The 144,179-nt window shown below is 32.7% G+C and overlaps 1 protein-coding gene across 1 annotated transcript; it reads left to right on the top strand.

The window, feature by feature from the left end:
* Positions 1-23,827: 23,827 nt before the first annotated feature.
* On the top strand, positions 23,828-137,073 carry LOC129231689 (peroxidase-like). Its single transcript, XM_054866052.1, is given in 17 exon segments — positions 23,828-23,955; positions 37,010-37,189; positions 62,419-62,510; positions 69,058-69,166; positions 70,267-70,484; positions 74,841-75,011; positions 85,092-85,259; positions 89,876-89,977; positions 92,626-92,748; positions 101,837-102,078; positions 108,206-108,338; positions 111,975-112,012; positions 112,015-112,104; positions 122,065-122,267; positions 125,894-126,063; positions 133,384-133,492; positions 136,989-137,073. Coding segments are annotated over 17 exon segments (2,361 nt in total).
* Positions 137,074-144,179: the final 7,106 nt, after the last annotated feature.

Genomic DNA, 144,179 nt, shown 5'->3' with positions numbered 1-144,179 from the left:
CGTAAGTACTGGATTTTTATTTCTAACAGCTAATCAAAATACAATTTTAAACTAATATTTTTGCATATTATTTTGATGGTAAAAATAATATAGCTTCTGCAAAAAAAAAAGTCATTCAGTTTACAAAGCTCCATTGAGAGACTAATGCAGTCTATAAGTTCAGTTACCATGATAATCAGTTCCAGTTACAATGTTTAAAAGTTTCTTTAGTAACCTCTACTAAAGGAGTTGTAATGTTCACAATTTTTCAAAATGAAGTTTAAATGCATAATAGTTCAAAAGTAGAGCTTTCAGTAATTTGTCTTAGGGACTGAGTAAACAGAGTGGCTTTTTCCTGAACATCTACAATATATATGCTTCAGTAGCTGTTTTTCTGAGTCTTTTGAAAATTTTCTCTTGTCAGTATTTGAAAAATTTTCAACGCTCAAATCAAACAAATATTTTTAACTACTTTCATTTTTTGTTTAACTCTCTCAAACGGCACAAAATATTACGTTAGGTTCAGAAATTTTCTTAGCTCCGATCCAGTAAATGCAAAGAAAATTTATTACGAAGGGAGTTTTCATTTAGTTTTACACCGTCGTTTTGTTGTTATTCTTTTAGTACTTTGTGGTTTAAAAAAGTGTAGACATTTTCTCTCATGCACTGTAAAAAAATTCCGAAACGTTACTGATTATTTCCCAGGAACGTTACAGTATTTCACGGGTTTTCACCTATTTCCCCGTAAAATCACGTATCTTTGCAAAAAAGTTTCCTGAATTGCTGGAAGTTGCACGAATGCAAACTTCTCACTGGCGTAAAAAATATTTTTAGCTACCAGTTTAAAGGTTAACTGAGTGTATTTATTAAGTGTATCTTATTTCGTCCAGATTGTCAAAGCTCCCAATGAGAGCGAATAAGTCTCTGGGTGGCTGCGGATTGCGGAATTGCAGGCCGTGGGAGATACTTGGCTCTTACTTGCAATTCTGGAGCTTTCGTAGTAACTCTGGAAGGTTTGAAGCAATAGTATAAGATCTACCGAATTTCCACTGTTGAATTTACACTGACTATACGGTAAGCTCTCAATATTCTTCAGAAAGATTTATGGCAACTTTCAGGAAGATTGCTGATTTTTAGCGGAAAATGTTCCTGGTTTTTGCAAGATACGTTACTGGCAAAAACTGGGCACATCAGCTGCCCATTAATTTCCAGAAACGTTTCTGAATCGTTTTTACAGTGTGTACTGCAATCTTCAGTAAATATTTCTGTTTCCGTTTAAATAATTCACTTATACGAAGCATGCAACAGAAGTAGTAAATGGGCGTTTTCCTAACACTGCTATTTTAAGCACTACCTAATCAAGCGTAAAATAAAAAAAAAATCCAAACCAGCTCAGATCAAAAAACGTTCTAACTATCGAACATGATACTGTGAAATTTTACTAATATGTTCTAAAATGTGAAAATAAAACACATTGTTTCTTAATATTCATCTGTATAAATATTTTATGGTAAGCCTTGCTTTTATATCAACACTACAATAAAGTAAAGCTATAAACAAAATAAAAGCCTTCTTTATATGGTTACACATTACAAGCTCACTTTATGTTGAATTTATCGTGCTTAGGTTGGTTTAGTTTAGTAAAGATTTAGATGTAAAACATTTGGACAAATGAAGTGAAAGTTAAATGAAAGAATGAAAAGGGAATTGAAGTTAGTGAAGATTGAGATTTTAATTATTCGGGCAAATGAATTCCCATTGTATCTGCAATTTATTTAATAAAATTTTACCAGAAAAATGTTTTTGTACAACAAGATAGTTTTCGAGATTTCATGGCTCACACATTAATATTTGAGCCGCTGAATACTGTTTTAACCGAAGCCAAATTTATTCCTATTTTTCAATGTCAAATCCCAATTATTTAAATTCGGTTTTTTCCCCTTTAAATCTTTCTTTTTTTTAAACTATCTATGATCCCCAAACTTCGTAAGAAGGCAGTAACATTTAAACGGTATAATATTGGCAAAATTACTTTTTACGAAAATCAAACAGAATGATAACAAGCAAAGCAGTAATTTGATCAATAACAAAATCCAAATTTGACTAGTATATTTTACATGCATTTTTTACGTTAATGAAGTTTTAATTATTTAGGCCAAGGCTAAGTTATATTGTAACTAAAACTAGCTTATTTCTTTGGTTTGACAAGTTTTTAATTTTTCATTCTTAGATAATTTGTGTATTTGACTCTAGTGCTTTAAAATTATTTTATGATTCACAAATGGTCGAATATAAGCTTTTCAGTTGTCCAAACGTACACATTTCGTCGCGAATAGATAAAATACCGCATCAAAAATATGTTAAATATTTTGTGTGTCGTTTATAAAGGGCATTTTTGAAATATTTATTTACATGACGTCTTTCTCTTTCGAAAATCTTTTTCAGTTTTTTAAAACAAATTTGTTTAAATAATAAATTTAAAAAATGAATAGAGTTGCAAAGTACTCAAATTTTAAGGATATCAACATGTGTAAAGTATTACCTGAAGCAGTAAAGTGCTAACCTTACTTTAAAATAAATAAATAAATAAATAAACATGAAAAAAAGAGAGATTTGACTAAGCTTTATGTATACACATCAATGGGAATGAAAAATAGGAGCAGGGCATTGGGATATTGCCTCAGTAAATTGCCTTTCAGTTCAAACCTAGAATGGACAGCTTTCTTTATACCAATTCAAGTGTCTTTCGTAGACACAGAGAAAAGATTTGAAAAATAAAGAAATGTGAAAATGAGAAAAAAGTTTTTAATCTCTGTTGAAATACAGGGATTTCATTAAATAAAGGAAAAGATTAAAATATTCAGAAATGGTTAATGAAGCGCAAAGACCATTGATATCCGAATTCGGTCAATTGACTAGATAGCTTCTCCTATTCTTCTAAATTTCCGCTTATGTAAAGGCATTAATTCCACTGAAAAGAAAAATATTGTACGTGTTTTTTAAATACGTATATATATATATATATATATATATATATATATATATATATATAATACGGTATAAGAGGTAAATCACAAAAAAAAGGTAAGCTAGGAGATGAGTTTTGTAGTTTTTCTTTTGTGCTGATTTGTATTACTGGATTTTCATTTATCGGCTTAAAAAATGAAAATTTGTAGATTTTAACTAGTATAAGTTCCTTTATTGGTAATGTATTATCATTTCTTGGTTAAACTGTCAACTAACTTACCTCTTGAACTGTTTCAATTATTTTACTTGCATTGTAAAAAATAAAATAAAAAATGTTTCAGAGTTCTAAAATACGGATGAGGGACGGCTATTTTTTCATCTAATAGATGCAAAAATATCTTTAAGGTAAAAAAACACTTGCATTTATGCAAGTGATTTCTTTTTCTATTAGATATATGTTGGTTTCCGTACCCTAATGAAATGCAGTGCGTAGACTCATTTTTTACTTCCTTTTACAAAAAAGGAAGTATTGTATTGGCAAAAAAAATTTCACTCACAAATCGACCTTAATTTCCATTTTGCTCAACCCCGAATGAATGTTAAGTTTTTTTTCGACTCGACTACACGTGGAAAAGCGCCTAAGATCGTATAGACACGTGAAATATCCATTTTGACGATTCCCGAGTTATTTACAGCGAGTTTTCTCGTGACGTCTGTATGTACGTACACTGTAAAAAAAATCCGGAAACGTTTCTGAGTATATCGTGCAGCTGTGGTTCATGAAAGTTTCAAAAACGTTTCTGAGTATTTCGGAATCCTCTTTCTGTAATGTCCAGAAACGTGTCTGAGTATTTCGGAATCCTCTTTCTGTAATGTCCAGAAACGTGTCTGAGTATTTCGGAATCCTCTTTCTGTAATTTTCAGAAACGTTTCTGAGTATTTCGGAATCCTCTTTCCGTAATTTCCAGAAATGTTTCTGAGTATTCTGTGCAGCTGTGGTTCATGAAAGTTTCGAAAACGTTTCCGAGTATTTCGGAATTCTCCAAACAATTTTCAAAAACGTTTCCGAGAATTTCGGAATCCTTTTTCCGTGATTTTTTCTAAAACATAATTCTTTATTATAGTATTGCATACTATATCAGTTTCAATTCTTTCATATCTAAGAGCAATAATACAAGCAATTTTAGAATTATTCGTGGATTTTTTTTTTTTTTTTTGGAATTTCTAATGACAAATAGCATGGTTAACAGCATAACACATGCACAGTTATAAATTTTTGAAAAATTATGAAATAATCTAGTAGTTTCATTCCTAATCACAAAATCGTCGGGGAATTGGAGTGGGGGTACCTTCTGAAAAGTGGGGATTGTTTGTTAAACAATCTTAAACTTCAGTTTTTCTCTCAATATTTTCAAGACAAAACTATCAACATATTGTATTTTTAATGCAGAACTTAAAAACATATCTTGTATCAAACTTGATAGCTTTTATCTTCGGATAAAATTTGACAGGACTTACCTACCCTTCGCGTTCCGGAATTCGTTCACCTCAAGTCAATTTCTCTGACGAACAAAGTGTACCGAAAAGTACCAACAGAGAAATTGATGAATTTAAATATGACACCAAGTCCCCCTGCTGGAACCATTCGGGTTGATTCTTCTGTTCTTGCCCTTTTCCAGCTCATCACAAATATAAATACTTATTCAAAATAGGTTACTGATTTTATTTTATTGTGTGCGCAAAATGCATTATATATTTTATTTATTAAAACATTGAACTCTACACTGTAAAAAAAATCCGGAAACGTTTCTGAGTATATCGTGCAGCTGTGGTTCATGAAAGTTTCAAAAACGTTTCTGAGTATTTCGGAATCCTCTTTCTGTAATGTCCAGAAACGTGTCTGAGTATTTCGGAATCCTCTTTCTGTAATGTCCAGAAACGTGTCTGAGTATTTCGGAATCCTCTTTCTGTAATTTTCAGAAACGTTTCTGAGTATTTCGGAATCCTCTTTCCGTAATTTCCAGAAATGTTTCTGAGTATTCTGTGCAGCTGTGGTTCATGAAAGTTTCGAAAACGTTTCCGAGTATTTCGGAATTCTCCAAACAATTTTCAAAAACGTTTCCGAGAATTTCGGAATCCTTTTTCCGTGATTTTTTCTAAAACATAATTCTTTATTATAGTATTGCATACCATATCAGTTTCAATTCTTTCATATCTAAGAGCAATAATACAAGCAATTTTAGAATTATTCGTGGATTTTTTTTTTTTTTGGAATTTCTAATGACAAATAGCATGGTTAACAGCATAACATATGCACAGTTATAAATTTTCGAAAAATTATGAAATAATCTAGTAGTTTCATTCCTAATCACAAAATCGTCGGGGAATTGGAGTGGGGGTACCTTCTGAAAAGTGGGGATTGTTTGTTAAACAATCTTAAACTTCAGTTTTTCTCTCAATATTTTCAAGACAAAACTATCAACATATTTTATTTTTAATGCAGAACTTAAAAACATATCTTGTATCAAACTTGATAGCTTTTATCTACGGATAAAATTTGACAGGACTTACATACCCTTCGCGTTCCGGAATTCGTTCACCTCAAGTCAATTTCTCTGACGAACAAAGTGTACCGAAAAGTACCAACAGAGAAATTGATGAATTTAAATATGACACCAAGTCCCCCTGCTGGAACCATTCGGGTTGATTCTTCTGTTCTTGCCCTTTTCCAGCTCATCACAAATATAAATACTTATTCAAAATAGGTTACTGATTTTATTTTATTGTGTGCGCAAAATGCATTATATATTTTATTTATTAAAACATTGAACTCTATTACATGATTATTCCATTTCATATATACGAGAATAACCCCTCCCCCACCATAAAAGTGATGGTGCACCCATAAAATGCTATGAAGCGCCCACCCCCCCCCCCCTTGAAAACGCAACATCATATACATTATAAATCAAAGTATCACATACATTATAAATCAAAGTATCATATAAATTATAAGTCAAATACTTTAATATGGTGTAAAAATACAAAATTATTTTATTAAGTCTTTTTTTTTCTTTTTTTTTTGCTTTTGGTAAAATTGAGGCTCGTAAAACGAAAAAAATGAAGACACTTTTAAATACATATATGTATCTATTTGTTAAATAAATTAATACACATTTAACTAATTTAAAGCGTTTCGCTAATGCAAATATTTAAAGAGATATCGTCATTTAGATAATACTGAAGCACTATGTTCCTAATTACAAGAGATAGTTTTTTTTTTTTTACTTCATACAATCTAGCTACACTGTTTACAAGAGAATGAAAACATGCAACCTTAAAGACGAACTATCAAACCTGACAATCTGCATATTATAACATTTAATTCATAATGCTTGATACATAGCCAAATATTAACTGAGATTGACACATAAAAACAAAGTACACAATAACACATATTTAAATTTTTTTATAATCTTCAATTCATAAATTTTACAGAATAAAACTAGACACACTTGCACTTTAAATATGTGTTCTATGTAATGTAAAATATTTTCAAATTGCAATAGTTCACAACGAAAAAATAATACTGAAGAAAATAGTTTTTTTTTAACGAGATTTATATGAACTAAATCTCTTTAAAGTAATAGAGTTGCAAAGCGACTTACCTATTCGTCGGTGGTGGTCTTTTGCAGGCTTTGGTCACCAAAAAGGTGATTTTTATGACAGAATAAAATTCTGCCAACAAAAATTACCCATTTGGTAGAAAGAAGAAAAGTATCCAAGAAAAAAGTAAATTACCTACACAAGTTATGCGACGCAATGAATTTACATGGCGTCCTCTCGGTAGTTATTTGGTTTTCAATTTCAGTTTGTATTCCTTCCGCGAGCATGCGTCGAGAATTTGCACTTCGTACTTAAAAATAAGTGACATAGCTTCAAATTCAATCTTATGACGATACATATGCAAGAAAATATAAGACTTTAGAATTATCTTCAGTGAATTCATGCGAGGAACAAAACTTCTACTAATCCCCTTGATGAGTGTTACTTCGCATACATGAGTCAGCACTTGTTTTCATTGCGTGCTTTCGAAAGTTTCAGTTTAGATTTTCTGCTGGACTATAAAATTGTGAGCTGCGCATGCGTCGACTCTTACTTTCTTGCTATACGGGAAACGTTTTTGATTATTTCAGAAAACTGCGGAGGGCGTACGAATCTGTGTATTACGGAAAACTTTTTTATATATTCAGAGAGTTTTCCGAGATTTTTTACAGTGTATTACATGATTATTCCATTTCATATATACGAGAATAACCCCTCCCCCACCATAAAAGTGATGGTGCACCCATAAAATGCTATGAAGCGCCCCCCCCCCCTTGAAAAAGCAACATCATATACATTATAAATCAAAGTATCACATACATTATAAATCAAAGTATCATATAAATTATAAGTCAAATACTTTAATATGGTGTAAAAATACAAAATTATTTTATTAAGTCTTTTTTTTTTTTTTTGCTTTTGGTAAAATTGAGGCTCGTAAAACGAAAAAAATGAAGACACTTTTAAATACATATATGTATCTATTTGTTAAATAAATTAATACACATTTAACTAATTTAAAGCGTTTCGCTAATGCAAATATTTAAAGAGATATCGTCATTTAGATAATACTGAAGCACTATGTTCCTAATTACAAGAGATAGTTTTTTTTTTTTTTTTACTTCATACAATCTAGCTACACTGTTTACAAGAGAATGAAAACATGCAACCTTAAAGACGAACTATCAAACCTGACAATTTGCATATTATAACATTTAATTCATAATGCTTGATACATAGCCAAATATTAACTGAGATTGACACATAAAAACAAAGTACACAATAACACATATTTAAATTTTTTTATAATCTTCAATTCATAAATTTTATAGAATAAAACTAGACACACTTGCACTTTAAATATGTGTTCTATGTAATGTAAAATATTTTCAAATTGCAATAGTTCACAACGAAAAAATAATACTGAAGAAAATAGTTTTTTTTTTAACGAGATTTATATGAACTAAATCTCTTTAAAGTAATAGAGTTGCAAAGCGACTTACCTATTCGTCGGTGGTGGTCTTTTGCAGGCTTTGGTCACCAAAAAGGTGATTTTTATGACAGAATAAAATTCTGCCAACAAAAATTACCCATTTGGTAGAAAGAAGAAAAGTATCCAAGAAAAAAGTAAATTACCTACACAAGTTATGCGACGCAATGAATTTACATGGCGTCCTCTCGGTAGTTATTTGGTTTTCAATTTCAGTTTGTATTCCTTCCGCGAGCATGCGTCGAGAATTTGCACTTCGTACTTAAAAATAAGTGACATAGCTTCAAATTCAATCTTATGACGATACATATGCAAGAAAATATAAGACTTTAGAATTATCTTCAGTGAATTCATGCGAGGAACAAAACTTCTACTAATCCCCTTGATGAGTGTTACTTCGCATGTACATGAGTCAGCACTTGTTTTCATTGCGTGCTTTCGAAAGTTTCAGTTTAGATTTGCTGCTGGACTATAAAATTGTGAGCTGCGCATGCGTCGACTCTTACTTTCTTGCTATACGGGAAACGTTTTTGATTATAGCAGAAAACTGCGGAGGGCGTACGAATCTGTGTATTACGGAAAACTTTTTTATATATTCAGAGAGTTTTCCGAGATTTTTTACAGTGTATGTATGTATGTGCGGATGTGCGTATATGCGTATGTATGTCGCATAACTCAAGAACGGTATGTCCAAGAAAGTTGAAATTTGGTACGCAGACTCTTAATGGGGTCTAGTTGTGCACCTCTCCTTTTAGTTGCATTCGGGTGTCTCTAAGGGGGTTTTTTGTCCTTTTTTGTGGGGTAATCATTGTTAATTTCGATGTAAACTCAAGTGGTGTTACAATTTGGCGGACACTTGGCGATATATCGCCAGTCTTTTGGTCGTCAAGTTTTGTCGCCAACTTGACAAATTTGGCGATTTTTTTTTTTAATTTGGTTTTAATTTGGCCACTGTTGGTGATATTTAGAGAGTAAACTATTGAATCACATTAAAATTACCAATAATGGGAAAATGACATTAAATTGGAGTAAAAGAAAGTCATGTGATGCACACATCAGCTCGTATTAATATTACATTTGGTGCGAAATATAGATGCGTCACGTGTTTGACAAAATGTCTTTTTCTGTGGAATGACCTACTTGTTGTTTTTTTCGAAAACTAACACTAAAAAAAAAAATTAGTGGGAAAGCAAAGTATATATTTTATAAATTTGCAACAGCAGACTCGAAGGATATAAAGCTAGAATTAAGAACTGTAAAGATGATGTCCAAAAGTGAGCCCAACACGTGACAGATAAACTTCGTAAAAAAAAAAAAATCCGAATAAAAAAATTAGAAAAAATATTTTTGCTTAACAAATCACACGAGTCAAGTACTTTCCCAAGGTCAACAAACTTTTAACTTTCAGCCCATATTAATTTGTATAAAATGTAACTATAAGGAACATTTAGTCCAAATTGTTCCACACGTGACTGTAGAATCGTTCAAACAAAACGTTAGAAACGTTACACGAAATGTCGTTCAAAAGAAATGTTACTTTAGCATCTTAAGTTAGGAATTAACTTTCAAAATAAACATGGTATGAAAGAAGTATCTTTAAAGTACTGTAATTTTGGTATGTTGCACCAAAAGATGGCGCGAGGCTGACTCCAAATGATGGGACATAAATTTTACCATATTTTGGGATAACATACGCATGAGCTTTTTTGTTGCTTGCAATCAAATGTAGTAAAATTATGTACCGTTGTTGGCAGCCAGGAAATTAGCACTAATTTTATGTGCAATATAACCCACAAAACTTTGTAGTCTTATAGCAGTGTATTCAACATGTATATAAAATGTGTTTGCATATTCGGAGGTTACTTTTGAATTCATTTATTGACTCCAAAAGATGGGACATAAATTTTACCATATTTTGGGACAACATACGCATGAACTTTTTTGGTGCTTGCAATCAAATATAATAAAATTATGTACTGTTGTTGGCAGCCAGGAAATTAGCACTAATTTTATGTGCAATATAACCCGCGAAATATTGTTGTCTAATGCACAGTACTGTATTCAACATGTATATAAAATGTGTTTGTATATTCGGAGGCTACTTTTGATTTCATTTATTGTAATTCTGCATTCAAGCCACTCATGAATAAACTCTGCAAAAGCCGAACATTCCAGTTTAAATGACTTACTGGAAGAAAGAGAAAAAATGCTTTTCACTAAGAAGTACAGTCGAACTCTCTTATTACGAGCCCTGATTTAACGAAACCTGGATTTGACGAGGAAATTAGAAATATTTGTTTGGTACAATGTTATGTTTGTGAGGGCGTAACTCGCTTTTAACGAGCAAACCCCGCTCAAAGCGACCGATATTTATGATTCATAAAATATCTGTGGACTTGCAGACCAGCTTATCCTTTTTTGGAAAACATCATTCAACATTACGAAGTCAACGAAAAGTTAGTGATGAGTCATAGATCCTGAAAACAAGTGACGAGTGCTCTTTTAAAAATGTAGAGTAGAGAAGTATTTGAAAGTTATGTTAGTTAGCCTTAAGACTCAACAGACACAAAAGAAAAAGACTATTAAACAGTTAAAAGCAAATTAACTAACTACTTTGGTACTGCACAGAAAGTTTAAAATAATAATAGAAAAGCGAATGCATATTAATTTTTATGATTTTTACAGAACCCGTTTTTTACGAACACTCTGTTATAACGAGAAAATATCGCGGTTCTTTGATGTTCGTTATAAGCGAGTTTGAGTGTACTTCGAAATACACTGCCAATTTCTTAAATACAAAATGAACACAAAGATGAGTCATTAACCTGGAAGATGAAATTATCATCTGTTTTGAATATCCTTCCTTTAAACTATATCTGAAACAAGCAGTCTGAAAGTGCCGGCTTCTGGCAACGTGCTTCAAAATCTTAATGGAGCAGCATCCTGTTCGCCGAAAACATTGATTAATTGAGTATTAAGTATAAGTCATTAAAATTGAATATTAAAGAGCTATAACAAACCTGAACTTTCCAGATGTCAGCGACTTTCAAAGAACGTCAAAGTATATAATATATATTTTGCCGAAGGTGGTTCTTCGAAAATAGGGCCAAATCAAGGAGGAAGATAATTAGAGTTTTACTCTTCGGGAAAGTAGGGCTATCACCTTTTGGCAGTACTGAACATTAGTGAGTGTTGCACCGTGATTTCTCTTTCTTTTCGCTTGTGGGATCAAATTGACGTTGTTTTCAGCAGAAGGTTATCGCTCTGAAGAATCGAACTTGTAAGTTAAAAAAATGCAGCTATTCCGATAGGATGGTTAACAGAGAGTATAAAAATAAAAACGGGACACTCGAGCGCGGCATTTATCAAACTTTTTTGACCCAATGACAGATACAAGTTCGTGGAAAAAAATTCCCGGATCGATTGTGCAACCGCTCCCCCTCCCAAAAAATTGCTTCGGGATTTTACAGTAATATTTAAATGTAAAGAAAAGTAGAAATTGTACTTATTTTGAGGAAAACCACAGAAAGTACTGAAAAATAATTACAGAATAAATGGAAAAAATGTTGTGCATTGTTAATTTTTGAATAGGGAATTTCTTTAAAGATGGGCAAAAATACTCAAGGACCGGTCAAATAGTTCTTCGGACCGGTAGTGGTCTGCCGGCTAAGCGATTGAGAATCCCTAATCAAAAATGATGTAAGCGTAGTTTAAAGACATTATCAATTCTTCTTAGCAATTCTTCCTTCGTTAAAATATTTCGGAAAAATATCATTTTTCTAGGTTAGGGTATTGGAATAAAATTTGATCACAAGATAAACACATGCACACAGTTTGTAATATAATATGAGGCAGTGAGAAGCAAACGGATCTCAGTGCCAAAATTAAATTTTTGGTGATAATTAGTACAAATGGTGGAGAAAATTCTCCTCTACTTTAGGGCAAGAGATAGTACTAGTAGCTCTGGAAGGTACAGCATGATTTAGAAAAAAAAAAATCAATGCCCAAAGCGGTTTGAAACGAACTCAACTCAATCAAGTCGAAAACCGCTGCCCAAAATCTGTTTTACTTCAAAACCAGCTGAATCCATGCTACCATACCTTACCACATCGCCACTGCAAAAACGTACGGATAATAGTAACAAAATTATTATAACTAGGGGTTCCCGTCCGCTACTTGCTCCGCTCGCCAAACCTTTCGCCACCCACCGTAGTTCTGTGCCGCCTGCGACGGGTAACAGTTGATGAATTTAATCCTTTTTCCCCTGGATATCCTAAAGACATCCTGAATGTCCTGTAGACTATTATCAAAACATATTTCCGACTTCTTAAGGTATAGAGGGATGAGACAGAGTGGAATGGGTTCCCCGCATGTCTTGTATCTAACAGAATCAGTATTGACCTGCTAGACATTGACAGTCCGGAGGAGATAAAGGAGAAAAGGTTACAGACGCACACTGACAGACGCGTACAGGTTTTAATAGTATAAAACGCTAAATCTACTCATTTTTTATTTTACCTGCTAGTTTATGGTATAAAAGTGAGAAACTATGCGAGTTTGCCCAGATTCGAATGAATTATTAAAGAATAAAAACAAAATAGGACCGATTTACCTCAAAACTAGCTTAACTTATTTTTATCTGTAAATAATCAGACAATACTACTAATTTAAAAAAGAAAACAAAAATTAAGTTGTTCAACAAATGTTTTTCAAAGGAAAAAAAAATGTTTTGGAAAAATTAAGTGATCAGAGCGTATAATTTTGATCTGTCCTATAAAATTTTCAAAAATGGATTTAGCTGGTCCTTATGCTAAACGCAAAATATATAATCTTAAACTAGGAAACAAAGTACCACGTCAAAGATTAAAAAAATATGAGTTTACATTTGTCGTTGTTAGAAAATGTTCTTTTAACCAGAGTCAAACTACTCCAAAATATTCAAATTGTTTTCTTTTTTATGACCTTTTTATGTATTGTTACTAATAAAAAATAAGAGAAAAGAAAAAAGAGGAAAATCTTACAAACACCTATAAAAGAAAAAAATACATTACGTACTAATTTAGTTTTGTACGTTTCCCCGAGAACACGTTTGCCGAGAGAGAATGTGTCAAAACATAAACGATTCCAAAAAAAAAAAGAGGATAGGATAGACATGAAGAACACATAATGCTTTTATATTGTGAAAATGAAAGAAAGCAAATAACTGTCTCTATTGGTTACAGAGTTCATTTTTTTTAAAAGATTTCTTCAGACTTTCTGGACCGGTCGTCAAACGGACAACCAATAATATTATTTCTATACGGAAAATTTCGTTTCTGTTCGTTTTAAAGCTTGACAGTTGAATACGGGCGGTGGAGTTCAGGGATTTCAAAACTGTATGTCAGTGCAAATTAAGTGTTGTATTATTAATTCGTATTGCACTTCATAGTCATTTTAACACATTGTTGCTACATATTTTTCGAATTACGCGCTTATTTTAATCTACATAAATGTCATATTTAATATTTTTAAAACTTATTTTTAATGAAACATACCAATTAATTATTTTGTTCGTTAAATTTGCTCATTTTGCTTATTATTGAATACTTTAATGCTCACGAAAAATACTTTTGTCTTACTTCGAGATAAAAGCAATCGCAAGCCATCAACGCAATCTGAGACAAAATAAAAAATAAATCGAGTATTCTTTTAAACCTTAAAATAAATTCAACAAAATGAATCAATCTCACGTTTGAAAAGACAATGTAATGCAGAATCCATATCTCAGAAACGTTTCTTGCAAAATGAAAGTGAAAAATTGGCAGCTGCTGAAGTAGATACACGTTTAATAAGCTTTGAGATCAATTTATCAAAATAAACTAGCTCGTAAGGTGTTGAATAATAATAGAAAACTTACGCCACATTTTCCTATTTTCCCATTTCGTGTTTCTTGAATCAAGTGTAAAGGCCTCCAATTGAAAGTTTAGTTGTTGAAAAGGCTGTGATGAATCATGGAAGTATCACTCAGATCAAGGTCGAATACTAAACAGAAAAGAATAACTTGTGAATTATATTGAGTTTTTTTTATGCTATATATTTTAAAGTTTACTATCTTTCTGATTTGAAGCTAAAATTAGAATTTTTTTTTTGGATAAGTATTGGGCCATTACACGGAAAATGGTCATTTTGTCCCGCACGTGACGCCTCAAAAAGGTCATTAAAAATAATACTTTAAAATAGTAAAGAACAAATTATTTTCTTCTTAACAAATTAAAAACTTAAGTCTAATATCTTAAGCAAAAAATTTCGTCATAACCCCTTAGAATCATTTCTTTTTAATGAAATATATGAACCGTCACGTGCGGGACTAAAGGTTGACTTTTTCGTGGAACGGCCCTATTTCGTGCTGACAAAACTTCAGAAATAAAAATGCTCTGAAGCCCATCATAAGAATACTTCATCTATTAGTGCTATTGGAGGAGGGAGGGGGCGGTCTTTTTTTCAGAAAAGAAATGCATCTAGGTCTTTCATTCTATTGAAACTATATCATTTAACTTTCACTTTTGAGGGGGGGGGGAGTCCTCCCATATTTAGAAATTGGTGTATTGTACGTTTCTCGGCCTTATTACCTAAAGAGAAATGACAATGAAATAAATAATTATGTGCTGAAAAGAAAAAAAACTTACAACTTCAGAAAACAGAAATTTGGAAAATAAATTTGCGTGCACGTGTTTCAATGTTGCAAGGTATCCTCTTCTTCAATAAAAAAAGTAGTGAAATGTTTTATCATGCATTCGTCAATTTTAGACGTTCACTGTTTTCAATTTTTCCAATTAGAAATATTACATTTCTTTACGTAACCGTTTCACGTTGCGAAAGGGTTTAGCTACAAAGAAAAAAAAAATAATAAATATATAAATGAATAAAATTAATTAATTAATAAAATTATTGAAGCATAAAATACAAAGTCTAAAGAAAATAACGTTAAAAATGAAAATGTTAAAAACTTCGTTTTATTTACTTTTACTTTCTAGCTCAAAGGTATTTATTTCCCACAATGCCTAGTGTCATGAATCTTAGCAGATGTAATAAATGCTATTAGAATGTAATGTTAGCGGGGGAAATGTAATGAGTTAACTTTGAAAAAACCTACTATGTTAGAAATGAAAACCAATCTCAGAACGGTTACCGAACGAGTATAAGCAATTTTTTGATTTGGATAATAGTACAAATTTTAATTTATTTCTTCTTATTATTATTTTTTTTTAAACAAACATATGATTTAAACTTATAACCTGCTTGTCGATGAAACATTACTTGAAGTAGCTTCTTAACCAAAAAAAAAAGTCATTACAAAAAGGAATACTATTTTAATCTCTTAATTTGCTTGATCTGCGCTAAAAATAAATTATTTAAAATAGACACTATCCAAATCGGGTACACTATTAATTAATTTAATAAAACAATTTTACAATAATTGTAGTTACCAAAATGTAGGCTAAAAATCAATAAATTACTTACAGCACTATAATTGAAAAAAAAAATATATATATAATCTGCTGCAATTCAAAGCAAAGTAATTTTGGGATGATATCAACTAAGCAAATGCCAACTAAATTCGACTTTGCATGAAGAACAAAATCTATAATTAGTATCACATCGCGTTAAACAGTAAAATACCAGTGCCGTCCTACTTGCATAATTAATGAACCCTCGTCCGTGTAGTGGTAACAATAAGCATATAGGACCTCTAAAAAGAAACAATAAGCCATTTCTCGGAAATCGAAGTATAAAATGTTTGTTGTTATGTGTCACGAAGTACAGACGAAGTCAGTGGCGAAGAACAACTATCGTGTTGAGTACAGATAATATTTAAAAAAAAATCATTCACCGATGTCAGAAATATGGATCAGAGGTCGTCGTTATCCAGAAAACAACATCGAGAGTGAATGGCATACTTTTTAAAGGGTTCCGCATTTGTGGTTTTATACCTGCACGGATGAGTTCCAGAAATAGCTCGTTTTGATTAGCTTATCCTGAAATGCTATTCATTTCGTAAAAAGTTATCATTTTTCATAGAACATAGATGAAACTTGTAGTTTCAGATTTGACTATATATCTAATAAATGATATTACATCCTGTCAGGTTAATAGGATTGTATTTACATGTTAAGTTACTGGAATACTACTAAAAGAATCTAGTTGCTTAATATACATTTGTTGATTATTTCGTCGCTATGAAATAAGTTTTGGTTTCGAGAACAGCAACATATCAAATCAGAAATGAAAACTTCAGGCTTGTGGTTGTGTAATGGAGCTACATGAAATCTTGTTTAGTATTTAGAAAAAGAGCTACATAAAAAAACGATTATCTTTCGGGGGCTCAAGTTGAGTTCTTTGTAAATTATAAATTCGTTTATGAAAAAGTTCATCAATGTCTTTACAGTAAGTATATCGAAACAATGATCCGTCAAATGATATTTATTTTTGTACAATAAATGTTGAAAGACTTTAAAACCACCATGTACGTCTTGAATTTTTATGAGTAGTGAAAAGATTTTGTACCGAATAACTCCTCATGTAATTGTAAGTCTATTTCTTTTAAGCTACTTATGCTCAAAAGTTTTGTATTAATATACTAATAGTTCCAACTCACTAATGTTATTGTGTCTTTTAGTATTATTAATTTATATTCCATTTATGAACACACCTTAGTGTAAAAAATTAATGCTTCCTTGTTTTGGATCCTACTTTATCTGGTTCAACCGAGCTCAAATTGTAGCCTGGGCTCGATTTTACGAGGCACATCTCTCTGATGAAGGTCAATATATTTTATTTGCAATCATGCAAGCAAAAAATTGCATAAGTAGCTATAATTGATATTTTTACATATTTGTTTGAGTGGCTTCAACTATTGATGCTTATAAAGAATAAATACCTTTGTGCTGAAAAATTAAAATGTCAGTAATCCAACGTTATTAAGCACAAAACTTGCAAATGATTGCAGACACGTGTTTCGGTGTTACAAGGAACACCTTTTTCAATGCAAAGAAGTGTGAGCTTTTGGATGAAAAGTCATCCGAGAAAAGCAACACGGTGGAACAGGAGGTAGTATAAATATCAAGAAATAGAAATTAAACAAAACAAAAAAGATAAAATGACACATGGAGACAAAATTTATTATATAATTCCATCAGGAAAAAACCGTTAAGTAATAAATTTTAAAAGAAAACCCATAAACAATGCAAAAAGTCCAAAAATGAAACCACTCTGAATAAATTAGCAATAAATTTACCAGCGGGAAAAACTATGTATGGAAGCAATGTATCAAATGGAGAAATGCAGAAAAAACAGAGTGAAGGATAAACATATTGGAATTAGTTAATCACAAAACGAAATAAGAAAGCAAAAAATGAAAAAATAAAAGTAAGAAATGTACGACGTTTACATAAAAATAATAGAAAATCTAAACCAATTTTAACAAAGGAGTCCACACAGAGGAAAAATAGGGAATTGCAGTAAGATCGTTAACTAAATTAGAACGGTTCCTCAGGATGTGAAAAGATTCCCAAAAATCAAGATCCAACGAATTGGGGCATTTTTGGATAATTTGATAAGAGTTAAAATCAAAAGAGTGATTCGATTCCCAACAGTGTTGAGCAATACTGGATTTATTCAGCTGTTGTTTTCTCACATAGCTTTGATGTTCTTTTAACCGAAATTTCAAAGAACGGCGGGTCTGTCCGATGTATCCGAGTCCGCAATTGCAAACAATTTTATAGATCCCACAGCAATTAAGAGGGTGAATAGAATCTTTAAGAGAAGAGAAAGAAAGTTTATTAATAGGAGAAAATACCACTTGGAATTGGAATCGCTTCAGAATCTTAGCAACCTGAAAACTGATACCAGGGAAGAAAGGCAGAACAACTAAATTCTTAGTGTTAAAAGTTCTATTAAGAACAACATTTTGAGATTTTTTGCAAAGTTTTTTATAAATGGAATCAACTAAGGTGGGCGGATAGTCTCTATCAACAGCCACAGCTCTTATATAGTTAAGTTCCGCATTAAGAAGCTCAGGTGAAGAACAAATATTCATTGCACGATAAACATATGTGTTGAAAGCTGAATATTTTTGATTAGGAGGGTGAGACGATAATCTATGTGGGGGTAAGGAAACAGCAAAAGGTTTACGATAAACCGTAGTTTCAAAACCGGACTCAGTTCGAGAAACGAGAACATCCAGAAATGGAAGGCAATTATTCTGTTCTTTTTCACAAGAGAATTGAATATGAGGATCAATGGAGTTTAAAATGGATAAAGCATCATCAATGCTTAGTTGACCGTGGTTCATAAGAACAAAACAGTCATCAACATAGCGAACATAGAATTGAAACTGTAGTTTCTGAAACAACTTGACCTGAAAGTAATGCATGTAAATATCACTAAGGATGGGGCTAAGTGGGTTTCCCATTGCCAAACCATCCAACATAGTATAAAATTTACCATTAAAAACAAAGGAACTTTGCCTTAGACAAGTATGAGTAAGGAAAACTAAATCCTCAATTTCCTTAGAGGTAAAATGAAATTCAGACAGTCTACTCTGAAGGCATAACAATGAACCCTCGACCGGAACGTTCGTAAATAATGAGTTCACATCAAAAGAAACCATAAAAGAATTATTTGGAACGCAATTCTGAATTTTTTTGACAAACTCGATAGAGTTTTTTACAGTGAATACATTATTACTCATAAGAGGAGAAAACACAGAGACTAAATATTTTGCAAGTTTATAAGAAGCCGTACCAATATTGGAAACAATCGGTCTGAAAGGAATGCCAGCTTTATGTACCTTGGGTAAAGCATAAAATCTAGCGCAATTAGCAATAGAAGGAATAACAGAGCGTTTAACATTTATTGGAATAGACTGAACAGACTTGACAGCCGAAGAAATAGTCTTTAACTCATTTTCACTAGGATCTTTAGAAATCTCTAAGTATGGACCAGAAGAAATCAAATCATTAGTTTTGTCAACATAAGATGATTTGTCAAGAACAACAATTTGACCACCCTTGTCAGCTTTAGTAACAACAATATCTGAATTAGAAGTTAAGTTCTTTACAGTACGCCGAACAGTATTAGTAAAGACGGGATTGGAAATTCTAGAATTAAAGTCCACATTAGAAGCAATAAGATGCCTAACGCAATCTTTTTGATTGGATGATAAGGCACTAAATTTAAAAGCTTTCTCAATAGGAGCAATAAGCTTAGAAAAAGAAGGTTTGCTGGCCAGAGCAAAGTTATCATTGCATTTTAGAGCAGTAATTTGAGAACTATTTAAAGGAACACTTGAAATATTAACGACAACATTTTTATTTACCACTGGTAAATTTTCCGAAGGAACAACTTTCGAATTTCTACAAAGTTTAGCTAATTTCTTTTTCAAAACAACTTGATGATTCTCCGTAGAACGAAGGGTTCTAGACCAAGAAGTTCTATCAACATAATCAAAATCAGAAATAGAATTTGAAATAGAGAGATGCAAATCATAGAGCTCACGTTCAATAAACGAGAGGCGTTTCCTAGTTTCTTGGATCGAAGCTCTAAGTAGAGCCAATTTCGACCGAAAAATAACTTTATCAATTTTTACAGAACGTGGTAAGTTACATTTCAAAGAAATAAAATTCGGAATAACTTTCCTGCGCCTACATTCTTGAAGAAATTTTAAGTGGTTCAAAAAGCGAAACTTCTTAATACGAAGATTGCAAAACCTATTGATTTGAGACATTCCAAAAACAAAATAACAAAGTACATAAGAACAAATTATTATCAAAAATACAAATCAAATTAAAACAGTAACAAGGCAAAAATGAAGCAAAATTCAAAACTACCAAATACAACAAATACAACCAAAATTCAAGGCAAGAAGAAAGAAAAAAGAAAGTAGAATGCAAACGTACGGCCCGTTTAAGCCAACTAAATAAAGAATAAATACCTTTGTGCTGAAAAATTAAAATGTCAGTAATCCAACGTTATTAAGCACAAAACTTGCAAATGATTGCAGACACGTGTTTCGGTGTTACAAGGAACACCTTTTTCAATGCAAAGAAGTGTGAGCTTTTGGATGAAAAGTCATCCGAGAAAAGCAACACGGTGGAACAGGAGGTAGTATAAATATCAAGAAATAGAAATTAAACAAAACAAAAAAGATAAAATGACACATGGAGACAAAATTTATTATATAATTCCATCAGGAAAAAACCGTTAAGTAATAAATTTTAAAAGAAAACCCATAAACAATGCAAAAAGTCCAAAAATGAAACCACTCTGAATAAATTAGCAATAAATTTACCAGCGGGAAAAACTATGTATGGAAGCAATGTATCAAATGGAGAAATGCAGAAAAAACAGAGTGAAGGATAAACATATTGGAATTAGTTAATCACAAAACGAAATAAGAAAGCAAAAAATGAAAAAATAAAAGTAAGAAATGTACGACGTTTACATAAAAATAATAGAAAATCTAAACCAATTTTAACAAAGGAGTCCACACAGAGGAAAAATAGGGAATTGCAGTAAGATCGTTAACTAAATTAGAACGGTTCCTCAGGATGTGAAAAGATTCCCAAAAATCAAGATCCAACGAATTGGGGCATTTTTGGATAATTTGATAAGAGTTAAAATCAAAAGAGTGATTCGATTCCCAACAGTGTTGAGCAATACTGGATTTATTCAGCTGTTGTTTTCTCACATAGCTTTGATGTTCTTTTAACCGAAATTTCAAAGAACGGCGGGTCTGTCCGATGTATCCGAGTCCGCAATTGCAAACAATTTTATAGATCCCACAGCAATTAAGAGGGTGAATAGAATCTTTAAGAGAAGAGAAAGAACGTTTATTAATAGGAGAAAATACCACTTGGAATTGGAATCGCTTCAGAATCTTAGCAACCTGAAAACTGATACCAGGGAAGAAAGGCAGAACAACTAAATTCTTAGTGTTAAAAGTTCTATTAAGAACAACATTTTGAGATTTTTTGCAAAGTTTTTTATAAATGGAATCAACTAAGGTGGGCGGATAGTCTCTATCAACAGCCACAGCTCTTATATAGTTAAGTTCCGCATTAAGAAGCTCAGGTGAAGAACAAATATTCATTGCACGATAAACATATGTGTTGAAAGCGGAATATTTTTGATTAGGAGGGTGAGACGATAATCTATGTGGGGGTAAGGAAACAGCAAAAGGTTTACGATAAACCGTAGTTTCAAAACCGGACTCAGTTCGAGAAACGAGAACATCCAGAAATGGAAGGCAATTATTCTGTTCTTTTTCACAAGAGAATTGAATATGAGGATCAATGGAGTTTAAAATGGATAAAGCATCATCAATGCTTAGTTGACCGTGGTTCATAAGAACAAAACAGTCATCAACATAGCGAACATAGAATTGAAACTGTAGTTTCTGAAACAACTTGACCTCAAAGTAATGCATGTAAATATCACTAAGGATGGGGCTAAGTGGGTTTCCCATTGCCAAACCATCCAACATAGTATAAAATTTACCATTAAAAACAAAGGAACTTTGCCTTAGACAAGTATGAGTAAGGAAAACTAAATCCTCAATTTCCTTAGAGGTAAAATGAAATTCAGACAGTCTACTCTGAAGGCATAACAATGAACCCTCGACCGGAACGTTCGTAAATAATGAGTTCACATCAAAAGAAACCATAAAAGAATTATTTGGAACGCAATTCTGAATTTTTTTGACAAACTCGATAGAGTTTTTTACAATTAATCTTTATTCATTGCACCTTTGTGTGACATAATAAAAATCAATTAGAAGTTTAAAAAAATTAATACAGTAATATATTTAATTTAGTACATAAAAGTTTTGAAATAATAACTTATAAATAATAATAAATTTAATATAATCATTATCTATAAATAATAATTTATAAATGGAGCTAGTACTCTGTACTTTTGAACAAATTACTGATGCATATATGTGCGAGTGTAACGAATAAGTTCTGCCAATCTAATTTGGCATACTTCATAAGTTTGATAAGATTGTTAATTTTATTTTTAATTTTACAAAAACTGATTGAAAGTACAGTGAAACCTGTGTAAGTTGACCACTCGCGGTGCAGTACTTTGGCGGTCAACTTAGACAGGTGGTCAACTTACAAAAGGCGGTAATGTTTTTTTTTCTTTTTTGTCACTTCTTGCACCATGTATTCATTTTTTGAGGAATTCACCCTTACTGTTTCTGTTCAGCACCACTTTCATTGTTTAACATTATTGAAAGTGAAACCATAATTAAAAATATTATTCAAATACCTTTGTTATTTTCAACTATATTATTCAACTTATTTTTAACTATATTAGACACTGTAGTTTTGTCTGACTTTCTCCATTTTCAATTACTTTTAATATTTCATACTTTTTATTAATCTCATGTTCCACTAACTTTCTTTCTGAAGCCTTTTTATGTAAATCTAATAGCACAAAGAGCAACAAGCTCGACTCTCTCAGTTCATAAAGGCAAAATTAAAATGTCCTATCTCTTTATTCCTTGCACCAAAAACAAGTAACTTTACTCATTACTCATTAGCAGGCCCAGATCTGCGTACCCGCAGTGCGAGGGGCCCGTGTCCTTAAAAGGGCTAACGGCCCTAGAAATAAATGAAAAAATAGAAAAAAAAAACTAGCACTAAGGCTTATCGCTTTTCAAATAGACACTGCTGGCCAGTAGGGATAGGGGCCCTACATATTTGCTGCAGGGGGCCTAAAATGTATAGATCCGGGCCTGCTCATTTTAGCAGAATTCCTGTGTTGCCACAAGGTATTGCAACTGAAAGAAAAAACTTTGAACTTTTCTACTGACATCTATTTTCATTTAATAGAGTACAAAAAGCTATCTCAAATAGAACAACAAATGAAAAACAAGTTAAGAGAATAAAGAGCAGCATAAGCTTTATGCTGATGTTTAGTTAGTAAAATGCTAGTACGTATGTCATCAAAGCATTAAAAACATTCTTTGAAAGCTATCAAAAAAAAAAAATATTATTATTATAAATAAATAAATAATATAATAAACAAATATGCTGAAGAAAGTTCAAAAAAATAAACAAAGTGGTCAACTTACAAAGGGTGTTTTACAAGACTCCAGACCAAATTTGGCGTACATTAGTGGTCAAGATAGACAGGTGGTCAAGATAGAGAGGTGGTCAAGTTACAGAGGTTTTCCTTCATTATATGAGATAGGGCTAATTCCGCTCCTGACACAAGCGGTCAACATAAACAGGTGGTCAACTTACAAGGGTGGTCAACTTGACAGGTTTTACTACTACTATCACACCTTCAAAAAGCGCATACATTACAGTGTATTGAAATGTGTGCAATCTTTGATAGTTTAAATATGTATATCGAACTATACAATTCCACTTATATGCCAGCATTATGATCAAAAAATCTTGGAACTGATTTTCATTCCATTGCATTGATATTGCAAAACATTTGTTACAAAATTGCTCCAAACGTTTTAACTAAGCAATGAAACGTGTAGGAAAACATATGTTCGTCAAAACAAACTACAACCATTTCTTTCAAGTACTTTCAACTTCCCTGTAGATTTTACGGAAAATTATAAAAGTATTAGTAACTGTTCGTAATGAGACACAACAGATTTACAGATATGTTATTTGTGCCTTACGTATTCTCAAGAGGTCAAGCTTTTATATGGTTTATCAGAAACTGTTGTACTAAGATGCACGGCATAGATAAACATTGGTGGCAACCATTCTGCTGTCAGAAATGTTGGAAAATGTGTCTTACGCAACTCTTGAGTACTCTTCGTTTTGTGTTCTGTTACCATGTCCTGTTAAGAGATCCATGAGTGATTCGAAAAAGGCTGTTACGATCAAGGAAACCGAACAGCAAAAGTGAGCTGTTGATGTGTCTTTAGTTATTTTTTAATCTTGAATCAAGAAAACAATTCATGTTTTTCCAATAGCACATGTTTTTTTTTTTTTTTTTTTTTAATGAATTGGGGTTATTGACAATGTTTCACAATCCAACAAATTCTGTAATGGAATCGTTTGCTGACATTTCTATCCATTATCTTTCTGTTACGATTGATCTATGGTGAAAGTTTCTCATCTGTGAAAACAGTTTTCTCCCATTACTTCTCGGAATCCTTTTGAGTAGAGCACGACATCTTTTAAGTTGCGCTAGGTTATTTTTCACAGTTTTCTTATTTTATTTATTTATTTATTTTTTGATATTGCCAGCCTATAACCAAAATGTTTATCTTTTTTCCTTCTCTCTTTCTTCTCTCTTTCTGTGTCCCTTTCTTTAATTCAAGCAAGCTGTTCCCCGGTTGCAACAAACTAGTTTGTCGATTTTTCTCTCTAAAACACTTTAAATTATTACTGTCCGACAATGCTGTCTTTTCCTGCATTCTATCGAAGCACAATAGTACGACGACGTTAGTGAAACCGTTGGAAGCTGTAAAGCGAAACACGTTGAAAATATTTTCAAATATTTTCCAAACTTTTTCTTGTCATTATGTATTTTCAATGAAACTACGGTAACTCGATTCGCGGATAACTCGACTACCCCGATAAGTCGACATTTATTTTCCCAATGGTTGGCCCAAAGCTAATTTCAGTGTGCAAAAACCACTATAATTCGAAACACGTTTGCAGGAACCCCTGAAAGTCGACCTATATTTGCTATTCTTGTCCACTTTTTGCTACCAACATTCTTTCACATTGACCATTTCTCAGAATTTTACCGTCAGTAAATCAATTCCATTTCGGAAAAAGGGTGTAAGCACGACTTTTTTTCATCTTTAGTAGATCTAGCCTTGATTGACAAGGAGCTCTTTTTTAAAAATTATGAACTTATTCCTAATAAGGTTTTCAATCAATTCTATTAATTTTATTATGTACTTCTGAAAAAAAAAAGAAAAAAAAATTGCAATTGATTTTAAAACGCGAATGGTAAGCACTAGTGATGAAGCGACTCAGAAAAGTGTTTAGGAATTGAAGTTATAGAACCTCGGTAAGTTGACACCAACTTAACTCGACATGTTTTCTTGTTTCCTTGGAGTGTCGAGTTATTGAGGTTCCACTGTATGTGTATATTATATATATATATATATATATATATATATATATATAAATATATATATATATAATTTGTTGAATAAATTCTTTGCATTGATATTTTTAAATGTTTCAGCTATATGCAAGAAAAAAAGAGGTGAAAAATGGAGTTAAATTGTACAGTAAAGTATAAGAAATGATAAAATATGCTACATAGCGTAGTAAAATACATATAGTACATATTTATAACCACAGTTATGCAATCGTAATAAGTAACATAAAATAAGGTTAAAATTTCTCTTCGAAAAAGCATTTAGCATTTTTCTTCCTATATCTATTTGCATTTTTTTTTTTAAATAATCGGTTTTTAGATTTTCGAAATGCGTATCGAAATGACAATAAATTCTTTGCAATACACTGCTTTGCACACATATTGCATGCAAAGAGAAAATATTATACGGCGAATAGTTTCGATTTAGCTCTACTAAGTACTAGTAATTTAAAAATTGCTCCCTAGAAAGAACGAAAACTGACGTTTTGACAAATAATGATTTATTTACTTCACCACACCACTTTTTATACCTTGCTCCTTTTTCTGCGTTTTAAGCTTGATTTTTCAATTGAATGGCTTTCTCTGATTGTCTTAAACCAGTTTTGGTTTCATCTCATTTTAAAACTAGAAACATCGCTTTTTCTTTTAAATTTCATTTCAATTTAAAAAAAACTGTTTTCCTTCTTTGTTTTAAATCTTAACAATATGTTCGTTATTTAACGCTTAGTTTGAAATGTATTACGAAGTTATTATGGAAGAAGCGTTGAATACCAAACATAGTTAAAAATATACATAATACATATTTTGCTATCAGTTTCGAACATTGTGCCGGCCATAACATTTGAAAATAAACAATCAAAAAGTAAATAATAAATTGCATTTCTTACAGCATATCAATTAGACTCAAAATGGTTCGTTTAGTCAACGCACGTTTTATTCAAATTATGATTATATAATAAAAACGGAAATCGCGTTCCTCGCAGATCTTGAATGCAACGCGTTACACTTTCTGCACGAATAGTCTTAATGTAACACTCCAATTGTTATTGAAGTTGTAATCAATCAGTTATTTAATTAAAATAACATTTTCCTTATTAATTTATTATACTAAGGAAAACTCAACTTAAAACAACTTAAATACTTCTTCGTAGATCAATAACAATTACTACTGTTTTGTTTTACCAATTCAAGCAGTTGAACTATTACTGACTGGATTATTTTGTATTTTAGTATAGTAAATATCACTGAAACGAAAAATAAGCAAATTAATGGATTTCAAATGTATAGCATTTCTTTTATAAACGTATATGTGAAGATAAATTACTCGATCCTTGAAGGATGAGACAAAGAGAGGGAAATAAATTTTTCTCCTCAATTGCAGTTTTACGAAATAGAGCATTTAATTTCACTAGGAATATGTATTTAAAACAGTACTGCTCATGAAGTGTAAAATGGATTTGAAAACAAAACTTTAATTCCTTGTTTTCTTTTCTTAGCTCTTAATTTATCTACTTTTTTTAAGCCTAGCAGTAGTTATGTGTATCATAACGACTCTTCGCGATGTTTAACGAAAGTTCCTGATATAGTTAAGAACAGCATGGATAGTTTTATCCTGTTCAATGTTATAACAAATTTCAATTGTTACTATCCTTTCAGCAAGTATCCATCCTATTTCAAAACCAGGAAATTCCCATCATAAATGCATGTAAGATTTAGCAAGCACCATATGCATGAAAATAATAACAAATATCTAAATGATCTTTTGGGATAAGTTTTATGCTTTGTTTTCGTCATTTTTTTTTACGTCATCAGACCATTTATTATACTCACATTTAACATAATTCATATAGTAGAAAAAAGGATTGATTTGAAAAATCTTAAAAAAAATCAACCAAGGACTAATTACCACTTTCATAATTATTTTTCAGTTTCCTTCTTCATTAATTATTCATTATTGCAAGAAATAATGAGCATTTTTAAAAGAAATCTAGTCTGAACAGGAATTAGGAGACTGTCCAAGAGTAACTATAATTCTGATGCGTACAAAAAACCGATACATGTACAATTTCATCCAGACTGTCAGCTATAATTTTGTTTTTAGAACTCAAAGATTTTTGTAATTACCTACATCGTTATCAGACATATTTTATCATTATAACTTAAAAGATTACTTCTCTGCAGTCTGGTCTGTTTTTAAAATTTTGAGAAACAATTTTGTTGTGTATCATAAAAAAAATAAATAAAAAAAAAATAATAAAAGAGAACGAAAGAAAATGAACTTGCTCACTAAAGGAGAAAGTAACAGTTCTTGTGTGCAGATTTATGATCCATGAAATATGCTGTTGAGCATTACTTTTAATCATTCAATCGAGTTCTTTCGTGCCATTAGCTATTTATATGTACTCGAGTGTCTTAAATAATTCTTAGGATTCATTCTAGTACATTTACTATAGTATACGATGTATGTTTCTCACAAACCTATAAGTGTCCTTACTCGCTGACGTTGTTAATTATAGATACTTAATGTCGTAAAGCAAATTAGTATCTAACTTCAACACTACACTAATGTCTACCGTCTTAGCAAGTTTTATTAGTGTGTGTGTGTCTATGTGTGTGTGATCGCCATTATATAGAGTATATAACTCTTTCCACATCCAAGGAAGCCCCGATGGGGGATCACGGGAGGACATTGTGACCTCCCAAAAACGTCCTTATTTGGCAAATTTTGTCTGGTGATACATCAAAATTATCATTTGACAAAATTTAGAGATCCATTCGGCAAAATTATCATCATTCGGAGAAATTTGGAGTTTCAGTCGACAAAATTATCATCATTTGGCGAAATTTGGAAACCTCCCAAAAATTCCTTATTTGGGAAATTTTGTCTGATGATTCTTCGGAAATTTCATTTGACAAAAATTGAAGTTTCAATTCGGCAAAATTATCAACATTCGGCAAATGGAGATATTTCCCCCTCCCAAAAATTTGTGTGCCCCTGTCACCTCGTCATGTGATCAACACATTTCACAGATCATGCCCAGTCTTACGCCAACATCTACGTGATAGGATAGGAATATGCAATGTCATTTGCCGTAATGTCTTGCCTAATTTCTCATGGACTAAACAACGAACACGAAAAACTTCATTGATATAAAAATTATTGTGATTTTAGTAAACGGAAACCAGCGTCCCATAGAGGGTAAAACATGGTGTTCTTCAGAGAAGAGAAGATGATTAACTGTTTAAATCGGGGTTTAATCTTATTTGGCAAATAAAAAATGGTGCTGTCATTTCGTTGGAAAATTTTTGACTGAAATGCGGAACTATACAACGACAGCGGTTGCGAAAATTCAAAAACCGCTTATGTCTTAAGTTATCATGATTTTTCCATCTCTTATCAACATGAAATAGGATATGACAGCAAAATATCGCAATTTTCATGATACTTCTGACAGTACAATGGCCGAAGAATCCTTTGTCCACGCACGCGCTGCTTATTCTTCTTAATCTGAAGAGAAAGAGGAAAAAACTTGCTCCACATTTTCAACAACTTTTTCTTCTTCCAAACAATTTTCCAAGCTCAGCGTGTCATAAAGAGAAATTTGAAGGAATTTCCTTCATATTGAAGTGAAACATTGTTACTTTTTAAAAACGTGAAGCTTATTTTTTTAGATACTTTCTTAGCGAAAAACTTCAATAAAGGAAGTAATAGATCTTTCAAAGTTTAGGAGTTTGAATTTAGAGTTTCTATTAGAAAATAACGTACTTATGCAATTATTGAAGCAAACTTAAAAAAACAGTTTAGTGTTAAAGGTGTGTTTTGATGTTTTGTCAATAAATTCATTAAGTACTTATATGTTGCAGTTTCATAATGTTGTACTACTGCAGAGGTTAACAAAAGGAGTATTCTTGAATTTATCTTTTTTCTAATTTTTGTTTTCCATTTTTCTATGTATCGTTCAGTACGTTAGTTTACTTTTGAACAACAGTCTTTTATTATAAGAAACTTATGTGAAACAATGGATGCATAAGAATGATGGTGGTTTTCGTAACTTTCTATTTCTTGCATCATAAGAAAGAGTTGCTAAAAATTATATTTTCATTACCATTGAAGCATTCCAGAAAACCGCATTTTAAATATATTTTGTGAAAATGCCCCAAAATTTCCATCAACATCAACGGGGGGATTAAAAAAAAGGAGAAGAAAAATTTACTCTTAATGAAATGATCAAATAACGGAAAATTAATTGTAAAATATTACATACTCAACGAAGGGACAATTTTTTTCTTTACATGCTTTGTCTACAATTTGATTTCCTACATTTAAAGGCAAATTACCAACCGCTCCCATTTTAACAGTAATATAAGACACTAGTTTGTCTACATGGGCCCAAACTTGCATAGTTACCCAATTCAGTCTTTGAACCTTATGTATGGATACATTTGTCAATAACTATGAAGATAAAAATTCCAGAAGATTAAAAAGCAATTCATCGCACGAGTTTCGAAAAAGTTGACTAAGCCAGTCTTTCATATTCGTCCGCTTAAAGAAGCAATTCTGTGAGTTCCTAAGGCTTTTTATTAGTGCTGTATCTGATTCAAGAATTTTAACTTGAGAAATTCCGACATACCAGACATTTTGAATTAGCACTTTATGTTCGATTGCAATACCTCGCTGAGATTATATAATATCTTTTATGTGAGAAGGGAGAAATCATTGCCAATATTTCTGTTCTTTATGTGTTTAACTATATGTGGTAAAGGGAACAGAACTTCACTACTTGATGAAATTAGTTGTGTTACTATTTCACAAGTCGTGGTCTACATTGAGCGAAGTTAACGCTGAACTCCTTTTCCCAATTTAACTCGTTTTTCATAATTTTCAGCATACCACTGTTTAAAACTAGACTGTAACTACCTGCAGTTAGCAAATGTGATGAATTGTGTGACGAAATTGCATTCAGGCAACTTTCGTTTTGCTATTTCAAGTGCAGCAAAAGGGCATTGGACTAAATTTATCCTTCACGAGAACATGAAGAACTTGTCTACGACTGAAAGCTAAATCAAATTGCAGACAAAGTTCTTAGGGATATTGTTTTACAGATATTTAAGCGACGGGTCACAAAAAGAATAATTTTTTGACCCCGTTTGCAAAATAGAGCGACCTAGAAAGGACAATTCAAACGGCATCAACCATCAGTTTTCTTGCAACTGACACTCAAATTTGGTTAAGTATCTGAGCTTTTTAATTACTTAGTAGACATGAAAAGAAAAGGTTGTTTAGATTTGACATGATGTATGATATTGATGCAAACGAGGAGAGATACACTTTTCATTGATTCATTACAGTAGATGTCGAATATTGTGAATGATTTAGATGTGTTAATTTAGCTCAAAATACTGAAGTGAGAGCTCGTCCGTGATATGAATGTAATTAAGTCACCATTTTTCAAACACATCGAGAATATCTGACGTTTTCTTGTACGATAATTAATGGATTGATGCACGGATTCGGCGTAAACAGGGTTTAAAAAGCAAACGTTCTTTGTAGTCGTGAGTTTTTCATTATGAAAAAAAATGATTACCGGTATCAAACACAAACACAAGATTGTATAAGGATAAATTTTAAACTCTTCGTTGTTAGTATCACTATTAATACTTTCTATCTGCCTAAAGAGAACAGAACAATTTCCGAAAATAGCGAACTTTCATGTTGAATAATTTTTCACTTAATTGGATGCATAACATTATTCATGAATGTTTTAGTCCAATTTCACTTTCAGTTAGTTTATATTTTCAAAGAAATCTGAGATTGATCTGGAAAAGGAAGAAATGCAATGAATTCTAAAATATCCACGGAATAGGGTTGAAGGGCAACCGCGGGTGATTAGAAAAATAGCTTAAAAGAAACGATATTCGCCTCAAAAATACATAAAATCATTTTTGATATTACACATTAACATTACTTAGACATGACTTGATTAACTTAACTTTCATGTAAACATTTATTTAAAAACAGTCAGTATGAATATATTAATTGCAATTTAAGGTTTTTGATAATTTCGTGTCACTGAGTGATGTCTATTCTTGTAAACATAAGCTGATTAAATAAAGCAATATGAAGTACCTTATATTCTTATCGCTTATCATCTGTATACCCCCCCCCCTTTTCGAATAAGATTAATATTAGACAGACAATTAAGACTTTGCTGTACTTTCGATTCGATACATTTTTTTTATTTGTTTTAGTTTCAACAGTATGTTGGCTGTTATAAAAAACAAGGACAACTGTCAACAATGAATATTCTTTAATAACGAATATTGTTTTAATAATGAACATTGCTTTAATAATGAACACGTATGGCTCTTGTTCCCAAACGACGTTGAGTCAATTTTACTATACTGGAAAAACGCAAATTTTTTATGGAAGGTTTATGTTTGAAATAGGGAGCTTCGCACGCTAACCCTATGCATTGGTGGACATGCGCTGATATCTTTTCCTCCGAAAAGCCAATTTTTGAAATTTTTGACTTCACGCCTCTTGGAAACAAGCTCTTCCTTTACTGTATGATATAATTTTCATCGTCGATTATGATTATCTTGCATGGTTTTAAAAAACACCTTATATTCGCAGGGAAGAACTCACATAGCGGTGTTTCATGACTATTTTAAATCAAGCGCAATTTAGGCGACTTGACAAAAAATTGCAGAGCTCGACTGTCAAAGTCATTCATGTCCGCAATACTCTTCAGACCTTGCACCCTCAAATGGGGTCGTTTCCAAAATTTTAAAAGTATTTTTTTCTGAAAGAGCATGCTTAAAAACAAAGATCTGACCATTTTTAAAATAATTTGACTAAGTTTAATATTAAAAAAAAATACTTAAATCGGTGTGCTTTAATTGTTTACGCTTCTGTCCGATGACGTCACAAATGTGAAATGCCATTCAGTGTTGCCATTCACGGAGCAAAATATTTAATTCGCATCTTTACTCACGTGTATTGGCAACGATATGGTTGATAGCAAGCGTAGAGCGCAATTTCAATTCGCTTCTTTATTATCATAACGTGGAAACGCGAAAGAGAGATGAGCCAAAGAGCATCATTTGTGACGTCATCAAGACCACGCCTTGTTTGAAAACTCGGACATTTTAAAAAATTAATTAAAAAATAACTGTTGAGAAAATGAAAGTATTTTCTGTGTCCATGTTTTTTTTTTTTTTTTGCTTATTCTATCAATTTCAGTGACTAAAAGTACTACTTCTGACTGAAGGAAACAACCCCATTCTCAATTGCTCCTCTTTCAGCAAAATTTTTTGAAATTAAAAAAAAAAATTCAAAAATGACGATTTCAAAACATTTCTTGAGGTCTTTGCCTCCAAATACAAGGCGTTCTTCAAAAAGGAGGTTTTCAAATTGTCATAACGCAAGCAAAAGTGATAATCAACGAGAGAAATTATATATCTAATGTGATAAAAACTGCATCGCTTTCATCCTCATCATTAGCGGGCAGAACTTTCTGGTAGACCGAATATACACATACATCTGTCACAGCCCAATTCCTCCGATAGAGTGGTTAAAGTCGATAGTGTTGATAAAAGAAAGTGGTTTGAAAAGTTGATAGTAAATAAGTAAACTAATTTAGAAATGCAGTATGTTTAAACCCAACCTAATAGGATAATTAGTCATTCCTCCTATGTTCTTTACTGAATTCGACTGCGTTTACTTTTCCTTGGTCATAGATTTTTACCTGTTTATCTCATTGTTTCTTATTAGTTTTGATTGTTATACATTATGTTTAGTGGAAGTTTTAGTTATGATACATTCCTAAAATATTTCCTCCTAATGATGTAGGGTTATGCCTTTTATTGTAACTCTTTTCGTCACTATTATATTATATTATTCCAGTTTTACATACTTAATTTCCAAAATGAAAGCCAATTTTTGGCCTTTCTTCTCATCCTCTTCTGTAAACATCGGTGGAAGAGACAGATACGCGTATTAGGTTTCACTAAGCCGTTTCTTCCTCTTTTTTGAAAAATGTTGTTATTAGGCATGTTTACAGTGGGCCGTTACCAGGCATTTCAACTTGGATGTATACAACCTTTTAACCAAGAGTCTTTTTACTATAAGTATTTTTGTATATTTACTTTTCTGTTAATATTTTTATTTTATACGAGGATATATATGTAACAGTATTCTCTCTCATTAATTCCTAGTTACTTGGCCCCAATATAGCACTTTGAACCTATTAACTTTTTCAAGCCTTTTCCCCCTTATATATATGTTTTTTTATGTATGTGTGTATGTATGTATGTATATATATGTATGTATATATATGTATATATATATATTTATATATATATATATATATATATGTATGTATAGGTATGTGCGTATATGCGATATGTATATGTATTTCAAGTTTTCCCTTCAGTTTCTTTCCCTCCCCCTCAACCACCATGGTACCCTTCACCGGTTAAGCTAGAAATGGCAGGTACGAAGGTATCATTGGTTTAAAATAAAAAATAAAATAAAATAAAAAATAATTATGTAGGGTTAAAGTTACATAATAAATGACTAATACAATCACTTTATGGGGGAGATCCGAAGAATTAATTTGATGAGTATTTGTAAACGTTGGTTATTTTCATGAGGCTTGAATTTCCTCTCTATGGTGCCATATTCTACATAGTACGCGGATCTTTTTGTCAAAAGCGTATCATTTGTTATGAATTGGTACATCAAAAGGTTATCGTGTTGATCTGACTCACGTTTCTTTTAACAAAGCGAGGAATGAAAGGAACTGAAATTATTTTATTTATTTTTATAAAAAAAAGTTGAAATCGTGATTCCAAAGAGTCATGCTACGTACATTCTCTTGTCATTTCATCCAGACAGCGGACCCTTTTTTCTTGAAGAAACTTTTCTGTGTAAGGAGATAGTTTAAAGAATTCAATAAAATATGGCGAGTGACATAAGATATAAATTAAAAAAAATAAAAAGCTGTAGTTGTGTAAAAAAAAATAGTATTTCTATTGTAATTATCTCCATTGTTATAGTTAATAGCAGTTTCCACTTCACATCTTCTTCCAAAATCCTAAATTCTGCGCGTAAAGGGTATTTTCTCTAAGAAACATTTTTCCTTTAAGGTAATCATCGGATCAACGGACATCTACCAGAAATTTTTAATTATTCTCTACGGGACATAAAATTCTGGTCACTCGGTACCAGACATTTTCAAAGTGTCGTCTTATAGAATGTGTTATATTTATGTAAGCATTTTACTTTTATTTTTTTAAAAATTATCACCGACACCTCGTTTTGCAATGCAATAAAAAAAAAAAAAAAGGTTGATATTTATTGAACACAAAACTTAATATAAAGCCACTCATAAAGACAAATTAAAAATAATAAAGCAATATATAATCTAACATTAATATCATAGGGGAGACTGGGTACCGTTCATACAGGGTCAAGTTGATACAAGAGTTTTAATTCTCTAATGTGTATGTGCCTAGAAATGAGAGTCATATGAAGAGGAAACAGACTTATTCAGATTTGACCTACGTAGGCGGGATAACGAGTCTTTTATTTCGTTTAAGAGTTATTCCACAGAAATCATTTTTTGTGCACTAAAGTAAACTTTTGTGATTTGCTTTTTCCTGTCGTACAGGGTGTTTATATCATATTAAGAAACATACTACTGTGTTCCTTGACTAGGACACATGATTTTACCCAAAAGAAAGAAGCTTATATTCACAGCTATATTTTCATTGTTTTTGAGTTAACGTAATGGCGTTGTTTGGTTCAAGTTGGTGCATCACGCTTGGGTAAAGCTGATACGTGTATGAGTTATCTCTCAAAATTTTTATTGTTTTTTTTTCTTTTTTCAAAAATGTTTTTAAATGACCCAAAAACGAAATTCTTCTTGAAACCATTGAAAGGGCGTATTTTGGAGAAGATATCCATATTTATATTTGTATTAACTTGAAATCAGCCTTACGTTTATCGTTTATCATATAACTCGCATTCATACTTGAAACATTTTATGAGACTCTTCTCCTAAAACAGCTCTTAAAAACTTCATTTTGGGGTCAAGTTGATATGTTTAGAAAAAAAGGTTAAGATTTTTTTTTATATCGAAAATATTATGTCAACAAAGTATTTGAAATAAATATTTGATAGGAAAATAGCAATTTTATTACCGAAATAAGATTTATTCTAAACGTTTAAGCTCCCTTTCTCTCTCTGTATTTTTCATTTACGCTTCCCAACTTTAGCCATTATAATATCACAAGTCTGGAAAATGTTTGCTTTAATTTTATTTCACAAATCACTTTGCCTTGATATTCATCTTTTATTTAAGCGTCATTCCTTTCTTTGACTTGGTGCTCCACAATTTTAAAAACGACTCAACATGTACATACTCAAACTTCAGAAGTCTTGGAAATTCCTGCGTGATATCAAAATTCAAGTTCTTCAATCATTTTGTCATTTTGTTGCTGTCTTTTTTCACCTAAGTCCTTTTTGACGCCTTTATTTCTTTCAAAATATTCCCAACAGTGTACACAAACAGCATAGATTTGGAAGGATGTAAAAAAAATTAATTTTGTAGAAAATTTTCACTCTTATGTCTTTCTATTAGTCTACCACTTTTCAGGTGATTCTTACCATGAATCACTTTTATCAATTAAAAACAAAAATGTGTTTTCGTGATTTTATCCTATCATCATACTTCAAATCCTTTCACTCATCAGTCCCTCAAGCTTCCTCTAATCATTTGCTTGAGCCATTCTTTTGGCTCCTTGCTATTTTCCATACATTTCTTTTGTTGAATCATATATTTATAACTTCAAGACTGCATCAATGTAGTTGTACTCAACTACCGAAGGTATCAAAGAAACCTTCATACGTCATTGCGCATAATACTGTGTATAAGAAGATGTGTTATGGTCAATTGTAAAAAAAAAAAAGAAACATTTGGTGATCTGGTTTAAGGTAAGACAAACAGTTTTGTAAAACAGCCTAAAAAGGTTATTTATTCTATTTTAGTTAAATATTTAGTTTTTCTATTTCGCTGCATTCGAGCGTCCATTTTACTTATAACTGGCTACAAAATCCAAAATAAGAATTAAATTTAATCAAAATTATGCTTCAATTTAAGAGAGTTTTTTTTTTTTTTTAGTTTTAAATTTTTGCAAAATGAAACTTTTGTGGCAGATATTGTATTAAAATAAAAAGGTAATTTCCCACTCAATTTGAAGTGTGTGTTGTTTAGTTTACTCGCACGCATGAGCATGGATTGCCTACACTTATTTATTTACCTCCTTGTTAAATAAATAAATGCATCTATGTCATTAAAGTTAAAAGTATTTTTTAAACTCAACGAGCTTTAAATTCAACTTTGTTAAGTGCTTTTTTTTTGTGTGTGGGGGGGGGGGGGGTTCGCTCATTTTCTATTTCAGCTTTTTATTTGTGTTTAGGGGCTGTCCATAAATGATATCCTACGCTTTGGTCCTCATCCCCTCTTTGTCACAAAATGTCACCCTCCACCTTACCCCCTCTCTTCCCATGGTCACATGCTATTTTTCATCAACAAAGCTTTAGAAAAATTGTGTGATGTCACTTCTTGTTACCTCTTCCCTTCCGCTTGTCACGAACTCACAATTTCACAACTCCTCCCGCCCTCAACGCATGACATCATTTGCGCGCAACCCTTTCATTGAAGTCATTCGCACTGCATCAATAGTTAAATGTATAAATACAGTATTATATCTTTTCATATATATTGTATTGAGTGAAGTTAGGATAATAAATTACATTTTTTATTTTAGGTACCTGGTGGTTACGGCTACACTGCTGACACTAGGTCAGCCAGTGTCATATTCTAATAGGCCAACACCTTTAAATCCTAATTTTTCAAGTGAGTGTGCTCTTGTTGTTATGTCTGAACACAAAAGACGGTCGGATACTTCGACGAAAGGACTCCGGTATTTCGCCAATTTTATACCAGGGTAAGTACACAGAAAATAAGTTTACACATTCGATTGTCCCTTTTTTAAGTCCAAAAATTAGAGGTCACGATCTTGAGCATGCGCACAATTTTTGAGATAGTTCTTACTATATATTTGTTTTTGTAAGTAACATAAAGAAATATCACCATCATTAACTCCTCAATAAGTTATTAACAACTCTTGGCGATTTAAATTATATTTTATTCTCCGGTACTTTCATTTGACCAGTTTGCTACGAATATTTGAACTTATGTGCATACGTACATCTATATATCGCTCATTTCGAAGAAGAGTGCCACAATACGAAGAAATGGAATTTCACAGGGGAAGCGTTTGAAGTTGAACTCTTTAGGCAATTTACATTGAGAAAAGTAAGCTTGCTGTGGACTCCAATGGTTAATATTCGCGCAAAAAAATCTGTCATTATTTTCCTAAGAAGATAACGTCCTTTGAAGTCCTTTAAGCGAAAAAAAAATTCAAAATTTCGTATTATGGCACTCTTTTTCCAAACGAGCGATTAAAGTAGCACTTGTAAATACTGGGTGGTTACTAGGAAAGTTTATTGCGGTATTATAGCAATCACATTTTTTTTTCCAAATAGTCATTCGTGAGCTTGCGCATTATAATCCGTTTAGTAAATCGAAATTCTAAAAAAATAAAATTTAATTTGTCCTGTCGTCAGAATCAATAACTAATACTCTGACGTAATTTCTTGCTAATAAAAACATAATTTAGAAAGGTTCTCGATTATTTTTGAGGGCCATGCTTTAAAAAGGAGAAACGGTATAAAATTACATTTCTACTTTAAGTGTTTTAAAGTCCCAAAAGCCATTTCTTAAATAGTCACAAGGTACAATGCTTTTGACAAACAAGAACTGATAGTGAATTAAATTAAAAAAAAAAAACGACTTAAATCATTAGCTCAGAATATTCTCGACAGAGTCAACTATCAAACAAAATACATTTATCAAAATCGGTTTAAAAAAAAAGAGTAATTACTAGAAATTATTTGCTTATTTAACTCTAAAAAATCTGCCAAATGAATAAGCTAATATGCACTCAGCTCGTAAAATAAAAAAAATAACCAAAATATTGATTTCTTGGAAGTTACAATTCAGTAAATATTAACGCATGTTCTAAAAAATTACCTGCAAATATTTATTATCGTTGTTCTTTATATGTAACCTTAAAATTATCTACAACATTCGAAACTGCGTAGTGCTATGAACTCCTACTTATAAAGCAAATTTTTAAGCTTTTTCAAAATCATGTTTTCTTAGTCACTATTAGTTGATTTATTATTTTGAAAGAGAGTAGCATGAGAAATCATCATGTGTCATTTGAAATAATTACAAATCAGCGAAACATTTCTAAAAAGTCGACTAATAACACTGATCTACATTCAAAATCTAATTGACTAAAAAATAAGTAATTCCTATTCGGTATAAACGAACACGCTGTTTTTTAATGTTTACTTAGCTTTCATTTCATTGATAAACAGGAATTCATTTGGGGGGAAGGGGGATTTTGCAATAGTGGTACTTTACATAAGTTGAGAGAGGACTCAACTCTCACGACTTTCTGGCTGTGTGGCGAGTTTTTTGCACTGATGAAAAGGCTCCATTGCAGTTTTAAAATAGCTATATGCTGCGTTTTCTTACGAGTTTGCTTTTTTACTTCTTTTTACACAAAAAGAAGTATTGTATTCGCGAAAAACTTTTCACTCATAATAATAATAACAATGTATATACATAATTACAGTATAATAATAATAACAGTTCCTTTGGACAATTGAAATTCGGAAAGTTCCAAAATTCGAACGCTTTTCCAATGGTTGTTATTTTAATTTCGCTTCTTTTCCCCGTTTTTTTTTTTTTTTTCGAAACAAAAATCTTTTTAAGATAATATTATATTTTCAAGTCAAAAAATTATAAAAATCGGCACAATCTATGACGGAATTTATGATTTTATGGGAATTTGCAAAATATCGACCATTTCAACAATTTCAAAACTACCTGAAATTAGTGAAATCTCATTCAGGCCTGGTACAGCTGATGAACATTTTACATTTTGATTTTCCTAATTTTCGTTACTAATTTTAAGTACCAAAATTAATTTCCTGCAATATTTTCCCTGTTTTCCCATCAAATATTTGTTTCAACATCTTTGTTAACAAACATTCATACACATTCAAAAAATCTGTAAAATAGTTTGCGAAATGTATACCCGACCTCAACGAGAGTTAAGTTGATGCACAATTGAATAAGCTGCTATGCTGACTTAATAAGTAAAGAAATAAAGTTTTTAAGAGTTTTTTTTAAGTGGTTTAAATTGTTTTTAATCCGAAATGAATGATAAAATTAAATCTGATTTGCATGAAATAAGTATGGCTGTCTTCCATGAGATACGCTCTTTCAAGAGTTTCAAGAGGGATTTCACTGTTTTGAGTTTCTTGGTCATTTATAAGCATTTTTGAAAAAAAAAAAGAAACACTTAAATGTCTTCTCAGTAAAATTATTACATGGTATCAATTTGACCCGAGCACGATGTATTAACTTGATCCAAACAACGCCAGAACGTTAACTCAAAAACGGTGAAGAAACAGCTTCAAATATTAGCAACCTTTATTGCGCAGGTGAAGTCAGTTCTCAAAGCAAACCATAAAAATTTACTGTTCCCGGTCTCTTCTAATAACTTCTAAACAGGGGCTCTTAACCTTCCAGACTCTGCACCCACCTTTGAACCCTGATGGTCTGATGTGAGTTCATGCCCCCCCCCCCCCAACAACACGACTATGTATATGTGGGGAGGGGGCGTGCACAAAAGTTAATTTTGAGAACAAATGAGATGCAGCATAGTCCCTATCCAACCTTCGATGTTTCAGCGCTTTGACAATACTTTGAGGATGCTGATATTCTGCTGAATAGACAACTAAGTGACAATGATATACAAGTAGCATAATCGGATACGGAAGCTGGTTGGATAGTTGAAGCTGCTTATTAAATAAAAACATAGATGATTTTACGCACAAAATTTGATATTTCTCCCTATCTTTATTTTGAGCATATTGTAACTCACTTGAAGATACGAAATTCAAAAATGAAAGAATTAAATACAAATGTTTTTGAGACAGTCGAGGATCTGGGTGATGTTGGCGTGTAACACCATTTACTTTAACAACATGAATGACAGGACTTGAGTTGTTATTAAATATTATCATGCGACCCCATAATTTAATAATTTATAATTAGATTTACTCTCTTTTTTTCAAAGCTCTCACTCCCCCCTCGAAATTCTTTTAAGCCACAGGTTGAGAACCCCTGGTCTAACCGTTTTTGCACGAAATAAATTCTAATTGCTTTGAGCATTGAGGTTCAACAAGTCACTGACTTAGAGACAATAATTCTTCAGGCAGGAAGTTAACACCTTACATCAAAGGGAAAGTTGACAGGGTGGAATCAGCAGAATGTGTTTAATGATTCATGAAATTAAGGTTAATATGTCTTGGAGTATGACGGTTTCTCCCTTTGAACATACTACTGCAGACTTTTCACTTTCCTTCCCGATTTCAAGACATCCGGTCTTTTTAATACTGAGTTTAAACCTACATTTTATTTACCCCCTACAGAAAAGTACTCTGCTACGTAAACACTTGCGTTTTCTGGTTAATTTCGCGTCAGCCTTTCCAATAACCTACTATTCTGAAGGAAAAGTTGTTAAAAATTCTTTTCCAATAAACTTTAAAACTATTTAAGACACACTTAATTGTCACTACAGTAATATTTAAGTGAAAAAAAAATTCTTCATTATAAATAATATCGCGATCCTATTTAATATTTTTAGGATAAAGTAAGAAAGCAATAAATTTATTATTTAAAATGATCACATATGTCAGAATAAAGTTTCAGCATTCAGAAACTTCAAATTACAAATGTATTTGGCTAGAAAATAGATCGTAAAATTTAATTTTGATAACATTTGCTCGCTCGAAAATTTGACTATACCGCTCGTTTGGAAAACGAGTGCCACAATACGAAATTTATTTTCTTTTTATTTTTTTCTTAAAGGCCTTCAAATGACGTTATCTTCTTAGCGAAATAATGAGAGATTTTTTGCTTGAATATTAACCACTGGAGAGCACAGCAAACTTGCTTTTCTTAATGCAAACTGCTGGAAGAGTTCAACTTTAAACGCTTCTCCTGTAAAGTTCCATTTTTTCGTATTGTGGTACTCTTCTTCCAAATGAGCGATATGAGCAAGCGAACTTGGACAATAAATGCCCTATATTTAAATCTCAAATATACAGTGTCATTTGAAATCAAACCGTGATTTTTCACATGCTTGAACAATAGTTACGGATAAAAATACACGGGGGAACAGTTTTTTTTTTTTTTTTAATTTCTGGTGAATTAGGAATTTGAGCTGTTTTAGAGCAAAATAGGTATGCCTATTTCAGAACTGTAGTTAGTCTGCTTCCGCCACACGTCAGGTTTTTCTCTACACCCTATGTGAATTTGACCCATATGACTATTTGCCGCGAGAGAAGGTGTATCACTTCCTAATCCTACTGCTCTCCCATTGGCTGATATAAAAATTTTTAAGGGGATTTGGTACACTAAAATCTTCAAAACATTATTTTTTGAGTTTTAATATTTTCAAAATATTCAAGTCAAGAACTTCCGTATTCATGTTTGTATGTAGATTAAAAGTAAAGCAATTTAAATATTAAAGGGGCAGGAATGCATTGAAATGCACGTACAATTTTACTTTCAAACGTGTTTTTTTTAAACTAATGTTCCTTTTTCTAAAAAACTACTTCACATATTACTTTGAAATTTTCACCACATTTTATTTTTGTGTTCGTAGTTAGACTGAAGTGAATCTTTTGCTTTATGACTCACACGTTTCCCTAAACAGCTGTATTTATGGTCAAAAAGGCTAAAAAATACTAGTGGTTGAAATTTAATAAATCACAATTAAACAAAATTGTCTTAAAATTTCATTTCAGTAGACTTTTAAATATCTCTTGAAAACAATGAAAATTGTAAGTTTCTATTATTAAAACTTTTTGTGAAAAATTTTCATAAAATTTATCAATTTACATTAGCAACATTAAGTGTATACAGAGTACCGGCTCCCCTTAAATTTAAATAAAGCGATCATTTTCTCAACTATTATTCATAGACAAATTTTAATTTACTTTGTAATCACGACAAAAAATAAGTTTTCAGTAAAGATCATAAAACAATTCCGTGTTCACCAGATACAAAAAAGTCATTGTTTTGTATTGTGTATGCTATGTAATAAACAGTTTCTTTGAAGTCTTAAGAGTCATATACATCGGTAGAACACCATCCATGTCGCAACACAGCGGAATTATGTGCCATGTTCTCTCAGATGTTTTGCGGATCATTGGGAATTTGAAATGTTTTGCCACATTTACCCTAAACATTCATCGATAATTGACGTAGTGTTGAAAATAAAAGGGGGAGGGGTACGCCCATTTTCGGATCACTGTGTAGCTAACTAAAATGTCTTTATATGTTTTTAATTTAAAGAAAGGGAAACAGAATTACATGAATAAAATGAAGGGAAATAGTTCGGAAAATTCTTTAACAAACTCTTTTTATTGTTATTAAAGGCAAATTTTAGTTCACTTTATAGTCACGGAAAAAAAATTCAGTAATGAACGCAAAATAATTCAGTGTTCACCTGATATATAGAAGGTAATAGTTTTGTACTGTAAATGCTATGTATGTAATTAAGCAGTGCAGTACGGCAGTGGGCGTATCGCCCTTTTATTTTTAACCTTTTGTCACTTAGGGTTCAATGTTTGTTATACACAGTTACTTTGAAGTCTTAAGAGTCATATACATCTTTAGAACACCATCCATGTCGTAACACAGTTGAATTCTGTGTCATGTTTTCGTAGATGTTTTGCGGATCATCGGAGATTCGGAGATGTTTTGCCACATTCAACCCTGAACATTCAACCATAATTGACGTAGTGCTGAAAGTAAAAAGGGAGTACGCCCACTATCGGACCACTGTGTAGCTTATTTAAAAAGTCTTCATACAAGGTCCGGCAATTAATTTCCAGGACTGACGTAACTGTAATAGAACGAAAAGCCGGAAGATGGCGATAATGATTGCATACTGAAGAGTTTTTTTGCGCATGCGCAGTGCAATCGGCGCCATTCTTAAGTAAGTTGTTCTCGTGGAAAGTTGCATCAAAACGTAGCTCTTCAATTCCTGTTGTCACCATAATGCGAACTTTTTCAATTGCTTCCAGTGTGCGTACGGACTGCGGCCGCCCTTTGTGTGAATCATCATCGACGCTTTTGCACCCGTCCTAAAAGTGTTTAAACCATTCAAAAGTTCAAGTGAAATTGTTTCAACATTTCGTATGTTTCTGCACCCGTCTTGAAAATTTGAAGAAAACTTTAATGTTAATGCTTTGCTCCATTTTCACTTCGACGAGAGGAATTTGAGAGCTTCATTGTAATGCGCTTTTCCACGAGAATTACTTACTTTAGAATGACTCCGATAGCACTGCACATGCGCAAGAAAACGCTCTTCAATATGCAATCATTAGCGCCATCTTCCGGCTTTTCGTTCTCCTACAGTTGCGTCAGTCCTGGAAATTAATAGCCGGACCTTGTATATACTTTTTAATATCTTGCTTATTTTTGCATTGGTCGCCCTATGTAGCCATTGAGCGCTATGTAGCTTAAAAACTTCACGTGGTGTTCTAAAACCGAGATCATTTTTGGACTCGGGGGTCAAAAGTTGGTCCACAACAAGTTACAGATTAAAGTCAGCCAAATCACTGTTCCCCCAACATTATAGATGGAAATATTCGTGGCTAGGAGGGGGGGGGGGGACAAACCGCACGTTTTGTGCGTAATTTTCTAAAATAAGTAAAACACGTGTTCTGACCGGCTGAGTTTAAGTTAGGCTGGAACGTCGTCGCGTGAGACTAGCACCGGCAACGCCGTGTGGGTACTGCCACTGACATACATAATGATAAGTTTCAGCATTCATCTAGAAGGCAAATGACATCTTTTGTAACTTCATTAAAATTATTATAAAAATATTGGGAAAGCATAAGCGTATTAAATTATAAAACTACCCACCGAAAACTTATATTCTCCAGTACAGTGATAATATCGGAACGGAATACTTATTGAAAAGAAAGAAATTTATTCTCACTGAGGTTACTTCTGTGAACACATTGAGAGTTGAGAGATACCATTATTATCACTCCTTATGATTCATATTTTCTTACTTAGTACATTATTAATTGATTTGCAGAAAATGCGGATATTCCATTTAATATAATAATTTACGTATTGTATATATATTCAGGAAAAAACAATTATCCTATACAGTAGCCAGAAAAAGTTACGTAACACTCAGTTTCAAAGGAATCACTTTGGGAAGAAAAAGACTCCATTAAAATAAACTTGCAATAATGAAGATAAATGTTTCTCGTACAGAATGTAATGACTTAATCTGAAAGCTGGTAACACAATTGCTTTGCGTTAAACTAAAGTCAACATGATTTATTCATTTGTATTATTCTATGCATCGCCGGATACAATACATTCGCAGCTCCAATTAAAATTATATCGCTTTTGAACGTATTTACAATACAATTATAAATTTATAGCACTGAATAGGTATTGAAAAAGTGTGGGAAATTTGAGAACGCATCCAAACAATAGATTTATTTCTAACACACCCATTTGAATTTTTTAAATCTATCACTTTCTGGTTCACAATAGAGGCAATTTTTTATACAAAAGGTGTCAGACAGGGCTTTTGTTGAGTGAGTAAAATATCAGTTGAAAAGGTTAAATAAAATAGCACATTTTTTAACTGTTCAAAGTTTGCTCTTTTGTTGCCTTGCACTCGGATTTTTCACACATAAACAAGGATCCAACCTACTTTTCTTAAAGTTTGAGCTTCTTCGTATAGGAGTAGCTTGAAAAGAAAGTAAAACGCTTAAGTAAAGATTTCTTTCAGTAGAACTAGTTATGCAATATTTTTTAGTAAATTATTTGTTTTGTGGTTTTATTCTTTATTATGAACTTTTAAAGTGTTTCTAAATGTACAAGCCGAAAGAAGTAATGAAATATAGTGACATTAACTGAAACATTATGCGTCTATTTTTAATGAAAATTAAAGATAGCAACATTTAGAGAACTAGTGTCACTTTTCTGCAATATTTTTTGGTGACTAAAAGAAATATGTGTTGATAAAAACTCTTCGCCGAATTGAAATAAAGTATATTCATAATGCACAGTTATATTTAAAAAGCGAAAGTAGAATCATTTCATCCATTTTATTTTCTTCATTTATTTACTTATTTTTCTTTGAAGCTCTTCCTTGTATAAAAAATATGAACTCCCCCTTTTTCAACGCAATCTTGTTTTGAAAATCTTCAAGGAAGTGCGCGTAGTAAGTAAACTGAATCAGTATAACTACAAAATAATGAATTTAATTATTGAACACTCAAGTACTCAAATTAATAATAAGATACTGTTTTCTCATATAAATATGCGTCTATAAAATATCTATCGCTACAAGCATCACAAAAAGGAAATAAAAATGTTTATCACCAACGGCACCGATTGAATACGTATGTTCTACACTTATTACATTACTATTAGCCGAACAGAACTATTTTTCTCAGTTCTTATAAGGTAAACAAAATATTTATAATATGTAACCAAGATATGCATTGCTATTTTTTTATTATTATTTAATAATTTTAGTAATACATTTTTTTTGTAATTTTATAATTATTTATAGCTATTTCTGTTTCCAATTAGTAACCGTTAAAAGATACCGTTATAATTATGAAATGGTTTTAATGAATAATTACTCGTTAACAACATTCTGGAGAGTCCATGAACAATCACTTGCTTCGAACCAAAACATTTAACCCTTTGGTAGTTCTGATTTTATGAATCAGAATGTGTTACCCAAAATAATATGTATTCAGCTGTTTCACCCATTATTAAGGACTTCCAACAGGGGCATTCCAAGGTATTTTTGACATTTATGTAGAGTCCGTAACGTGACCTTCTTTGCAATAACTTTTTTAATTTACTGTTTGATTAGCATAATATTTTATTTTGATCTTTTCCTACCAACACACCAGCTCAAATTAAAATAATTTGCAAATCAAACGGTAAATTAAAAAGTTATGGCAAAAAAGGTCACGTTACGGACTCTACATGAATGTCAAAAATACCTTGGAATGCCCCAACAGTAAATTTAAAAAACTTCTCTCTTTTTTTTCTTTTTCACTCCATTTTTCTTTTTTTTTATAATTCGGTACTCGAAACGTTGGACCATAAATTCTTAAAAGGTTACAGTTTTGTTATAAAATGGTTAAAGCGTGTTTGTATGAATACGAAGTTAATTTAATTTTCGATGATAGTAAAATAAAATATACAGTGGCTCCCATAAGTGTTCGTACACCTTGAAATTTTGTAATAAAACTAAAATAACGCGAAAATGAATACGAATATAAAGTCCAAATTTTTTTTCACATCTTTCCTATGCCACAATCCAGTAGTGTTGTCAAAATATTTCCTGATTTTTTTTTTTTTTTTTTAATTTGTCGAAAAACGAAGAGACAGATATAATACGCCACAAAAGTCATCATACGCTGCAATAATCTCGAATAAATTCCTGATTAAAATTATCACGTCTTTTTTTTATTATTTTTGCATTGTGTTGATACTGTAATGTTATTTCGCTTTAATTTTTTGTTTATTTATTCCCTAATATTCTGCTTATTATTTTTAAATGGCTGGTATTCGTAAAAAAACAACAAACACCATACGAAATTTGATTTTTTTCCTCACACTAGCGGTAAATGGGTTTGAAATGTCTCTAAATTAGTTATTTATATCATTCTATTGTAAAGTGCTTGATAAAATGCTTTAAAGAACAGAATCGGATGGCAAACAAGGTAAGTACAGGTCAACTGGCAAAGTTAACAAAGCGTGATTGGAGATTTGCAGTTAAAAGAATTATAAAAAATTTACATTTGAGTGCTGTAAAAGTGTCTCTAGAGTTTAATGAAGCATTTTACGTTCAATATTAAAATTGTTCGCAAAGTTCTCTGATTAACTGGATTAGATGGGACCTCTTCCCGCAGAAATTTTCAGGTTCGTGCGAAAAACAGAAAGCTTACGCTTTTCATCGCAAAATCAATGATAAATAAGCTCAAAACGCTTTGGAATAACGTCTTACTTAAAGATGAAAATAAATTTAACATTTTTGGTTAAATTGTTGTATAATTATAAATGGAAGAAAAAAAGAGGAATTTAATCTTAAGAACTTCGTTGGGATCAGTGAATCAAAACGGTGAAGGTGGTTCTTGTGTCAGAGTGCATATCAGCATTAGGGCTTGTTAGTTTGGAATTTTTTTAAGGAAATACTGAATCATGCTGTTCTTTTAAATATTTTAAAAAACGATTTTAAACTATTAGCCCAAAATTTGGTTATCTGAAACAACTTTGTCTTTTACCAGGATGACGATAAGAAGCACAAAGTATTCAACGTTTGCTTCTGGTGCCACAAAAATGTTCCTTACGCTTAGAAATATCGCCTCAATCGCTAGATTTAAACTCAATGTAACACACTTGGAGAAATCTGCAGGCTAGATTACGAAAATACAGCATTGGAATGAAAGCGAACTAGAAACAGTAAGACTCGAAGTGCGGTTGGACACCTACTCTGAAATTGCGCAAAAAAAGAAAGAAAAAGCAATGAAATCTATTCCCAGACGTTTAAAGCTATTCTTAATACTGCATGATACTGTATTAAATAATAATTTAGTAAAAAGTTAGATTACTTACTGATATTTTTTTTTTCAAAGTGTACGAATACTTTTGTGGGATAAATTTTCTGGCACTTTTTGATGATTTATTTCTTAAAAATCAAATTTTATTATGTTATTAAAAAGTTTGATATAATTTTGTAGAAAATAGATCATAATACTTATAATTAAATACCGATTCCAAAATATTAATTTTAACCAATGAGTAGCGGCGTATTTTATTGAAATCGCAAGTGTATGAACACTTTTGGAAGCCACTGTATAACTTTTAAAAAATGCTGCAGTATGTTGCAGTGATGTCATGAAATTTTTGAATTGGATTTTTGCTGACTTAGTCCTTAAACGGGCTGCTGTCATAACATCTTGTATTGCTATTTTCAAAGGTCTAGTCAATAGTTATTGATTAGTGCCTTTAATAATGTTTCTAATAAATTCTTCTGACGTTTAAACGAGTTTGTACAAATAATGAAATGAATATAATCATCTTGTATATATTTTTGGTAGAGATTTAGTCGTCTTTCACTAATCGACCATTTTTCAAATCACTAAAATGCTAAGTTTTCTTAACGAGAAGACGTTTTAACGAATCCGAATTGAAAGAATTGCTCAAATAAAGAAAAAACAAAACATTATATAACTAGTGCAAATGTTTTGTAGTTTTAGTTGTAGTAACCTTAGGTGATCACTAATTGTTTCAATCCTAAAATTCGGGTTTTGAATTCTTGCTGGGGGGCTCAACCACCTGCTACTCTCTTTAGAAATATCTCCTCAATCGCTAGATTTAAACATCCCCTATTGCCATTTTGGGGTGTCAGGGAGGTTAATTGACCTCCTTCCCCTTCCGGATTAGATAAATGTATGTTTTTACTATAAGTGGGTGTGGTTTTTAATGTTTTCCTATGAAATTTGCATTGAGTACACATCTCACCCCCCCCCCCCCCCCCGGAAAAAGTCGAAATGACGGGCCTGTCGCCACGTACGTTGATTCAATGCCGATTGCTGTGAGGAACAACTGAAGATTTTAATGCTTTTACCCCTAGGTGTCCTCCCTGGATGTTCTGAAGACATCCAGGGGAACCAAACTGACAAGGGGCCGACCTTGGCTCTCGGCGGCCCTGGAGATAGAGTTACAGGCACACACACATAGACAGACGTGTAGAAGTTTTAAAAGAATCGAAAATTGGGCTGTGGGTCACCACTGGATAGAAATCCGACTCGGAGGGTTCCGGGTAGACCAAACATGCTTGTTAAATTCTTGGGTCCGAAAGTCCTGTGGTCCGTTACTAGCAGTTATCATGGGATCAGGGTTTTTAGAAACTTGCCATCCTTTTTATAACTATTCCTAAATTGTACAGATGAATTGCCTATTTGTAAAGGACAAAGGCTGACTCCTCCCCATTTGGGGGTTACATTTTCTCATTAGCCGCTCCCTTTCTACATTAAAACCGCACTCGCTAAGTGAATGTATCTTGGATTTCAAGAGATTGTCGATCCCTTCGATCCTTGAAATTCTATCATTTTATTTTAATTAGCTAGTTATGAAAAGTTTATAACTCTGATCAAGTTTCATAAATGACCCTTATGTCATATCCTTTTTGCTTAATCTACAACATAGAAAAATAACTAGAAAAGAGAAAGTTGTAAAGCTGATTTTCTCGCTTATTTATCTCTCTTTGCTAGGCTTTTCATATACATTAGAGCAGTACCAAGGTGTGTTACAAATGCAATTATTAAAAATCTCCGAGTTCTACGCATTCATGAGACACAGTACTTATTAGCTGAGTTTCATATCAACTGGAGCATCTGATTACGCTCACCAAAATCAGATAATCGTTTTTGATTGTCTTCTAGAAATGAAAGTGTATTAGAAAACAATAAATTATGAAAATTGCCGGCTCAAAACATTTCGCTCTTTGATAAGAAAACAACTAAAAAGATCGGAAAATATTATGATGGTAGAAAGTGATTGTTTAGTTATGCACGCAAAATGGTTTTTAAAAAAAATCGATTTTTTTTTCTTTTTTTTTCAAAAATAAAAAGAGTCGTCGATCTGAACCCGTTTCTGTCGCCATTTCGGTCCTATCCGCAGGCGTTCAGACTACGCCCTCTTCATTACCCACTGACCCAGAGTGACGTCACAGACCATCTGGGACACTAGTCAGGCGGAGTTGGGGTAGAATGGGAACTAAAAGGTTAAAAACAACTAAGATATTAAAAAATCCATTCTTAAATAACATTGATTATCAATCGATGTTTCGGTACCTAAACGTTTTGCAGTTATTAATGATTTACAACTGTCAAAATATGGGCGTGTTCGGAGCAGACATAACTTTCTAGCGTGGAAAATGTTTAAAAACTAATAAGCCAGTGGCTCGACTAATTCCGAAGGCGTCTTGACCTTAACCTTATCTATCAAATTTGAGCTCTTAAGCAGCGGTTACGGGAAACCATGCGTAAAATATCATTATACTTGGCGTTATCCACGTAAAAGTGATCTGATTCTCGCTTGCAGAATTTTCATATTGCATTATCCCTCTATATTTCGTTTTTCTTGTGCTTACGATTAACCTATATTTTTTCCAAAAGCTTTTATTTATATTTATTTTTATAAATATTTCTGAGAACAATTATTATAGCAGATTAATTTTAGATTTTTATATTTCTTATAATCCGTTTTTTACGCTGAATACTATCAAATAGAGACTTATTTTGAAAAAAAAAAATATTTAAAAAATATATATTATTCAAAAATATATTTTTGTATAATCAAAAGACAGCCAAGAATTTTGTCTTATTTACGTTTAAGATTTTTTGAAAACGACGCAGAACTGGTCTGACATTATCTGCGCTAAGAGCTATTTCTTATTTCGAAAACAACGGAGCATCAGGGGGGGGGGGGGGGGTGTTAAAAAAATGGAGTCTGGCTTGAGACCTTTGAAGACCATAAGTTCTGAAGTAGAATGTTGCAGTTTGGATTGCTTTCAAAAATAACTGTACATTTTTCAAACAATAACTTATTGTTAAGATAATTATTATTATTATTAAATAATAATAATATGTAAAAATATATACTACAGTGAAATCCCGTTACCGGCGAATACCACTACAACAAATATCAATATCCGTTTCGATGAAATAAATTTAGTCCCAAGTTAATTTCCATTATATTGGTTGAATTCCTTTACAACGAAGTTCCCGTTAGAACGAAAAAAAAATGCAGTCCCTTCAAGTTCGTTGTAAGTATAATTATTTGAAGATAATAAACTTAAATATAAGAAACTTAAATATAAGACAACGTTGTAAGACAATAACCCAAAAAATAAACATTTATAAATTATTCGTATTCGACATTTTTTTAACATAAACGTGTACTTAGAGGACACATATGCCCCGTAATTATCCTTAAAGGGTAAATAGTATGCATATATAAATCGTTCATTACCACAATTACATTGACGAAAACCTTGCAGCTGGATTAATTATTAATAAATAAAAGATTTTATAATTGAAACTGCTGTTAAGAGATTTATAGTCACATGTTATTGAAAAATTAAGAATACAAAATAGAGTAACTATTGCAGTCCTGAAAGTAATTCTATAGTAGATTTAGGAAAATCTTGCAGAATTAAGGAGATCTGTATAATCCGAATATTAGTTTTAATCTTTCAGTTGTATCTAATTTGAAGGATTAATAAAAAATTAATTTTCTTTAAACTTCCATGCAGAACTTGATTATTTGATCATATTACTTAAGAATTATTTCGTAAAACGTTATCAATTAAAAGACAAAAAAAGAAAAACTGAAATTGTATTTCTTCGTCTTTGGTTTGTGTGTACATCATTATGTGTAGAGCGAAACCAATTTCAACAAAAACAGCAATCAACAACGCACAATTAAGTTAAGAAAAAAATAACTTTTAAGTCCCTTGATCGTAACGGTAGCAAAAAACACTAAAAAAAGCTACTGAAACTTGTTTTTGTGCATAAAAAACGATGGGGACCGCATAAAAAAATCTCTCAAAATTACCCTATTAAGCACTCGTTTTAAAGATACGTTAGCCAATTGAGTCCCAATTTGGTTGAAATTTTCATGTACCGCACAAAAAAAAAGGAAAAAAAAAGAAAAAAAAATCGCACAAAAAAGGACCACACATTAACATGTTTGCGTGCTGTAGAGACTTCTTCGGCAGTACTTAACACTGGGGGATATTTTGTAGCACCTATTCGCGAACTAGAACATCCGTATTGTTAATTAACTTTTTCGATTTCCACCTTGAATTCATTAACTTTCCAACCGCCATTTCATATGTTTGTCGAAAACTGAGTAAATATTTCACTTTGCCCCACATTCCCCTACTTTATCTCCGGAAGGGTACATTCTATTTTGAAGCTTTTTTTTTTTTTTTTTTGAAATTAATTAATTATTTTATTTATTTTTTTTTTTACTATTATTTATGAGACAACGTTTTTCGTTATTTAGAAACGAAATGCACTATTTGGATAATATGTTAAAGAAAATTGAGCACAAAATATTTTAATCAATTTGGAATTTTTCTCAAAGCAATCAACTTCACACATTTTGATTTTTTTCTGTTGATCAGTATCATTGAGTACCTCATTCTTTGAAAAAAAAATAAAAAAATTTTGAAAAAAAAAAAATAGAACCGACTTCAAAATTGCTCTAAAAAGTGAAAAATAATTTTATTCTTTAAACACCATCGATAATGCTTTTAAACATATTTTTTGAAGTTGGCGCGAAAACAAAACGTAAAATCCAGTGTAACCATGCTTCGTTCATATTTTTTTCAGAAAAGCATCCAAAGTTACGAACGAAACATTTATATCGTTATTCAAATATGTTGTCATCAATGCATAATTTATGTGATAGTGAAGAAACTGGGCCTGGTTAAATTGATAGTTGTAGTTGAGTTATGGCTGTGAATGATTTTATCTATTTTTAGACCAATTTTGAAGTCGGTTCTATTTTTTTTTTTTTTTTTTTCAAAATTTTTTTATTTCATTCTTTTTAGTGTAAATGTAGGTATTTCAGAAATAGTAAGAAGTTACCATCACGAAACTTCACCTTATTTTTTCATAAAAATGCTCCATACTAAAAAAAAAAAACTATAAACACGCGTTAAACTTTAAGCGATTGGCACTAAAAACTTATCTTTGTTCCTCTTTCGAATTAATGTGTAGTTAATTTAATTATAACCACTTAAGTGTTACGTTTTTCCTAACTAATTTACATTTCACAGCATTTAAGTTGCTCATGATGCAATTCTGTATTTTCTTACTTAGCCCCCATCATCTGTTATTGGCATAGATGATAACGAAAAAAATACAACTGTGTAGTTGAGGCAAACCTAATGGTAGCAATGTGAAGGCTAAGCAGATCCTAATCATTGCATCACCTCGCTTCCAGGTTAGGTTTACCCCCACTATGGAGCAATAGCACTGAAGAAGGGAAGATTTCGATAATTCACACAGGGTTACTATAAATCGGCAAGGTTACTAAAATAAAATTATTTACGCCAAAAATGAGACGACAGCGCCAGATTCCCGATTATTATCGAAATATCCTCCTGAAGAAACTTGATGCTTGCTAAAGAGAAGCCTTCATTCAAAATCATCATTACAATTACTATTAATGTTACTGTCGTATGGCACCAAACTTTCATAACAATGGGTTTTAAATTTAATCATTTAATAGGGAAATTGCATGAAATTTATTGTTTTTTGCCCATAACTTTTTTTCTAAAGGACAAATATGGTCAAACAAAGTAATGGGACCTAAGTTGAGCCATCCCCTATCCATTAAAAAAATAATCATCAAAATCGGTTCACTAGGTGAGACGCTGTGAGTGGACAAACAAAAAAAAAAAAACATACATACGGTATGAACTGATAACCGCCTCCTTTTTGAAGTCGGTTAAAAAGAGATTCCACTTTTGAGTTTAACATGTTTTAGAGGCATATGTGGTGACGTCATGTAACCACTAAAGTAACTAAAATAATGTGGCCTATATTACAAATCAACTGATGAGATTGAGAGTAATAATTAGATTAAGTATTATTTTAACTGTTTGATTATTCTAATTAAAAACAACTTTTTTTTTCGGAATATATCTTCATAATTGCGTCATAAATTTCCTCTTAATTTTTAGATTTCATCGCTGCTAAATATGAGTTTTAAAAAATGTTTTCTGTAATTCTAAACACATACTTTTAAAAAGTCAGTCAAAATATATCCTAGCTAAAGCTGAAATTTAAAAGGATTACTAATAAGCAGCAACTGACAAAAAAAAAAATCTTAGGGGGCAGGGAAACTTTTCAGGCGTATAGAAAAATTCAGTGTAACATGGCTTCTGAAAGTGTCTTGTGTTGAAAGAACTAGTCGCCAAAGTATTTTTTTTTTAGTCGCTATTGGTCGGACCCAGCTAGTAAGTACTTTCAAAAATTTCTGAATTATTAATTTCAAAGTTTTGAAAATCCATCCATACAGATGGAAACAAAAATATTTAAAAATTTCTATAGTAATAAAATGAAAACTGAAATAACAAATGAAGCAATAAAAAAAATTAATATATTTTTCAGCGGTAAAAATAATAATGATCGACTTTATTTACTTTGAAAATGAACGCACCATTTCTAGACAGTCGCAACTAAATTTAAAATCGTTGCTTAACACACTGCAAACGGTTAAAATAATAATAATGATGATGATGGCTGATAATGAATCTATAAGTATAAAGCCGCTTATATTAAAATTTTGAGTAAGAACTCTTTGAAATGTATTGGACTCAGAGAATCTTTAAAAACTTACAAGTGTCAAATTTAACTGCAACTACACTGGCAAAAAGTGTCCTTGTTCTTTTTGCTTTTATATGTATCGTCGCCTCAGAGCAACAGTAATATACAGTCGATTCCCGCTACAACGCAATTCGACTTACGCGAAATGGTTAGAACGCGAATTTTTCACGAATAGTGAATTTTAGAGCTAACGCGAATTTTTCATCCACAACACGACGTTTTTGGAAGGAAGTATCGGCCTTGTTATTGGCTACTAAATATTGATTTCGTGAGCGTTCTTCCATCCCATTAAGCAACACTGACAGCGAAAGTTCCCACACTAAATTAGTCTCCGCATCGCGTTAGTGCATCAAATAACCACTCAGCATCTTTCATTTATTTATTTTTTTCATTGAAATATAAAAGTTGATGAAATATAATGGCACCTTATTGGCATCTTCAACTAAAGTTCGAAGATGGGAAGAAAAAGAAAGTTTCTGACTGAAAAAACAGGCTAATATTCTCGATATGCTTGAACAACTACAAAACGTCGACGGTAGCGCGACAATAAGTATGAGTGAATCTTCCGTACGTAAAATTAAAAGTCAAAACAAAAAGATGTCCTTTAAAAGTTCAGAAATTAGTTTCAATATTGAAGATTGCAGAGCAGTCTATCAAAGTAAATACTATGAAAATGGAAGCTGCTCTTGTATTGTGGATTAAAGAGATCAGGAAGAGGGATTGTTACCATAAATTGAAACGTTATAAAGGAAAAGGCGAAGCAACCGTACTTAAAAATGTATTAAATAAGAATAACGATCTGATCATGGAGCATAGATCATTATTATCTTCATTTTTTAACTCATAAATATTGTTACTGTATCTACCGTACACTACTATTATTAGTGCAGCATTTTATTATTATTACATACTGTACGTACCGCGTTTTATTTTTTGTCTTTCCGTCCTATTGACCACTTTGTACATCTTGAAGTATTTCATGTTGAATAAAAGTTTTTTTTTTTTTAAATACAATAAAAGTTCAGTTGTTTAAGTAAGAAAGTGTAGTGTATAATTGAGGAATGCTTTAAAGCACTTTGAGGGGTGTCTATAAGTGTCTAAAAGAATTTGGTATGCTGCTAAAAAAATTGTATACATATATTTTTCCACAACGCGAAATTTCGACTTACGCGAGGAGTCTTGGAATGCATCTCGCGTAAGTCGGTACTCGAGTGTATCTTACTATTATTCCTGGGATTAGATGTCTTACTGTTGCTCTGAAACGACGATATATATATATATATATATATATATATATATATATATATATATATATATATATGTATATATACATATATATACATATATACATATATGTATATATACATATATATACATATGTACATATATACATATATACATATATATACATATATACATATATGTATATATACATATATATATATATATTTGATTGAACAAATAATTAAACATGTTTCTTTTTTTAATTATATGTAAAAAATGGTATTTACAGCGTTATCATTTTTCTACATTAAAAAAGCAAAATAAATAGCAATAAAAAAATAAATAAATAAATCACTTTTCAAGTTCAATGCAAAAAATAGATAAAACGCCGTTTAACGATTTTTTACAATGTTGCATTTCAAAATAAAAAGTCACAATGTATATTTTATGTTTTTTATTTTATATTAATCAAAATGGCAGCTTTTATTAGCTTAAAATTGAGAATAAAGTAACTTCAAGTAAAGTTAATTTCTACGACCTTCAAAGTATTTATGTTGAAAAACTTAAAACGAAACTTTACAACAAGAGCGTATTGCATTATCTAAACGTCAGCATTAGGGCAGGAAATTTTCATCGCGGGAATATTACAACAAAAGGAGGTGATAATTCTTGCCCTACATGTCACTTCAAATCAAGCTAATTATATCTTGCGAACAAAATCAACCCATTCAGAAAACCTAGCATTTAACCGTTTAAACCAGACAACGTAACTGCTTCAAGTTGATCAGATATTGGGCAAAATGCGCGGGATTGTTTGAATGGGTGGCACTGTTTAACCTCAAATGATAGACAGCTCAACTTCAAGTATGAAATTCCTCCAAAATCTTTCAAAATGAAACGCGGCTGCATGCGACATATAAAAGAAATGGGAGAAAGGAGGTGGTTTTTAAAGCCAGGGTCACGAGTTACGAAACAGAACTTGAGACAGTGGGAACATGAAGAGGAAATTACGATGATGAACGACTAAATAAAGTAGCGAAAGCAACGACGGGTGAAACGAAATGCTTCATCAGGATAGCTAATTTAGGTCAATTCATGAGGGTTAATTTAATATATGATCCTGATTATGGGCGATATTGACCCAAATATTTTAAATGCCTTCTATAAAAAACCGATCACTTTTTTTTTACATTATTTGATTTAAATCGATCGGAAAAGCTTTCGGCTACGTTGATGAAGCAAGTTCGTAGTTAAAGGATGAAGTACAGTTGATTCTCTATTTAACGACTTTCAAGGAAACCACAAAATTTCTTAAGTAGAATGCGTCCTTAAAATTTTTTTTTTAAACTAGAAGAGGGTACGTTACCGTGAAAAGTCGTTTTTTATAGAGAAAGTCGTTAAACAGAACGTCGTTAAACAAACAACCTTTTTTTTAATTAAGTAAATTTTATCAATGCCGGAAAGAAGAAAACTTCTATAAAATTTAACCAGAGTCGATTTTTCAAATTTCAAAATTATCTTCCGAAAATAAAACATTGGTGTTTTTACGTTAAAGGGCAAAAAAGGCATAGGAAATGCAACATAATAACTTTTCAAAGACAGTCAAACTACTAATTTCAAATGAACTAAAAATGAATTTCTATTCTATAAAGTTATTTTTGACCCCCTGAAAATATATTCACTTTGGGATATTGTAATGAATGATCAGGTAAATTTGCATAGCAGAAACGATTAAAACTACATTCAATGATAGTGTCAGACCCGGCAATTCATTCTAACGAGGGATCCTGTATATAACGCTCTGGCTGCAAAAAATATGTTTTATAATAACCATGTAGAATCAATAATTCTTCTTGATGATTTTCATTCGTTATATCAAATACGAATTGATTTGGATCACTTCTAAAAATCATTATACTGAAGTGATATTAAATGCTTAATAGTGATTATACTGTTAAATGCTTCATTTATCTTGAAAACTTGCTTTATAAAGATTAAAACAGTAAAGGAACTATGCAACGCTATATAGTGTTTCTTCCAAAGTTCGTTGCATGCCGTATCTTGTCAAATCAAAGACTGCACTTCAAAAACTAATTTTGTAAGTGATATTAAATGCTGAATAATGATTATACTATTAAATGCTTCATGTATCTTGAAAACTTGCTTTATAAAAGACTACAACAGTAAAGGAACTATGTGACGCTAAATTTGGTACTCTGTGTTTCTTCCAAATTTCACTGTATGCAATATCTTGTCAAATCAAAGACTGCGCTTCAAAAACTAATTTTATAAGTAATATTAAATGCCTAATATTGATTATAGTATTAAATGCTTCATTTATCTTAAAAACTTGCTTTATAAAGACTAAAACAGTAAAGGAACTACGTAACGCTAAATTTGGTACTTTATCATTGTTTCTTCCAAAGTTCTCTGTATACCCTATATTGTCAAATCAAAGATTGCGCTTCAAAAACTAATTTTTGTAAGTGATATTATATGCTGAATAATGATTATACTATTAAATGCTTCATGTATCTTAAAAACTTGCTTTATAAAGACTAAAACAGTAAAGGAACTATGTGACGCTAAATTTGGCACTTAAACAGTATTTCTTCCAAAGTTCACTGTATGCCCTATCTTGTCAAATCAAAGACTGCAGCTTCAAAAACTAATTTTATAATTTTACTAACTTTATGACAAGAAAACTGCTTTATGACGTAAGCTTTATGCTGGTACAAAATATTTTCTGTTAAATCATTCGAGGATACGCATCATAAGCTATTTTACTATTTGAAAATATACCATCGAGGAAACATTATATCATCAGATAAATTATAGGAATATGGGGCAAAGTGAAATGGTGAAATATTTATTCTGATTTTAGCTCCACCTATCTGGCAATATTTTAACAATGTAGTAGCACAAGTAGTCCATTCCAGTCAGGGAAAAAATACCGCTGAAAATTAAAGCATATGATAATGCAGATAATTTTTCAAAAAGTGATACTCTTAGTGTAATATTTATTGCATGTCAAAAATTATTTTTGACATCATAAAGTGATGAAGTTCTTGTTATCAACGTTTTTAATAATAATTGAAACCTTCTAATATTCGTTGCACTAACGATTTAGTTAATATTAAGCTTGTTTGTATTTTGTTGAATTATTCAAGTATATGCGGAGCGAAGTGGATGGGACAAGTGAACTAGCTTGTTTCGTTTATTCACTCAATCATTTACTAAATCACTTACGTAACCATTTAATTAAGTCATTCATTTACCTTCCTTCATTTAATAATTCACTTATTTATTGAGTCATTCGCTAATTTTCTTATTCATTTGCTCTTTTACTCACAAAGTTAAAAAATATGTGCCCCATGGAAAAAAAACAAGTGAAAAATTTCCACCTTTTTTTTTTGAAGACACAAATTTACAGCCAAAAATATTAAATAATGTTTCAATACAAAACACAATGTTCTTTCTTTTTGTACTGTAATTTTCAAAAAACATTTTCAATTGTTCATTTTGAAAAATCTCAGTCATCTTAGCTAGTTTACTTTGCCTCACATCCCCCTACATAACAACAAATACTCTATTTCAACCCACAGAGTAGTGATGCAATAATCAAATTGGCAGACAACATTCTGCAACCTTATAAAATCTATCAAACAGTGTTATGAGATAAGGAAATTAAATGCTCTACAATTTCCTAAAACAATAGTAATTACAGATTTGCATACTGTTAATAATTAGCACCTTTTAATATTAACAGCTTCAAAAAGAATTACCCAATAACTCAACATTGTTTTCGAGTTCTTTGTCCTTTCGCAAATCGCCATCAATGAAATACCAACTAAAGCATGCAGCTAATAAGAATACACAAAAAGATATGAATGAACACTAAGCACAGATCCAGACAACGCTAGGCAAAGAAGGACTAGGTCAAGGCAAAGGATGCAAATATTTCACGGATTCTAAAAAGCAAAGAAAAGGCAAGAACCCAGTCCATTGTTCTCAGTTACAATATGTTTCCACTTGGCTGGAGACAATCCACCATTGAGGATAGTAACTCACTCTATATTGGTGTTAATTGAGATCGGAGCACTTTCTCTTTTTAGACAGTAGAAAAAGTGAAAGGTTGTATTACTTTTAGATAGTAGGATACTAGAACAATAGAAGAGTAAGAAATATCAGTAAAGTTTGCGATTTCTTTTGTGAAAATGTATGAAGTGATGTTTACTCAAACTTTTTTGCAGGAAAAAGTGCATTAATCTTGAATTATGCGCAGATTATTATGTGTGGATGTTTTTACAGGATTGTAACAATCGTCTTTACATTGTTATCCGAAACATTTTATATTATAAAGAATTTTTAATCTGGAAATTATATTTGAGTACAGTGAATAGTGGTCGGAGGAGGGGGAGTCTTTTTTGAGTCGTTAATATACGGGAGATAAAAGAATGCACAAATAAAAAAAAAAACATTTTATGTATTCATGCAGGTTAAAGACTGTTTGCATTAATTTCTTACTCATTTTAAAGTTTTTATGTTAATTTTTGAACAGCTAAATTATTTTAAATTATTTCATACATGTCTTTTAACTGATAATGATTCATTACACTATACTTGTTAATTTACACATTATGAATTTTATTAATTTTAAAACTTGTTTCCTCACAGACTCACATATTAAACTTTCTTCAACTTTGTTCTCGTAATTTCTGCTTTTTAAGTTGATAACGACTTTAACACACTTCTACTACCTTGGCAACAATATGTTCTCCTTAAAAAATGGCTCAAAATCCACTGTTTAAGGTTCAGTGCTGTTTATTATTTAGTATTGAATAATTATATATTTTATCTAGACGTTATTTAATCACTTCAATATCTTTAATGTTGTTTCAGAGGAGTTACTAACGCAATGCCTTTTAATGAACTGTGAATCAGATATTATACTCAGTTACCACATGTTTACTTATTCTCGGAAACTACTTCCAAAACTTTATATGAGGCAGTGAGAAGCAAAGGGATGTGAGTGGACATTTTCAAGTTTCGAGTAAGACGCGTATAAAGATAACGTCCTAGGTAGGCTCTCATCGAATTTTTTTTCTAAATCATGCCATACAGCAGCACCTACCAACTACTACTATCTCTTGCTCCAAGACAGAGATAGGTTCCCCTACTATTTGTACTGGTTATCTCCAAATTTTTAATTTTGCCACTTACATCCCTTTGCTTCTCAATGCCTCATATGGGGAAAAAATACAAAAATAAATATTAACATAAACAACAGTAGCTCTTAAAAACGAAATGAATTCATATTTTTGATCAACTATTTCTAATCTTAGTATGTTTTCTATTGCAATTAATCAATTTAAAAAAAAGTATATCCTTTTTCAAAAAAAAAAAAAAGAAAAAAAAACTGATATGAAATAACGTTTGATATCAGTTTCAAATAAGTATTTTAACGGTTATGCATTTTTTTTTTTTTTTTGCCAACGCAGTTTTTGGCAGCATTAAAAATGAATATGGAAATCTTTCTTTCCCCTATTTAAAAAAAAGGATGGGGACGAGAAAAAACACTGAAAAACTTGTTCTATTTTAAAGTAATGAATCACATTCTAATTCTTACTTTCCACAAATAACTTCATAAAATAAATGTATAAAACTATGTTGTTTGTTAATAATTTAATTAACTTTTAATTAAACTTTTTTCAAAAAAAAAATGAATAAAAAAAACTTTGGTCACTGGAAGGTCAGAGAATTGAAGCATTGTGTATCTAATTAATGAAATTTTACGTAACTGTTTGCTGTTAACATTAAGATTAAATAGTCAGAAAAAGATTATCTTATTGAGGTTAATAAAAAAAAGCTTGTAAAGAGAAACAAAAATGGTATTAGGCTTTTGTCAAAAAAAAAAAAAAAAAAATCTACTAAGTGTGAGCAAATATATCTTTGAAAGTAGAGAAAACTGAGCATAAAATACATTTGACAAATTTAGGATATTAACTAGAATTATGAATGGGTACCTGGTTATGATCAACAGTAATTATCATGAGGAACAATAGCAGTTCAAGTTATCGCAACTCAAGTTATTTTATATCCTTAATATGCTTCAACATGTATGAATAAGAAGGTAAATATATAATTTTTTTACTACACAATCTGCTTATTGTCAAGCTTTGTACATGTAAGGATAACATGTAAGGATAGGAACATGTAAGGATAGGAAAGACATTTAAAAATCCGAGTAAAAATGCTTTTACTTCTGACCTAATTATTATTTTCTTTCTATTTCTTTTTATTTGCAACTGATTTTCCGCCAATATTTCAGGTTGAAAGTTGCTGCAAGTGGAGACTACGGAGATATATGCATTACATACGATGATATTAGTCAAGCCACATATGAAGCTAGAGGAAAAATAGGTAAGTTAAAAAACTCAATCACAGAGCTTGTTTCTGAATGAATGAGTTTGATCTTTCAATTCAAATTACTCGATAATTTTTTAATAAATTTCAATTGAAAAGAAAATGCTTGCCATCTTAAGAAATATAATGAATACATTTCACTATATTATTATGCCCAAACACGCAAACCTTAAGAGAATTATTTGATGAAAATTTATCCTGTCATATATTTTTGGAAATAACATTTTAAAGACAGAGTTTGTTTTGACAGATGTAAAAAAAAAATTAAAGTACTATTATGCAGTCCAAACTGAGAAAGCAATCTCTCTTAAATTGTTAACTTCGAGAAAACGAGCATTGAAGTTCTTTTGCTAGCTGGGAATCTATGTATACTTTCTTTATATTTTAGTGCTCGTACTGTTTACTATAGTCGTAGAATAACATAAACCACACTAAACCTAGAAAGTGAATTAACTACAAATGGGCTAAAAAAAGAGATTCTGCTTTTTATATTACGATGGAAGTATTGCGCTCTCAATGATATAATGGTTCAAGGAGCCATTTGTCCGATCCGTTTTTAGACTATCATGTCTTTTACATCACACTTTCAAGGCAAGAGGGCCGTGACTGCAAAAAAAAAAAGAAAAAAAAAATAAAGATGGAAGAAGGAAAAGGAGAAATATAAGTTGAAAGAAAGAGAGAGAAGGAAAACAAGAAATCGTCAGTAAATCATGTTTGTTTTCAGAAGTTATTCATGTAATGAAAACTTTTTTTTTTCTACATGCGTAACTTTTTAAGATTCGAGATAATTCCTTTTGATTTTGTGAACAATTACTTTAACATATATATATATATATATATATATATATATATATATATATATATATATATATATATATATATATATATATATATATATATATATATATACTAGCTGTACCCGACGCGCGTTGCTACGCCAACAAAAAGATACATCATTATACTGATTTTCATGACAATTGGTTGAACGGGGCAGAAGTTGCTACTCTGCAGTGCCACCTGGTGGCGAGTGGCTTCAATGAGCATATTATGCACCTTCTCCGTGGAAAAATACATATCTATAGCAATTTTCATAATAATCGGTCCAGGTATCAAGTGAAGCCGTGACTATACTCAAATTTTGTACTCACGCAGTTTGCAAGATCAACCAATCGCTAAAAATATCAAATAGAAAAAGTTTTAAATCCCCCCGTTGCATGAAAAGCCATAAAACAATAAAGAAAGAATTTATTTGTTCAAACTCAAGAAAAATGGCAACAGCTAACTTCTTATCAATGAGAACTTTCACGCGAATTAATTTCTGCAGCCGATAACTTTATTCGTATTTATCCAATGGATTGTGACTTAAATTGGAATAAAAAAGGAACTATCTATCGAATTTTTTTCGAACTGGTCCATAAACATTCCCAGTACCAAAAATAAGAAACGGTGAAAGTTTCAGCCAAATCTGCCGGGTAGTTTTTGAGTTCATGGATGACATACGGACAAACATTCATTCATTTATATATATATATATATATATATATATATATTAGGGTGGTCCTTATTTTTGAAGTTGTAGATATTTTACACGACGCCCCCTCAATTTGTTCCATTATACAAATAAATGATCCATGCAAAATTTTAAGTCAATCCATGAATATTAACACGTGCCCCTAGGGCCCTCTTTTTTGAGTTTTAAAGAAAAAATTGCAGATTTTCTCATTTTTATGTAAAAATATTCCTTGGTTTCATATTTAAAGTCATTTTGAACCTCAATAGATGTTGCTACTTCCAGACCAACCATTCTCTCATTTGCATTCTGTAAAATTTTGCATATTACATAGGGTACATGTACAATAATTGCCTTGGGACAGGCATACCTCTATTCGCGCTCGTTTCAAACCAAGCTGCAGAGGAAAATTTCTTTCCACCAAGATGGATATAAGGGATTCTAAAGGCCGTTAATGAATGACCTAGGCCATTAATGAATGATTTTTGACAACAACAAATTGCCTCCTCCAGGTTTTGGGGGTGTTGATTTAGAAAATTTTCTGTATATGTAATAGGTGTGGCAAATAGGGTCACTAGGTTTCCATGCTATAAATATAAGTAATGACAATTATATTTTAATTCGCTGTTCTTTAGCTATATACTTAAATGTTTATGCATTCTTTTAATTAAAATTTTGAAAAATCCTCGGTTACCCTACCATAAAAATAAACTATATTTTCCATATCTAAAATATAAATTTAAAAAAATTCCAGATCGGAATAATGTAAAAATCTATACTTTAAACTGTCTTCAATTTCAGTACATAGTCCTTTATTATCATCAAATTCCTCTTGCAATTCACAAGATTTAGAAACCGAAATGGGTATCTATCCTAACCTGTTGAACCTTTTTTCTATCTCTGGTCTACCACAACGCAAAAGAGCTTGACAACTATTGAGATCTGCTCACATTTCATCAATTTTAGACAAATGCCATATTACGGACAAAGATGCTGCTCGTTTATTAACAGCCTATATAGATGCAGTAAATTTAAATCCATATAACTTTATGATCAATCGTACATCCCTTAAGAGAGCAAGAGAATATCTTCTAGAGGTAAAATCAGATTTCATGAATTTAAATTTAGATTATTTAGTTATTCCCTGGGATACAAAGCTACATCCAGATGTAACTGGAAAAAAAAAAAAAAAAACGCCGATAGGCTGGCTTACCATGATAGCTTCAGGTTCCAATGTTGAAGAAGCTACTCAGAATTTCTAAGATATTTCTTCAGTTGTATAAGATATCTTAGATGATTGCTCTTTATTGCTAACTGTTCAATCTGTATTGTTTTACACAGCGGCTTACAATACCGGCCGTATAATTTGTGCATGTAATTTTTTAGAGCAAAAGCAGAACGGTGATATATTGCATTTGTATTGCTATCATCATGCACTTGAAGTCGTACTGCAGAGTGTCTTTAAAGAAGTTCTTGCCTTTCTTAGTTCTAGACTCGATATTCCATTATTTAAGCGCTTCAAAATTCAAAAATTACATATACCACTTAAATTCTAAAAGAAGAATTTGATGACATATTATTCTTCATAGAAAGCGGAATTAAGAAATATTGCAGAGAATTCTCATATCGTGTAATAATATTTCTTTGTGAAGTCCTCCCTCATACAGGGATATGTTTTCTGCAACCTGGAGCTTATCCCTGACCCAGAGGGGTGGCAAAAGGAATTTCTTGTTTGAAAATTTATATATTTAGGAAGCAATTTAAATTGACATTTCATAAAGAGATTGCCCATAAATGCTGTTTTACAGTTAAATGTTGTATGAAGATATAGTTTTTCGCAGCAACCCATTCTACGCCTTTAAAATAAATATAAAGTCTAGTGTCTAAAAAACCTGCATCGTACAAAATGATGACAACCATGCAGCAGAAGCAGTGATTAAAAAATTCACAAACCACTTATGGTACTTAGGGGATGAACTAGTAGCTTTGTCCGTATTGGATGAAGGAATTAACTTTGAAGATAGGAAAAGACTACTTCAAAAAAAATGCTTGCTGAATAGGAAGACGTGTCTGATGACTGTATAAAAAATTTCAAATAACAGTAGATGATTTGGAATACTTTCTTAGTAAAGATCTTTCTCTTTATAGAATCAATTAAAAGTCAATAAAACTGTTTGATAAGTTACAAACACCAAAAGATGTTTTCCTATTTGATTCTGACTCAAGGCAAAATGAAGGAAGCTATTAAAGGGAAGAGATATCGTTTAAATGCTGAAAGTTGTGAATGATACAACTGAAAGAGGAGCAGAATTAATCGAAGAATTTCACCATCAATTTACCAAATATGAGTCACAAAAGCAATTTAGTATTTTACAAACACTCCAAGACTATCGAAAAAAAAATGCACTCGATTGAGATACATTGAGAAAAGCGTACGATTAAGGTAAAGTTTCTAAAGCAATATTTTATTCTTATTCAATTTAAAATCTTTAGACGATATGAAGTAATTAAAAAGATTAATTTTAGTGTTACCTCGCTGTAAAAATATTTTGCAAACATGGGAGAAATGTACGGGGTCTGAAGTAAAAACTCGAAGATTTGTGTGAAAATTATCAAAAGTGTTAAAGTTCATCGTCCTAGGGGCACGTGTTATTATTGACCGATCGAGTTCAAATTTTGCACCGATTACTTTTTATTATAGTGTCACAAAACTAGGGGGCGTCACTTGTTGAATTCCGAAATTTTTTTTCCCATATAAATAAGGACCACCCTAATATATATATATATATATATATATATATATATATATATATATATATATATATATATATATATATATATATATATATATATATAGCACAAGTTTACTTTAAATATCTCTGTAAAATTTTGTAATCTAAAATTTATTTATTTTTTCTCAGCTAAATATGAAGTGAAACGAAAATTGGAAAATAAAATTATGAATATTGTTTTCAATTGTCCCTCTTCAAGAAATTCTTAGCATTAATTTACGATCCCCTTGCATAAGCAATCAGAGATATACATTAAATTTTTAAAATCTTTTCCATGCGGGTCAAAACTAAGAAGCATGGCGTTGCATTCTACTTTAACTACATTTCGTCAAGATTAGTTTAATGTTTTAATAATTTATTTGTACAAAGATTTTTTCTTTGTTTTATTCTTTTAAAGGTAAGCAACTTCACCTGCTTTTGAATTTATTTTTCATCTAAAAAATACATACACACATTCATTGTATTTTTAGATCAATTCCATAGCTCATAGTTTAGAATTAGCCTTTTTTTACTTTATAATTCACAATATTCATATTATTATGGCTACAACACTCAACGTCAAAAATATCATTTTTTCAAGAGTAGTTTTAATTTTTATTCAATGTTTTATTGTGATGTATAACTTTTACGCCCAATTCTTAACTCTTCAAGAGATAATTGTATCATGCTACATTAGGAATGCACATAATAATTTAAAATTAGTTTCAACTATACTTGAATTGCAAATTACTTGCGATTGTTTTTAGCTCTAGACGAAAGTGAATGTGAGGCAAATTGCAACATCGGGGAGAAGTGAAATGGTTGAAATATTTACTCTGCTTTTATCGTCACATATCTGGTAATATTTTAACTATGCAGTAACACACGTAGTCTATTTCAGTCATTAAAAGCATTTTTCTGAGGATCTAAGCATATGATAACACTAGCAATTTTCAAAAATTGATACTTATAGTATAATATTTTGTGGTAAGTCAAAAATGTTTTTCACAATTATTCAAGTGCATGCTTGGCAAAAGTAGATGGAGCAAAGTGAAATAGATCATTTCGTTACTTACTCAAAAAAGAATTGAATCATTTACGTATTCATTTATTAATTACTTAATTTCAATACCTGTATTTAATAATTCACGTATTTATTCATTCTTTCACTCTATTTCATATTCATTCAGTATTTTATTCACTGATTTATTTTTTCATCTATTAATTAATTAATTTATTTATTCGATAATTGTTTCATTATCTATTCATTCATTCTTTTTTTTACTCATTCATTTGATCAAACAGATCCCTTTAATAGACAAATAGAAACTATCTCATTAGAAAAAAATAGCTCACTTTATCTTATGGAAAAAGGGAAATTTTCTACTTTTTTTTTTTTCGTTTGAAAGTATACATGTACTGCCAAAAATTAAAAATAATGTTTCAATGCTAGTTTTATCATAAAATATAATATTCCTACTTTATGTACTGTCATTTTCAAAACAAATTTCCAATTTGTTTACTTTGAAAAAGTTAACATGTCGTAACTGATTCACTTTGCCCTACATTCCCCTACTTATTGTTGAAAAACAAAACAGATTTAGAACATTATTTATATTTAGGCTTAGAAAAATGATAAATGTGATTATTACAACTCAATGCAAGGGTACCGCATCAATTTGGTTGTTGCTGCACCGAAGAGTTTACTACATGGTGGATCGATTTCTATTGCAAATTAAATTTGGTCAAAACCTGACATTGGTTTTTGTTGCTGCAAGGTACAGAGATACATGTAACTGGAACCCATTAATTACCAAATAGTAAAATTTAGTAATGTAACCTCTATGAACGTATGCCATTTTTAAGCAACTCAGTATACCTCGAACTGTAATGCCAGGAGTGCTGACTTGGGGGGGGGGGGGGGAGCATGGCACAGACTGCGTCATTGAAATTTTTACGGGAGGTGTTTGAGGGTTATGTTTGTCTTTTTAAGGGGGCTGTTGCTCTTGGGGGGGCTTCGTAGTATTTGGGGGGGGCGCTCTTGCTTGGGGAGGATGGGCACCCCTGGTAATGTGACTTATTAATGACATTTATGTTATTTGTATCAGCTTTTAGAATTGTGAATGTACTCCACTCTACTGAGTTGTGTCATGTCCACGAATTTATCCTATTTAAAAGAGGACATTTTTGCTGTACCATTTTTGATCATGCTATTTTTCTCCTGATTTTTACAATGCAGTACTAAAAACTTCCACTTTATCAGGTGATGTGCCAAAAGAAATTTATGAACTGTCTTCGGTGTACCCGGAGTATGAACATATAGCAGTATCTGCGGAAATAATACAAGAAACGACTCGAATATTAGCTCACAGGTGAGGAAAATTATCACGGTTTGGTAATTTTAATCGCTTAGTTTTAGTATAAGATGTCCTTAAGACATATAAACTGAAGTAAAATTCATAAGTTCTGAAACAACTGAAAATGAATATTTCCGTGTTAAAAGCGTTTGTATTAAAATGTTTCATAGTTTTATAGCATAAAGATTTCTTGTTGCTGAGGTAGTTGGCCATCCGGGATAATTTTGCTTTCCATAACCAAGAAGCCTAGAAAGTGATTATAATAATTATACCGGCTGTAAAAGAAAATTTCTATTAAAAAAACGAATCAAAAATATTTGCCATAGTATTTGAATCTTTGGGAACACTGAATTTATTTAAGAGAATCTCTCTACTTAATAATAAGTTCATAGTAGCTTGAATTAAATCCCAAAAATGGGATAACATTCCTAGCACGTAACCTTATTATTGTAATTATTACTATGTCAAAAGATGACTAGTTCTTTGCTTAGGGAACTAATCATCACATTCGTGGAGCAGTAGAGGGTAAAATACCTCAACAATATTATATTTATTTTCGCTAAAGAAATCAGGTCTCACGTTCAAAATCGTTTCTATACCTTGCTCTTTTGACTTGCAAACAGCAAGTCAACTTCCCAAGATCTTAATGATAAAAAAATTTTCCTCCCATCAACAGTATTTGATCCTTAAAACAATCTTCAAACATGGTTACATATTCTAACCTAAAACCTAATCTTAATATAAATGCGATCGTTACCTTCCACGCTTTCCGATTTTTCCCCAGAAAAACAACCCAATTGCAAGATAAAAGTATCCCATAAAATAAAGCAGCGTAATGGTTATTTTAGCACCTATAGCGTTATTGGGTAGGTGCAGTAGTGTGTTTTATTTAGATACTGGCAACGCTCGCTAACTACCAACAAGATACAAAAAAAGTCAAAGTAAATAACCCTTTTTTTTAACTCAAAAGAAATTAGTCTAATTTCAAAGTTAAACCATCTGATTAAATTACGACATTACCGTATCATTTTATGCTTAATACCGATGCCTTGATTTGATAAATGTATCTGTGCACTTGGACAAGCTGACACATCTTGTTAACGCTCCTCCATTAGGTTCTCCCTGTCTCGTGATACTATCATTCACGCTTTACCACGGATTGACACCAGCAAAACCGCCATCAAAGAAATTTGTCCTACATTCTTGAGACCCGTCAAGTGCGAACTTACCCGCTACAGAACACTGACTGGCATGTGCAACAACCTGGAACATCCATCTTGGGGAAGTGCCCGATCCGCTATGGTCAGATATCTGCCCCCAGAATATGCAGATGGTAAGTACTCAATGCATTAAGTACTCCATGCATGCAAAAGATGCACACGAACGGAAGAATGCGGTAACTAGATGAATTATGGTAGGAATGACAGTCAGAAAATAATACGAGAAGGAAGACGTTTGAGCATGACTGCCCAAAAACGTTAACTTTTCGACTTTTGGTATTTCAACCATTGTTAAGTAGCATAATTAGTGATAGAAAATATGCCGAAGTTATACATGAATGATATATTATTTTACTTTCGTTTTTTTTCTTTATTTGTACTGTTTCATTAGTTTGAAATTGATAAAACAAAACCCAGAAAAGAAATTTTAGTTAGAAGTATTTGAAATTTTTAAAGCCAGTGTGCTCGTTATAAAGAAGGCACTAGAAAAAATTTACTCACTACAAAATATTTAATATTAAATTAAGTGCAATTATTATTATAATATATATATGTATATATATATATATATATATATATATATATATATATATATATATATATATATATATATATATATATATATATATATATATATATATATATATATATATATATATATATATATATATGCATAATTTCATAGAAGACATTGTTATGAACATAAATTTCATGAAACAAAAATGTTCTTATAAAAGATGGTTTTTTTTTCTTTCGAAAATAGCAGACTTTGAACGTATGTTTTATGTTACGCTTATACACTAGTCGATTTTTTTTAATTAAAATTTGCTTGTTAAAGTTGTTGGCTCGTTTTGAAGTACTCTGACAGGTCGCAAGTTTGAAAATAAGTACTGCTATTATTTAAATTTTATTTTAGATTTTTTGGTACGCAGAAATTTTTCATATATATATATATATATATATATATATATAGTAATTTATCTGTCCTCATTATTCATTTTGTATTTACTTTGAATACATTTGGATCGAAGAATTTCGTCTTAACTTTTATTAAAGTAGTATGTCAAATGATTCCTTCTTTTTTTTTGCCACTTACGACTAATATGGTTATGAATGAAATAATAGTATTTATTCACTTTGTTAAGGTACTTGAATTAAAGAACTTAAATTTCTGATTTTAGCTATAGAATAACTAAGTCAGAAACCAGTTTTGTAGTATGAGGATGTTTTTATTACTGCGTACTGCAATAATAATGTTTGCATTTTATCCACTACTTGCTTGTACTTCAAACAAATGAATTTATTTATTTATTTTTATATATTTAATTATTATTCCTTTCTTTTTTCACTTCCAACAGTCTATATGAGCCTAGAGGTTTGCCCTAGCCCCCCCCTCCATCGTTAAAAAATAATTCTATGCAATATACGCACTCAGCATCATTTTCATCTTCACTTTCATTCCTATATTCTTAACTTTCTGAAGACGCACACCTCGCCCCATGTTGCATCGCACCGCATTGTGCGTGCCACTCAAACCTGATTTTTATTGTTAATCAGATGCATTAATCATGCTTGAAATCAAATAAATGCTAAAACATACGTATTTGCCGTTCTTACAGAAATAACGATAATTTATATAGTAAAATCATCATTGCACAACAGAATTCAACTTTATTGCAGCAATACTAAAAACATTTCAGAGCCGTAAAACAAGTTGAAACAAATAAATAGCCACCACAAATGCAGCTCTGGCCACTGTTTCCTGTCACAATATAAATCATCAACTAGTAAACAACTACTCCCAACATTCTCCGGTAGATTGCATCATTCAATAATTCTGATCTGAAATTACTGTTTGACAGCTATATTTTAAGTTGTTGAAAGTGCTCCTCCTTTTGTGCATTGTAATATTCTTATGACAATGCAATATTATTATTATTGTATAAATGAAAGACAGCTTGTGAGATGTTGTGAAGTACAAAGGGGGAGCTTATAATCTTTAAAAATTTTATTTTGCTTCATAAGATCTCAATCACACGAGTTAACTTAGTTGAATCATCTGTCGAACGAGCTGTTATTAGGAAGTGTAATCAGGTAGAAAAGTGAAAAAAATCGTCCGGCATCCTTTACACAGGGATGCCCACCTGGCGGGGGGGAAGGGTCATGGCGCAGACTGCGTCACTGAAATTTTTAAGGGGTGTTTTGAGGGGTATTTTTCTCATTTGGGGGAGGGGCTCTTGAGCTTAGGGGAGCCTTCGTAATATTTAGGGGTGCGCCCTAGCTCTTAGGGGGGTGGGTGGCCCTGCTTCACACGATAGTCAACTCGTCAGGCTCGCAAGGCACATGGGACGCTTCCATTCTCATCCCAAAGAGTTGAATCAACTAAAAGGACATTGCCAAACGTTCGCTCTACACACGAGGATATCAGTTGAATCAATTCTGTTTAGTTTTAACAGCGTCGTTGAGCATTTGTTCGAATAAATTCAGCTACTCCAGTGGTGTGAGACATGAAATTATTTTTTTACTTACCATTTCCTTTCGAGAAGAAAAGTTGATTCAACTAAGTTGCCACGTGTGAACAGAACAAAAGCGACAGTCAACTAGCTGACAGGCATTTTTTTCGAAAAGTTGATTCAACTAGCCGCCTCGTGTGTAGGAGGCCTAAAAGTCTCACTACTTTTATTTAAAAAATTTATTTTTCATTCTATTTCTAACGTGGTCCAAAAATACTCAAAATGGCATTACAGCATTGAGCCCGGCCTATAACTAATTTTAAATTTATGTAATAAATAACATTTCTTAACTTTAAACTAACTATGCAATAGTTTAGGAGTGGCTCTTGCGTTTATACCAAAATATACAATAAAACTAGTAAAATATGAAGAAAACAGTTTAAAATAAAGACATTGTGGATCAAAGTTACCCTAAATAACGGTACAGAATAAACATCCCTGGCATATTTTTAGACTTAACACTATGATTATGGTCAGGCGGGGTGGAATGGGTAGTTTATTTATCTTTCGAGTTACAGAAAATAAAAATATACATATTTTTTTTAAATAAAAACACTCGTTACAATAGTTTGACTTTATTTTGGCCCAAGAAAAAACTGAATGGAAACAGTTCAGTGACAGTCTTCTTGTAAGTTATATTGTAAAAATCAAAACTAACTGATATCGTTGAAACTTTGTTTTCAGGATTTTGTTTGTATTTAGATAGCATTCTATTGCTGTTATTTTCATTAAAGGAAATCTCCTTTGTCAACTGGAAAAATCAGAAAAGAAAAATTCCATAGATTTTAAGAAATATGTTAAAATTTTTTAAGTGGGGTGGAATGGGTATAATATTAGGCTTAATGACATAGGCTGTCATATTAACATTTTTTCTCATTAAAAGTTATTCTCTGAAGTAAGTTGTTCATTTTATCAAAAGTTTTATATTCTGTAATCCTTATGTTATGGAGTTACTTATAGTTGCACTAAATCTGTTTGGATGGAAGACACCATTCGTTAAAGAATGGTTCAAACTTTTCGCAAGGCATCTGAAAAGACATGCATGCCAGCTGACCTATGAAACTGTAAAGCATGCTATCGATAATGAAATTATCATTTGCCTGCCGCCTAATACGAGTCATACCATTCAACCACTAGGCAACGCCAGAGCTGACTAAATAAATTGAAAAACAGTCTGATCAAACTCCCGTCCCCCACAAAGCTTATGCTGAAGTACAATATCTACAGGAGATTGGGTACTAGTTGAATACAGTGTTAAGAAATTTAAAGAGCATTTTATTGCTCAAGTTCTAGAACTTTTATTATACTTGTGCTTATATTGTAAAAATTCTTGAGAAGTCTTTGATGGGAAATGTTTTCACCTTCCCCAATAAAGTGAAAACGGAGATTGAAGAAGAACAGATCATCAAAACCTAAGTCAGCCAATCCTCAATGGTCGTGGGCAGTATACTTTTAATTGCAGTGAAATTACAGACTAATAGATTTTTACCCTTATATTAATATATTTTTTGTGAAAAAATGATAAATAAATTCATGTTTTCACTTTGAAATTTAATTTAATATAATACTACCCATTTCACGTCACCCCATGGGGTAGAATGGGTACAAAAACAGACATTGAAATAATAGCTTTTTTATTAAATAATAAAATTATTTCAGTAATAATAACTATGGATACGTGAAGTGTATTGTTGAAATGTAAAAACTCAGTTAAGATTTTTTAATTGTTGGATATCAAATTTGACCTGACCCTATGAAATATAATGAATATTTTTTTTTTTTAGCTATAGAAGAGTCAACAAAATCAATGAATGGCAGCGAATTACCGGTACAGAATAAACACTCCCCATAATACCGCCCCCCCCTCCCATTAATTTACCCCATATTAACAAGTACCGTCACATTAGGAGATTAACACTATATTTATGAAATATAATGTATATTTTCTTTTTTTAGCCATACAAGAGCCAAAAAAATCCGTGGATGGCAGCGAATTACCGAGTGCTAGAATAGTGAGCTTTATGATGCATCATGATGTAAGCGAACATCATTCACACATCAATATCCTTTTAGTATTTTGGGGACAAATGATTGATCACGATATGACTCTCGCTGCTCAAACAGTCGGTAAGTCAAGCTCATTTGACTGTTTAGTTAAAAGTAATTAGTTAATTATGAAGTAAGAGTTTGCAGATAGATTGAAGGTTAACAGAAATTATGATTATTTAATGGTAAATACGAATAATCTTATATACAAAACAGAGTTTATGTGTTTGTGTGTCGGTCATCTCCTGACTAGGAAAAAAAATCCAAAAGTACGAAATTTAGGTTACAGGTTTCTTGCGTCAGGTTCTGATGCACCTCGAAGAATTCTTCTGAAAATTCGAATATGTTATTTTTTATTACAATTTTAAGCCAAAAAATGACGCATAAACACCCTTCTACACGAAAGATTAACCGTATAGTTTCGACTTTGGTACCATTGCAAAGTCAATAAAAAAATTCTCCTCGCGGAGTTTTTTCCGTCGTACCAAATCTGGAAGCGCCTAATTAAATCAGGAGTTATAAGTACGTTCGAATTTGAATTTTAAAAAGACTTATCCAAATCTTTAATCGTCTGCGCGAGTTCACCGTGACTAAATGACTGCTGAGAAATAATTTTCACTGTTAAATAAAAGTAATCTTCCTTTTCTCCGCAGTTTTGAAATTTTAAGGTGTTTAGTTAAATATAAAAATTAAGTACACCTAATAAGCACTACTTACAGGTTTATTATTTTATTCTTGAAATAAAGGAGTTTAAACTTCGTAACAATTAGAGCTAATAAATGTTAACCGAGGCCGGATTAAGGATTTGGAGGCACGTATGTATGTAGATAGAGGTATTTTTAACGCTTCTGCATACGTACAGCAAGCAATGAAAATCGAAAATATGCCTCAACAATTTAGAGTAGCGTATTTTATGCTTTGAATTTTAAATAGAAAAACAGCGACTGAGAAAATGGGGGGGGGGGGAATGCTGTAGGAATTTTGAAAATATTACATTTAAATGTATTGTCATTTTTTCAAAGCTATGTCAAGCATTCTAAATGTCAAAATCAACCATTTCTGCCATTATAAACAACAGAAAATAAATTTAGTCAAATAAAAAACGTTATTTTCTAATGACAGTATCCAGAAGTTCACATCTTTTAGCATTGAAGAGAAATTGCGCATATTTTGGAGTGATTTTAACCCCAAAACATGTACATGCAATTTTTACTTCTGCATAGTACATATGATGCTGTTTTTTTTTTTTTTTTTTACTTACAATTTTAGCAGAAAGATAAACCTTCTAGTTCTTGGTTTCTAATCGAAAAAATATTTATTTTTAATCTACACTTCCAAAGTATAATCCCAAAGTAAATCCTTCAGTTCAAGCTATTTCCTTCAATGAATTGGCAACTGAATAAGAATAGAAAAATGTTTAAAAAAAAACAAAAAAACAAAAAAAAAACGCAGACTCTTATTTCAGGACTTACGACTCTTTTCAATTCAGAAGGATGTGAGCTAAGGATCTGTAGTCATCACAGCAAATACGTGACAAAAATTTAACAATTTTCTTTTTCGCAATCTTTTGCTTTCAGAGTTTTTCTTACTATATTTTGACGCACAAAAATATGTATTTGTTTCATAATCTTTCAATAAGGAGGACCATCTGCAGAAAAGAGGACGTTTTGTTTTGCAGATGACACAGATCTAGACTTTCTTTCAAAACGCGTTATAAACAAATTTTCTTCGGTACTGTCACGTGCAGGACAGAAAGTCAGATTTTCAGTGGAATGGCCCACTATTTGCTCCTTTTTAAAACTAACACTTGAAAATAATTAGCATGAAAGCAAAATACAGTCGCGCACGTTTATAGTGAAGTCAAAGAGATCAATTGAAAAATTCGTTATAGCCGTTATTCCAAAATAAAAAGTTAAATAATACACAGTAAAACGTGAAAGGGGATGAAAGCTATTACGCTGCAGCCATAAATTCGCTATATACGACTTCGCTATAAACGGGCACGACAGTGCATATAAAAAAAAAATAAAAAAAATCAGCAATAGATTTGGAGGGTATTTCAGAGAATAAAACTGCTGTCTAAAAGTGTGTCTTGCGCATAAGAGGTAACTTTTATCTAAAAAGTAACAATTAAAAGAGATATTGGATTTCTATTTACTTACTTGTATTTATTTATTTATTGCTTAAAAAATCACATAAGTAAAATTCTTTCTCTTCGGTAAGCAATTTTTTTACTTATAGCCTTAAATACTTTGTATGTACATAAAAATGTTAAAAAAAATTTTAGGCCAATTGTCCCCCACGTGACAGTGCAATCGACCAACAGATGAATAAATAACGCCGTGAAACTTCAAATTTATACACGACAAACCTTCAGCTTTTGAAAATATAACATAACACAACGACTTTTCTTAACCTTCCAGAACGAGGTATTCAAAAAAGTTGGAGGTATTCAAAAAAAAAAAAAAAATTGTTTCTTTTCGCTTGTTATAAGAATTCTTCTTTTATATTGGTCGGAGTCTTAATGGATGCAATCTTGAATATTAAGTTAAGGCTTGCTGAGTTGTTGCAAACATTTTATTAGTTGATGTGTTTTTTTTTTTTTTCATTAGTTTGAGTAAGGGAAAAGTTGTTGAGAGTTCTTTTTTTTTCCCCTTATTTATTATTAGTTTCAGTAACAATGGTTTTTCGCAGCAGGCATCGAATAGTTCCCCTCGCGTAATGGACAATCAATTTCTAGCTGCATTGTCATGTTGGAAATGTAATTTCAATCATGTGGGTATCCTGGTATCTTACAAATTAAGTTATTCTCAGTTTCTTAGGTCTGTTATTGTTCTTTTAGACGCTAAATATTTATTTGTGAGTAAGCAAAAGGAGTTTTTTTTCCTCCCTTTTTGCAGTCTTTTTTAAGAATAAAATAGCTGCATTTAAGTTTGGACAATCGTGTTAAACGATGCAAAATGTGAGATATAATGTTAAGCGACGAAAGCTTTTGTCGGATATCTTTTTATCCACAAGCTCAGGGCGGTCAGTCCAAGCTCGTCAACTTGCGAGATCGAGATTCTCGCTCACGTGATCGGTTATGAAGCAGAAATGTCGCAAAGTAGTATTATAATCTACTCGAACCTAGCCGCAAACTACGTTCGAGTAGATGAAAATCCTACTTTGCGACATTTCTACGTCACAACGGGTCACGTGAGCGAAAATCTCGATCTCGCAAGCTGACGAGCTTGGAATGACCGCCCAGATCTTTTGCATTCAAAAAGGGGGTCCTTGCGACCCCGAAACACGTGCCTGTTTTTTTTTTTCTAACTTGCAGGTTTAAACCGTTGTGTAATTTAGTTTCACGTTTTAATGTTTATAACAACAGGCTATGCTTAATATACCTCTCTCTCTCTAGTCGCATTTTTCTTTCTTACCCATTCCACTTTTAAAATGCCATAGGAAAGCTTTCTGATTAAAGCCTGGGATGATGTTTCCACTCATTTCCTCTCTTATTGAAACTTAAATGATCTAATAAACGCTCTGAACAAAAGTGAAATTTTAAGACGTATTCATACAGGCATGTAAATTTCACTCAGTAAACGCAAAAAATATAGACTCCGATTCTACAATCTTGTATGCGATAGATTTGTCTTTGCAAAGGTACCCATGAGTAACTAGTCGAGTTCAATGGATCTCATTCAACTAAATGAACTTAAAAAGCTCAAATTGAAAGATACAACTAATAAAATTTCATTACAATAGACTATATGTATTTAGTTTGCCTTAGAACTATATGTATATATAGTATTGTCCAGTACTATATATACTAAATATAACATTAGTACTATATATAGTATATATACTATATATAGTATATATACTATATATAGTACTGGTTAGAAATGTTACTTCAAAGCTTTCTTTAGGGGGATATAAAAATTGGAAGAACAAAGAAAAGAAGCGAGAAACAGATTCTCGTTCAGTGTCGATTCTCTTCGAATCGTATTTTGATGCAAACCAAAATAATAAGGAACGTGAATTTTCAAAAATAGACCGACACGTGTTTTGAAACTACAGGAACTTGAAGTAACTACTTCTATAATGCCTGGAAAGTGGAGCTAATGGGGCAAGAACATTTGCCCTTTTTTTTTCTTCTTTGGTTAAAATGTGCCTTTTATTCATCAAACATTGACGAGAAGCTCCGAAACCCTTTTCTGCCCATTTCATTCTTAGTTAGTGCTTCACCATCTTATTTTTGATTCAATGAAGGGCAATCAAACCACTAAATTTAATTTTCAGAAATTCATAATTTTGCTAAAAACTGTATTATATGGTCCTTGCCATTAAAAACATTTTTATTGATATCAAGAAAGAAACCAGGAGAACTCATGTGGTTTTGCTTCAGGTCTTAAGGGGGGGGGGGGGTAAACAAGCAGTGGTGCAGCAATCCAGTAACAAGTCTAACCAGTGAGCAAACACGCAATTTTCTTATCGCTCCCTTCCTGGAATTTTACAGAACGAACTTACTGTTGTTAACTCTTCTAACCAGGGAACCACACGAATAATGTAATAATAAAAAAAAAAGTTTAAATAAGTAGTAATCAAAAAAGTATATTGAGACCTTTTTTTAAAGCGAAAGTTATTTGCCCTCGTGCTCCATTATCGAGTTATTATTACTTGAAGTGTGCAGAAACTTTAAGAAAAAGCGCCAAATTTAAAGAAATGGCGATAAATTGAAGGTACCATATTTGAGGTAGTGAGAAGCAAAGGGATGCAAGTGGCAAAATAAAAAAAAATTCGAGATAACCAGTAGAAATGGCAGGTGAACCCCTCCTCTGTCTTGGGGCAAGAGATATTACTGGTAGCCCTGGTAGGTGCTGCTGTACAGCATGATTTAGAAAAAAAAACATTAAAATCCTAATTAGGACGTAATCTTTATACGCATTTTACTCAAAACTGGACAATGTGTCAGGATATCCATCTGCAAAGCGTGTGAACGATGTTTTCCATTGCTCATCGAAACTCATTAAATTTGGCGAGTTTTCTTAAAAGTTTCGGCAGACTGAAACCGCATATTTCGATGACGGAAATACGAGGGCAAATAATTTATGAGTCCAGAAACATGTTTTATTATGCTCTTTCAAAATCGTATGAGTTGAAGAAATACCTTTGTACGTAAAAAGTAAAATAAGAAAAAAAGAAAAACGTCATATAGCACAAATTGCAGATTACTGCAGATACATGTTTCGGTTATAAATAACGCCTTTTTCAATGCAAAATAAATAAGCTTTTTCATCCATAAGCTTATTTCTTTTGCATTTAAAAAGGCCTTCCTAGTAACGCCGAAACACGTGTCTGCAGTAATCTGCAATTTGTGCTACATGACGTTGTTTTTTCTTTATTTTACTACCGTATGGTTTCCTCGAAAGAAAAATTTATGAAACCATATAAATATACAGCGTGTCCAAATTAAATGTACTAAGTTTGAATAGTCGATTAAAAAAAATTAAGCTCTACCAGGGCGATATTGGGAAAACTTGGCAGCTGAATTCTTAGAGTTTGCATTTTTTATGAGCGGGCAAAGGGGCAAATGACGTCAAGAGAAGGCACAGATTGTTCTCCAGTATGCAGAACATAAATTTCTAATAACAGAGCAAAAATGTTTCAAACAGTTTTTAAAAGAAATCCACGATAGAATTAAGATAATTAAAAGTGGCACCAAACCTTTATCGAAACGGTAAATGTACAGAAAAAACTACTAAGGGAGCAAGAGAACTCAGGGCTACTGAAGAAGCACACGTGGTAGTGTATACTGATTTTTTGATATGAAACTTTTTATGCGAGGGCATTGAAATTGCGATCAACCAACTTTTTTATGTGACAAAAGTGACGTAGTTGCTTTTAAATTGTTTCAAAAATCAATGAAAAATAATAGTAATCATATAGTTAAATTACTTCCGCCTCCAAATTGTTGCAAAAACAACGAAAAATAATAGTAATTATAAGGTTAGTTTTGCTAATAAATTTACTAAATTAATTTCAAGGGGCATACATTTGTGGATTTTGAGCATAACTTTTCAAATAAGAAACGTTTCCGAAGATTTATTAGATTCAAGTTAAGTGCATTTAAGAGCCTAATCCACATTGCTTAAGTTCGGCCTTGAAATTAGTCTGTCGACTTTTACTAACAAATTAACATTATAATTACTATATTTTTCATTGTTTTTCGCGACAATTGAAAAACGGGTTTCGCGTGTTATTGTTTAGCTTTCTCACTGCTTGTAATATATGTTTTTTCATTAAAATGTGAAATTTTGTTGTAAATATCCCTAAGTCAGGCGCAAAAAGAATAAGAGAGCGGTGTGTGAGAAAACGTGCGGATGAAGTGACAGTCCAGATTGTAAAAAAAAAATAATAATAATAAAGGTTTCATTTCTATCGTGTGTCTTTACGACACTTTTTTTTATACTAGGATGTAAAACCTTCGAAAATATTGGCATCTAATTTTACAGTTTTCCTATGATTTTATACTCTCTGATCAGTATAACGACCTCTCCAAATTCTGTACATTTGATTGGAACACCTTGTATATTATTTAATTCTAGCTCATAGTTAAACTAACGTAAGTCCAAAAATGGCAATTTTCAGGTTATTACAGCATTATATGCAAATTCTTATTTCGCGTTGAGCAAAATAACGTGATTCTATTAATAACTTCCATAATAATTATTTACCAGTGCCATTAGAGCACGAGTCCCAGCCTTTGTATGCACCGGACAAATGTTTTAACGCTCTCTTACAGAATAGTGATAATGTGACTTATGTTAGTCTAGCTTTGAGATACAGAGTTATTGATACTAATTCACTGAAGTGTGTTTACTCACTCGTCGAACTACCACATTCTCAATTCAATTATTTACTATTTTTATTAGTATTATGTACGTACCTCTAACTAAGACCAAAAACGAATTAAAAAGTTCACTTTTGTACAGAAACAAACCTGAACCTCAGGACAAAACTAATTTAAGTTTGAAAATGCCAATTTTCAGGCTATTACTGAATTGTATCTAGAGTCCCATTCTGCACTAAGCCATAAGAACGTAATTCTATAAAGAAAAGAAAATCCCTTATAAATTGCTACCAGTGTTATAAAAGCGCTAGTCCCAACTTTTATGTGCCCGAGACAAATGTTTTTTACGCTCTCCTGCGAAGTAGTGGTTGTGTGACACGTTAGTCTGACTGTGAGGAACAGAGTAATATTTAGTGCATAAGTTTGGCTCAAAAGAAGCTACTAGGATGCAGAAATTGTTTTGATCTTATGATTTTTAGCAGCAGTCGCCATAAAGAATCACTGGACTCATTTTGTGACAGAAGATTTTTTTTTTTCCTTTTTTTAAAAGCTTTTTTGATTGTCTATGATAAAACTATTGTGATATCATTGAAGTACGATAGCGGAGTATTTTCTGCTCTGCAAAAATGCAAAAATTATACACTACAGCTACATTTTTTTTTTTTTTGAATTGAGAATAGTTGAAAATAAATTCATTTAAGTCTTACAGTAAACTAATCAGATTTTATTTCACTTTTTATTTATTTATTTATTTATTTTTGTAAAATGCAAGTACACAGTCTTATAAAGATACCACCTTGCCGGAAATGGTGATATTGTTGACTGTGGCGCTTAAGAGTTGGTGAATTTGCGTTAAGTACAATTCTTACGAGCCAAAATAAAACTAATTTGAAGACAGGTGACATTCTTTGTATTTTGCCACATTCCTTGCAACAGTTAGGAAGATTTCGATTCAAATAATGACATTTTGCATACATTTTGAACAGAAGTAGCAACGTTTTAGACAATTTAACCTACTTTTTTCACTAATTATCGCCATCATTAAACTTTAATTTTTCTTTTCACAATGATTTCACTATTTTGCATTACTTATTACGCAAGTGACCTGAACTATTTACTCGAAACATCCACATCTTACAAGACAGCAGGTGTGAAAGTCACGCCGTAAGTCGTTTAAAAAAGGCGTTTCTTGTTTGCTATTAATCGACAGGCGTTATATTTGTAACTCACACTACTGACACTCAGCGGCATTTTTCAAAGAATGGATTATTGAATAATCATGCTACTGTCGAAAATGACATTTTTCATTTTTTTGAAATAAGGGTGTACCGACTTAGCAACATTTTTGAGAAATGATAATTTGGTTAGACGTTTGGTAAGCCAATGCCTCCATTTCAATATCAGAAAAGTTTTATAAAATTTCAGTCAGATAAAATTTCTGTTCTGCCATGTGCAGGTAAAGGGTGGTAGTTGCAAATTTTTTGTTATTTTTTTTTATTTATTTATTTGTTTTTTTTTTTTTTTTTTTTTTATTTATTTATTTATTTTTTTTTTTTTTTTGCATTTTTTTCATCTATTGTACGTCACCTTTATTGTACAAGCTCGCTTATTTGGTATCAGCTGAAAAAAAGACGCGAAAAAAACGTCTAATTCCAACATTTTCTTATTGCTAGCATTGAATACACCACACATTTCTTCAACTATCTCGAAAACTCATTTCTTCAGATACTGCCGTTTACCTGCATACGGCAGTGTACCGAATACTGCTTTAAATCTACGTAATTTTGCAGACAAGAAGGAAAATGCCCATTTCTATACAATACTAGAAAAGTATCGTACAGCTAAAGAAACAGATTGATAGGTTGATATTAGTAGTTAAGCAGTAGGTTACCACCCCTAAGCCAGGGCTGAGGCTAAACTATGTGCAATATACGGACATCCCGGTTATCTCATCCAGAGACTGCAGTTTCTTTCTTGTTTGGAGTCATCAGTCCAGAATAGGGAATAAACCGAGCTGTAGGCAGATGTCGTCTCATTGATGCTGAGAGTGCCAACAAACTGGTAGATAAAGTAACTTTATCTCACCAGTGAGATAAATTTAAAACTGCCTCTAGCTCGGTTATTCTCTATTCAGGCTGATGTGTCCAAACAAGGACTAAACTGCAGTCTCTGGGTGGGATAACCGGGCTGAGGGTAGATTGCATGTACTTTTGTATTCCTTCGTTTATTTTATGCCAATAAATACAATAATACTCTTAAATATTAATAGGGCAGTTAAAAATAGAGGAACTGCGGATCGGAGTTATTCTCACTGACTGAATTCAATTGCGTAGATCTAATGTCTACAAGTACAGATGATAGATTTATAACAAAAAGAGACACTCAGAAAGATCAACAGATTTTTTTTAATACACAGACAGATAGACATAAAGACGAATAAATTACTAGTTGTAAAACTCGGTAAACAAATATTGTAGTTCAATCAATTATTAACTTACACCCCGTTTTCATTGATCAATAAAAGGATTTAGAAGCTCATTTGAAAATTGTTACATCTCACATTTTAAGTTTTCATTCACTGCACATAGAAAAAGTCTCCATACATATAATTTGTATCACTTCACTAAAAAATTACTCTTTCTAAAAGTGCACAGTTAACAGCATTAAGGGTAATGAAAGACAAAAGAATTTAAGGCCGAATTTTCTTCATTTTCACCCTCATAGGGCACCTTTTTTTTCCTTGGATCCTAAAAATAGTGCCAATATAGATTTCAATAATATATTTTTTCTAATTACAAATTTTAACGAAGATCTTTTCATTACAGCCTCATTTTGAACGAAAACGTTTCTTGAACTAAATTATTATTTTCAACTCCCGAGGCAAATTTCTATTAAAAAAGTGATTGATTTTTTGGCAAGCTAGTCTAATAATTAATGTTCTTAATAGAATTTGTTCTTCATACATACAGAAAAACTACAATTTCTAAACCAAAACAATATCTAGCTCAAAATACATGGTATACACTGCCAGCTCACTCAATTCCAGCCGAGGACTGCAGTTTCGTGCTTATTAGCACTCATCAGCCCGGCATAGGAAAGTGACTGAACTGGAGGTGGAAAACCAGGAAACCAAGAGCGCCAAACAAACTGGTAGCTGATACAGAATTAGCACTAACCAGACGAGTGACCGAAGCACCCTGGCTATAGTTGGTAACTTACTGAAAATATCTAGCTCATTTCTTTTGAGCTTTTTAAGAAAATACGTTACTTTCGTTTTAATTTTTAAAAAAATGCAATTGTATTTGACTTTCATTTATTTCTTTCAGATCATGACAAGAACGACATAGAGTGTTGTAAATTCCCGCCAGAGCATCAACATCCTAATTGTATGAACATCATGGTTCCACACGACGATCCCTTCTACAAATACTTCAAACGGCAATGTTTGGACTTCGCTAGGATTTATCCTGGCCCAAAGCCAGGCTGCAAACTAGGTAAATGCCATTTCTTGAAATTATTTAATATCTATCTGAAAAGGTTTGAAGGTAATTATTCCATAAATATTGGTGTGTGATTAGGCAAAGCAGAAAGGGGATATACTGCGTTTCAATTCATTCCCTAGCAGGGTCCGATTAAGATAGCAGGGGGCCTAGGCCAAATGGTTTTTTGGGGCCCCTCTGTGTTTAACCCTCATCAAGGGATTGGAACAGGGGGCCCTGGGGGGGGGGTCATGTTAAGCAGTCAATCCTTACAATTTTAACCATTGGCTAAAACATTTTAGGTCATTTGGGGGCCCCTAAAAATCGGGAGCCGTAGACCACGGTCTAGTTGGCCTATTCAGTAATCAGGCCCTGTTCACTAGTTTAGCTTAACCGCAGCAGTTTTAATAACAAACAGGAGCTTACTTTCAAGAGAATAACTATTGGAATTTATTTGCTCCATGCAGGGCCGGCTCTAGTAATTTTGTCGCCCCAGGCGATGTTGACAAGCGCCGCCCCCTCGTCTTAACATATATATATATATATATATATATATATATATATATATATATATATATATATATATATATATATATATATGTTATCATCTAGCATACTCCTACGTATTGCAGCAGTTTGAGTTGAAAAAGAAAAAAACTAAGGAGCAAATTTAAGTTTTTCATTTTTTTTCTTTTTTTGTTTCCTTACATTTTGCCACCATGAAATCTGCCACCCTAGGTGGTGGCGCAGGTCGCCTAACCCAGGAGCCGGACCTGATATCATGTGGTCTAGTGATTTGGGACCTAGGCGACCTGTGATCATTCCCGAAAATTTAAAAACCTCCCACATCTCTTATTCTATGGCAATCTCTATGGCAATCCGAAGAATTCACGCTAAAGAGATAGGAAGTTGTTGAAAAAAGTATCAGATTGTATCAAAACGATTATCATATCCATCTTATAGATCAAAATATTGGTGGAGTTTCGAAAGGTAGTTTAATAATTAAAGCTTGACCACCGAGAGATGGCGGGTGAAAGGGAAGTGAAAACGGACATCTTCATTTTGTAATAGATAGCATCAGCAAGAACGCGCTAGCAGTAAAGTCTCTCGTTCAAGCAGATCCTACCTATTACGAAAGGAAGTGGCCCGTTTACGCATCGAGTTCACGGGCCATCTCTCTGTGATCAAGCTTTAGTAGGATTGTTCAATAGACTATCTTACAGACGACATACGAATGACTTTTCTCAATGCTGAATGACTCGAGAAGTTGAAATGGATAGTTAATGTGTCCCAGGGTCGTTGAAAGGCCTCCTGCCGCCCGGGGTGAAAATAAAAAATACTGTCCCGCGCTTTCAACATCATCGCACTGTTATACACATTAACTTGAGTACAGTAGCAGTAATTGCTAATAATCAAGCCTTCTAATTACAATTTTTTAGTATTTTGCATTTTAAATATCATTCATATTATATATATATATATATATATATATATATATATATTTTTTTTTTATTTTTTTTTATTTTTTTTCACCCTTGGTTTATTGCAACCTATAGCCATGCAAATGTCAATGGGGTCAACCTAAAAAAATCTATGGTGCAGATTGCATCACTCTTTTTTGGGGGGAGAAGGGGGAATCAGTTTCTTGAATTGTAGGCCATTTTTCTAGGGGGATAGAAACCTCTGCAATGACAAAAAGATGTGCGATTGAGGACGTTCTCCGGTTCTGCAAGTCAAGGGGGGCCCCACAGATTTGTTGTGCTGTGCTGCATTCCAAATCACACAACTGAAACTTATCACTCCTTGCGGTGCTTTTAGTGCTGCCATCTGTTGAGTAAAGATTGTAACTAAAATACCGCCATCTGTTGAATAAATATAAATAATTTCATGAATTAAATTACCTAAGCATGTCTAAATTTTCATAGTTTTACAAAGTTATTCTTCTTATTTGAAGCTGCACCTGACATTAAGTTATAAGACTAATTGAAGCGGTGTATTTGATTTATGTTTTCCACTTAGTGCGAACAGTATCATATCATGTTTAGAAAGTAATACCTTAGTATAACTTATCTTGATCATATATTAACTGCTATTCATAAAAATTGATTTCCGTTAGCATTACTCGGTGTATTTATGAATTTATATTTACGTTTGTTCATATCATTCAGCATTTTCTCGAAAAATATTCGTATTTCATTGCCACATTCAAGCAAAATGGTGCTGCCATCTATTGCGAAGAGTGGTAAATAATGGGTCGACTCAAAAATCATTCTGTTCTTAACGTGCGTGTGTGTGCATTATCACTACTAAAAAGCTTAAACAATTTTATTGTATTTTTTTAAATCACCAATTCTCAATTTCTGTAATTCCTAAACTGTGCGCCGCGGTTCCCCATTGAGCTATAGGGGCATCATAGAGGCGCCTCGAAATATCGCAATAAATTTACTAATAACTCTAGAGACTTACTGTGCCGTGGAAAGGTAGAACGCAGTATCTGCAAAGTTTTCATTTTCACATTTTTGTCATCTATTGCAATTTAACTTTATTATAAAAGCTTGCTTATTTGGTCTGCGTTGGAAATAAAGAACGAAACAAAGCAACAAATTCCAACATTTTACTATGTTTAGTGAGGAATCCAAAACGCATGTCTTCAAATGTCTCAAAAACTCCTCAATTCTATAGATACTACACTTAATTTCTCACTGAAGCAATATTTCACGGCCCACATGCAGTATAAACAGGGGTTTAGCAATGTCCTTATAACATTTATTTATTTTTGTCTTTTAACTATGCTTAGTCGTGCTTTTACTTAGAGAAGGGGGCCGTGGAAAAATCCAAAATGGTGCCTCGAGTGAGAAAATTTTCAAGAGTCACTGCTTAGCTGAATTTAAAGCGAAAAATATTTTAGCAATAAGTTAGATTTTTAAAAAATGTATTAATGGGTCTTTGAAAAATGGTTTTCGCTTTCAAAGTACATTCTGAATGTACTTTACACATTTTAATCCGATCTGAAAACAGCAGTGTAACTGCCGTGCTGTTTGAAGATGGCATTCACTAACTTCAGCGTTTCTTTGTTATTTATTTGTTCTTCTAGTTTTCCGTTATGAATGCAAAAAATAAATAAATAAATAATAATAAAGAGCCTGTTTTTTTAAATAGCGATTTTTATAGAAAGCAATTACGAAGGTCCCCCGCCCCCCAAAAAATGGACTATTAAAAAATGCCACCACACCTCCCCATTGCTCTACATTTCGTACTTGACTTCCCCAATGGGTTTTGAAATTCTGACATAAAAGGTTAATTTCGTGTTCATTATAATATTATTAAATGCTAATCAGTCCTCAAAACTATACAAACACTTTTATACTTACGCCTTTTATTCTTTCATTAAGACTGTCTTTTCGTTCTTTTATAAACTGAAAATTTGAAGTTAAACACCACAAAGCGGAAAAATAATGCAGATAGTTTGGTAAAATTGGAAAAAAAGTGGGTGGTGCCGTGTTGGGGTGGAACGTGGTCAGATTTTTCTTTTCTTTATGTGTTGGTTACTAAACAGTTTTGAATGGAAAGGCTGTTTTTTTTTTCCTTTCTGGAAATTGATCCGGCATAGGAGAGTAATTATCTCAAACTTTAAAACAGCTGATGAATAAAGAATCTCACTAACCAGATTCTTTCAGGTTTATAGTAAGGATTGAACGAGCGATCGTATTCACGAGCTGATTCAAACTACCGTCAGACACCCGAACTTCCGCTTGAAGCCTTCTTATTGGTTGCGGAAATCTTCGATCGTTAGCTTTTATGTCTGACGGATATTATTTTCAGATGGTGAATAAGACCGTAAAGTGCACAAAGAATGTACTTTTTCATGATGAGGGGCTGCATTGGAAGAAAGTTGCAAAAAAGCAAAAGAATGACCCACAATGAAGTTATAAAAAGAATGACTAGTAAAAATCTAGTCTAGATCATAAGCCTGAGGGTTGATCCGAAATCTTCGGAATATAAGTGTGGTTATTCCTATCTTAAGGTGTTGGAGGTGTGATGTTTAGTCAGGTAATGAATGAATAAAAGATTTCTGTAATTTTAAAGTACAGTTCCAACAAGAGCAAAAACCAGAGGTTATTTTTCGGAGGGCGTATAAAAGGAATGTCTAGTAAAACTAGATACTGTGGGTTTAGAGGTCAACCCTGTCATCCTGGATTTAAGCTGAAGGGAGGGGGGGGCGATATTTACTCAGGTAATGGAAACATAAGTTACTATCGTTGTAAATGACAGAAAACACGAAGATAGCAACAAGAGTGGTTTCTGTGGCGTATTTAGAGAATAACTAGTAATCTTGAGATGTGTGGAAATTTCGTGGGAAGGGAACCCCTGGAAGATTGGTCTGGTTGATTATCTTCCAGGTAAAAGGTCGGGCTTAAAATGTGGGCAAATACAACCAACATTTCCGGGGTGTTGGTTAGCCCGAAAAAGTTGCAGTGCTAAGTTTCGTTTTTCAAATTTCAATGAATAAAATTATTTTATTTTCTATTGATATGGTTCAAACGGGTGTTCACTAATATGTCATTCAGAAGATAAATATTTTAAGACCAAAATCCGTCCGATTTAAAATTACTTTTATTTTTATCCTATAGGTCCACGTTTTCAAATAAATACTATTTCTGCATATATCGATGGAAATTTCATTTATGGAAGTAATCAAGACGTTGCAAGCAGGCTGAGAGAATTCCACGGAGGTGAGTCGATAAGAAAAAAAAATGTTCTAAAAAATTCCTAGAGTAAATAACTTTCTGTATAGTACGTAGATAGCCACTTTTTAATATTGAAAAAGCCAGTCTTTCACTTATTAAAAATAAAGGAAAATATGATATAAAAAACAATTAATGAAAATTTCCATTTTCAATGTACTAGGTGGTTTATTAAAAATAATGGCAAGTTACGTTTTGGTTCCAGTGGTGCATATTTTATTAGCATAGCTATGCTAAAATAATCAGTATAATAAGGCTTTTGAATAGTTGATCTTCCTCTTGAAATACATTCAACTTATGTTTCTCAAGGGAATGGGTTTAAAAAAAAAATAAAATACAGGAAAACGTAAAATAGGAGAAAGTGGGGTAAAACCGGGACCCTAAGGTTTGCAGGCTTCCAGAAATCAGTTTTTAGCATAAAGAAACAAATTTTGTAAAAATATGCACTACTTATCTATTAATGCAACCACAGTTTCAAAACCATAAGTGCTTTTTTTTTTTTACTCTTTTTGTAAAAAAAGTCTTTTTACCCTGTTTTGCCTCACTTAGTGGGGTAAAACCAGGTAGACATGTTATTTCTATAGGGAAATAAACTTTTTAAAAAGTTTTCACAAAATTCTAGTTTTATTTAGTGACATATGTTAACTATTGTCATAACATACTAGAATAAGTATAAAAGACGCATATTGATGAGTTAACAGTAAATTTAATTGTCTTTACCTTTAATTTTTTGCTGTTATATAAAGGCCTATTGACACCAGTCGCAAGTAAAATAGTTATCTTCCTCTTCGGCCCCAGAGCAGCTTTCATGGGGCCCAACGACGACATTGGATGCATTGGATCCATCCCTCACCACCCTTGGAGTTGGAATAAAGCTCATTGCAGTAAATGCGGGCAGTACTGTCCTCTTCACTGGACTCATCCCTCATTCGCTCCTTCGGTTTTTCTTTTCTTGGACGCTTATTTTCTGTCAGTTCCTTTTTGGCATCTTTATAATGACGCCTTTTCTTTGATTCGTTTACCTTTTTTTCAGGTTTTTTTTTTCTTCCGTCCACCTTTGGTCTTCTTTCCATCATTTTTCTTTTTCTTTTCTTCTAATGTTGAATAAAGATGAAGCTTGTATGGGGAGCCGGTCAAAATGAGTTTTTCCTTTTCTCTTTTCCTCTTTCGGCTGCATCTTGCTCGCAGTGTATGTATCCAGTTTTGCCCCTCGATTAGTACCCGGTTTTGCCCCGCACATACAGCTTTTATAAAAAATGCCGTCATATGACTATACAGAACGCTACAAACAATTACTTAGAATGGTAATGAAGGTAATTAAATGTTGTAAAAAAAGAGCTATATGCCTTTACTGTTGCAGAAACAGAATTGTAGTATAATCGGTCTAGTTTTGTTCAAAAATGTTAAGCAAAAACCACTCAAACAGAATTTTCTGCACAGGAACGAAAGAAGAGAGTCTAGTGCGTTCTAATTTAATGGCCACTGCTTTTTCATCAAGGTCTTGTCCACGTGATTGCAGCGCTTACAGGGGCTAGAAGGGGGTACCCGGTTTGCTCCCGACTTCCCGGTTTTACCCACTTTCCCCTACCGGAAATACATGGAAAGAAAAAATGAAATAGAAAAAAAAACTAAAAGTAGTAAAAATGGCTCTTTGAAAAAGATAATATCTATATTTTATAAGAAGAACATCAATAAGCATGTCATTTTAAGATCATTTTTACGCATTTAGTTGCGGATCCTGGCGTTAAGGTTAAGAATTGTCCGTAATAGTGGATTCAAAAGTAAATGCAGCATCTTCCAGGATTGAAATAAAAGAAGACAGGAGTCAGTGAAATACAGTTCTGTTTTCATAAGTAACTTTCAATAGCGTGGATTAGCATTAAAAAAGCACAAAAAGAAAAATATTGCTTGTTTTAGAAAAAAAAATTCTTTTTTTACGTTACAGGAAAACGTAAAGTGCGGAAAATTCCATAAATAACAAACTCACAGTCCGGATTAAATTAACATTATTATTATGAGGGAAAATTTGGAGATAATGGAAAAAAGCGTAAAATGCCGGGGACATGTAGATTTGAGGGGTGTTAAATCGGAGTTTCACTGTATTTAAAATATTCACTAAAGGCTCAGATTTTTAAGCAAGCACCGTATACCAAACCCCATAACACTGTCTTACGCCATGCTAACATCATATTTTTTCTCTAGTACGCATGCTCCAGACACGCATGTTCGATTATAGCATATGTTACAGTAAATATTTCAGAGAGAGAAATTGTAACTCAAGTGTAAATGTCTGCACACCGGATTGAACGGCTGCAATCATCGACGTCTGCAGTTAACTTTTTTTTTTTTTTTTTTGCTGCACAGATAAATTTTTTTAAACAAATTAAACACCAAAATGCCTCTGAACTTTAAAAACAAAATCTAAAATATGAACTGTTCTGATTCATGCTTATAAGTATAAAATTTATTGATTAGGAAATCGAATTTCAGAGCTGCTTTCCCCCTTTAAATTTCAGATAAGTAAATATTTTTTCATATGTTAACAAATTTTTAGTATTGCATTTAGGTCAGTTTTTGACGAAGTTAAATTTTCCAATTATTTCTCTACATTTCTCTAATTTGTTTTTGATTTGTAGGTCGTCTTAAAACAAATCCAGTATATGCTGAACTTGGACTGAAAGATTTGCTGCCGCAGAAGATGGTAGAGAAAGATGTTGGCTGCACGTCAAGGCCAAGAAATGTGTACTGTTTTGATGCAGGTAACATTGTGTTTCTATAATAATTTTAAACAGGATTTCACCAACAAATATACGAGGCACGGAATACATAACATCGCTAATCGCGTCAAAAATGCTAAAACCATGTCGCGCAAGAATTGTACGGAAAAATAATACTTCTTAGGGAGGAAGAATTTTCTATTTCATAGGATTTCATTTCTTTCTTAGGATTAGTCATGGGCGATTATCCTTTCACCCCTTGTGATCCATTTCATGATCCCTTCTCGATGATCCTTTTATGCGTCGTACATGAGCAAACGGATCTAAACGATTGACTCTTAAAAATGAATGGTGAAGCCAGGGCCGATCCTATGGTGTCGGCCGCCCGTGTGCAAAGATTTAATGTGCCGCCCCTCAAGAGTAATTTATATGTTTTGACTAATCTTTAATGTCCATGTAAATCTTTCTTCAAATTTCTATACCAAGTTCTAATTTAAAAAAAAAAGAAAGCAGAAGAATGATGAACTTATAAGAAGGAAGAAAAGTTTTATAATAAGAAACCCCTTACGTACAATTTATAGCTTTTAAGAAAGTAATAGATGCCAAAATTTACTCGTCGCAAAAAAGCATTTTATAATCTGTCTTCGGTGACATCAGAGGAAGGATGGAGGAGGGGGGATTGCTCCGAGAAAATTATCGAAATTGGCGTATGAAAAATAGTTTTAGTTCATCTTGGTTGTTTTCGGTTGCAAGGACAGAGTCGGGTATATTCAAGGTGCATGGAGAAATTTTTGAAATTGACGTCAAATATCGCAATTTTAGGAACTTTTTCGAGACTTCAGGGGAAAGTAATGTTGGAGCTCTTTCTTAAATTTCTTTCAAAATTGAAATCAACTCGAAGCTATTTTTGGTGAGCGTAGTTTAGGAAGAATCGCGCTCTTCCCGAAAATTTTCCGAAACTGAAGTTTTAAACACGCAATTTTGGGTTACCTTTGTTGACGTTGCTAGAGGGAGGCAGGGAGATTCAATCGTCTCCCATCGAAAGTTTTCGAAATTGAAGTTTAAAACGCAAATTCAGGCTGTCTTTGCTTACGGTAGGGGATCTGGCGGCCTTCCTCCGGGTGTTTCTCGGCACTATTGTTTCGAAAACCCATTGTTGGCTATATTTGAAAACTATAGGGGTAACGTGAAAATGTTCTGAAGCGAAATATTTTTCGGAAAAATCCATTATGGGCTATTTTTGGGAAGGAAGGGTTTTAGGGCTCCCAAACGCATATTTCTAAAAGCGCAATTATATATTATCTTTGGTGACGTTAACGAAACTGGGAGGCTTCGGTGGATCTTTCGGATATTTTTCGATATTAATATCTAAAAAATACAACTATTGACTTTTGTCCACCTCACTTCGACTATTGATGGGTATGCTCTAGCGCTGTAAAAAGTTAATAAGCCAGGCAGTTCTAATCTGGAATATCGTAAAAATTGAAGTCCCAAAATCATATTTTAGGCATTGTTTGAGAACAATGAGACTCGGGGGTTCAGTGTGCCCTCACGAACTGTTTTTTTGAAACTGAAGTCAATTTCAGGCTAGTTTAGGCAGGAAGGGTTCTGTAGCTCCACGGAACCATCTATAAACGAAATTTTGAGGTTTATAGTGATAAGATTGGAGAAAAGGGGGATCCGGGGTTCTTCTCCAAAAGTTCTTGAAACTGATGTTTGAAAAACGCAATTTTAGTTTGTTTTTCAGTACGTTAAGTGAGAGGGGGTGGGATTAGAGGCCTCTCTAAAGATGCTAATTGAGACTGTCCTTGGTAGTAATGTTTGGGAATGGATTTCGGGGCACTCCATCGCAAAAATTTTGAAAAAAAAATCCGAAAAATGTCATTAAGCAATTTTTGATGACATTGAGGGCCAACATTTTTAGACTGTGTTTGATTAAGTTAAGGTGGAAGGGGTGACTCAGAGACTTAATTGGGTCCTTAAGATCGGTGGTTCAACCAGCGAAAGTTTCCGAAATTTAAGTCCTAGAAACGCAATTTTAAGTCTTCTTTAGTCTCGTCAAGGAGGTCATGGCATTCTTTTGGATCTTCGTTTTGGAGTCACATTTAAATTTGCTTCCCGGTGCAAGAGCCCTGTCCTCCTACCTGATCAGAAACCGGGCAGTTCATTCCGGATCTTAATTAGAAAAAATTACCGTAAAGGGGGAAAATTACAAAATTTTGTTCGTCATTCAAATATGTTTGACTCCCTGGGGACTCGCAATTTTCCACTTTCTCTCCACGCATCCACGATTATTGAACACAGAATTTGTTGTTTGAAATGCTTGCGAGATAGCTTCTTTTTTTTTATAAATAAAATATTTCTTCATTGTTTAGGTCTATAAAAGTTTGGGAGGAAGGAGAGGGGGGGGTAAACATTTGTGGCCGCCCTCGGTGCTCCCTTTAGAAGGCACACTTTCATGCTTCAGGAGGGGGGACCATTTCCCTCATTTCTCCTCCCCTGTATCCTTGCCTGATTAATGGTTTCTGTCACAAATTTTGCAAACAAATGAAGCATGTGTGTAAAGAGTAGATACTAATAGACAATGAACCAACAAAATGTTCCCTAACATTCTATTTTTCTTAAACTATGCTATGCTGTCAGGAAATCGAAACTTACGTACTTTCATAATTGAACATTTAAAATTCAGCATATTGATTCGATTAATTATAAGTTATCTTGTGAGAAATTCTTGAGAAATTTTGCTTGATTATAAGAATTATATGATGCGGCCCGCGGCCGCCCCTTTCTTTGGCCGCCCTTGTGCGGTGCACACCCTGCACACCTGCTAGGATCGGCCCTGGGTGAAGCATGATCTCTTAAAAAATAGGACTCGACCGATGCATCGGCCTGGCCGATGCATCGGCGCCGATGGTTCAACAATTCAGCCATCGGCATCGGCATCGGCGGCCGATGCTAACTTGGGGGAAACATCGGCCCATCGGCCTTAAAAAACATCGAAAAGCCGATGGAATTGGCCGATGTTTTTGAAAAAAAAGGACCTTAGCTGTTTTACTTTTTAATACAAAGTAAATGGAGTTGTTGTTTTCATATAAAATTATTTACTTAAATTTCAGTATGAATTTCTATTTTTAGTCATCCCTAGAAGAGTTTTTAATACTACATTCAGGTACCAAACAAGTTAATTATTGCGTTGTTTCTTGCAGCAGGATATCAGTCATAAGTCATAACTCAAAAATGATAATCTGTAGAAGGTTTAAGTTTCGTATGTGGGGTCTGCGGACGTTCCAGTTGTGCACTTCCCTTTTTGTTTTCGATCGGGTGTTCTGAAAAGCCTGTTTACTCATTTTTTGTGGCTATTAATTACTTATTTCAATGCAAAACTAATATAGCGTCTCAGACTGACGATCATTTGGTGATATATTGCCGAATTGGAGACCATGGAAACAAATATGAGATGGCGAAACCGATTTTTGTGTCATTTAATTAGATTCCCGTTGAACCGACGGTAATTTTTAATTTTTCGATATTTGTAATATGAATCACAGTAATGTAGTCTTTTCTGTATCGCTTCGGCGGAGTTACAAGCTTGGGGCCCGTCGAAATACATTTTGGGGATCACAGAAGTTGTAAAACATTTATCATTCGCATTTTTGTAACTCCTTCGGTGGCCCATGGTTATGGGGCCTCTCGCGCAATTGAAACATTTGCTATATTTTAAATCCGCCATTGTACGTCAAAACAAACTCGGATACAAGTTTTGAAAGGGTTTTCTGCTCAATGTTTATGATTATTTTGAACTCTATTTTTACGACTATTTTTTTCAATTTCCGAGAACTCTTGCGTGCCCCACTTCCCACTCCCTCAATTTCTGAAATTAAACTCTAGTTGTACTTCTGAGTTGTTTAAAACTAACACCATTCATAAAATTGGAGATTTTTTTTTCAAACTTTATCGATTGTTTAGAAAGAATTTAGGGCATTAATGTAAGAAATTGATTAAAGACGTTTTGAATGGTGACATAATTCGGAAATCAAAGGGACTTTTGAATTTGTTTTTTTTTTTTTTTTTTTTCAAAATTGCTGAAGTAAATTCAGAAACTCTTCCGAGGCTTTGGTGGTAACTGTTCTGTACTAAAAAAATGAGGCAGAGGTTGGGGCCGAAGTGTGATTTACTCTAAAATCAGAGGGTGACCCCCCCCCCCCCCCAACCCTACCTCGTCGTTTCAAGCATTTCTTAAATATTTAGAGATTATTTATTTTGGTCAAGAAATGTCATTTTGCGTACTTCTCACACTTGTTTCACCTACATTTCGTAAATTGCCATTTTTTTGCATCATTAATAGCGATTGATTTTTTTTCTGTTGTAAGTAACTATTTTTATGTATTTATACAAAATCAATGAATAAGTTATTTTCGTTTTTTATAGAAAAGTTTCAAGGGTTTTCTATTATTCAATTTTTCAAATTTCAGAAAATTATTGTTAAATTGAAATATTTAATTTGAACTTGTTTGTAAAGCTTCATAAAAGAATAAACAATCAAATTGTTCAATACTATGTGTGCAAACATCAGATCAAGTAGTATATGTATTCAGTTATTAACTTGGTGTAAATATTGAGTTTGTTTATTGTACCCGCGTTTTAAGAACCTTGCTCTTTTCATGGTTTTTTTTTTTTCAGCAAAATGTATGTCACTGTTATAGCTTTTATGAAAAATGCAAACTTTTCTATTCATAAATTTTAAATAAGTATAAAAATATTGCTATTTTGATTTAATACTGTAATTTATCTGTTACCTTTTTTGTTTAATTTGATGACTAAAAAATGTCTACGTGCAATCTTTCCACTTTAATTGCGTAATTTGTTGACGGTTTCATAGTTCTATTCTTAATTTTTTTTTAATAGTTAAACAACGTAATTTAATTTTTTTTAACTATGTTTAGTGTACCTAAATCTATACATTATTACAATATTACTGAAATCTTAGTTATATGCTCAATTAAAAAAAAAAAAAAACAAATCAATTGGTTATTAAAGTCTCTTTGTTTTTCTTCCTTCTTTTTTTGGCTATTGTTCTTTCTCTTTCATCATACAGCAGTCAAAAAAGGAGAAGCATAATAACACCCTATACAGATTGTACGTAGTACGATGCAAAAGTTCGGGGACAAGCTGTATAAAATCTTACCCAGAATAGTTCACATTACCGAAGCACATCCACCTTCAAAAGATCGCCTTAAAGGATTATGTACTTCTGCCAGTGTTCATATAACTTTTGGAAACACTCCTGGAAGCCATTTTTCGCTACCTTCTATGATGCAGCTTTATCTTTTCCTGACGGAAAAAAGCGGCGTCTATGAAATGTTTTTTTGCTGGGAACAGGTAAAAGTCACACGGAGCTAAGTCCGACGAAACGTTATGTTATTTGTTTGTCATATCAGAGTATTGACGAATCGAACCGTGCATCCTCAACATGAAAGTTGCCTTCTTCCCCACGATGAAGTTTAAGCAGCAGCGCAAGAGGCCTTACAGGAATTTGCAAAAAATGTCTTCCGGGAGTGCTTCTGAAAGCTATACAAACGTTGGCAGAAGTGCATAATCATTCAAGGTGACTATTTTGTAGATAGATATAGGCTTCGGTAATGTGAACTCTTCAGGGTAAGGTTTTATACAATTTGACCAAGAACTTTTAGATCATACTACGTACGTATGAGTTTTCAATTTACTATTTCATAACGTTTTTGAGTGACGCAAGTTTACGCGCATGAAGACATCACAAGAGAATTTGCGATAATTAACTGAGGAGGCGTTCAAAATGGATATTTGGTTATATATATGTTCTTAGGTACATATGTATGTACAGATGTGCCGAAAAAACTTGTGAAGTATAAATTTGGTGATAGTAAAATAGAAATTTAGGTCGAAATCTGATTTTTTTTTTTTTTTTTTTTGTGATTACAATTTTTCATTCATAGAAAGGAAGTAAAGTGAAATGAATCAATGATCCTTTAAATTCCTGACAATCTTATCAATTTATTTCTGTTAGATTTTTTTTTTGCCATCGGCCAACGGCATCGGCCATCGGCCATCGGCAATCGGCCATTTGGAGGAAAACAATCGGCCATCGGCCATTGGCCATCTTTGAACAATCGGCCAACAATCGGCATCGGCCCATCGGCCAAAAAATGCCATCGGTCGAGCCCTATTAAAAAATGAACGGCCGTGTTTTGAACGATGATATTTATTTTATATAGTAATACACACAAACCTGTTTTTAAACCGTCTTTTTTTATGCGTTTTTTTTTCGTACGGCATATTAAAATTTCAATCAGATTGAGATTCAATCGACGAAATTATTTTTTGAAGAGGGTGCGAGGCAGTATCTTCAAGTGACGGCATAGGCACCCCAATGGGAAGTCCCTGTGACCTCCCAAAAATTTCTTTGTTCGGGAAATTTTGTCCGAGTACTCAGCAAAAATTATCATTTGGTTCATTTTGATTTCGTTTATATATTACAATTTTGTTAAGTTTTCGGGTTATTTTCTATGTGAGACTTTTTTTATGCGGTCCCTATCCACCACATAAATTTTTTTTTTTTAACCGTTGTTCTGCGAAAAACAACTTTTTAAAGCTATTCGTGAAGTTTCGAACAATTTTTTTAATGCGATTTTTTTATGCGGTCCCTATCCACATTTGGGTGCATGTAAAATAATCTATCTCATTTAATATCTTAATTTTAATTTTTTAAAACATTTTTTGATATTGCTTTCATTTTACACATTCAAAATCGTGTTTTGTTTTGTTTTGACCTTCAAAATATTGTATATGACGGTATTCACGGAGAAGATTAATTTTGCACATTTTTTGACATCATGGCAATTTTATTTATTTTTTATAAATTAAACTTCTACTATTTAATTTTGTAACTTGCAGGAATCGAACCTGAGACTTTTTTGAAATGATTTGTCTTACCACTAGGTTACCGAAAAATAGCTTACAAAATGAACTATAATTGCTTTATACATCCAAACCTTTCATTTAAAACGTAACACTTTTTTTTTAAAGCTTGTTAAAAGTTATTGAACGTGAATAATTAAAAATTATAATTTATTTTAAACATAAATGATTTAAAACCTTTACAGTACGCTATAAAAATAAAACTTATTTCGTTAACTTACCGGCGTTAACAAGATGACGACTAAAAGCTGAATATATACGATCTATATGTACGTAAAAATAGAAGTTTACTTGTGTGTGTTCCTTCCACGGTTTACGTAGGATTACCAAGTTACGTACCAAGTTTGGCACAGAGGTCCTTTGACACTCAGAAATTCACATAAAAAAGGAGGGCAAAGACCACCACAGCTAGTTGAAAATGGCAAAGCCCCCCCCCCCCCGCCCATAGATGTTTAAAGCCCTCCACAAGGGTGTTTTCCCCAGACAAATCCAGTTTTCGTCAGAAATTTTACAATTTTGTCACAGTGAGTCTTTGATGCTCAAGAATTGTCATAGTGGGTGGGGGGCAAAAATGCCCTACGGGTAGCTTTCCGAACGATAATCCAAAGTTTACGTCGGATCTTTGCCAAACTTGGCACAGAGATCCTTTATATGCTCAGGAATTCACAGAAAGTGTTTTCGTCCCCTATAGGTGAGTGAATCCACCTGGGGGTTACTGGAGGTTACCTCCTTAGGGGTGGTTGCCTAAAAAACAGTGAAAATGAAATGTTTACGCTTATTAATTACAATGGCCGAATTTTTTGGTAGTGTAAAAAAATCCAAAGAGGTCTAAATTTAAATTTTTAGCCATAAAATTGCCCTTTTCTACACGATGATTTATTTTTCTTTTACTCAAGCCTGGCTGCTGAGCATGCGTGACTTGACACAACTTTTGATTTCGTGGTAAGCCGTGCAACTCTGGGCATCGCAGCTAGTTGTAAAATAAAAAAGAGAAAACTAACAACAGGTTTACTTGTGTAGTTTTAGGTTAAAGGCTAATGAAAGTAAAAATGAACGATGGAATGAACTGAAACAAATGTACTTCGAGTACAATGTTCAAAACTTTCCCCGCTGTTGACGGACGTCGTTATTAAATGGACTGAAATGAACGGACGAGCGAAGTGTGGCATGAGTACTCTTTGTGCATCAGTACACTGTTCCAAATTCCAAACTGTTCCCCGCTGAAGACAACGGCTGTTCATTTTTTAAGAGATCGTACCAAAGATCTTTGATCGTACTGCATCTAACATTTTAAGCAGTCAATCTTTTAGACCCGTTCGGTCATAAACTATTCATACCAATATAAGACTATAACGTTCGTTAGTTGGCTTTCAATACTTATCTAATACGCTTATCCTTTGAGCAATCACATTGCTTATGGTTCTCATTAGACTGTATTTGGCGTATTTTGTGATTTTATTCCCCCCCCCCCCCCCGTCTTCCTTTGCAGCACCACCGTCGACATGCCCCTCACGATGCTGCTCCTCTAGCGAAAACCGTCTCCAGGTTGCGTCCATATCCTACACACACAAACACACACATACCCACACACACTCGTGATTGTGAAAAACATAAATTGAATTCAAGATGTCCAAATTCAAATTAATTTTTTTGAGCAATCATGATTGCTAATTGTTTTTATTTGGCCGTCCTTGATGTCCGGTTCCTTTTTCAACCCCATCGTTCTCTGCAGGCGCGACTTCTCTGGTCCTGAGCACTGTCCCCCGGTAGCCGCTGCTCCTGGTCGGTGGCGTCCATGTCCTAGACACACACACACGCTCATACACTCACACATATACACATACTCGCATTTATACATATACACACACGCCAACGTGCATACACACAGATCTACGCACACACACAAGCCTAGCCTACACATACACAACTAAAGACACGTAACCGCCCAAGAGGAGGGACAAGAACCGTTTCTAGAAACAAGTGAGCGGGGAAGTAACCAATGAGTAGGGTACTGTCGCAACTCGTGATTGCGAAAAACATAATTTGAATTCAAAATTTCAAAATTCAAATTAATTTTAAAAATTCGAAAGTTTTTTTTTTTTTTTTTACACTTGATTTTATCCAGTTACATCACCCTGAAAATAACTGTGTTAAAACGTATTTTATTGCATTTTAGGAGATGAAAGAGTAAATGAGCAACTGATGTTGACCGTGATGCACACGCTATGGATGCGTGAGCACAACAGAGTCGCTGACATTTTAGGCCATATCAATCCACATTGGGATGACGAAACAATTTATCAAGAAGCCAAGCATATCGTCGCTGCAGAAATTCAGCACATTACATACAGTCAGTTCCTTCCCATTATCATTGGGATGCAGACTATGGTTAAGTACGACCTAGTACCTCTCAAACACGTAAGTTTATTGAAATGACCTCGTTGCATAGCTTCGTTGTTATTAAGATATTACTCTTCAGGTATTGCAGATCTTTAATCCTCCAGGAAGCAAGGTATGTTTATTTATCTTTGTGACTAAGGTAAAACATAGTCGATCTACTCATGCAAATCAAGGTAGGTATAGTAATTATTTGAAACTGCTTTAATTTATTTTGGATGAATTTCATTATTTTCAAGTATAATGAATTATACATAGTATTAATGACTACAGAATAAATGTGCAATGAACTTTCTTTTGCTTGTTTGTCTCTTTGTTGCTCTTCAAAATACACAAGATATATATTTCTTAAAAGTTATGAAGATGCCTCATTGATGGTTAAAAACCGTTTGTTAATGCCTTTTGGAAAATGATTCATGAATGATTGGGATAGACCTTAACTTCAATGTGAATGTATAGAAAACATTATTTTAATATAGACCCCACATGTAATATAAGAGAGGTATAACAAAATTTTATACGTAAGTACACGGTAAACTTCCGCGTAAGGAATTCCTTGCTAATTACCAGTTATTTGTAATCTTTAGAAAACTAGAATTTCATATTTCATTAACTCTTCTAGTAACCGATACAGGTACTGCAATGCTTAAGTTAAAGCTGTATGGGTTCTAGAAAAATATATGGAATCCCAGTTTCATAGAAACTTTCCGGTAGCACTGCTTTTTTTTTTTTTTTTACTGTATACCGAATATTATGACCATCTTCGACCAATTTTATGCATCATTTTCGACTTTCTACGCGTATTAAAATATTGGTCATAAATGACGCGAAATATTATCAGCAAAGTACGCAAATTTACGGATACCATACAAGCAGAATTTATGGCATGCCAAAGAAAAAAAATAGTTCACTCCTAATAAGCATGTATTCAGTACACAATTTGTCATGCAAAGAAGTACACATTCCATCGTCTGTTTTTTATTAGCTCTAAAACGATGAATTTAATTAAGTTTTAACTGCAGCAGTTAATGATTGGAAAGAAATAGTTAAATATCCCGTTTCAAGAATTGCAAAATATCAATGTTAGGAGAGACCTGTGTACTTAAGGCTGCCTTTTACAATGAGCACATAGTCACTGACCTGTAAAAATGCTGTGCATGCATCATTACACTCATTAGGAATTACGTACTCATTGCGATTGAAATGTTCGTAATGGTAAATTCTGTGAAATAAAAAGTTTGAAAACTTTACAAAGGGATCTAGGAAAATTATTGTACCTAAAGCCCGAAGATTTTTTTTCTTTCAGTTCTCTGAAATAAAATCTCTTGTTTATACAAACAGAATGTAACTCTGATGAGCCATAGTGCTAGTGAAAATATTAATAATTGCAAACGCATTTGAAAGTTCCAGAGCAAAATATAAACACATCCTATTTAAAAGGAACAAAAAAAAAAAAAAAAATTAAAATATTAATGATGAAAATAAACCAAAAGTTTCAAAAACCATTCTGCGGTAAAATATTTCACATAACTAAAGCCATTTCTCTCTGTCTTTTTAACGGAAATGATTTGTAAATGAACAGCATAAAAAAATGTTACATTAGTTGTACGTCTGAGGTTACCACTGACTAGTTACAGCTTGTCAAATATAGGCACCTCAGGATTCTTGGTTTCATTCTTAGGCAAATCCGCATGAAAATCAATTGAAAACAAAAGAAGCAAGTTTTGCCGTAATCAAGCGTTAGCGAAACGAGTCTTTTTGAGCGAGGTGTAGTAGTTTGAAAACAATGAGAAATAAATTTTCGTTGAAAACTAACGCAAATATCCCCGCTAATGAGCACATTTGGGAAGCTTTGATTTGCTAATCACGTTTACTGCTCTCCCCATTTCCTGCGAATTTACGTTTCAGACTCTTCCGCCAAGTGCCCACAATGCTAAGGCGTACTATGCCCTTAAATTGACAAATAGAATGACCAAGATCCAAGTCCACACGTTCAGCGAGACACGTAATTTAATAGAACATGTTCGAAGAGAAACATTTCAAGGAAACATTATGAAGCTTCAAATGTAGACAATAAACATTCAATTCCGTAACAATATTTAGAACAATTTGTCCCTTAAAAAAAATCTGACAGTGTTTAATCTAAGCAACTGAATTATACCTACACTTTAAACATCTAACCTTTTTTTTTTCTATAACATGGAAAACAATGAGAGGCAAATTTTTACTTTAGATCGTATACAAACCCTTTCTACTCAAAACGTTAGACCTAGTTCACACGAGGGAACTAAGTTGAACCAACTTTCGATCGGGGACAAAGAGTCCTTCAAGATTTCAAAATGGCTTGCGTGTTAGCAAAATAACAATAATTGGTGTTGACACTTAACAAACCCAGTACGAAAGTTTAATGTTTTTCAATTCAAGTGGGCAGCCCTACATAGGCTGGTCTACCCTACCATGAAGTGTTTTAATGTATATTTTCAATCTCAAACTTTAAGTGCTTATTAGTATAGAAACATCATTGCTATATTTATATTGTATACACATTTCATGGATATGGAAAAATAACTTCATGCATGATATTTATCAGAATTATTTAAGTACCATTTCAAAATGCAACAAGACTTAAGGGGAAAGCAATGCGAAAAAGTTTAGCAAAAAGTAAAATTTTATAACTGCTTTCATGGTAAACCAAACTTGTTATGAATCTTTAATTTGGCGTAACAGCGATATTTACTTCATACCCTTGCTTTAACGATTCGGATTTACCTCTTAAATATCACATTTTCATTCTTAATGCTAGTAGAAACTTAGCTTTGATTCTTATTAAATATTTTCAAATTACATTTGTAAGTGTTGGCTTTAATAACTAAATTGACTTTAAAAACTTATTCTTCAGCGCAATGATATATTTATTTTTTATTATTTTCTCTTTTGCACAAGAAGTGAAGAGTGTGCTGGTACGGTAAAAACGACTTGATAGGTGACCAGACAATGAGTTAAGCGATCAGAGTTAAAGTGGATCAAGTCCATGAATGACGATCAGAAATTTAGAAGCTTACAAAAAAAAAAAAAAAAAAGAATAATCTACTTAGTTCGTCAGACGATTTTTTTTTTTTTAAACATTTGGTGTGCTTATTTACCTACATTCAGTGAACTTATTGATCGATTTTTGTAACTATCATAGAATTAACGAAACACACAAAAAATAACACACAAGAAATAATTTTGAAACGAAATTTCAACGGGAGTTTAAGAGTATGGAATATTGACAGAAAATAATTAAAGGAAAACAAAATAATTAAAGGAAAAAAATAAGAAAAAGTTTTAAAGGAAAAAAAAAATCTGTATTCCATAATGAAAAGTTTTTTTAAAGTATGGAAAAACGTTGTGACCGAAAATTACAAACTTTATTTCTTTAAGGGGATCCGGGACACATTTTGAAAAAAAAAAATATTAAACACTTATGAGTTGTGAAATTTTTTGCACTGATTCATTATCTATTTAATAAGCAAAATAACATAAATATATATATTTTTAATTTTATTTATTTTAATTTTTTTTAAACATAGGACTGCTTTAAATCGCTAAAACTCAAAATGTTCTTGGTCAATTTTCAAAATTTTTTTTCAAAAACTTATGCACAAATATCTAAACTTTAAATTTTATTCGGTGATTTAAAATATATTAATTCAATAAAAAATAGAAAATATTTGAAGAAAAATTTCTAAACATTCAAAGATACTTTAAAAAAAAAATCACATTTTTTTGCAATAAACGTTTTTTCCAAATTTTCCGAAAAAAGAATTTAAGTAAACTATTTGAAAAAGATATGCTCCAAATTTCATTATTTTATCTTTATCAGTTCTTGACTTATAAGAGTTTGAATGCAAAAAAAATCGGGAAAATTGCATTATGGGAAAAAAACCAGGGCTGTGGAGTCGGAGTCGGACAGATTTTGGGGTTAAGGAGTCGGAGTCGTTCGAAAACATACCGACTCCGACTCCGGGCTTCTTTTTTTCTTTAATTTTCACTATTCTCCTTGCATTTTTTCAAAAACTAACTACCAATTAATTTGATTACATGTGTGTAAAGGCCTGCTAATAAGAATATAATTGTCATTGTGGCAACCAACTGGCTTGATTGTTTATCGAGCTTTCTGTAACAGCTACCTTAGTCGACTCCTAGTTTGCTTATTTTTTAAACTTTATTTAACTGATAGGAACTGTCAGTAAACAATTTTGTTGCCTAACATTTTCTTAGTAATCGCTTCCAAATAAAAATAATCTATTTTTTACCTCGATCTCAGTTATAAAATAGTAAAAGGAATGTATGAATCGCTTGAGCAAGTCGGGAAACTTCTGAGAGTGTTTGGTTAATTCAAATAAGTGTTAGTACGAAAGAGTAAATTCAAAAGATCCGATATAATATAATTTTTTTAATCTAAAGACTTTATCTAAGAAAGCTTGATTGTCACTAAAAAGTTCAAAATAAAATCAACACGTGATTTATTGGTTACAACACTGAATGATTGTAGTTGACCCTAAAATCTTCTAATTAAAGTTAATTCTAAAGCTGCCAATAAAATTAAAATAAAAGAATTAGCCAAGAAATGTAAGTATAGTAAAAGCTATTCGTACAAAGCTGTATACCGCCGCATTTTGGGTAAAATTTGCTCCAGACGTACATGTACCCGACCTCTCCCCGCAATATTGTGCAATATTTTTGTTGAAATTTTTAAGATGAAATTTAAGATTTATTACTGTGGAAAATTTTCAGAATTAAAGTATTTCATTTTTTAGAAACTCTGAAATTAAGTTGAGGTGTTACCCACCAGATGGGTGTCACCCTCGAAGGGGGGAGGAAAGGACCGCACTCCCTCATAAAATAAAGTTTTTTGACTCTCACAGCAAAAAAAAAAAAACCTCTCAAGTTACAGCTTTCAAAAATTGAAAAGACAGGATTTGATCAACATCTCTTTGTTAAACATTAAAGGGAAGCAAATTAATCCTATTAAATTTTTTTTTTAAGATGGCATTTTTGAGTATTCTCGCTTTAGAAATCGCAAATATTGGATAATTTGATTTTCAAATTGAATTTCTAACGTTGTACACATGTTAGGTTTACAATAAAATACAACGCAAAAATTTCACAAAAAGGAATTGATATTTCAATCTCTGTTTGGGGTTTTCCCCCCTTCCCATGAGGGGGGTTGGAAAAATAAATAAATATATAAATAAGTCGGAGTCGGACGTTTCAAAATCCAGGAGTCGGAGTCAATAATTTTTCTTCCGACTCCGCAGCCCTGAAAAAAACGCGTTTACAGTTTTTAAGTTAAATACAATCTCACATAAATACATGCAACAAAAATAATTATATCGCTCTTGAGTTGCAATAGCGGCACAACCCAAAACATCGCATTTTGAGATAGGTGGGTTTAAAGTTTTCATTGCCAAGGAAAATGCATAGGAAATGCATTTTACTTCTGCCATCTTGCGGCGTAATATTGAATTATGAGTTGTGCTAGTATTACTGTTGAAAAAAGAATGTGCATTTTCTTACATTTACATCTGTTCTTAGTCCAAAACGCGTGTTTTTTTATTTGTGTCACTATTGCAGTCCATTAGCGATATCTTCCGTTCTTATTAAGACTTTTTTTTTTACACGATTCAAACGTCCTTTTAAGCAGAAAAAAAAAAAAACGGAGGAATTTTTTAAATGATAAAAAAAAAATTGTCAATTTTGACGATTTTTGTGTCCCAGACCCCCTTAATGTGCTTTGTGGTGATAGAAGAACATCATCTTTTACATTGGCTTCATTGAAATTGCTACTTGCGTATCAAAAAATTGAATTCTTTCGCAATGAAAAAAAAGATCCCTTTAAACTCAAAGCACGTGTATACAATATAGTTTGCAATATATACGTCACTATATCGTTGTCTTACAATTAATTTCTGCACAGAAATAAAAGCTTAATACTTAATTTTTAATGATTAAAATTGCACTTAATTCAATATAATTTTTTAAAGATAAAATATTGAACCTCTTATTATAACTAGATGAATGTGTGAAAAATATTAAGAAGTGAAAAAATGACATGCATGTATCGTATACAGAAAATAATTTTTTATCTCTTCATTGACTATAGGGTTATTATGATGGATATAGTCCCAAAGTGAATGCGGGAATCCGAGCCGCTTTCCAGTCAGCTGCATTCCGATTTGGACACAGTCTGTTACCCGACGTCATTGAAAGATATAATAAATTCCATGAGAAAATAGGTATTTTTCCCGCGATTGACGGGAAAGTTAAGATATAACTTTTTTTACTAACTTTTTTTTTAATCAAAATGCTACTCCAAACAAAGGAAGAAGAATTATATTATAATATATAGGGTATCCGAAAAGTCCTTGACCTCATTAAAAAAAATAACAGAAAAGCAGGAAATAATCGTTTGAATGGGTTTATACAAGAATAACTACAAACTCATTAAAATTTGGAATTGTGTAAACCAATTGGTAATACGAATGCAGTATTTTTAAAATAGTGGGAAAACAAGAAAAGCGGTTTCTTGTGTGTTACAATACGAGTGACGTTCATCTGTTCTTGCAGTGCTATGGGGGCACATTAATGACCTTCTTCATATACCCCCACTAACAAAAGCGTTAGAAGAACTCAAGAATAGAATCCATGCTGCAGTAGTGACGACCTAGGACACTAATCAGGACCGCACTGGACGCTACCAGGACCAAACACCAAACACACACAAAGTTCTTGTTTTGTATTCTTGTGCAAAAAGCATGTTCTCATGACAGTTTGCTGATTTTCTGTGGTTTTTTAATATGTGCCAAGGACTTTCCTGACATCCTGTATACTTGTATAATTTAAATGTAGGTTCGTAAGATTTATGTAAAGCTATTGGTTCAAACTGAAACCTACCAAGCACGTTACAGCAAATGATTCTGGTTTTGTTGTATTCACCAAAAATGGAAGCTGACCTATGACGACTTCTTTAAAGATGAAATAATGATGAACAAATGCAATGCTGTTATAAACTGAGTCGAAATCTTTTTTGTTGAGTATCACTTGAGCTTATTGAAACGTCTATAAATCGCAAGCGAACTTAGAAATTCGCCGTTTAAATCGTTGAAATGTATCTTTCAGTAGTCTAACTCGTTTATTACGAATACGAGGGGACAGTGACATTTGCTCGTTATTACCGAGTGATCGTAAAAAACGCTTTCGTTATAAAAGCAAAAACATTTATACATACTTGATTTGTTCAAGAAGTTGGTATATTTCCTCCGTTCTGTCTTTTTTTCTTGCGTTATTGTTTTTAAACATTGACCCCAACAAGTACATAATTTTCAAATACTTCTCCACACCACGCAAATTTGGAAAAAAGGCCGTCACCACTTGTGAGGATTAATTACTCATAAATTTCGCTTAACTTTGGAACATTCAAGGTTTTTTTTTTTTTTTTTTTGAAAAAAGAGCATAAGCTAAGCTGGAAATCAATAGAAATTTTATTAATCACAAAAATATTACTATTTTTTTTCGCGTTTTTTACTTGCTGAAAGTGAGTTACGCTCCTGTACAGTCTTAAAATTGGAATAGTCACGTAATTCTGATTTCCCCGTTACATCCGGGCTCTGGCTAAATCAGGGTTCGTTATAAGCGAGTTCAATTGTACCAAGTTCGCACAACTCACTTAAAATTGCAACGAGAGTGGTAATTGCCGAGCATTAATATTGGAGTCTGCGGAAGAGCGTTAGTGTACATTTGCCAACGAGACTTTGATTTCTGATCCTTATGAGGTTTTTGCCTTCTGTTCCGTTGCGACTATTCTAGACTGACTAGTACAAACAAGGACAAAACTGCATTCTCAGGTTCGGTAAGCCTGTGTTTTTAACAGGTGGTTTGTGTACTCTTGTGGTAAACGACAATTCGTGAGGGGTGATCGGTTGATTTAAAAAAAGTAAATAACATAATATTGATAATGTTAGAATTAAATTTTCCCCAAAAGTTTAATTGATATTGTGTTGTACAATACAAACAAAGGTATTACTTTTTAAAAAATTAACTTCTGTACTGGAATTGTAAAATTTACCAAAGAACTAGCAGATGTTACTGTGAAGTACATTCTGGGATTTACGACATCTGACTTCCGAGAAAGAAAAGTTTTCCAGTTTAACTTACGTGAAAAGCAAAGTAAAGAAACGAGCGTATGTTTAGAATGATTTGCGGCAGTATTTAATCAAGCTGGAATCATTGAGAAAAAAATAAAAGGTAGAGAGAGTAAAGCCTTTTATTCTTAAGCAAATCTGAAGTCGCATGTTAGCATTTGATGTACAGTATTGAAAGAAATCAGGTTTCTTTCATTTGCTTTATGCAAAACGTATCGCCCGTTCGTAGTAGTTGGATTACGTGATTTGGGATTTTTGCCTCAGCTTTTCTTAAGCCAATGATTGAATTTGACCCTCCAGTTTCTAGTTCCTGCTCTAAGGCTGGAGCCGAACATTCATGAAAGGGATAATCCATACATGATGTCACTTTTTTTTTTCAATATTTTTGACCCCTTCCCCCCTTTTGTCACAAAATGTCCCACTTCACCGTATCCCCTTGGTCACATGTCACACTATTTTTATATTCATATTCTTATTGAAAGAATGAGCGATGCCACACTTCTTGTTACCCCCCTTCCTTCCTCCTTTCCCCCTGTCACAAACTGTCAGAGTACCACGAACCCCCTCCCCCTCTAAGCGTGACATCATTAGTAGAACAGCCCTTTAGTAAAAAAAAATCCAACCCAGCGTTCTCACCAATTACTCCCTAGCATTTTTTAAAGTTCATCTTATTAATAAAAACTCCGGAAAAAGTCATTTGAAGTAACTCACCGGCGACACAAATGGCACATTTAAGAATTTTGAAAAAGCAATAATTATTTTTTTCAAATCTAAAATTAATGCTCTTTATTGGCAGAATATTGGCACATAGCTAGTTTAGATAACTGGAGTGTGGTAGCATATAGACGATATAAGGTTGAACGTTGGTTTCAAATCTGAAATGAATGCTTTTCTTTCCACAATAGTGGCACAAAACTAGTTTAGATAAATGACACGTGGTGGAGTTTAAAGAGTACCATCATTACTGGCAGATCATTAAAAAATTTTACATTAGTAGAAAAAATTTCAAACTTTAACTATACACTGTTAATTTAGACCTCAAAAAAAAACAGCAGTAAATATATAACTCTCGCGTACATTGTTGTATTTGAGATGAAAAATAAAAGTCGAGTATTTAGTAAAATATTGATTTCACTTCCATACTGTTTTGTGAAAGCCTTTCGCAGGCCTAGTGCATTCCCCGAGACCACCGAACCATTCTTTAATGTGGCACAACTATCTCGTTACTCCGAGAATTTTACCATCACAGTTCTCCCACTAGATGGAAGCACTTGGGATCTTGCGATGCGAAAATGCTGCAGGGAATTTAATTTTCCCAAGAGTATTCGAAGATGTAAATAAAAGAAAATTTTTTTAAAAAAATCATTTTGCTTCAAACTTATACCATCTTATCCCTGTGCTCCTTCCACCTTTATATCATTGATTAGAATCCTGCACAAGAATCATTGTGGCCGGGGGGGGGGGGGAATTCTAGCATTTCCCTTACTAATCAATATAATAAAATCGTATCATAGTCAATATGACTTTCAGTTTGGGTATCATATCTCCATAAAATGCTATGATGGTCGAAAATGTCCCTATTTATTGCATAAAAAAATAAACAAACTTAGCCTGAAATCTAGCATGAAAATCAAAAATTACAATCTACTGTAGTAGTACGTTTTATAATTCAATAATTTCCATTTTTTTATTCTTTCCTTAGTTTCTCTTTTGATTTCTGTTTTTGTACAGATTCAATCCGGGTGTCAACTGTTCTTCGGGCAACCTTACAAATCTTTACAAGCCAGGAATTGTGGATTCATTCATTCATGGTCTAATAAATCAGAAGGCAAATGCTATGGACCCAGAAGTAACAACAGAAGTTAGTTTACATTTTTTCACATCATTTCATTTTCTGATTGATTTTTAGATTACAGCAAATACAATTCTTAGCCCCTATGCTTCCTAATTTGCATTTAAACTACTTCTATGGTTTTTCTATAATGCAAAAAAAAAAAAGTGAAATGCTTCAAAAATACAGAAAATACTTGTTGAAAATTTACTTTAATATGAGATACATTGTATTATTTACTATTTCTCCTTAAATTAAAATGAGTTAGTAGAGAACTTCTTGTAGTGCAAATTTATTTTTTGAATAGTAGTGGAGATCCGAGAATAATGGGACAATGTGCGGAATGTGACAGCTAAATGTGCCGAAATAAAATGTGAAAAATTATTTCTAGCTTAGAAACAATAGTAAACGTACATCAAGCCAAAATTAGCAAATCGATGGAAGACACGTGTTTTAGGGAACCCCTTTTTCACTGCAAAGAAATGAGCTTTAGGATGAAAAGTTATTCGAGAAAAGCAACGGTGTAGATCAGAACTTCTGTTTCACACCGTTATAGAATCATACTTTTCGTTCTTGAGTAGTTTGAGTCATCTGAATGGTTACCAAAATTGATGTGGTTTTGTTCCTCTATTTAAATCCAAAAAATCTCACTAAGATTAAATATTTTCATTTCTATTTTATTCTTGCACTTAATTTGTGATTTTTTTAATATTTTATTTGAGGCAGTGAGAAGCAAAGAAATGTAGGTTTGACATTTTCAAGTTTTGAGTAAAACGCGTTTAAAGATAACATCCTAGGTAGGCTTTCATTGAATTTCTTTTCTAAATCATGCTGTATAGCAGAAACTACCAAGGGCTACTAGTACCATCTCTTGTCCAGAGGAGAAGATCTACCATGTGCACCGGTTATCTTCAAATGTTTAATTTTGCCACTTACATCCATTTGCTTCTCACTGCCTTATTTGTATTTTAAGCAAAGCAATACAGCCTATTGACACTACAGGTTTATTTTAATTCTTTGTAAAAGCTTATTCGTTTTCTTACTTTGAAATAATATATGTTCAGTTACTATGTAAAAGAAAATGTTTTGGTTTCATAATAAGTTCTTGTTTTACAGCAGAGAAATGTTGTGTTATTTTTTCTAATACTATTGATGTATGTGAGTTGGGTATTTTAAAAAAGTCTCTCAGTTCACCCCTTGCTGTAATGATAAAATGACAAACGCTAATGAAGTCACAAGGGTATCTTCGCAATGCAAAATGAATTGGATACAGCAAAACAGATATCAAGTTGACATCGTTTTGTCCAAAATTTGCAGTTCTTAAGCAAAAACCAAGCATAAGAAACGAAAAATCTACTTCAGAAAGTGATGAAGTCAATGGGAATCTTTAGCTAAATGCCCACAGTTATTTAATCTCTGTAAAACCAACTGCACTAGAGTATTTTCATTAAGTGCATTATTTTTTGAGCGAAAACCCTTTCTTATACCACACGAGCAATCCTTTGTTAAGACGCAGTAGACTTTTTTAGGGCACACTTTTGCGTATCAAACGATAACTGCTATTTGAAATCTGACTTTGTAGCGCTTTAAAATTGGCTTACGGAATTCGAGAAAACTACTTATTCAAGTAACAAAAGCAGTCCTTCCTAAAAAGCCCAACTTTTTCTATTTGACATTAAAATTAAATATTTAGAAGAATAAAGTCAATCCCGCGGCATCGGCTCCTTACAATCCCGAAATCCCGCAGGGCTGAACTCGACGCAGAATCGGAAACCCTAATTGAAACAGCTTATTGACAGACTTAGATTGAAAAAAAAAGAAAAGAAAAAGAGTATTGTTTACATAAATCCAAGAAACAAAATGCTCAATTACACAATTGAGGCACTGAGAAGCAAACTGATTAAGTGAACTTTTAAAAGTTTCGAGTAAAACGCGTTTCAAGTTTTGATCCTAGGTAGACTTTCATTGAGCTTTTTTCCGGAATCATGCTGTATAACAGCAGCACCAGAGCTACTTGTAACACATCCTGCCCTAAAACAAAGGAGAAGTTCTCCCCTACCCTTTGCACTGATTATCTCCAAATATTTAATTTTTGCACTTGCATCCCTTTGCTTCTCGCTACCTCAATTGCGCTTAACGTATTATGCAATAAAGCTGAGTAATCACATTCATGCTCAAGTTTTGCACGACAGAAGTAAAATTTCTTGCGTTTACGGTAGTTCCATTTTGATACCTCGTTCTTATTGTGCAAAGATTCTTGTTTCATAGCGTAAACTTTATAAAGACTATGAACACTTCGGACATGACCGACAGTTCCATTTTGACAGCTTAATCTTATATTACAAAGATTCTTGTTTCATAGCGTAAACGTTATCTCATCAAAAAAAAAAAAAAAAAAAAAAAAACCTGTTGTAAAATTTCCCCGCCAAGAAAACCTTTAACTTTTCCGCACAAAAAAGAAAACCTGCATCCTAAACCCAAAAACCCTCAGCCATAAAAAGTTATGATATCTAGTTTGCCCGCCAAGTATCTGCCAAACTATCATCCTCTCTCTTCTCCTTTTTCATCACAACTACTTCCATTAGAACCTCCTCCCACCTTCAACTCCTCAGAAATATGGATAGATCTTTTAAATTGTTTATCTTGTTTGGCGGGAAGCTTTTCAAAGTGAAGTGGTTGCTTGGTGAGCAAAAAGCTTCCGACCAAACAAGATAAACAATTTAAAAGATCTATCCATATTTCTGAGGAGTTGAAGGTGGGAGGAGGATCTAATGGAAGTAGCTGTGATGAAAAAGGAAAAGAGGGAGGATGATAGTTTGGCAGATACTTGGCGGGCAAACTAGATATCATAACTTTTTATGGCTGAGGGTTTTTGGGTTTAGGATGCAGGTTTTCTTTTTTGTGAGGAAAAGTTAAAGGTTTTCTTGGCGGGGAAATTTTACAACAGGGTTGTTTTTGATGAGATATCACATCTTTTTGCATTGATATTATTACTTTGTCGGTATTTTTAGAATTGAGAACTTCAAGTCAGAAAATTTTCAATTGAAACAACGCTGTTTTGTGTTTTTAAGGAACAATAATGGCTAGCCTAATTTTACGTCAAGTTATTTTCTGACTATTAAGATTCTATGTTCATTTTGCGAGAATTGGGCGGTTTAAATTTTATTGCAATCCTTGTAGTATCCTCTCTGTTGCAAAGAAAACTTCTGGGATAATAAAATACTATATTTTAAATTGTATTGTTTTCGAGTATTTTACAACTTCGCAATAAATTCTATTACAGTTTCTTTATTTGACAGATTATTCAACATTTTCATGAAGGTTTCTTTAAATGTTTTACAGCTTGAGGGCTATTTTAATCTAGCTTTTCACTTTCGTTTAATTACATTTTTTTCTTAAATCGTGGATTATTTTACGTTTTATGGGATAATTTTAATTGTTTGGTGATTTATCTTTTTCTTGATAGAAGCCTTTGTCTTGTTTAATACCTAGTTTTGTTTAAAAGTTCATTTAAAAAACGAAATAACGCACGTTTTCACCAAGCAAAAAAAAAAAAAAAACTAAGCCATTAAATATTTTAAATTTAAATGTGTCAGAAGATCTATACAACTTTACTCGATGTCAAATTGCGGATATCCCAAATTTGCCATAGCGCGCATGTTGCGCGCGGACTAAGCTAATTAAAAGTCTTGCTTAAATTAATTGCAAATTTTTTTTTCAGCTAACAAATTACTGCAAAGCACGGATATCCACACACGTATTTCATATATTTTCAATTCATTGTGTGTTGTTTGTAAAAAATCCATTAATTTAGAAAATAAGCAAACCAATAAAAAAATGCTATTTTTCGTTTTCAATTAAAAAGTTATACGTGCCGTATTCATATGCGTACAGTTTCATATAATTTTTCACTTAAAATATTGTAATGGTTTAAACCCTAGTTTCGCGCCGACATTTAAAATTTCTTCCCTCCATAAATATATCAAAACTGAAAAACAGGGGGAAGGAAATTTCGTATTGGCAAAACTTGGGGGGGGGGGGAGGACAGCATTCGAATCTCATTCATTAATTTGTTTCTGTGCTTAAGTATAAACAAACATAGAATCTGAAAACAGAAAGCCCAATGAGCTAAGTCTGCGCGCATGCGCAGTCGCTGTGGCAAATTTGTGATATCCGCGATTTAACGTTTAGTTGCAACTGTTGGATATGTTTTAATCTTGATTGAATTTCATTTCCTAAGACAACTTTGGAATAACTGTTAGATCTGTTCTATCCTTGCAATTTAAGTCCGAGATAAACAAACCCTATGAGCTGAGAGTAAGTACATAAGAATTTAGGGAAAATTAGTGATTTTCAAACTTCAATTACTCCGGCCCATGATGTCCCTGGGGGTTGAATTTTTGTTTATGTGCTCAATGGCCACCCAAGAATATGTATACAAAAAATCATTAACGTAGCCCCCCGGGGGGCTGTGATACAACCCCGGGAAGGTACAATTTGGGGGGTAAAAACGAGATGGGAAGGGGAGGGGGGGGACAAATGGCACAAAAGGCACATCAGTAGGGCACAAGGAATGTGTGTGCGAAATGTCAGCTTGATTCCTTTTTTCGTCTGGGCTGTAGCCCTGTCAAAGAAAGCGAAAACTTTTTTGAACAGCGATTTTATAACTTTAATACCTCCTCCCCCTGATGGTACTTTACGGTGTCAGGGGCCACTAGAGATTGAGTGTACCAAAAATCAACTCCGGGGGTCTTCATGGTGCTGAGATAAAGAGGGGTGAAAAATCCAAAAACCCCAACTTGTTCTGTCGTGTAATCTTGTTCTTGATCGCTTTTATTTTCTTTCGTCTTTTGCGGTAGATTTGCTTCTGTTGGCTGCTGACGTTTGGTTTCCTTGGCGGGATGGGACGATACCGCGTCCCGTGATCTCATCAAAAACAACCCTGTTGTAAAAATTTCTCCGCCAAGAAAACCTTTAACTTTTCCGCACAAAAAAGAAGGCCTTCATCCTAAACCGAAAAACCCTCAGCCTTAAAAAGTTATATGATTAGCAGATACTTGGCGGGCAAATTAGATATCATAACTTTTTAAGGCTGAGGGTTTTTCGGTTTAGGATGAAGGCCTTCTTTTTTGTGCGGAAAAGTTAAAGATTTTCTTGGCGGAGAACTTTTTACAACAGGGTTGTTTTTGATGAGATTATCACATCTTTTTTGCATTGATATTATTACTTTGTCTGTATTTTTAGAATTCAGAACTTCAAGTCAGAAAATGTTCAATTGAAACAACGCCGTTTTGTGTTTTTAAGGAACAATATGGCAAGCTTAATTTTACATCAAGTTATTTTCTGACCATAAAGATTCTATGTTCGTTTTGCGAGAATTGGGCCGTTTAAATTTTATTGCAATCCTTGTATCCTCTTTGTTGCAAAGAAAACTTCTTGGATAATAAAATAAATAATAATAAAATTGGATAAGCAAACCAATAAAAAAGTGCTATTTTTCGCTTTCAATTATAAAGTTAGATGTATTATATTCATATGCGTATTGTTTCAGATAATATGTCACGCAAAATATTCTAATGGTTTAACCCCAGTTTCGCGCCGACATTTAACATTTCTTCTCCCCTTAAATATATCAAAATTGAAAAACAGGGGGAAGGAAATTTCGTATCGGCAAAACTTGGGAGGGAGGGCAGCATTCTAATCTCACTCATTAATTTGTTTCTCTGTTTAAATATCAACAAACAACATGGAATCTTAAAACAGAAAGCCCAATGAACTTAGTCCGTGCGCATGCGCAGCCGCTGTGGCAAATTTGTGATATCCGCGATTTAACGTCTAGTTGCAACTGTTGGATCTGTTTCAGTCTTGAGTGCATTTCATTTCCTAAGGCAACTTTTGAATTACTGTTAAATCTGTTCTAATCTTGCAATTGCAGTCAGAGATTAACAAACTCTATGAGCTGAGAGTAAATACATAAGAATTTAGGGGAATGAGTGATTTTCAAACTTTAATTACTCCGGCCCATGATGTCCTTGGGGGGTTGAATTTTTGTGTAGGTACTCAATGGCACCCCAAGAATATGTATACAAAAATAATTACCATAGCCCCCCGGGGGGCTGTGACAGAACCCCGAGAGGTACATTTGGGGGGGGGGTAAAAACGAGGGGGAGGGAGAAGGGGTCAAATGGCACAAAAGGCACATCAGTAGGGCACAAGGAATGTGTGTGCGAAATTTCAGCTTGATTCCTCTTTTCGTCTGGGATGTAGCCCTGTCAAAGAAAGCGAAAACTTTTTTGAACAGCGATTTTTTAACTTAAATTCCTCTTCCCCCTGATGGTCCAGGGGATTGTATTTTAGTTTACGTCGTCAGGGGCCACTAGAGATCGAGTATATCAAAAATCAAATCCGGGAATCTTCATGAGGCTGAGATACAGAGAAGTGAAAAACCCAGAAAACCCCAAATTGTTCCTATCGTGTAAACTGTACTTAGTCGCGTTTATTTTCTTTCGTCTTTCTTGGCGGTGGATTTGCTTTTGTTGGCTACTGACGATTGATTTCCTTGGCAGTAGGCATTTGGTTTCCTTGGCGGCCGGGTCGCTCCAGCGTCCCGTGATTAAGAACGTGAACTCTACTTCCACAACGTAATTACCCCCATTTGGTGATTTCCAGAAGCCGTATTTAAATATTACTTTTTCGCTCAGTAACAGACATATCTTATGAGATACATCCTTTACTGCACAAAAGAAACTTAAGTATTTTTCACGGGAATCGTCAAAATTTTAATTTTTTATGTAGAAGTAGAGTTTATTTTTTTCATTGTTGAATGTAATCGCTTTCTCCATTGGTTTAAAAGAAAGAACTGTGCTTACTTCTTATTGGAAGAGACATTTGCAGCTTTCCACAGAGTTCGCAAAATCTCTTCTTTAATCCACCATCGGACTTTGGAGAAAGCTTATTGCTATTTAAGAAACATCATTGGATGCTGAAAATCTGCCCTCTATTCTATTTAAAGAGCCGCAGTATGTTTATCAGGGTCTTCACTACTTTTCTATATGTCTTGCTGTATGTGTGTCCCCATGTTTCGTATTAAACGTATTTGTTTATGTTCAGCTGTCTGAATCTCTGCTTTACACAACCTTTCAACATTCATAAAGCAATGAAATAAGAATTTAATATATTTGGGACCTATTAGAGCGTTTTATGCGACAATTTACACAACTGTTGCCATAGAACTGCTCATTAGTTGATCTAGGCCAGTATTTCTTAAATTGTGCTCCGTGGAACCCCAGGGTTTCAAGAAATCACACAAGGGTTCCACGAAACTTTTTGTTTGTGCACTTTCTTTTAATTCGGATTAGTTACTTTTAAAATCGATAAAAATAAGGATTGAGTGAAGCTTTTAATTAGTATTTTATAAATAAACAGCAAAGGAAACTTCAAAATAAGATAGAGATTAAAACTGAGGCCGTGTTAAAGCCAGGGCTGCGGAGTCGGAAGGGAAATTACCGACTCCGACTCCTGGATTTTAAAACGGAGACTCCGACTCGAACTCCGGATTTTTTTTTGATTTTTTTTTTCCCATTGTGTTTTTTCAACTCCCTCTCTCACTTCAAGGGAAGGGGGAAACCTCTAAACAGAGATTGAAATATTAATTCCTTTTAATGAAAATTTCGCATTTTGTTTTTCATTGTAAACCCAAGACACATACAACGTTAGAAATTCAATTTAAAAATCAAAGTTTCCAATTGCTACGAGTTAAAAAGTGAGATGAATTAGAAATCCCTTTTAAATATTTGAAGAGAATTATCTGTAATTTGTCCCCTTTTAATGTTTAACAAATAGATATTGATGAAATCGTGTGCTTTCAATTTTTGAAAGCTGTAACTTGAGGGAGAAAAAAGCTTTTTTTTTTCTAAATCCAAGTTCTTGAGAGGGGGTGGTTTGCCCCGGGTGACACCCATCTGGTAGATGACACCCAAAGTTAATTTCAGAATTTATAAAAAATATAAATACTTTAATTCTGAAAATTTTCGCGAATATATTTTGAATTGTATTTCGTCAATAAAATTTCAACGAAAATAAGGCATATATACGTTAGGAGTTTGTACGAATAGCTTTTACTATACCTACAATTCTTCTTCGCTAAATTTTTAATTTAAATTGTATTGGCTGCTTTAGAATTAACCTTAATATGAAGGTTTTAAGATTAACTGCAGTTATTGAGTGTTGTAAAAGAAATCATTTACACTTATTTTTTTCTTTACTTTTTAGTGAGAACCAAGCTTAAAGAAATAGTCTTAATAAGAAAAAAACACTAAATTATTTCATCGAATCTTTTGGATTCGTGCTTTCGCGCCAGAACTGTGAATTTGCCGATCACCCTTAAACGTTTCAACCTTAGCTACGGGCCTCGACTTACTAATTTGTTGCGTTTCTTTTACTGTTTTATAACTGAGATCGAACAAAACACTATATTTCTATTTTTATTTGAAAGTGATTACTTGAAAATGTTAGGCAACAAAATCGTTTGCTGACAGTTGCTATTAGTTAAGTTAAAAAGCAAGCGAACTGGAGGACGGCTAAAGAAAGTTCGGTAAGCACTCAAGCTAGCCGATTGCCATAATGGCAGTTATTTTCTCATTAGTATCTTTTTACACATGTTATCGAACCAATTGGTAATCAGTTTTTCAAAAATGCATGGAGTGTCAGTGAAAAGGAAAGAAAAAAAAGAAGCCCGGAGTCCGCATGTTTTCTAACGACTCCTACTCCTTTACCTCAAAATCAGTCCGACTCTTCGATTCCACAGCCCTGGTTAAAACCCCATTTATTGGCAGTGTACGATCTCCGAATACGACTAAATCAGCATAATAATAAGAACTTTTTTTTTGACATTTAATTATTTTAAGAAATCTTGTGTTACTTTTTGCTGTCTATATGTATTGTTTGAAATCATTTTCGTTTAAATTGTTAACAATCTAGTAATTTTTAAATGTTGAACTTAAACTAAGCAATTGAAGATAAACCAGATTTCCGTGAAAAAAAGTTAATATTAAAAAAGGTTCTTTTTGTGAGAGAAATTAAAAAACGCTGATCTAGGCCAACACTTTCTTCCCTTTCGTTCTTATTTCGCACACTACGTCAGCATACAGTTATGCCACAAAACTAAATTAAATATTTTTTTCCTCGATTCTTTTTGTGCCCCAAACCCAATAAAAGAATAGATCTAACCTAATTTAACGTGTCTGGATTCAGACACAGCAGCATCTTCTACGAAATAATATCTTTTTAAATGACGCATAATCATATCCTGAGAAGTAAAATCTTCTTAGGGGCAGTCTATAAATGGCACACTTTTTGAAATTTTTGTCCCCCCCCCCCCCCCCGTTGCCACATGTCACGCTATTTTTCTATGAAAAATGCGTGCTGTTACACTTCCCCCCCTCCTTCTCCCTTGTCATAAACTGTCACAACTTCATATACCTCTCTCCCCCTTCAAAGTGTGACATCGGCTTCGGATCTATAAACTTTGGGCATCCTGCAACAAAATCTGCTCGGCCCCTATTTGCAACGTTGTTAAATCTTGGTGCTAGCTTTTTTCATTTTTTTCCTTTTAATTTTTTGGGCCGTTGGGCCCTTTAATGACGTGCCTTCCCCCTCCCCCCCCCCCCCGCAACGCTGCGGGGTCTGCGAGTGTGTCCGGGTCTGTGTGACAAACATCATTTATGGACAGCTCCTTAGCAGTCTTTTTTTCTTTTTTTTCGAATTTGTAGTGGGTAAAATTTGTGAACTTTCCGTTGAAGTTCTGTTATCTTTGCTATCAAAGAAAATACTGGTAAATTCATCTTGCTTTATTAAATTGTAGAATGAAACGTATTTTATTAACCACCTTCTCCATGTCTTTACCTACTGCAAAAGAGGCTATGTGGTTTATATACACAGTATATAAAGTAACTTTAGCGTCATCTTACGGTTGACAATTTTACTTTTTAGGTTACTAATCACCTCTTTGAAAAACCTGGAGATGGCTTTGGTATGGACTTAGCAGCGATGAACGTTCAGCGAGCAAGAGAACATGGTGTTCCTGGCTATACAAAATTCAGAGAGTATTGTGGCCTGCCAAGAGCTCGGCATTTTCGAGATTTAATCGGTATTTTGCCGAATAAAACTCTTCATCGCTATTCCCAAATTTACAGGTACGATAACGGAACTTAATTTGCGAAAAATAAATACGTTCATTGTAAATAATTAAAATTTTGCTATTGGCAGTTCGTAAAATATTGAAATTGATTCCGATAAACTTTGGTTTACAATTTGTGACCAACATACTTTCAGAACCAACTGTCCTAGCAATGTTATGACGTAAAAGAAATGAGTACTGAAAGGAATTTAAGAAAAAACTACATAAATTACTTGTGCAGCACAAGTGTTAGGGGATTTTGTTATCGTTCCATTTAAAAACTAAATGTCTTTGCATCACACAAGTACCAGTCATTTTTTACCAAAACCTAACTGTTAAACTTCATTTTTGCTTACTTTCTCGAAGGGAAATTTTTTTTTTAAAGAAAAAACACATGAAAGATATTTTAATGTCTCCAAAAGTAGTATTTACAAAAAATATAGAAAAGTAAAATTCAATAAGTATGTAAAAAAATATATATATGTATCAAAGTGGGATAATGAGACGAAATGTGTAGGCGTCGGTCTATTTGCCCAACGCCTAATAAGTTCGGAGGGAATAATCCTACTCGAACAAAACATTTGAAACATTGAAAGAACTCAGGCAGAACACACGATTCCTAAATTTGATTTTTTGATTTGAGTAATTTTTCCAGCAATTTTGAGCAATTAAAAAAATGTTGAAGAAACTAAAAAAAAAAGATGCTAAGAAATTTGATGTGCATGTATAAACTCTGATCTAAAAAGCAGTTTTACTTAATATGAACTTTCTTGGTATTTGAAAAAGCTCTTCACGTACAACTGCTATTATTATTCTTAAATTTAAAAAAAATAAAATTATAACAATAATAAGTGATTTCTTATTTGGTTATTTTAAGTTATAGATAAAATATTATATGCTCTAATATTATAAGACATAATTTGATACCATTGTGGGTAACTTTTTGAACAACTGAATTCCTTTTTATCTTAGCACATACTAGATAAATTTAAACCATTTTGCCAGTAATGTTAGAAAAAAATTATTTAGCTCCGAAAGAAGTAGTTTTACTGAATTTTGATAGTATTTTTCCGAGAAAGAAGAAAACTATTTGATTATGTAAGATTCGAATTAAAAAATTATTCAGATCAAAGAAACTGATTGAATGAGGTTGAATCAAGATTTGCGCTTACCTGAATTTATTCCCGTTTGAGACATCCTGTACCGGCCTGGAAAGGAAGTATTTGGCACATAGAATGGACTTCGAGAATGATTACACGAATTTAATTTACTTTCGAGTTTAATGAAGATTTAAGGCTACATGATTCGATTTAAATCAAGATCAAACGGTCTCAGCGTGCTTACACAGACATTAGAAAACACATGATTAAAAGTTTATAGTCTCTCTTACGCGCTAGTTGACTTCGGCGCCCTCTATCAATGTTTTGTCCGAAACACTGTTTATAATAAATTACTTTTTAATTAAAAAAAAAAACGCCTTCAAAAAATACCCAGGAACTAAAAAGCAAAAAATAACTGATTACACTTACAATCTATTTCCTACCCAAACATAGGAATGAAATGTATTTTACAATTCCAGTACAAAAATCAACTAAACTAAACACCGAATTATAAAATAAACACTGATTAAAATTAATATACGATGAATTATTTTAAATACCTAACTAATTATATACGATCTCTTAATTTTTAATAACCTTTTGAAGTCGGGGCCTCCCATAAACAACTACATAATGTAACTGACAACCCACCGAATCCTAAATTAAACACTAATTTAACTATACGCGAAATTAGTCTTTAAAACTAAACCTACACAGCTACTTAGACCACCCCTAAACAAAAGCACCACTAAACAAAAAAAAGTATGAAAACCGGTTCACTAAGTGAGACGATATACAAAGTTAATAGCGTACAAATCGATTTAAATGTGAGTATGATATTTGAAGAGTTCCTTCAATTTCATCAAACCTGAAATTGATTACCATTAGACGGCCGAGGAAGTATACCGTTTCAAACAAAAAAATAATTTTCCTTATCACTACAGGCAGGGGCGTGCGCAGAAATTTGGGAGCCCATCACAAATGACTTTTCCGGGCCCCTCTCCATATTGTTTACCCCTATATTTCACCCCTAGTTGTAAAAATATTGGGCACCCTTCAGGCTCGGGTCTGGGCCAACAGGTGTCCGTCCCCCCTCCCTGTGCACGCCCCTGGGTACAGGTGTCTTCGAGTATTTATGAAACTTTGTACAAAAGAAAAACGAATCCGACGAGTTCAGAACCTCCTCCTTTTTTTGAAGCCTGCTAATTAATATAACCCTAATTTCAAATTGAAATGGCGGCATCGTAAAATAGTAAATCTAGAATATTGGTCAAACTTCAGAAATCATACACAGTTATAATGTATATTACTGAAGAATATAAATTAAATCGTGGGGGAGGGGTGTTCTGTATTCAATTCCCCCTCAATTGAACACTAAATATATTTAAAAACTGGAATATTACATAAGGAACTTTATATTTTAGTGCCTAAATAAAGTTATTTATTAGTAAATAAAATATTAAGGTAAATTGATCCAACTATAAAAGTAGCAAAATATATTTAATTTAATGCATTGCTACGCAGTAATAGATACATTAGTAACACCTATAATAAAAACACCTATAATAATTAACAGGCGGCGCAGGTTGCGAAAATTAATCATCCATGTGCCGCGAGAATTAAATACCGTTTAAGAGAAAGCCAAAAGCTTAGGTGTGAAAATACACCGATCACAGCAAAACCACGTGATCGTGACATATGAAATTTACAGTTTCTTGGATTTCTCCGGGACCCCTTATCAGATAAAGACCAAATTACAATGGGACCACCTGGAAAGTATACCCTTCCAAACAAAAAAAAATTTTTTTCAAATCGGTCCAGTAGGCTTGGAATGATTCGAAAACACACATAAAAAGCCGCAATACGAAATCATAACCTCCTTTTTTGAAGTCGGTTAAAAACCAGAATGCATTCCTTCGTACATTAATTTAACAAAGATTAAAATCATTCATAAAAAAAAAATACTTATAAACGATTTTATTTTTTTATATAAAAGGTTGCTGATCTTTTGGATTGTAGAAAAACTTCAATAAAATTTAGTTTGTTGGCGGAGCAAAATTATAAGCAGAATGTCGATTACTATGCTCCCTCTACCCATGATGACCATGAAACAGGCTGGGAATTTTTTTAATTTTTAGCAGTTGTTCGGAGGTGTTATGTACAGAACGTGATCAATGTGTTTTTCATTCTTAAACCAGAATTAAAAAAAAAAAAGACGTTACTGCTCAATTCATTTAAAAGGGAGCAAAATTTTCACGAAAAAATTTGCTCTTTTTTTCCCGTAATTTGAAAATTTGGTTTTTAATTTTTATATATTTGAACATAACTCTCTTGGCGACATGACCACGCCCACTGAATGTTAAACTCCATAGACCAACCTAGTCCGAATATATTCCAACTAGCCACCAGAAGACTTAATAATTGCAGATATTCTCCTGCTATAGACAAAAATTTAAAGTTAATGCTTATCTTGCCTTGAATATTGAATGTTACCTTGTCAAAATGCCTTACCTACCATAACCATGATTTATTTTTAACCAAGGCATGTAGATGACATTGATCTTTGGAGTGCAGCTATATCTGAATATCCTTTACCAGGAGCAATTCTTGGGGCAACTTTATCATGTCTCATTGCTGAACAGTTTGCAAATCTAAGGAGGGGAGACCGCTTTTATTATGAGAATCCCGGATGGCCTTCTTCATTTACTCCAGGTAAATACATATATTTATATCATAGGGCCGTGGTAGCCTGATCGGTAGGGCATTGGACTCGGGGCCGGAGGGGCTCGGGTTCGATCCCCGCTGGTCGAAGACCCACCGTCGTCATTAAAGGGGACTGGGCGACGTTAAATATGCTCGTGGTCTCAATGTCCTCCAAGTGAAACGATACCTCTGGGGGTGCTAGTACCAGGTAGCTATTAGCTCTTGGACTAGTTCTAAATTCTCATTAACTGTCCGATCCGGTGATGGTGCTGCCATCTATCGGTATATAAAATAATGGAGGCAAGGCACATAGTATGCAGATCCCTCGACATAATACAGTTGTAGTCAGTTGTGACTCTTGAATAGAAATAGAAATAGAAATATTTATATCATGTAAAATATTGACTGAATGTACAAGAAGCAAGGAAAACTTTTATTTCACATCCGTCTGCTGCCAAATCAAAGAACAAATGTAGCATACTAAAAAACATATGTTGCCAAATCAAAGAACAAATGTAGCATACTAAAAAACATCTGTTGCCAAATCAAACAACAAATGTAGAATACTAAAAAAAATCTGTTGCCAAATCAAAGAACAAATGTAGCATGCTAAAAAAACATCAGTTGCCAAATCAAAGAACAAATGTAGCAAACTAAAAATTGCTGCTCAAGGGCATCAATATAGGCAGAGCCCAAAAACGCAATAATTATTGATTTAAAATCTGAATTGAATGCGCTTTCTTGCCACAATACTGGCACAAAGTTAGTTTAGATAATTAGTGCGTATAAACGATGTAATGAACTCTGTGGCTCATCAATAAAATTTCAGTTTAGAATTTTAAAATTTTAAAGTTACAATATTGATTTCCAATAAAAAAAAATCGACCAGTTTGCATAATTGGTACATATTGTAGTTCTTCTGCATTATTGTAGTACTTGAAAACAAACAATTTAAAAGCAACATAATGTAAACCTATGATTTTCGGCGGGGAGTGAAATGTACAATATTTTGCTACACGTCTGCAAAATTCTAACTGTTCGGTAAATTATTTAATTCTATTACATCATACTCAAAAATAAATGTACATACGTTTCCCATAATATAGGAGAAGTTTTTATTTCCTCACTGAGGTTCACGATGAAACATTTTTTTTTCTAATAATATGACATTTTAATAAAAAAATTTTGAAAAAAAAAAATAGAACCGACTTCAAAATTGCTCTAAAAAGTGAAAAATAATTTTATTCTTTAAACACCATCGATAATACTTTTAAACATAATTTTTGAAGTTGGCGCAAAAACAAAAAGTAAAATTCATTGTAACTATGCTTCGTTCATATTGTTATCAAAAAATCATCCAAAGTTAGGAACGAAACATTTATATCGTTACTCAAATATGCTGTCTTCAATGCGTAATGCATGTGGTAGTGAAGAAACTGGGCCTGATTTAATTTATAGATGTAACTGAGTTATGGCTGTGAATGATTTTATCGATCGTTTTTGCGCCAACTTCAAAAATTATGTTTAAAAGTATTATCGATGGTGTTTAAAGAATAAAATTATTTTTCACTTTTTAGAGCAATTTTGAAGTCGGCTCTATTTTTTTTTTCAATTCTTTTTAATTTTATTCTTTTTAGTGTAAATGTATTTCAGAAATATTAAGAAGTTACTATAACGAAACTTTACTTTATTTTTTTCATAAAAATGCTCCATACTAAAAAAATAAAAACACGCCTTAAACTTTAAGCGATTGACAATAAAAATTTATCTTTGTTCCTCGCTGGAATTCATTTGTGTGTTAATTTAATTATAATCATTTAAATATTACGTTTTCCTTAACTAATTTACATTTCACAGCATAGTTGCTTTTTGTGCAATCCTGTATCTCCTTACTCAGCCCAAATCATCTGTTATTGGCATACTTGATAACGATAAAAATACTACTATAGTTGAAGCAAACCTAACCTAGTAGCATTGTGAAGGCTAAGCAGATCCTAATCACTGCATAAACCTCGCTTCCACGTTAGGTTTACCCTCACTGTAGAGCAATGACACTGAAGAAACTTGATGCTTGCTTCAGTGAAGCCTCCATTCAAAATTATCACCACAATTACTATTAATATTATTGTTGTATGGCACCAAATTGTTGAAACAATGGGTTTTATGTTTAATCATTTAATAGGGAAATTGCATGAAATTTACTGTTTTTTGACCATAACTTTTTTTTCTGACGAACAAATATGGTCAAACAAAGTAATGGGACCATCCCCTATCCATTAAAAGAAGAATCATCAAAATCGGTCCACTAGGTGAGACGCTGCGAGTGGACAAACAAAAAAAAAAAAAAAAAACATACATACGGTATGAACTGATAACAGCCTCCTTTTTGAAGTCGGCTAAAAATAGTGTTTTGTTGAGTGCAATACTTTGTAAGCCACTTCTTGTGTAAAATCACGAATTTGCACTTCGAATTAGAAATCATGGATGGCTCGACCCCTTTTGAAGATTTTCTTCAAAAATTGGATAGAAAAAATGCGCTTGTCAAAAATGAAAATTCATTTTGGTAATTGATCAGTGCTCTGCTCACTTGGATTTGAAATTGAATAAAAAAATTGAGTTTTTGCGATGTTTGAAGAAATGCGTTTTCGATTCTTTACTAACAACATTGAAATTTGACGTTTTTCTTTCGTACTTCATTTTTAGCGGAAACCAAATAAGCAAGCTTTTACAAAACAGCTAAAGTACAACAGATGAAAAAAAATGAAGAATTTGCACATACTGCCCTTTATTACACGACAGTATTAATTTCTAGTTTAGTTACTCTAAAGCTATTTTTAAAAGCAATAAATCTGTTTTTGAAGCTTTAAAACGTATTTAACAATCAAAAATTCTCCTCTCTACTGTAAAATTATCACGTGATTTACGTTCCTCTGGCTCAGAGGTACAGAATTAAGGGAACGTACATAAGACAACGTACAACAATTAACGTACATAAGAACGTACAACAATTAGGAAGTTGGAAATTCGAAAATTCTGGCAATGGTAAAAGAACGAATATTTTGTTGAGGTACTGAGTAAGTAAATTACGCAAAAGTTCAAAAATGAGTTTTTTTTTTTTCGCACAGGTTTACGAGTATTACGCTCACAAAAATTTTAATTTTCCTCTAAATAAAAATCTAGTTACTACCCTGAGCGACACTTTGCTGTATATTTGTATATGATCTGTGCAGTAACGCTGATAAAAGAAAATCATTTCACCGGGAAGATTTCAGCAAAAGTAACTAAATTGCTAAACTTGAGCATTCAATGTTTCATGAAGTTCAATTTTCAATTTAAAAAAAAAAATTCAGTTTTTTAGTAGTACAATGACAAGAAATATCCAACGTTGTTTAACACAGATAAACAAATCACTGAATACACGTGTTTCGCGGTTTCCAGGAACCCCTTTTTCAATTTACATTTATGAGTTTTTGGATGTAAAGACATCAGGTAAAAGCTCTTTGGATATTTCCTGTCATTTCTCAGCACAAAGGTATTTATTTATGTCTTAGTAGTACAATGTTTATCTTACAAACATGCACCACATAAAACACATTTTCTTGTAAAAATTCTATTTATTAGTACAAGGAATTACGAACTCTTTAATTTTCATAAGTCAGTGATTGAAGGAATAAAGCAGTGAAATATATTTACTATTTTATTCATAGTTATCTCATACACCCCTCGTGCCAACAGAACAGAAATCACTTCTACTATTTATAATTACTTTTTTTACAAGCAATCATTTGTTTTTAAATTCAGAGTCATGTATTAAATTCATTTTGAATGTGTACTATACTGTTTCAATTATGTTCAAAAATGATAAGGAATTCAAAGAACTGCTGTGATGCACTGATTCGTAGGTATAATAGGGAATATAGGCACAGATAGGTAATTTTATGTGGGTTAAATCATTAAATATCGGCTGTTTGAATTTTGAAGATATTACTTTTTTTGCCTTATATTCTCTGCTGGTAAACAAAACATTCCTGAAATGCGTATTTTTGCCTTTTATATGCTTTTCAGAAAGTATTTACAGCAGCATATAAAAAAAAAAAATCAGTAATGCTTACTTTTTAAATCTTAGTACAGGAAAATGAACTTAATTGCTAGTGCCTAGTGTACTTTAAAAACTATATTTCATTGTATATTTTAGAAATTTTGAGCATAAAAGCATTACAAAAATTGAAGAAAAAAAAATACTTCTACGAAATGTTCAATGTGTGGTAATTTAGTTATAAAACAATTTTAAACGATCTTCTGTCGCGTTAATGGAGGGGGAAGGCATGGCCCCGAGAACCATCCCTTTTGCTTGGTGGATATGCTATCTCAATTGTGAACAAACTCATGTATTTCATTTTTACACTCCATGTATTTCATTTAAACTTGGTGGATATGCTATCTCAATTGTGAACAAACTCATGTATTTCATTTTTACACTCTAAGCACACAATCATTACACCATCCAAAAAAAAAAAACATTGGGTAAGTAAAGCTTGACAACGAAAAGAAGGCGGATGACCTTGAAGCGAAACATCATTTGTATAATTTGTAATAGGTAGAATCTGCCAGGAAGTACCGAGTAGTAAGAGGCATGGTCTCGCTAATCCTTTCTATTCCAAAGTAATAACAAACAACCTATTACAAATAATACAAATGATATACAGTAAAACCTGTAAAGTTGACTACCCTTGTAAGTTGACCACCTACCTATGTTGACCGCTTTTATCGGGAACGGAATTAGTCCTATCTTATATAATGAAGGAAAACCTCTGTAACTTGACCACCTCTCTAACTTGACCACCTGTCTATCTTGACCACCAATGTACACCAAATTTGGTTTGGAGTATTGTAAAAAACCCTTTGTAAGTTGACCACTTGGTTTATTTTTTAAAACGTAATCAAGAAAATTATTTTATTTTGTTTTATTTTTATTATTTTTAAAGCTTTCCCTGAATAATTTTAATGCTTTGGTGCAGGATTGCTAACTGCTCCGCTAAAATAGCTTAACTCCGCAGCTCCGCAAAAAAGTTATCTTGCTCCGCATTTCCCGGTCGAACGTTTTCAAGCATGACATAGTGTTTAAAGCTGTTTTTCTTTTGTTCTTTTTAAGATAGTCTTTTGTATTCTGTTCAATGAAAACAGTCGTCAGTAGAAAAGTACTTAGTCTTTTCTTCCACTTGCAATATTTTGTGGCAGCACTGGAATTGTGCTTAAGAGTCAAGTTATTTATTTCTGGTGCAAGGGATTAAGAGATAGAATATTTTCATTTTCAACAGCCTTCATGAACTAGGAGATTCCAGCTTGTTGCTTTTTGTGTTATAAGTTTTACATAAAATGGCTTCAAAAAGAAAGTTAGTTGAACTTGAGGTTGATAAAAAGTATGAAATATTAAAATTAATTGAAAAGGGGGAAAGCAAGAAAAAAGAATGCCAGATGAATTCTAAAGATGACAATATAAGCTTACGTTCGACGAGCACGACCGGTAGCGCCCGGTTAGTTAATCACGTGACAGCTAATGATCACGTGCACCAATCAACCAATCAACTGCTTAGAATGGTAACCGATTCGGTAACCGGTTGATCATAGAACGCTGCGGTTTGAAACCGGTTACTTACCGGTCGACCGGTGAGGTTCGTCGAACGCAACCTACGTAACCATGCTGGTTTTGTCACTTTAAAAACACAAGATTTTCTTATTAGAAAAAATATAAAGGGGAAAGCAACTTGGCACTAATCAAGTCCGTCGCCCAAACCGACGTCAAGGAGAAAAACTTTTAAGTTAAACCTGATCAAAATTGTTTAATTACATCAATTGTAAGTTTTGTGTTTGGGGGCTTATTCCCCCTCACCCAAACATAAATCGTATTTGGATAGACTGAGTCATACTGCAAAAGACACTTACTATACAGTAAGTGTGGGAAACTGTCAAAATGCACAGAATTCAATGCGCATAATAGTTACTAAAAGCCATAATAACATTTACAATAATGTTGCTATTTATGTACATGCTACTTATGTTGCTTATGTTGTTACTCATGCTGAAATACATACTTCAAAATGGGCAAGACTCAATGTCTATAAACGACTAAGATACGAAAGCCAAACACTGAACCATGAGTAAGTGAAAAATTAAGAACTGTACCCAACTTGTTTTACAAGAGAATTGTGATGAGTTTTTCAACAAACTTTTCCTTGCATACACCGCTAAACAATATCTTAAAATAAAACAAACAAGAATGACACGGAAAGAAAAACTACAAGATAATTTAAAAAACATACCAAAACTTGATTCAGAAAAGCTCGATTAAGTCAAAAACATGAGGGCATCTGGAGCTTAAAATAAAACAAACAAGAATGACACGGAAAGAAAAACTTCAAGATAATTTAAAAAACATACCAAAACTAGATTCAGAAAAGCTCGATTAAGTCAAAAACATGAGGGCATCTGGAGCTTGTTGGCGAAACTTAAGACAAAGATTTTAAATTATTTTAGGCTGCGTTCGGAAACAATCCACCGGTTACACCGCGTGCTTATCTGGGTGCGGTTCTATGGTATTTTTCTGGTGAGCCTAGTAGAACAGATGTGTTTCCGAACGCTCGTGGTTACTGCGCTGTAGTTCTAGTTCAAGCAGCAAACGACGCTCCAATCAAAACGTTACTTTCCTGATGGGAGTGTCACGTGGAGTACAATCAAGCAGGGGCGTAGCTAAGGGGGGGGTTTTGGGGACAAAACCCCCCCCCCGAAAAGTTAGTCTCAAAAAAAAAGAGAAAAAGAAGAGAGAAGAGAAAGAAAAAAAAAGAAGAAAAGGAGAAAATTCCAAGCGATTATACATATATATATATATATATATATATATATATATATATATATATATATATATATATATATATATATATATATATATATATATATATATATATATATAAGAAGTAACCCCCCCCCCCCCCCGAAAGTCGGGTCTAGCTACGCCACTGCAATCAAGACTTGAACCACAAACGGTTTAAGCAAAAATGTAATGTGATCTCGCTAACCATTTCGAGAAGGCGGTGAGAGCGGTTGCTACCGGGTCGACCGCCAGAGAATGACCGCAGCGTTTCCAAACGCCGGCAAATGACGTCACCGGCTACACCGCAAGCGATACAAAACGCTTGCGGTGGCAACGTGGGGACTGTTCCTTATTTCCGAAATTACCCTTAGTGCTTATAGCTCACTTTTTTACTTTCCACGTTATAACTTTTCTTATGGAGCTAATAAAGCCAACACTTATGTATTTATTTCCTATTTTAGATCAGCTAACAGAGATACGAAAAGTAAAAGTCGGACGAATCGTTTGTGATAACACAGATGATACGATTACGATTCCAATGAACACATTTATGCTTGGTGATCATATTCGGTAAGTTATATGACTAACATTTGACGCAATATCATTTTCTTAATTTATTTTTCTCTTTAGGACAACATGTATGGGGAAGATTACTTTAATTTGACCACAAACCTTGTTAAATGTACTGTGATTACTCTAATACAAAGTAATCTTTTTGGATTTAAACTTAAAAATCTATTTTTATTGGTGCGTATATCTGTCACATTATCTCCTCGAGAATAGTTGAAACTTAAAAACCGAACCAGGTACCGAAGAAAAATCAAAAATTTTCCTTGAGTCCATTTTGCTGGTCTTATCTTCGTAAAATTTAACTAGCATACATATTAATTAAAACGTCAATTAACATCTTTGGCTAATATAGAAGTGAAAACGTTCTCGCACATTTACAAGTTTAATACAAATCGAAAGAATGAAATGATTTGCGTAAGATGCCATTTGTTTTTCTACAGTGATTGATAATAGGAATAAATCGGTAACAGCATATAGTGATTTATTGTTTAAGGTAAAAGAGCAAAATCTTAAAGATTGCTAATGTTTAAGAAACGCAGAATACACCTTCTTGAGGTTTGACTACAGGAATAAATTATCCATTATTTCTTCATGCCGTCTTTAATGTAAATATATTTGCTACTGCTAACCTTCGTAAATTGAAATCTATAAACAGAATCATAAAAAAACTACGCATAATCGGTATTATCTTGCTAAGTTAAAATTATTCTTCAAATTAAAAAAAAAAAGTAATATCCTTCAACCAGCGACGAATGTCAATCTATTAGCATACGTCTTAATAACAACACGTTCAGCATTTTTCTCAGGAGTTATAAGTATTAATAATAATAAATAAGAGCAAGATCTATTTTTTAATTTAAATTTGCTGTAATTTCTTTTCCGCAGACGATCGATAAAAAGGTCTTATTTTATACTGTTGCCATTTGGCCTTTACGAAATAAAATAGTACTAATATTGCTTTTAGTGTAAATTTTGAGGCTGTGCGAAATCGGGTGGCACTACACCTTTTGATTCTTTTTCCTTTTTTCGTGACTTAATTTTTGATTTCTGCATCAGGCAAACGACCGATAAAAGTACTATTTTATTTAGGATTTTTTTATCATCGGAAACTTTTGCTGTAAATCAGAAAACATTTCCGATATCATTAGCAGTTATCACGTTTTTCATTAATGGATTTTTTAACAAGCGAAATGTTTAACATTTTTAGTTTTTATCAGCCTTGAAATATTGTTTTTATGAAATCATCTTCAAAGTTTTATTAACTCCACGCTTTCATTTACACAGCTGAATAATACAAAAAATGTGTGGGAAGAATTTTTGCGCCTAAAAAATATTGCTCCGAAAGTCATGACTTCCCTTCCTTGTGCCTGTGAGTTTTGGTACAAGAAATAAAATCGACGTTATGTGGTCAATACAAATAGAACAATCGGAAAATGGACTTTGAAACTGAAGATGATTATTAAACGAAAATATCGATAAGTTACGTAAAATGTATCATTACAACACATAAAATTATTTTGAAACTTATCATTAGAACTCATGAAATCAAAGTATTCAGGATCTAAATACAGATAATTTATGGTAATCTTGGATGTAAGCAGTAGCACAGCCATAATTTACCTTTATTTTGAGGGTGGTTGGGGGTGGACATATCGTCCTTATATGTATATAAATTACCGTAGGATTGGCCATATGTGCTAAAACCAAGGATTGTGGGAAGGATTTTGACCCCAAAACCTCCCCTCTGGCTGCGCGACTTGATGTAGGGGAGATTAGAATGTAATACCAGTCACTTTTATAACACCGATTAGAGCGTTACCTCTGTTAGTCATTAAAAAGAAATACTTGGTACTTTTTTTAAGTTTAGTACTTTTGAATACTTGGTTGTAATTGCGACAAAGCGACCTCTGGTAATTCTCAATACCTTGCACGATGTTTTGATCTTATGTATGATAATGCTGAAAATTCAGATTCAGAGATGGATGGACGAAAGCTCGCACTAAAAACCTTTAAACAAAAGTCGAAAATAACTATATGTGACCATGAAACTGCGCAAATTATAATTAGTTTCACCTTTTTAATTTTATTTTTAAAAATCTTCACGCCTCCTTTGAAATTCTGTGCAGCCTCCAGGTTGGGAACCCTGATTTAAAGTGTCTGACTAAGAATTCCTGCTTATCTTATCAAGGAAAATATTTGGAAAAAATAATAGTTTAAAAAACTAAAAAAAAAAAAACACGCTTTAGTAGCAAAGTGAACTAAAAAATTAAAAATAATCTTTGGATGACAAGTATATAAAGTAATTGACAAAACACTTAATTTTACTGTAATAAAAAAAGCGTGGGGAGCTGCCTATTTACATTTTTGCATGGATAACAAGTGGAAGAAATTTAAGACAACTGATAAGAAGCCCTTTTTTTATTACAGTAATATTAAGTGTTTGGTAATTACTTTATGTACTTCTCATCCAAAGATTATTTTTAACTTTTTAGTTCACTTTGCTACTAAAGTGTGTTTTTTTAGTTTTTAAACTATTATTTTATTTTTTACTTTTTAGTTCATTTTGCTACAAAAGCGTGTTTTTTTTTAGTTTTTTAAACTATTATTTTATTTTAAATAAGATTTAGATACTAAATATTGCTAACACTTGCAACTCTTAAATGAAATCTTTGTGCGTGTGTTCGCGTTCTGGTAAATTCATGTGCAAACATTGTTACACTCCGCAGCTCTGATTTTTACGTTGTAAGTAATTCTAATAAACCACTGGCTATTTGTCCAAAGGAAAGTTGGACCCACAAACATACAAGTCAAGCTAATAAAAGCGTGTTAATTAGAATAAACTAATAACTTATCGTTGATAAATTAATTTGATTATAGAATATTGCATTGTCATTGAGCCTGAGGTTGCATTAAAAATTTTAAAAGAGTCCGATCACAAAAAGCGGGCGAAAATTGAGTTGCAAGATTATAAATTTAATTTCGGTGTAAACAGGATTAGAACGCACGCCCAATGATTCCCGGAGGTAGACGTCAGCGAAGACCCGCGCCTTAGACCGCCACGAACGCTCATAAAGTGGTGGAATGTACTAACAGTAATAGCCTACTAGCTCTTTGTCCAAAGGAGAGTTACTCACAAACATACAAGTGAAGCTAATAAAAACGTGTTAAAAAGGAGGCAATTTAACACCAATAACTAATTCCGCTTCATATACATGTTACTGTAAATGCATATTTCATGCATTTACTAGAAAAAGTATTAATTCAGATACTATTAAAGAAAACATTTATCAAAAATTCGTAACATTATACATTATCCGAAATTTTAGTGTTGACAAAACAATTGCGGTGCCGTACAAAATATACTGTACTATGAAAGTTTTTATACTTCTTTAAATATCTCCAATAATTTCAGTTAACATTTCAATTACTTTTAAGTATTTATTTCATTATTTTTTTTAATATAATGTTGTTGTTTTTTTCTTTCTTTCTTTTACAGAAATCCTTTAGTAGAATGCAACAGTCATCATTTCCCTCATATGGACCTGACGAAATGGCAAGACAACAGTTATGATAAGAAATAAACCTTAGATATTTCAGATTTATTTTAATGATAATTCCGTGATTATCCCGAATCCCACTGTGAAGACAATCAACAAGGGACCAGGGCTATTGTACATAGATTTATTTAATTTTCTGGAAGTGAGGTGTTAACCTCAAGCCAAGTTTTTCAGATGACACGAAGGAACTTTTTACTCATTTTAAACATCCTATATATGAAAAAAAAACTTTTAGAAATCCACAGCCTACGTCATGAGCAATAAAAACGTATCATACCAGTTATGCGTTCACAAACTAGCATTTGTGAGTTAACAAGGTAGGAAACAAATATGAAAAAATATTCTGAACATTCATTTAAAATCATTGCCTCTTTGAAAATCCTGCTTCATGAACAATTAAAAGTTATCATACCAACATTACACGTTCACGGGCAATTGTGAATATTTAAAAACGTATTAACTTGAAGAGTATGAAAAAATATTCTGAACACTTAAAATCATTGCCTCTGAAATTTTGAAAAACATGCTTCATGAGCAATACAAAATTCAAAATTACGTTCATATATTAGCATTTGTAAGTCTTTAACCAGATATAAATTCTAGGCGCATGAAAAAATATTTTGAACATTCATTTAAATTCGTTGCTTCCGAAATTTCGAAAAACCTGTTCATGAGCATTGAAAAATTATCATACCAAAATTGCATTCATAAACTAGCAATTGTGAGTATTTTGCAATGTATTAACTTCAGAAATGTGAAAAGCATATTCTGAGCAGTCATCAGCTATTTCGTCTAAAACTGTCTGTCCATTTTATGTCATTCATGTATCTCACTTTTAAATATTCTGTGGAGATAAATAATGTTACCAATCTCTAATTTAGAGTTGTAAAGACGTGACTTTTATAGATGAGTCCCTTGTTTAATAGGCACTCAAAATAATAGATATTCCATGTATTTATGTAACATTTTTATAAGTCCTTTGTTGTGTTGATAAAAAAGACCCTCATTTTATTTACATCATAAGCTTCATTCTTATCATTTTTGCAGTTGCTGAAAATAGTAGCATTTGAAAATGAGCTATAGTAGCACAAATAAGTAGTATAAAGAGAAACTACGTAATAAAACTCAAAGTGCAATAAAAATTCAATACATGTGTTCAGGTTTCTGAAACACGTGTATATAGTTTTCATAGCAATTTGGGCCTTATTACGCAGTTTCTATTCATACTACATTTGGATGCGTAATCGGTTTTAGTGCAAACAACTGTTTTATGGAAGTTGCCACATTAATACGAACTCAAACTAACTTAGAACACAAAAGAATTCTTCAAAAAGTTGTTAAAAAATTATGTATAAAATCTTACTTATAGTACCTTTTTACATTTGTTGTTATGAGAATACTTTTATGTACATCGTATAATTTATATAAATTGTGAACATCAATATATTGTTTATAGATGACTGATCTCTCAAAATTTGAGAGCGTTTTGCAAAAATGTGTACTCAACTCAGAACAATACCTATTTTGAAGATTTAAATTAAGCAAACTGTCTAAAAATTTTTCAAATGCAAAAGAATACATTTGATCCTTTAAATGAGCTCTATATGTCAAAAAATGATTCTTACAAACCTACTACAGTCCTTCAGGGCAATTTAAGCCCTAATTTCTCTTCTCTAAACTATTGGAAAAGTTTTGCTGCATTTTTTGGTATAAAACGGAAGAAAAACTGTATAGTTATCCAAAATTGAGAAATAATAACCATTAAGTTCATGTAAAATAAATAATTAATCTGGTTAAAAGCTATCCTACCCTTTACGGTTATTTTGAGCCACGTCAGAAATGGGTCACAAAACAGATTATTTTAACAAAAGTAGAGCAGCTTTAAAATAGAAAAATATACTTCTAAAAGTTTAAAACTCCCCTTTTGTGCTTCACAACACCACAAGATTTTTTATCCTTTATAATAAAGCGTAGTATATTATATTGTTGGAAGAGCACTTTACAACTTCAAAAATAGCTTCCAACCAGTAACTTCAAAATTATTGAATGATACAAAGAGCTGTGAACAATATTGCCAATTTCTATTCAGTAAAATAAATAATAGGAAATTTGTTTCATAACCTTGCCCAGTAGAGTACAGCAAAGGTCCTGCTACTTTTTTTGCATAATTATTTTTAATTTATTTTAACTCAAAAATACTAAAAAATAGAGGTGTGCAAAGTTGATCGGCGTGCCTAATGGTTACCCTAAACGACTGTATCAGTTGTAGTGCAAACACGCCTGTCTACAAAATGTTTGACTTTTAATCAGCATTTAAATAACTCAGCATTAACCGGCATGGTTCAAAGTTGCCCTAAATGACTGTACCATTTGCAGTGCAAACACGCTTGTCTACAAAATTTCTGATTTTAATGCATTTAAATTAACTCAGCATGAACCGGTAAGGCTCAAAGTTGCCCTAAATGACTGTACGATTTGTAGTGCAAAACACGCCTGTGGCCAAAATTTCTGACTTTTAATGAGCATTTAAATTAACTCAGCAAAAACTGGCAGGGCTCAAAGTTACCCTAAACGACTGTACCACTTGAAGTGCAAACATGCCTTTGTACAAAATTTCTGGCTTTTAAAGAGCAGAGCTGCAGTATTTTCTCACGCATATACAGGAAAGGGGGATGCATTTTATTGAAACCGTGAAGCAAGAAAGATAAGCACAAAAAGATTTCCAACAGAGTGTCCGTGTCCAACGTAGAAGAAACTTCACTCTTATAATCGAATCCCAAGCTTTTTTTTTTCTTCACGTAGTCTCCAACGTAGAAACATCCCTCTTTTCTTCAAGATGTCAAGTAAAATTGTTTTTCAGTTTTTGCTTTTGTTTTGAGTCCTTTGGCAAATAGCATCCCTTAATACAGAACATGAGAAATATATTTTATAATAGGGCTTCTGACATCAAAAATCTTCTTCGTGATGTGTTATGAGTGAAGAATTACGAGAACATTGAAATTTGCCATTTTTGATATCCCCGAACAATGCGATTCAGGTCAAGATTCATTTTGTTAGACAAAACGTATTTTCATAGCCCCAATTTCATAAAATTTAACGATAAAAAAACTGAAAATAGAGACACATCATATTGGAAAATATGCAAATAAAAAGGCATCATGCTCATTTTTTACGTTAAAAAATATATTTGCTGTAGAAAATTGTGCATGTTAGAAAATTCAGCAGATGTTAGTGCTGTATTACAACAACTTTAGAAACCAGAAATGCAAAAAACAGAATTATTTCGAACTTTTCAGTAATGTCACAAGAGATGCGCAAATACTTATATTAACTGAAAAAAAACGAAGACGAAACTTCCCATACAATCATTTCTTCAAACAAAATGAGTGTGATTGCTTAAGCATTGATGAGTTGGTGATTGATAAAGCCCCATGATTGTACAGCAGTGCCATAACGGTCAAACTTGGGGTCAAGGAATGGAGCTCAAATACTTCATTTCGTTACCAAAAGTCTAATTTTATTAGAGAAGTTGTAATTGCTTAATTGTACAAATAAACGATTTTTTTTATTTTTTATGCCTTTTGTTTTTGTGTCAGTTTTCATTGTATCTCTGTAAAATGTAATACAATCTAACCTAGCTTGTCTTTAATCAACGAGCAACTTTTATACAACCGATTTTATTAAGAAATCTAATACAAATATCTCAGGTAGCAATTGATAATAGCGCCGTAATAGATACTTTCGACTTCATACAATCCCTAAAGAATGATAGTTTAAGTAAGTTTTAATAAAGTTAAAATCAAAATAATGAAAGTTCAAATTGTCAGCAGTAAACAGATATTTTAAAAATGCAATCAAGTCCCATTTTTGTAAAAGGTCCAATAAAGAACTCCAAAGACAGTGGTGCTCTACGTACTGTCCGTGAAGCTGATCAGTGTGGCCTGTTATTATGCTCAATGTTACGAATGAAAAATTATCTTCTGCTACTCTCCAAAACGATCTATCCTAAGTTAAGCTAAAAGTTTCTTAAAAGCTGATGGAAAGTTTGTATGAACAAAATAAGCTTGCAGTTAATGATAACAATAATTCTTAGTTTCAAATTTTCTTTAATTGCTTGCACGGCTTCCCCATACTATCTAGAACGAAAAATAAGTTTATTTAACTTTTATATGTGTGTTTCTGGCCCGCGAGGTTCATCTAATATAAGATGCAGACCACCGCACCTGGTAAAAAAAGCGAAGACTGAGTGAGAACGACAACAACCATTAATGGTCGTAATGGGGTCGATGACGCAAAATGCATCATAAAAATTTTTAGGGAGGTTGTTTTAAGGGGTATTTTTCTCTATTTAAGGGGACTCTTACTCTAGGGAGTATTTTGGAGCATTTGAAGGGGTGAGCCATCGCTCTTGGAGTGGCTCCCCCTCCAAGAGCAAATTATGGTTATTGTACTAAACGATTTTTCTTTTTTTTTTACTGATGACGTCTTCAAAGAGATACCCTTTGCTCCGTTTTTCGACAACTTGTGTTTTACTTAAATAAATATTCATTTCATTCGTACTTTCGCTCAATGAATTTTTAATCACTTAATATTTAGATTTTCACTGGAACTTTGTAAACCAGCTTATTATTTCAATTTCTTGAATATTGCTAGTGACAAGGAAAGTCTATTAATAATACGTCTCACATTGAGGACCGACAGGTAACAAATACTTTCGTGGTACGAATATCTGGGTGTGCTAACTGAAGAAAGTGATGAATAGTACAACCCACTTACCTTACATATCCGAACAACCAGAGAGGGGCCTCAAAAAACTCGCTCAATATTTCGCAGTCTGGACACGGATAATCGAAAGTTCATGCTGCCAAATTAGTGAGAAAACTATCACTGATACACTGCACTCGATATTACATCAAGTACATTTTAAATCAATGTAACCAATAATACACGTAATGCATCCGCGTATTTTACTTTTCTAAAACATTTATATTTATCTCCAAAGTGCTTCAGAAGCTTAATTTCTTAACTTTACAAAGTTCAAGAGTTAGCAATAAAGAAAAAGGTACAGCTCATATTTATTTCAAATCCAGGGTTTCGGCACCGTAAAAAGAATACTATGCTAAGACGAAATTCCAAGATTCCAAGTTTTGTGAACTTAGTATATAAGTTAAGGTTCTTCAAGACATTCAGATAAAATTAAATTTCTAAATATTTCAAGATACTCACGAACCATTTGTTTAAATAAAAACTTTTACTTTCATACTATATACACTGCAGATGCATTTTAGCTGTAGATCCAGGAAACATTTGTGTCACATCAAAGATGACTAACACGAAAACAAAATACGAGCAGAGAGTCGCATCAAGAATGGCTGACAAAATCTGAACAAACTAAAATGGCATTCAGCCTATTTAATACTAGTATTACGTCATTCAGAGGCATACGGTTTCCATAAATTTACTTGAACTTCTCGTTTAAACTGAGAGAAAATATACATTTAAATTACAATGAGAAATAAAAATAATTAACAACAAGTACAGGGACATTCTACCGTTATGTGTGTGACTTTTGACCGCTGTTCTTTTGTAAATGCAAGAATAAAGGTCAAAATGAAATCATAAAATAGCTTTTGATACTTGTAAGTATGATAACAATGGATATGTGAACTCGTTTTAGATGCAATATTTTTGATGTATGACAGTTTTAATTTTTTCATAAAATTTTAAATGTCGCGAAACGTGTGTGACTCAGAAAAGGGGGGGGGGACGCGGAAGTAAAAAGATGCAAATTGGAAATGCAAAATAACGTGTTCAGCAGTTCTTCTAAAGTAGCGTCTTAAAAGACGTCGACGTCAGGGATAGCAAGTGCCCCAGCTGAAAGTGACCATCTTCAACCTATGACTCTTTATAAAATTGAATCTATCTTGAGTGCTAATCTTTGCTTTCCAGAACGGACAGTACATAGGCTAAACCTCATTTTATTTTACAATTTCGTGTTAAGTTTTGAAACGAAATTGAATCGTGTGTATGCGTGTGTGTCCCTCCCCCTACTAGTGATTACTTATATTATATAACTATTCCGCACAATTTTTCCCCCTAAAGCTCATAGATTGCCAATAATAACCAATATGCTCACGTTACGAGTGTGACATGAGACTTTATGTGTGTTGTGTGGCTGGGAGAGATATGCTTCATTTTAAAATCCTTTTAATGCCCGAAATATGATTTATTTTTTCTTACTTTTTGAAATTCAATTCCACAGTAATACCAAGTCGGCAAACAGTAAGTACCCTACTTCTCATTGGAATTTCAGCACATTAAATGTCATATTCACCTTCATTAAAAACGTAGAGCCAACGATTTATCCAGAAATTATCCCACCCGAGCCGTGTTTCCGAACGAAGAAAAAGGAAAAACCGCCTTTACAGGATTAAAGCAGGCCCATCATTTAGAGGGACCGGACAAGAGAGAATCCAGAGGGTGTCATAGCATCAAAATCCCCCTTAAGCTACCAAACATTGCCCAAATCTATAGAATGGAGACTTTCATTTCGAAAAAATTGGCTCAGCCCCCCTATTTGTGTCCGAAAATTGCTATTTGACCCGTCCCCTTCTGATAATGGCCCCCTCCAAAGTGCTCCAGAAGACTAAAATTTGAGTAAAAACGAACAGACCCGACGAAAGGCTATGACAGTCTGGTCAGAAACTAGGAGCCCGGATCTATTGCGGGCACGGATAGAAATCGGAGTGAAAAAATTTTGGAAGTTTTGTAGGGGTAGAGGCTAGAGGGTCCGGTGAACAAACTGACAAGGGACCCACCTTGGCTCTCAGTGGCCCTGAAAACGGAAGGACTAAATTTTTCAGGAGGGAGCACCAGTCAGCTGCATGGTAGGTCCAGCTTAAAACCAGGGCCAGAAGGCAATTAATTATTGTGTGGGGGGGGGGGAGGAGAGCAAACAACGGGGGACTGGTTCAACGGACCTGTCAAGAGGCATTAACTGCTGCTTTTTGTGCATAACTTCTCATTTCCAAAATTAAAAACATCATATGAGTTAATAACTCAACTAGGCAGTCTAAATTTACTTTGCTTGTGCTGCCATCTGCTGAAATCATTAACAAGCAGAAGACGAT

The sequence above is a fragment of the Uloborus diversus genome, chromosome 10 (assembly GCF_026930045.1).
Source record: "Uloborus diversus isolate 005 chromosome 10, Udiv.v.3.1, whole genome shotgun sequence".
NCBI lineage: Eukaryota > Metazoa > Arthropoda > Arachnida > Araneae > Uloboridae > Uloborus > Uloborus diversus.
Note: the sequence above shows the minus strand (reverse complement) of the source record. Positions and strands in the feature narration are given on the sequence as shown.